This window comes from Rutidosis leptorrhynchoides, chromosome 5, assembly GCF_046630445.1.
Source record: "Rutidosis leptorrhynchoides isolate AG116_Rl617_1_P2 chromosome 5, CSIRO_AGI_Rlap_v1, whole genome shotgun sequence".
In the NCBI taxonomy this organism is placed as follows: domain Eukaryota; kingdom Viridiplantae; phylum Streptophyta; class Magnoliopsida; order Asterales; family Asteraceae; genus Rutidosis; species Rutidosis leptorrhynchoides.
Window position 1 is genome coordinate 137,072,663 of NC_092337.1, and position 144,179 is coordinate 137,216,841.

The window sequence follows — 144,179 nt, forward strand, 5'->3', positions numbered from 1 at the left end:
CTGTACAGCGGAGAACGTTGGACAGATAATTCCATAAACCTGTTGTTTCCAGTCTTGCTGATGCTACTTTTATACAACCATTATGCCTTTTATGCGTGTATACGATAGGATACACCATTAAGTCCCCCAGTTTAATGACTTAAGCATTTGAAAAATGATTAAGTTGTTAAACTTTTAATAACGCATGCCAACCAAGTCTTCACATTTTCCTTTTGCATAGGGGAGCACATCACAGACATTAAATGATAGGCGAGTTTTACTGACATTGTGATGATTGCTTTTTGCACGGCTATAATACCCCATGCGCCTCTAGCTGTAAAAAGAATTTTCGATGTACTCGCCTTTGTGTAGTGACCCGAACTTTTCCATGTTTATATATATTAATTGAGATTGATATTTACATGATTAAATGTTTCCAACATGTTAAGCAATCAAACTTGTTAAGACTTGATTAATTGAAATATGTTTCATATAGATAATTGACCACCCAAGTTGACCGGTGATTCACGAACGTTAAAACTTGTAAAAACTATATGATGACATATATATATGGAAATATATATAGTTAACATGATACTATGATAAGTAAACATATCATTAAGTATATTAACAATGAACTACATATGTAAAAACAAGACTACTAACTTAATGATTTTTAAACGAGACATATATGTAACGATTATCGTTGTAAAGACATTTAATGTATATATATCATATTAAGAGATATTCATACATGATAATATCATGATAATATAATAATTTAAAATCTCATTTGATATTATAAACATTGGGTTAACAACATTTAACAAGATCGTTAACCTAAAGGTTTCAAAATAACACTTACATGTAACGACTAACGATGACTTAACGACTCAGTTAAAATGTATATACATGTAGTGTTTTAATATGTATTCATACACTTTTGAAAGACTTCAAGACACTTATCAAAATACTTCTACTTAACAAAAATACTTACAATTACATCCTCGTTCAGTTTCATCAACAATTCTACTCGTATGCACCCGTATTCGTACTCGTACAATACACAGCTTTTAGATGTATGTACTATTGGTATATACACTCCAATGATCAGCTCTTAGCAGCCCATGTGAGTCACCTAACACATGTGGGAACCATCATTTGGCAACTAGCATGAAATATCTCATAAAATTACAAAAATATGAGTAATCATTCATGACTTATTTACATGAAAACAAAATTACATATCCTTTATATCTAATCCATACACCAACGACCAAAAACACCTACAAACACTTTCATTCTTCAATTTTCTTCATCTAATTGATCTCTCTCAAGTTCTATCTTCAAGTTCTAAGTGTTCTTCATAAATTCCAAAAGTTCTAGTTTCATAAAATCAAGAATACTTTCAAGTTTGCTAGCTCACTTCCAATCTTGTAAGGTGATCATCCAACCTCAAGAAATCTTTGTTTCTTACAGTAGGTTATCATTCTAATACAAGGTAATAATCATATTCAAACTTTGGTTCAATTTCTATAACTATAACAATCTTATTTAAAGTGATGATCTTACTTGAACTTGTTTTTCGTGTCATGATTCTGCTTCAAGAACTTCGAGCCATCCAAGGATCCGTTGAAGCTAGATCCATTTTTCTCTTTTCCAGTAGGTTTATCCAAGGAACTTAAGGTAGTAATGATGTTCATAACATCATTCGATTCATACATATAAAGCTATCTTATTCAAAGGTTTAAACTTGTAATCACTAGAACATAGTTTAGTTAATTCTAAACTTGTTCGCAAACAAAAGTTAATCCTTCTAACTTGACTTTTAAAATCAACTAAACACATGTTCTATATCTATATAATATGCTAACTTAATGATTTAAAATCTGGAAACACGAAAAACGCCGTAAAACCGGATTTACGCCGTCGTAGTAACACCGCGGGCTGTTTTGGGTTAGTTAATTAAAAACTATGATAAACTTTGATTTAAAAGTTGTTATTCTGAGAAAATGATTTTTATTATGAACATGAAACTATATCCAAAAATTATGGTTAAACTCAAAGTAGAAGTATGTTTTCTAAAATGGTCATCTAGACGTCGTTCTTTCGACTGAAATGACTACCTTTACAAAAACGACTTGTAACTTATTTTTACGACTATAAACCTATAATTTTTCTGTTTAGATTCATAAAATAGAGTTCAATATGAAACCATAGCAATTTGATTCACTCAAAACGGATTTAAAATGAAGAAGTTATGGGTAAAACAAGATTGGATAATTTTTCTCATTTTAGCTACGTGAAAATTGGTAACAAATCTATTCCAACCATAACTTAATCAACTTGTATTGTATATTATGTAATCTTGAGATACCATAGACACGTATACAATGTTTCGACCTATCATGTCGACACATCTATATATATTTCGGAACAACCATAGACACTCTATATGTGAATGTTGGAGTTAGCTATACAGGGTTGAGGTTGATTCCAAAATATATATAGTTTGAGTTGTGATCAATACTGAGATACGTATACACTGGGTCGTGGATTGATTCAAGATAATATTTATTGATTTATTTCTGTACATCTAACTGTGGACAACTAGTTATAGGTTACTAACGAGGACAGCTGACTTAATAAACTTAAAACATCAAAATATATTAAAAGTGTTGTAAATATATTTTGAACATACTTTGATATATATGTATATATTGTTATAGGTTCGTGAATCAACCAGTGGCCAAGTCTTACTTCCCGACGAAGTAAAAATCTGTGAAAGTGAGTTATAGTCCCACTTTTAAAATCTAATATTTTTGGAATGAGAATACATGCAGGTTTTATAAATGATTTACAAAATAGACACAAGTACGTGAAACTACATTCTATGGTTGAATTATCGAAATCGAATATGCCCCTTTTTATTAAGTCTGGTAATCTAAGAATTAGGGAACAGACACCCTAATTAACGCGAATCCTAAAGATAGATCTATTGGGCCTAACAAAGCCCATCCAAAGTACCGGATGCTTTAGTACTTCGAAATTTATATCATATCCGAAGGGTGTCCCGGAATGATGGGGATATTCTTATATATGCATCTTGTTAATGTCGGTTACCAGGTGTTCACCATATGAATGATTTTTATCTCTATGTATGGGATGTGTATTGAAATATGAAATCTTGTGGTCTATTATTATGATTTGATATATATAGGTTAAACCTATAACTCACCAACATTTTTGTTGACGTTTTAAGCATGTTTATTCTCAGGTGATTATTAAGAGCTTCCGCTGTCGCATACTTAAATAAGGACGAGATTTGGAGTCCATGCTTGTATGATATTGTGTAAAAACTGCATTCAAGAAACTTATTTTGTTGTAACATATTTGTATTATAAACCATTATGTAATGGTCGTGTGTAAACAGGATATTTTAGATTATCATTATTTGATAATCTACGTAAAGCTTTTTAAACCTTTATTGATGAAATAAAGGTTATGGTTTGTTTTAAAATGAATACAGTCTTTGAAAAACGTCTCATATAGAGGTCAAAACCTCGCAACGAAATCAATTAATATGGAACGTTTTTAATCAATAAGAACGGGACATTTCACTTTGTATCTTGTCCTTACACGTTTGTGGCAGAAAACAAAACCCCCAAAATCACTACCGATTACAGCTGTTATATCTTCTCTCCTTTTTAACTACCAAAAACCCTAATCAATTTTTCACTTTTACATCTTTTTTCTACAGTCTTCATCATTTACCATCAATTCCCTCTTTTACTTCCTGTTACATTAAAGCTTTAATGGCAGCCATAAAGCATGTTGCAGCTATTCATAGCAGAGTAAATGAGAAATATTTGGGCGAGCTACTGCAACGTTTTCCTAGATTAGCTGGTGTGGAACCAATTATTACTGCAACTAATGCCAGAGCCTGCTCAACACCCCCTGGCAAGGTTGCTATTTATTGCCATTCAATTTTCAACTTTTGTTTACGACTGCCATTTACGCCATTCTTTTTAGAAGTTTGCAAGTTCTACGGTTTTGCCGTTGGGCAATTCGAACCAGCATCAATTCGAAAGATTCTTATTTTTGAAATGTACTGCCACGCAAGGAATATAGAGCCATCTATTCGTATATTTTGCCATTTGGTACGTATAGCATCCCACGAAAGAGTGTGGTTTACTTTCAACAAAGTTCATGGATTTCTGAGACCTGCACTTGATCATCCCAGCAATGATTGGTATGCTTCATTTATCTTTATAAATGAAGATGCAATTGATGATATATACTCAGCTGCTCGAGTTTGGCGAAAATACTTGCATACCGTATCAGTTACCTTCCCAAGACTAAAGAACAAGGAAAACACTTTGTTTAAGAGAATTAAAGCTGAACAGATCAACGACGTTAAATATGGGGAACACATGCTTTCACTGACATCTTTAAGTCAGGATTGGGATATTACACAAGGTTATGCCTGTGTTCTTGCTGGGAGAAAGAGTAAGTGTTTACTTTTGCTATATATGCTTAATAAGATGCTCCCCTTTATTTATCCAATTAACCACTGTGACTTTTAATCTTCTGCAGAAATTACTCCGCTTACCGCCATGCGATCATCGTCTTACTCACAACTTACCTTTACCACGCAAACAATTATTGACGATACTCCCATTCCTGAAGAGGATGCTGTAAGGGAGGAGGAAGATGAAGAAGAAGAAGTAGAAGACATAGGTATGACCAGATATGTACCTAAAAACTATTATTAACGATCAGTACTAAAACAACGTTTTTAGAGTTTCATGTTTGGCGTTCTATCGATTATTTGTCAATTGAAGTTAGATTTCAACGGATGGACTCATAATCTACCCGTTAGTATTCACTAATAATGTATTCGATACAAATGTTATCAGTGATAAAGACTTTTTTCATTATAATTGTATCATTTGGTGAGTTTCAATACTAATGTTATCGTATACCAGTTTATACAAGTGTCGTGTAATGCACGAGCTCATAAAACTAATAAAATATTAAATTACGGAGTATATATAATCCCTCCTTTTTTGCATCTAAAAATTCAACAGGCCCAAATTCCCTTTACTAGTCACCGACTTCTTTTTCTTCTTTTCGTTATAGGTTCGTGAATCAACCCGTGGCTAAGTCTTACTTCCCGACGAAGTAAAAATCTGTGAAAGTGAGTTATTGTCCCACTTTTAAAATCTAATATTTTGGGATGAGAATACATGCAGTTTTATAAATGTTTTACAAAATAGACACAAGTAAATGAAACTACATTCTATGGCTGGATTATTAAACCGAATATGCCCCTTTTTAGTCTGGTAATCTAAGAATTAGGGAACAGACACCCTAATTGACGCGAATCCTAAAGATAGATCTATTGGGCCCAACGAGCCCCATCTAAAGTACCGGATGCTTTAGTACTTCGAATTCATCATGTCCGAAGGGAGTCCCGGAATGATAGGGGATATTCTATATGCATCTTGTTAAGGTCGGTTACCAGGTGTTCACCATATGAATGATTTTTATCTCTATGTATGGGATGTTTATTGAAATATGAAATCTTGTGGTCTATTATTACGATTTGATAAATATATAGGTTAAACCTATAACTCACCAACATTTTTGTTGACGTTTAAAGCATGTTTATTCTCAGGTGATTATTAAGAGCTTTCGCTGTTGCATGCTATTATATGGACAAGATTTGGTGTCAGCATGCTTGTATTATATTATATAAAACTACATTCGAGATTTATTTTGTTGTAACATATTAATATTTGTAAATCAATATGTATTGGTAGTGTGTAACTGTGATTTTTGTTAGATTATCATTTCTGGATAGTCTAAGTGGTGTCTTTTTAACCTTGTCGATAAAATAAAGGTTATGCTTTGTTTTAAAAACGAATGCAGTCTTTGAAAAACGTCTAATATAGAGGTCAAAACCTCGCAACGAAATCAATTAATATGGAACGTTTATAATCAATATAAACGGGACATTTCATGAATCATCTGTAGTGACCCGAACTTTTCCATGTTTATATATATTAATTGAGATTGATATTTACATGATTAAATGTTTCCAACATGTTAAGCAATCAAACATGTTAAGACTTAATTAATTGAAATAGGTTTCATGTAGACAATTGACCACCCAAGTTGACCGGTGATTCACGAACGTTAAAACTTGTAAAAACTATATGATGACATATATATGGTTATATATATAGTTAACATGATATTATGATAAGTAAACATATCATTAAGTATATTAACAATGAACTACATATGTAAAAACAAGACTACTAACTTAATGATTTTGAAACGAGACATATATGTAACGATTATCGTTGTAACGACATTTAATGTATATATATCATATTAAGAGATATTCGTACATCATAATATCATGATAATATAATAATTTAAAATCTCTTTTGATATTATAAACATTGGGTTAACAACATTTAACAAGATCGTTAACCTAAAGGTTTCAAAACAACATTTACATGTAACGACTAACGATGACTTAACGACTCAGTTAAAATGTATATACATGTAGTGTTTTAATATGTATTCATACACTTTTGAAAGACTTCAAGACACTTATCAAAATACTTCTACTTAACAAAAATGCTTACAATTACATCCTCGTTCAGTTTCATCAACAATTCTACTCGTATGCACCCGTATTCGTACTCGTACAATACACAGCTTTTAGATGTATATACTATTGGTATATACAATGATCATCTCTTAGCAGCCCATTTGAGTCACCTAACACATGTGGGAACCATCATTTGGCAACTAGCATGAAATATCTCATAAAATTACAAAAATATGAGTAATCATTCATGACTTATTTACATGAAAACAAAATTACATATCCTTTATATCTAATCCATACACCAACGACCAAAAACACCTACAAAAACTTTCATTCTTCAATTTTCTTCATCTAATTGATCTCTCTCAAGTTCTATCTTCAAGTTCTAAGTGTTCTTCATAAATTCCAAAAGTTCTAGTTTCATAAAATCAAGAATACTTTCAAGTTTGCTAGCTCACTTCCAATCTTGTAAGGTGATCATCCAACCTCAAGAAATCTTTGTTTCTTACAGTAGGTTATCATTCTAATACAAGGTAATAATCATATTCAAACTTTGGTTCAATTTCTATAACTATAACAATCTTATTTCAAGTGATGATCTTACTTGAACTTGTTTTCGTGTCATGATTTTGCTTCAAGAACTTCGAGCCATCCAAGGATCCATTGAAGATAGATCCATTTTTCTCTTTTCCAGTAGGTTTATCCAAGGAACTTAAGGTAGTAATGATGTTCATAACATCATTCGATTCATACATATAAAGCTATCTTATTCGAAGGTTTAAACTTGTAATCACTAGAACATAGTTTAGTTAATTCTAAACTTGTTCGCAAACAAAAGTTAATCCTTCTAACTTGACTTTTAAAATCAACTAAACACATGTTCTATATCTATATGATATGCTAACTTAATGATTTAAAACCTGGAAACACGAAAAACACCGTAAAACTGGATTTACGCCGTCGTAGTAACACCGCGGGCTGTTTTGGGTTAGTTAATTAAAAACTATGATAAACTTTGATTTAAAAGTTGTTATTCTGAGAAAATTATTTTTATTATGAACATGAAACTATATCCAAAAATTATGGTTAAACTCAAAGTGGAAGTATGTTTTCTAAAATGGTCATCTAGACGTCGTTCTTTCGACTGAAATGACTACCTTTACAAAAACGACTTGTAACTTATTTTTCCGACTATAAACCTATACTTTTTCTGTTTAGATTCATAAAATAGAGTTCAATATGAAACCATAGCAATTTGATTCACTCAAAACGGATTTAAAATGAAGAAGTTATGGGTAAAACAAGATTGGATAATTTTTCTCATTTTAGCTACGTGAAAATTGGTAACAAATCTATTCCAACCATAACTTAATCAACTTGTATTGTATATTATGTAATCTTGAGATACCATAGACACGTATACAATGTTTCGACCTATCATGTCGACACATCTATATATATTTCGGAACAACCATAGACACTCTATATGTGAATGTTGGAGTTAGCTATACAGGGTTGAGGTTGATTCCAAAATATATATAGTTTGAGTTGTGATCAATACTGAGATACGTATACACTGGGTCGTGGATTGATTCAAGATAATATTTATCGATTTATTTCTGTACATCTAACTGTGGACAACTAGTTGTAGGTTACTAACGAGGACAGCTGACTTAATAAACTTAAAACATCAAAAAATATTAAAAGTGTTGTAAATATATTTTGAACATACTTTGATATATATGTATATATTGTTATAGGTTCGTGAATCAACCAGTGGCCAAGTCTTACTTCCCGACGAAGTAAAAATCTGTGAAAGTGAGTTATAGTCCCACTTTTAAAATCTAATATTTTTGGGATGAGAATACATGCAGGTTTTATAAATGATTTACAAAATAGACACAAGTACGTGAAACTACATTCTATGGTTGAATTATCGAAATCGAATATGCCCCTTTTTATTAAGTCTGGTAATCTAAGAATTAGGGAACAGACACCCTAATTGACGCGAATCCTAAAGATAGATCTATTGGGCTTAACAAACCCCATCCAAAGTACCGGATGCTTTAGTACTTCGAAATTTATATCATATCCGAAGGGTGTCCCGGAATGATGGGGATATTCTTATATATGCATCTTGTTATTGTCGGTTACCAGGTGTTCACCATATGAATGATTTTTATCTCTATGTATGGGATGTGTATTGAAATATGAAATCTTGTGGTCTATTATTATGATTTGATATATATATAGGTTAAACCTATAACTCACCAACATTTTTGTTGACGTTTTAAGCATGTTTATTCTCAGGTGATTATTAAGAGCTTCCGCTGTCGCATACTTAAATAAGGACAAGATTTGGAGTCCATGCTTGTATGATATTGTGTAAAAACTGCATTCAAGAAACTTATTTTGTTGTAACATATTTGTATTGTAAACCATTATGTAATGGTCGTGTGTAAATAGGATATTTTAGATTATCATTATTTGATAATCTACGTAAAGCTTTTTAAAACCTTTATCTATGAAATAAAGGTTATGGTTTGTTTTAAAAATGAATGCAGTCTTTGAAAAATGTCTCATATAGAGGTCAAAACCTCGCAACGAAATCAATTAATATGGAACGTTTTTAATCAATAAGAACGGGACATTTCAGTTGGTATCCGAGCGTTGGTCTTAGAGAACCAGAATTTTACATTAGTGTGTCTTATCGAGTTTGTTAGGATGCATTAGTGAGTCTGGACTTTGACCGTGTTTACTTGAAAAATGATTGCTTAACAAATTTTGTTGGAAACTATATATTTTTAACATGTGAATATTATGTGATATATTAATCTCTTAACGCGTTTGGTATTATGTGATAGATGTCTACCTCTAGAACAAGTCCCATTGACTCACCTAATAATAATGAAGAGTCAAATGTAAATTGGAATGATTCGTGGACTGATTCACAAGTTCCCGAAGAGGAACCGGAAGAAGAGTCGGAACCGGAAGAAGAATCGGAACCGGAAGAAGAATCGGAACCGGATGAAGAAATAGAACCGGTGGGGGAAATAATAAAACGGTTAAGTAAAAGAAAATCCTCAACCAACCGACCAAAGTTAATTATGGTCAATGGTGTTTCCGCCAAGGAAGCAAAATATTGGGAGGATTACCAATTCTCCGATGAATCGGATTCCGACGAGAATTCCGATGATGTTATAGAAATTACCCCAACTGAATTTAAAAAGGCAAAAGAAAATAATAAGGGAAAGGGCATAAAAATAGAGAAATCTAATTCCAACCCCGATGAACTTTATATGTATCGTCAACCCCCGAAGTCCTTAAGTTGTAACAATGACCCGGGAACCTCTAAACCACCAGGTTTTTCTAAACCAATGTGGACAACGACGGCTCGTATTAGGGGAACATCATATATCCCTAGAAACTTGGAAAAACGAACCAAAACCGAAGAAGAAGAAACGAGCGATTCGGAATAAGATAGTTGTATTCGTGTGGTGTAATATATGTAATATAGTGTTCTTATGCTTTATGATATATGTAAAAATTGCTTGTATTAATAAGTATTTTTTTATGAATCTAACTCTTGTCTATTTTACAGTTTAAAAACACAAAATGGATAGACAACCCAATATTTTAAGAGACCTACCCGGAGACATGATTGATGAAATCTTGTCTAGAGTCGGCCAGAATTCTTCGGCACAACTATTTAAGGCGAGATCAGTTTGTAAGACATTCGAAGAACGTTCCAAGAATGTCTTGGTTTATAAGAGACTTTCGTTTGAAAGATGGGGGATATCACATTGGGAAACCCATAAGTTACGATGTGTTTACTTTGACGCATATATTGCGGGGAACCCAAATGCTATTTTACGCAACGGGTTAAGAAATTATTTTGACTCAATATATCCGAATAGTGGACTTCGTGATTTAGAAAAAGCGGCTAACATGCAACATAAAGAAGCATGTTATGCTTACGGATTAGTAATGTTCGCTTCTCACCAAAGTGAGAACAAGAACATCGGGCTACAACTATTAAACAAAACATTTCCACAAGTGACGGAGTCGGTAATTGGGGTAAGAAATGAGGTTTTTAGATTATTACGGGACTGTTGGACATTACGTAACCCTCGTCCCTTTGATGACGTTACAACACGCTGTCTTATCAACGGCCATAACGGTTATGTTGCACAAGACCAAGGATGGGAAGTAGTCCTAGTAAAACCAGAATGCATGACTTGTTTCTGGACGTATGAATTACGTGTCTTTATTGCCTTTGCTGAACGACTTGTGTACTAGCTAGAATTGTCTTCACAACTATCTTGTATCAAAGTTATTGTGTGCTATATTTCATGCTTTATGTAAAATAAGCTGTATTGTAAGTTTGTAAAATATTGTATAAAAGTTTGAACGCGAAATATTATTATAATCAGTTTTTCATATAGAATTGTAGTAGTTGAATTGTATATTAGCTACTAAGTATGAACTTAACGGGTAGGTACTACTCGAATTTAAACTTATAAAACGCTAATATGAAGAAAAAGCTTTTATAAATGAGTTCATATTATGCTACGAAATACTATTAACTACTCTTAATATTCTGTATGATTAACTTGTTCCATTTAACTATTTTGAAGGAAATGGCACCGACTACTCGACACACCGTGAATATGAATGAAGAGGAATTCCGTACTTTTCTAGCTTCAAACATAGCCGCAGTACAGGCTGCGCTACATACCAACAATAACCTTGGATCTAGCAGTACAGGAAATCGTGTAGGATGCACCTACAAAGAATTCACTGCCTGCAAACCTTTGGAATTTGATGGAACCGAAGGACCGATCGGATTGAAACGGTGGACCGAGAAGGTTGAATCGGTGTTTGCCATAAGTAAGTGTACTGAAGAGGACAAAGTGAAGTACGCTACGCATACCTTCACAGGTTCTGCGTTAACATGGTGGAATACCTATCTAGAGCAAGTGGGACAAGATGATGCGTACGCACTACCGTGGTCAGCATTCAAGCACTTGATGAACGAGAAGTACCGTCCCAGAACCGAGGTCAATAAGCTCAAGACAGAACTTAGAGGGTTACGAACCCAAGGATTTGATATTACCACGTACGAAAGACGATTCACAGAATTGTGCCTATTGTGTCCGGGAGCATTCGAAGATGAGGAAGAGAAGATCGACGCGTTTGTGAAAGGATTACCGGAAAGAATCCAAGAAGATATAAGTTCACACGAGCCCGCCTCCATACAACAGGCATGTAGAATGGCTCACAAACTAGTGAACCAGATTGAAGAAAGAATTAAAGAACAGACTGCTGAAGAGGCCAATGTGAAGCAAGTCAAAAGAAAGTGGGAGGAAAACGGTGATAAGAATCACCAATACAACAACAACAGCAATTACAACAATAATCGCAACAATTATCCCAACAATCGCAACATCAATCGCAACTACAACAAACGGCCCAACAACAACAACAACTACAACAACAGCAACTACAACAATCATCCCAACAACAATAATAACCGCAACAACAACAACAATCAGAAGCAGCTATGCCAAAGGTGTGAAAAGAATCACTCGGGGTTCTGCACCAAATTTTGCAACAAGTGTAAAAGAAATGGTCATAGCGCGGCGAAGTGTGAGGTCTACGGACCAGGGGTTAATAGAACGAAAGGAACAAATGGTGTCGGAACGAGTAATGGCGGAGCAAGTAGTGTCGGAGCAAGTTATGCCAATGTAGTTTGTTATAAATGTGGAAAACCAGGCCACATTATTAGAAATTGCCCGAACCAGGAGAACACGAATGGACAAGGCCGCGGAAGAGTTTTCAATATTAATGCGGCAGAGGCACAGGAAGACCCGGAGCTTGTTACGGGTACGTTTCTTATTGACAATAAATTTGCTTACGTTTTATTTGATTCGGGTGCGGATAGAAGCTATATGAGTAGAGATTTTTGTGCTAAATTAAGTTGCCCATTGACGCCTTTGGATAGTAAATTTTTACTCGAATTAGCAAATGGTAAATTAATTTCAGCAGATAATATATGTCGGAATCGACAAATTAAACTGGTTAGCGAAACATTTAAGATTGATTTGATACCAGTAGAGTTAGGGAGTTTTGATGTGATAATCGGTATGGACTGGTTGAAAGAAGTGAAAGCAGAGATTGTCTGTTACAAAAATGCAATTCGCATTATACGAGAAAAAGGAAAACCCTTAATGGTGTACGGAGAAAAGGGCAACACGAAGCTACATCTTATTAGTAATTTGAAGGCACAAAAACTAATAAGAAAAGGTTGCTATGCTGTTCTAGCACACGTCGAGAAAGTACAAACTGAAGAAAAGAGCATCAATGATGTTCCCATTGCAAAAGAATTTCCCGATGTATTTCCGAAAGAATTACCGGGATTACCCCCACATCGATCCGTTGAATTTCAAATACATCTTGTACCAGGAGCTGCACCAATAGCTCGTGCTCCTTACAGACTCGCACCCAGCGAGATGAAAGAACTGCAAAGCCAATTACAAGAACTTTTAGAGCGTGGTTTCATTCGACCAAGCACATCACCGTGGGGAGCTCCTGTTTTGTTTGTCAAGAAGAAAGATGGTACATTCAGGTTGTGTATCGACTACCGAGAGTTGAACAAACTTACCATCAAGAACCGCTACCCACTACCGAGAATCGACGACTTATTTGATCAACTACAAGGCTCGTCTGTTTATTCAAAGATTGACTTACGTTCCGGGTATCATCAAATGCGGGTGAAAGAAGATGATATTCCAAAGACTGCTTTCAGAACACGTTACGGTCATTACGAGTTTATGGTCATGCCGTTTGGTTTAACTAATGCACCAGCTGTGTTCATGGACCTTATGAACCGAGTGTGTGGACCATACCTTGACAAGTTTGTCATTGTTTTCATTGATGACATACTTATTTACTCAAAGAATGACCAAGAACACGGTGAACATTTGAGAAAGGTGTTAGAAGTATTGAGGAAGGAAGAATTGTACGCTAAGTTTTCAAAGTGTGCATTTTGGTTGGAAGAAGTTCAATTCCTCGGTCACATAGTGAACAAAGAAGGTATTAAGGTGGATCCGGCAAAGATAGAAACTGTTGAAAAGTGGGAAACCCCGAAAACTCCGAAACACATACGCCAGTTTTTAGGACTAGCTGGTTACTACAGAAGGTTCATCCAAGACTTTTCCAGAATAGCAAAACCCTTGACTGCATTAACGCATAAAGGGAAGAAATTTGAATGGAATGATGAACAAGAGAAAGCGTTTCAGTTATTGATGAAAAAGCTAACTACGGCACCTATATTGTCATTGCCTGAAGGGAATGATGATTTTGTGATTTATTGTGATGCATCAAAGCAAGGTCTCGGTTGTGTATTAATGCAACGAACGAAGGTGATTGCTTATGCGTCTAGACAATTGAAGATTCACGAACAAAATTATACGACGCATGATTTGGAATTAGGCGCGGTTGTTTTTGCATTAAAGACTTGGAGGCACTACTTATATGGGGTCAAAAGTATTATATATACTGACCACAAAAGTCTTCAACACATATTTAATTAGAAACAACTGAATATGAGGCAGCGTAGGTGGATTGAATTGTTGAATGATTACGACTTTGAGATTCGTTACCACCCGGGGAAGGCAAATGTGGTAGCCGATGCCTTGAGCAGGAAGGACAGAGAACCCATTCGAGTAAAATCTATGAATATAATGATTCATAATAACATTACTACTCAAATAAAGGAGGCGCAACAAGGAGTTTTAAAAGAGGGAAATTTAAAGGATGAAATACCCAAAGGATCGGAGAAGCATCTTAATATTCGGGAAGACGGAACCCGGTATAGGGCTGAAAGGATTTGGGTACCAAAATTTGGAGATATGAGAGAAATGGTACTTAGAGAAGCTCATAAAACCAGATACTCAATACATCCTGGAACGGGGAAGATGTACAAGGATCTCAAGAAACATTTTTGGTGGCCGGGTATGAAAGCCGATGTTGCTAAATACGTAGGAGAATGTTTGACGTGTTCTAAGGTCAAAGCTGAGCATCAGAAACCATCAGGTCTACTTCAACAACCCGAAATCCCGGAATGGAAATGGGAAAACATTACCATGGATTTCATCACTAAATTGCCAAGGACTGCAAGTGGTTTTGATACTATTTGGGTAATAGTTAATTGTCTCACCAAATCAGCACACTTCCTACCAATAAGAGAAGATGACAAGATGGAGAAGTTAGCACGACTGTATTTGAAGGAAGTCGTCTCCAGACATGGAATACCAATCTCTATTATCTCTGATAGGGATGGCAGATTTATTTCAAGATTCTGGCAGACATTACAGCAAGCATTAGGAACTCGTCTAGACATGAGTACTGCCTATCATCCACAAACTGATGGGCAGAGCGAAAGGACGATACAAACGCTTGAAGACATGCTACGAGCATGTGTTATTGATTTCGGAAACAGTTGGGATCGACATCTACCGTTAGCAGAATTTTCCTACAACAACAGCTACCATTCAAGCATTGAGATGGCACCGTTTGAAGCACTTTATGGTAGAAAGTGCAGGTCTCCGATTTGTTGGAGTGAAGTGGGGGATAGACAGATTACGGGTCCGGAGATTATACAAGAAACTACCGAGAAGATCATCCAAATTCAACAACGGTTGAAAACCGCCCAAAGTCGACAAAAGAGCTACGCTGACATTAAAAGAAAAGATATAGATTTTGAAATTGGAGAGATGGTCATGCTTAAAGTTGCACCTTGGAAAGGCGTTGTTCGATTTGGTAAACGAGGGAAATTAAATCCAAGGTATATTGGACCATTCAAGATTATTGATCGTGTCGGACCAGTAGCTTACCGACTTGAGTTACCTCAACAACTCGCGGCTGTACATAACACTTTCCACGTCTTGAATTTGAAGAAATGTTTTGCTAAAGAAGATGTCACTATTCCGTTAGATGAAATCCAAATCAACGAAAAACTTCAATTCATCGAAGAACCCGTCGAAATAATGGATCGTGAGGTTAAAAGACTTAAGCAAAACAAGATACCAATTGTTAAGGTTCGATGGAATGCTCGTAGAGGACCTGAGTTCACCTGGGAGCGTGAAGATCAGATGAAGAAGAAATACCCGCATCTATTTCCAGAAGATTCGTCAACACCTTCAACAGCTTAAAATTTCGGGACGAAATTTATTTAACGGGTAGGTACTGTAGTGACCCGAACTTTTCCATGTTTATATATATTAATTGAGATTGATATTTACATGATTAAATGTTTCCAACATGTTAAGCAATCAAACTTGTTAAGACTTAATTAATTGAAATAGGTTTCATGTAGACAATTGACCACCTAAGTTGACCGGTGATTCACGAACGTTAAAACTTGTAAAAACTATATGATGACATATATATGGTTATATATATAGTTAACATGATATTATGATAAGTAAACATATCATTAAGTATATTAACAATGAACTACATATGTAAAAACAAGACTACTAACTTAATGATTTTGAAACGAGACATATATGTAACGATTATCGTTGTAACGACATTTAATGTATATATATCATATTAAGAGATATTCGTACATCATAATATCATGATAATATAATAATTTAAAATCTCTTTTGATATTATAAACATTGGGTTAACAACATTTAACAAGATCGTTAACCTAAAGGTTTCAAAACAACATTTACATGTAACGACTAACGATGACTTAACGACTCAGTTAAAATGTATATACATGTAGTGTTTTAATATGTATTCATATACTTTTGAAAGACTTCAATACACTTATCAAAATACTTCTACTTAACAAAAATGCTTACAATTACATCCTCGTTCAGTTTCATCAACAATTCTACTCGTATGCACCCGTATTCGTACTCGTACAATACACAGCTTTTAGATGTATATACTATTAGTATATACACTCCAATGATCAGCTCTTAGCAGCCCATGTGAGTCACCTAACACATATGGGAACCATCATTTGGCAACTAGCATGAAATATCTCATAAAATTACAAAAATATGAGTAATCATTCATGACTTATTTACATGAAAACAAAATTACATATCCTTTATATCTAATCCATACACCAACGACCAAAAACACCTACAAAAACTTTCATTCTTCAATTTTCTTCATCTAATTGATCTCTCTCAAGTTCTATCTTCAAGTTCTAAGTGTTCTTCATAAATTCCAAAAGTTCTAGTTTCATAAAATCAAGAATACTTTCAAGTTTGCTAGCTCACTTCCAATCTTGTAAGGTGATCATCCAACCTCAAGAAATCTTTGTTTCTTACAGTAGGTTATCATTCTAATACAAGGTAATAATCATATTCAAACTTTGGTTCAATTTCTATAACTATAACAATCTTATTTCAAGTGATGATCTTACTTGAACTTGTTTTCGTGTCATGATTTTGCTTCAAGAACTTCGAGCCATCCAAGGATCCATTGAAGATAGATCCATTTTTCTCTTTTCCAGTAGGTTTATCCAAGGAACTTAAGGTAGTAATGATGTTCATAACATCATTCGATTCATACATATAAAGCTATCTTATTCGAAGGTTTAAACTTGTAATCACTAGAACATAGTTTAGTTAATTCTAAACTTGTTCGCAAACAAAAGTTAATCCTTCTAACTTGACTTTTAAAATCAACTAAACACATGTTCTATATCTATATGATATGCTAACTTAATGATTTAAAACCTGGAAACACGAAAAACACCGTAAAACTGGATTTACGCCGTCGTAGTAACACCGCGGGCTGTTTTGGGTTAGTTAATTAAAAACTATGATAAACTTTGATTTAAAAGTTGTTATTCTGAGAAAATGATTTTTATTATGAACATGAAACTATATCAAAAAATTATGGTTAAACTCAAAGTGGAAGTATGTTTTCTAAAATGGTCATCTAGACGTCGTTCTTTCGACTGAAATGACTACCTTTACAAAAACGACTTGTAACTTATTTTTCCGACTATAAACCTATACTTTTTCTGTTTAGATTCATAAAATAGAGTTCAATATGAAACCATAGCAATTTGATTCACTCAAAACGGATTTAAAATGAAGAAGTTATGGGTAAAACAAGATTGGATAATTTTTCTCATTTTAGCTACGTGAAAATTGGTAACAAATCTATTCCAACCATAACTTAATCAACTTGTATTGTATATTATGTAATCTTGAGATACCATAGACACGTATACAATGTTTCGACCTATCATGTCGACACATCTATATATATTTCGGAACAACCATAGACACTCTATATGTGAATGTTGGAGTTAGCTATACAGGGTTGAGGTTGATTCCAAAATATATATAGTTTGAGTTGTGATCAATACTGAGATACGTATACACTGGGTCGTGGATTGATTCAAGATAATATTTATCGATTTATTTCTGTACATCTAACTGTGGACAACTAGTTGTAGGTTACTAACGAGGACAGCTGACTTAATAAACTTAAAACATCAAAAAATATTAAAAGTGTTGTAAATATATTTTGAACATACTTTGATATATATGTATATATTGTTATAGGTTCGTGAATCAACCAGTGGCCAAGTCTTACTTCCCGACGAAGTAAAAATCTGTGAAAGTGAGTTATAGTCCCACTTTTAAAATCTAATATTTTTGGGATGAGAATACATGCAGGTTTTATAAATGATTTACAAAATAGACACAAGTACGTGAAACTACATTCTATGGTTGAATTATCGAAATCGAATATGCCCCTTTTTATTAAGTCTGGTAATCTAAGAATTAGGGAACAGACACCCTAATTGACGCGAATCCTAAAGATAGATCTATTGGGCTTAACAAACCCCATCCAAAGTACCGGATGCTTTAGTACTTCGAAATTTATATCATATCCGAAGGGTGTCCCGGAATGATGGGGATATTCTTATATATGCATCTTGTTATTGTCGGTTACCAGGTGTTCACCATATGAATGATTTTTATCTCTATGTATGGGATGTGTATTGAAATATGAAATCTTGTGGTCTATTATTATGATTTGATATATATATAGGTTAAACCTATAACTCACCAACATTTTTGTTGACGTTTTAAGCATGTTTATTCTCAGGTGATTATTAAGAGCTTCCGCTGTCGCATACTTAAATAAGGACAAGATTTGGAGTCCATGCTTGTATGATATTGTGTAAAAACTGCATTCAAGAAACTTATTTTGTTGTAACATATTTGTATTGTAAACCATTATGTAATGGTCGTGTGTAAATAGGATATTTTAGATTATCATTATTTGATAATCTACGTAAAGCTTTTTAAAACCTTTATCTATGAAATAAAGGTTATGGTTTGTTTTAAAAATGAATGCAATCTTTGAAAAATGTCTCATATAGAGGTCAAAACCTCGCAACGAAATCAATTAATATGGAACGTTTTTAATCAATAAGAACGGGACATTTCATCATCATCTTCCATTAAAAATTTAGCATGACTTACTGTAATATAATCACGTTGGCCTGACGTCATTATATTATACTAACTCATGCTTCAATTCCCAACACTACTTCAAATCATTCAAAATTTAAACTTGAATTCTACAGAATATAGAAACTAAAACAGTTTCCTTTATGATGTAATAAAGATATCGCAAAGAGATAATTACTTGCGGACAAGAATCGTTATGAATATATCTTCAGAAATATCGAAGATTTTATAACGAAAAATACAATGATATCTTAGAATTTCCAAAATATTTAAATTCGAAGGATAATGAGGAAAAATTTCTGTAAGGATTCAGAATGCGTAAAGAGATCTTCGGTGATATCCAACAGAAATCGAATTATCTAGATTCTTTGGATCTAGGTTTAATTCTTGTGATTTATCCACAGCCTCCTTCATTGTTTGCTTAATCCGTTTTTCAGTACTAGATTTTCTTTTGAGCTTTTCCAATGTACCATTCTTTATTATCAAGCTTTTGGCTATTAAAACTATCTACAGCTTTTGCTGCTTCGTTAGCATTCTCAAGGTTAGTGAATCTGAATTCGCTGGTTATAGGTCTGAGGTGTTTTCAAAAATTTAGAGTTGAAGTGTTTAAGCGTAAGATATATCCATCAATGGATCTAACAGTAGATGAAGAAATGTTGTGATTTTCAAAAGTAATGAATATGAATAGTGATGACATTATGATGTCTTTGAGATTCTCGATAACTCAATTACATTTTCCGGTTCGAAAATCGATGCATAAAGGCATAAGGCATATAGGTATGTGAATGTTTGGAGTAGCAGTAGGAGCTTGTGAATGAACCATTATCTTCAATAACATAGATAGGTTGAGTTAATGAATAAGTTATAAAGGTTTATTCAATACTTTGAAGCGAGTAAACAAGTATGTTCACATAGAAAGTTACAATGAGTTAAGACGAGTTATTTTAAATAAACATACTCAACTTAATTATTAAACGAGTAGAGGTAAACTTCTTTATTACACTGGAAAAGAAAGTACTTAGGGCAAAAGCCCTTACAAGAAAGGAAATCTTAAAGCCAGAACTAATAACGAAAACAAAAAACATGGATTTCCTAGTAGGCTAAGATATCCTACTTAGGATCGGAGCTCCCCTTCATGTCACCTAGAAGCTTCTTGACCTCTTCCATGAGCTTCTCAAACTTGTCATTTTTAGCCTTTTATTTATCGTGAAGGTACTCGAGGTTGTCGTAAAAGTTGTAGACCCTGCCGCTGAGAACGTTGTGTTGATAGTCTGTCATAGCAAAAAGACTGGTGATACGACCCTTCTCGTTCTCTATCATAGCTTTCATGTTGTTTTTGAGATAAACCATGGACTGTTTACCCCACCTAGTACCACGTTCTTCATCAGCCTTCATTTTCATCACTTTCTCCATCACTTTTTCTGTGTTATACTTTACAAGTTCCTCTAGCCTTTAGGTTTGAGTTCTGAAGGATTCTATGATGATCTCTTTCAAGATTTTGTTTTCGTTCTCTAGGTTATTTAGACGCGCCTCTATCTGAGTGATGTTTTCACAAAATGGTGAGCTAGCCCTTTTTGATGGACCGGGTTCATTAGGAGTAGCGGTTTCGGTTTGCTTTCTCTTTAGAGATAAGTTTTCAGATGATTCCTCAATACGCTCTTCTTCGGGCTCGTAGCCTGAGAAGTCACTACTATAGTTAGGAAGGCTTTGAATAGCATCCCATTCAGAAGAACTCGTTGGTTTATATACTGGTGAGTGATTACAGCCAGAGTCGGCAGAATCAACAAGTGTCGCATTTGAATGCGGTGGCGTAATTGGAGAGTACTTAGGAGAGTGGACAGAGTTCTCAGATTGGGGGCATTCTAAGAAAGATTAAAGATTTTAATAAGCATAGTTTCTAAGGTATAGTGTAGCAGTTAACAATTAAAAGCAACAATTAAAGGCACTATAGTCAAGGAAAGTTGTAGTCCTACATTGCTAAGGTACCTAATTGTATAAGGCACACTTAAAATGCAATCCTGGTTCTCTACAACAACACTGCTCTGATACCAATCTGTCACACCCCCAAATAGGGCATGGGGTATTTGTGACTAATTATATCAAATCATAGTTGTATAAACGAGAACTACTCTATATGAGACATTTTGAGTTTTCCAGCTGAAGATAAATAGATTACATTGTATTTAGAGCATTAAGTGTTTTTAAATGAATTGGTAAGTAATGCATGAAGACTCCAAGCATGGCAAGAAATCATCATCAAAGCAGCAGATATACAGTGGAAGCAATATTTAAGTACCTGCGAATAAACATGCTTTAAAAAGTCAACACGAGGTTGAGTGAGTTCATAGGTTTGTCATAAATAATGATTTCAGTAATAGATCACAAGATTTAATAAAAGAAGATATATCATATATATCAAAAGTATGCCATGAGCGTATAATATCAAAACTAAACGATTTTACCCCGAGACAATACATATGTAATTGTCGAGATCATTATTATACCACCAATTGACCTGAGGTCAACAGTGTTGGACGTTACTCCCAATAGTGCTATTTATAATAATTCCGTTTGCCTCTTCATTATCTAGCAATTAATGATATTACAAAGCAGGGTTTTTCATGTTTCATATGAACACAATAACATGTTACATATCAACACAATAAAAGTACTCATGTTGGTCGCATAATAGTTTGCACTTGTGTCTATCCGTTATAAAAATATTGCATTTATTCTCAGCCCAAAAATATATATAAAAAGGGAGCAGATGAAACTCACGATACGATACGATAGTTTGTAGTAAATATGTGTATGACGGCACTGTACAAATGTAGAGTTGACCTCGGATTCACGAACCTATATCAAGTATATATATTAACACATATACTCGTAATCGAATAAGTTTATATATATATATATATATATATATATATATATATATATATATATATATATATATATATATATATATATATACATGTAAGTTTCTTATATTTATTTTATATATTCTAAATAGATAAAAATAATAATTTTATTATGTTACGTGTAAATATATTTATATATATATCATTTTTTTGTTAAAATAGTAATTATAATAATACTAAAATAATATTGGTAATGATAAAAATAATAATAATGATAATATTAATATCAATAATAATAATAATAATATTAATGATTCTATTAATGATAATTATAATGATAGTTTTAATAGTAAAAGAAATCTTATTAAAAGTGATAATCTAATACAAATAATAATTTTAATACCTTTAATAATAAGAATGATAATAATGATAGTAATAATAATAATTTAAATAAAGATGGTAATTTTGATAAAAATGATAAGATAAAATGATACTTTTAATTATAACCATGTTTTTAATATTAATGTTAATAATAACTTTAATATTAGTAATAATAATAATATCAATAATTTTAATGAGAATAATAATATTATTAATAATAAAAATAACTAATAATACTTATAATAATGATGATACTATAACAATAATGATAATGATAATAACAATAATATTCATAATACTTAATATATAATAATAATAATAATAATAATAATAATAATAATAATAATAATAATAATAATAATAATAATAATAATATAAATATTAGAAGGGCTACTTTAATGTAATAGGCTTTAAAAAAAATAAATGCCCATGCCCGGGCTCGAACCCGTAACCTCTCGCTCACCCGAAGCAACATACAACCATCCAGCTGCTACTAATTTTTTTGTTTAATATCATATCCCAAAATATATAACCCGTATTTTATTTCTTCCCTTTTTCTTCTTCTTCTTCTTCAAGAACTCAAATTCGACCAGAGAAAACAACAAGACATGGATTTGGTTTAGGATTTACAAATGAAATAGAAACAATTGGTGGGTAATTAAATTAATTAAAACAAAAAAAAATTAAAAAATTGGTATAGCAAAGCTGCTGCTGTCGCTGTTTTTAAAGGAAAAAAATTCGTGATTTTGATTTTGAGGACGGTTTAGAATTTGGTTCTTTCATGAAACATTTCCTAAATCACTCATAAAAACTATTGAAATCATTAATTGAACTTTATTTGTAACAACGAACTCGAATTCGATCACAAAAGAAATGTTGACTTTTTGTTTCAAAAACTTTGACTCGAAAATTTAAACTCGATGATTGAAATTGAAAGCTGTAAATTTACAGTAAGTTTAAGTGGAAGATTCCTAATAAGACTGCATTAACAGATTTTGGAATTTGATTCGAATTCGAGCTATTGCTATCATGAACCAAGAACAGAGGTGATGACGGTTAAAAAAATTAAAATAAATAATGTATCAGTTTCAATTGATAATTGATAATGTGAGATCGTTTGGTACTCCATAACACTGAATTGCGTTGATTTATAATGCAAGAATGTGGGTGTCGACTAATAATCACGATCAAGAACAAAACAGAAATAAAATATATAAAAAAATAAAGCATATAAAAATCACGAATAAATATATAAAAATATAAAGCAGAGATCATGATCGACTAAAAAAATACAGATAATGTTTGACCTAATTTAGGTATTTTGGTTTATGTCCGTTCTTTTTGTTTTTAATTAATATTAATATTTAGTAAATATATTAATAATAATAATACAAATAATAATAATTATATTAATAATAATAATAATAATAATAATAATAATAATAATAATAATAATAATAATAATAATAATAATAATAATATTGATAAGATACTAGTAATAATAAACTTAAAAATGATGATAAATTAGTTTAATAACAATTAATAATGATAATAATAGTACAAATAATAATAACAAATAATAATAATGATGATAAAAATATAAAATAGTAATAATATTAATATGAAAATAAAATCATAATTTTTAATTATAATTAATAATAATGATAATAATCATTATAAAATGTTAATAATACTAGTAATAATAATATAACAATTTAAATGTATCACATTTCATTATATTGCAAATAATAATATAACAAATACTGATATTAATATTAATATTAATATTAATATTAATAATAGTAATAATATAACAACTATATTATCTTGTATATGATTTTTCATATTTGATTATAATTAAATCGTATTTTAAATTATATTTCAAGTTTATATATATATATATATATATATATATATATATATATATATATATATATATATATATATATATATATATAAGTATTTAAAATTATTTGTTTGTGAATCGTCGGAATTAGTCGAGGTTTAGTTTAAATTTAATCGGAAATTTTCTAGGTTATCACACGGCTCATCCAATTGAGCGACTCGGTTGGATGATGTATTAACATTCCACAAAGGTCTAAACTTTCTTAAGCATAATAGAATATAGGGTGTGCCATATCCGAGAGACCTGACGTGTTTCGATGCTTTCGTTAATGATTGGATTTAAAAAGATAGTTAAGCCCTTAAAAAGAGTTCAACCATAAAGAACACCATGGCCAAGTCAGGTTTGACTTCCATGAACACGTCCGGTTATCCTAACGGTCCAATCCTTTATGTGTTTAAACAAACAGTTCCTTAATTAACTAAGAATCCCTCAAGCGGGGTGCAATGCTTAAGACCGCGTTATGGTGAAGTGTACTAATCAGCACTGACCGGGTTCCATGGCCTTAATTAGAAGAGGTAAAGCTTACAACAACCGTTGTGCTTCAGTGTGCACGTATGAAGTTTATATGCTTGGTGACTACACCAGTATGGTCTAGGATCGACAATGTACTAGGGGTCTAGTTAGATGTTTCACTAGAGTCCTCAGTCGGAATCTAAGGCTCGGTGGACTTACTACAACTGGTGTGCCTCAGTCAAACTCATGTTGTATTCGATAGACTTCTCTTACCAAGGGGTGACACAGATAGTGTACTCTGAATCGGGGTTCGCGACTTCCCAATAACAGAGCCAATAACTATGTTCTATTATTTGAAAAAGTGATTGAGTTTAAAGCATAATCAGAAAGCATCTTGACAACATACACAAACCATAGTATTATTGCGGCATTATAATTGACTACATCTCAGCATACACTAAAGATAACTACTTACTAATCATGGCAACAATATCACAAAGCATAATAATGGAAGATATTATACAAAGACAAAGGATATAGGTACCGGTAGATTAAACGAGTTCCGAATACAAAAGTGAGAACTTCAAACTCCAGACCGCTCCTAATACAATCTTCGACGTTCTTCTCCGGGTACTAGGTTTCCCGCACGGAGTCGAAGACCTTGAAAGTATGACTTGTAATGACCCAACCCGTTATCCAACCGAAAACACTTAAAAAATTTTTTTTAAAACAGTCCAAATTCAGCAAATGGAGTGGTGCACCCCATGGTGGAGCGGCACTCCAAAGTGGCCTCTCCACTTCCCTTTTAAGCACGTTCGTAAAACACGTTTCCCAACCCTTTTAAATTTAAAAGATCATCATACAACATTAAGTTAAGTATTCTAAGCATGTTTTTACAAAAATCACGTTTTATGACTCCGGGCCCACATCGGCCCGTTTAACCATCGAATTGCAAAATATAATTTTTGACCACATGAGTTTAACACAAAATAAAGACCGAGCATGGTGATTGGGGATACGCTACCCAATCCTAATCAATCCAAAAGCACGTCTTCTAAAGCAACCTACACGAGTCACTAGTTCCCACGCTTACCCGAGCCACCACCTCCACGCGAATCTATAAAAATATAAACAACGAGAGGGTAAGCTAATGCTTAGTGAGTGAGAATATACTACATACATATATATATGCATAAAATGGACACACTACACAATAATAATCAAATAGAACATACCGGAGCATCCAAGCATAAAGGCAAGCTAATTTAAGCATACTGTACGATCGCTATACAACAAGCTAATATGTCAACGACGTAAGTACACCAACAACGATATGTACAACGCCAACAAGCTACACCCGGAGGGTTAGCTACAACACAATCAATACGACAATATATATGTATATATATATATATATATATAACAAAGCGTAAACCACCCAAGGTTAACCCCTTAACCCAATACCGAAAGCCAAATACCAAATACCAAAATGAAGATTAGCCGAACTACACGAGCCTTAGTAAATCCGCACCACATGCGACTGTTATCTTCAATACCACCACAACATCGAGGTTTGCCGAAACTACACGAGCCTTAGTAAATCCGCACCACACGTGACCACTACCTCAATAAGATTACCGAAACTACATGCGTCATCATGAATTCGCACCACACATGATTCACTTCCCAAATCAAAACCGACATCATCGGGGTTACTCAACCGCAACTCAATACCAATCCCACGCCATCGGGATTATATAAACCCACATCATCGGGGTTATCCAAATCGCAACTCAATACCAATCCCACTACATTGGGATTATATAACTCCACATCACAAGTCCATGTGATAACGTACACACGAAGTGTGCACCTCGCCAAAGGTGGTCAACCAAAACGCACAACCGTGCCAATTGGACCTATTACACAAGTCCATCAAATCCACCTATACCTGAAGTGAGCTCTATAGCCGAGGATCACCTCACCCAACCCGCACCCATCCTATACATACATATGCACATAGTATATTGACACTCACCTTGAAATCTTGATGGATGCAAAACCAAAAATCCGTAATCGCCAATGTAACGTACCTATTCCATTTATCACATAACAAACAACACAATTAGGGTGGATTGCAAACCAACCCATATTCACCACTAGTGCAATTTCGATCCAAATGCACTTCCAAGCACAAACCACGCCCAAACTAACCAACAATCACTAACACAAGTGAGAATGGTCCTAATACGCCAATTAAACCCAATCATAAGGGTTAAACACCCATCATGCCCAATTTGACACCTAAACCCTAATTTTGACCCATTTCAAAATTAGTCAACCAAATACCCCCAAATTGAGACGACCCGTCCTAATCTATAAAGACGAATACAATAACATACGATTACATTGCGAGGTATTTAACCTCTAAATAATACATTTTACAAACATTGCACTCGTTTTTAAAAGACAAACTTTCATTACATCGAAAGCTAACACCCATACATACCATTTCATATTATCTCAACTATCAATGACTTAATAATAATCTTGTTGAACTCAACGACTCAAATGTAACGTCTTTTGAAATATGCCATGAATGACTCCAAGTAATATCTTTAAAATGACCAAATGCACAGCGGAAGATTTCTTTAATACCTGAGAATAAACATGCTTTAAAGTGTCAACCAAAAGGTTGGTGAGTTCATTAGTTTATCATAATCAATCATTTTCAATAATATAATAGACCACAAGATACTCATATTTAGGAAATAATCTATGCAGGTCTACTCACTGCTGTAAAATCATTCATATGAAGAATACCAGAATCTCACCAACGGTAGCTAATGCATCATGCAATGCAAAAATTTCTCACCGAGGGTAGTTAAAACAACACAAACTCACCAATGGTAGCTAATGCATCATGCAATGCAAAAATTTCTCACCGAGGTAGCTAATACAACACAATCTCACCAACGGTAGCTAATGCATCGTGCAATGAAAAAATTTCTCACCGAAGGTAGCTAAAACGGTAGCTAATGCATCGTGCAATGCAAAAATTTCTCACCGATAGTAGCTAATAAATCGAACCATTTCAGTAGCTAATGCATCGTGCAATGCAAAAATTTCTCACCGATAGTAGCTAAAAAGGTAGCTAATGCATCGTGCAATGCAAAAATTTTCTCACCGATAGTAGCTAATAAATCGAACCATTTCGGAAGCTAATGCATCGTGCAATGCAAAAATTTCTCACCTATGGTCGATAATACAATCTTTATTGTAATCGAACCTCTGAATCAAAATAATTTTATCATAGAATGTAGTTTTGAATACTTGTGTCTATTTCATCAAACATTTATAAAAGCAGTTCATGTATTCTCAGTTCAAAAATATATCTCAAAAGCATTTAGTAAAACAGTTATAAAAACAGCACATGTATTCTCAGTCCCAAAAATGTAAAGAGTAAAAGGGAATCAAATGAACTCATAATACTGTATTTCGTAGTAATTATGCATATGATGGCATTGAACAAGTGCAAGGTTGACCTCGGATTCACGAACCTATATTAAGTGTATATATATATATATATATATATATATATATATATATATATATATATATATATATATATATATATATATATATATATATATATATATATATGAAATGTCCCGTTCTTATTGATTAAAAACGTTCCATATTAATTGATTTCGTTGCGAGGTTTTGACCTCTATATGAGACGTTTTTCAAAGACTGCATTCATTTTTAAAACAAACCATAACCTTTATTTCATAAATAAAGGTTTAAAAAGCTTTACGTAGATTATCAAATAATGATAATCTAAAATATCCTGTTTACACACGACCATTACATAATGGTTTACAATACAAATATGTTACATCGAAATCAGTTTCTTGAATGCAGTTTTTACACAATATCATACAAACATGGACTCCAAATCTTGTCCTTATTTTAGTATACAACAGCGGAAGCTCTTAATATTCACCTGAGAATAAACATGCTTTAAACGTCAACAAAAATGTTGGTGAGTTATAGGTTTAACCTATATATATCAAATCGTAACAATAGACCACAAGATTTCATATTTCAATACACATCCCATACATAGAGATAAAAATCATTCATATGGTGAACACCTGGTAACCGACATTAACAAGATGCATATATAAGAATATCCCCATCATTCCGGGACACCCTTCGGATATGATATAAATTTTGAAGTACTAAAGCATCCGGTACTTTGGATGGGGCTTGTTGGGCCTGATAGATCTATCTTTAGGATTCGCGTCAATTAGGGTGTCTGTTCCCTAATTCTTAGATTACCAGACTTAATATAAAGGGGCATATTCGATTTCGATAATTCAACCATAGAATGTAGTTTCACGTACTTGTGTCTATTTTGTAAATCATTTATAAAACCTGCATGTATTCTCATCCCAAAAATATTAGATTTTAAAAGTGGGACTATAACTCACTTTCACAGATTTTTACTTCGTCGGGAAGTAATACTTGGCCACTGGTTGATTCACGAACCTATAACAATATATACATATATATCAAAGTATGTTCCAAATATATTTACAACACTTTTAATATATTTTGATGTTTTAAGTTTATTAAGTCAGCTGTCCTCGTTAGTAACCTACAACTAGTTGTCCACAATTAGATGTACAGAAATAAATCGATAAATATTATCTTGAATCAATCCACGACCCAGTGTATACGTATCTCAGTATTGATCACAACTCAAACTATATATATTTTGGAATCAACCTCAACCCTGTATAGCTAACTCCAACATTCACATATAAAGTGTCTATGGTTGTTCCGAAATATATATAGATGTGTCGACATGATAGGTCGAAACATTGTATACGTGTCTATTGTATCTCAAGATTACATAATATACAATACAAGTTGATTAAGTTATGGTTGGAATAGATTTGTTACCAATTTTCACGTAGCTAAAATGAGAAAAATTATCCAATCTTGTTTTACCCATAACTTCTTCATTTTAAATCCGTTTTGAGTTAATCCAATTGCTATGGTTTCATATTGAACTCTATTTTATGAATCTAAACAGAAAAAGTATAGGTTTATAGTCGGAAAAATAAGTTTCAAGTCGTTTTTGTAAAGGTAGTCATTTCAGTCGAAAGAACGACGTCTAGATGACCATTTTAGAAAACATACTTCCACTTTGAGTTTAACCATAATTTTTGGATATAGTTTCATGTTCATAATAAAAATCATCTTCTCAGAATAACAACTTTTAAATCAAAGTTTATCATAGTTTTTAATTAACTAACCCAAAACAGCCCGCGGTGTTACTACGACGGCGTAAATCCGGTTTTACGGTATTTTTCGTGTTTCCAGGTTTTAAATCATTAAGTTAGCATATCATATAGATATAGAACATGTGTTTAGTTGATTTTAAAAGTCAAGTTAGAAGGATTAACTTTTGTTTGCGAACAAGTTTAGAATTAACTAAACTATGTTCTAGTGATTACAAGTTTAAACCTTCGAATAAGATAGCTTTATATGTATGAATCGAATGTTGTTTTGAAACTTTTAGGTTAACGATCTTGTTGAATGTTGTTAACTCATTGTTTATTATAACAAATGAGATGTTAAATTATTATATTATCATGATATTATGATATATAATATATCTTAGTATGATGTATATACAGTTAAATGTCGTTACAACGATAATCGTTACATATATGTCTCGTTTCGAAATCATTAAGTTAGTAGTCTTATTTTTACATATGTATTTCATTGTTAATACACTTAATAATATATTTAATTATCATTTAACATAATTAACCAAGTGTATCAATATCTTAATATGATTCATATGTACCTAGTAAGACGTTGTTATAACGATAATCGTTATATATATCGTTTTCGAGTTTCTTAAATTAATAGTCTCATTTTTATGTATATAACTCATTGTTAAAATACCTAATGAGATACATACTTATAATAAAAACATGTTAACTATATATATAACCATATATATGTCATTGTATAGTTTTTACAAGTTTTAACGTTCGTGAATCACCGGTCAACTTGGGTGGTCAATTGTCTATATGAAACATATTTCAATTAATCAAGTCTTAACAAGTTTAATTACTTAACATGTTGGAAACATTTAATCATGTAAATATCAATCTCAATTAATATATATAAACATGGAAAAGTTCGGGTCACTACAGTACCTACCCGTTAAATAAATTTCGTCCCGAAATTTTAAGCTGTTGAAGGTGTTGACGAATATTCTGGAAATAGATGCGGGTATTTCTTCTTCATCTGATCTTCACGCTCCCAGGTGAACTCGGGTCCTCTACGAGCATTCCATCGAACCTTAACAATAGGTATCTTGTTTTGCTTAAGTCTTTTAACCTCACGATCCATTATTTCGACGGGTTCTTCGATGAATTGAAGTTTTTCGTTGATTTGGATTTCATCTAACGGAATAGTGAGATCTTCTTTAGCAAAACATTTCTTCAAATTCGAGACGTGAAAAGTGTTATGTACAGCTGCGAGTTGTTGAGGTAACTCAAGTCGGTAAGCTACTGGTCCGACACGATCAATAATCTTGAATGGTCCAATATACCTTGGATTTAATTTCCCTCGTTTACCAAATCGAACAACGCCTTTCCAAGGTGCAACTTTGAGCATGACCATCTCTCCAATTTCAAATTCTATATCTTTTCTTTTAATGTCAGCGTAGCTCTTTTGTCGACTTTGGGCGGTTTTCAACCGTTGTTGAATTTGGATGATCTTCTCGGTAGTTTCTTGTATAATCTCCGGACCCGTAATCTGTCTATCCCCCACTTCACTCCAAAAAATCGGAGACCTGCACTTTCTACCATAAAGTGCTTCAAACGGCGCCATCTCAATGCTTGAATGGTAGCTGTTGTTGTAGGAAAATTCTGCTAACGGTAGATGTCGATCCCAACTGTTTCCGAAATCAATAACACATGCTCGTAGCATGTCTTCAAGCGTTTGTATCGTCCTTTCGCTCTGCCCATCAGTTTGTGGATGATAGGCAGTACTCATGTCTAGACGAGTTCCTAATGCTTGCTGTAATGTCTGCCAGAATCTTGAAATAAATCTGCCATCCCTATCAGAGATAATAGAGATTGGTATTCCATGTCTGGAGACGACTTCCTTCAAATACAGTCGTGCTAACTTCTCCATCTTGTCATCTTCTCTTATTGGCAGGAAGTGTGCTGATTTGGTGAGACGATCAACTATTACCCAAATAGTATCAAAACCACTTGCAGTCCTTGGCAATTTAGTGATGAAATCCATGGTAATGTTTTCCCATTTCCATTCCGGGATTTCGGGTTGTTGAAGTAGACCTGATAGTTTCTGATGCTCAGCTTTGACCTTAGAACACGACAAACATTCTCCTACGTATTTAGCAACATCGGCTTTCATACCCGGCCACCAAAAATATTTCTTGAGATCCTTGTACATCTTCCCCATTCCAGGATGTATTGAGTATCTGGTTTTATGAGCTTCTCTAAGTACCATTTCTCTCATATCTCCAAATTTTGGTACCCAAATCCTTTCAGCCCTATACCGGGTTCCGTCTTCCCGAATATTAAGATGCTTCTCCGATCCTTTGGGTATTTCATCCTTTAAATTTCCCTCTTTTAATACTCCTTGTTGCGCCTCCTTTATTTGAGTAGTAAGGTTATTATGAATCATTATATTCATAGATTTTACTCGAATGGGTTCTCTGTCCTTCCTGCTCAAGGCATCGGCTACCACATTTGCCTTCCCCGGGTGGTAACGAATCTCAAAGTCGTAATCATTCAATAATTCAATCCACCTACGCTGCCTCATATTCAGTTGTTTCTGATTAAATATGTGTTGAAGATTTTTGTGGTCGGTATATATAATACTTTTGACCCCATATAAGTAGTGCCTCCAAGTCTTTAATGCAAAAACAACCGCGCCTAATTCCAAATCATGCGTCGTATAATTTTGTTCGTGAATCTTCAATTGTCTAGACGCATAAGCAATCACCTTCGTTCGTTGGATTAATACACAACCGAGACCTTGCTTTGATGCGTCACAATAAATCAAAAAATCATCATTCCCTTCTGGCAATGACAATATAGGTGCCGTAGTTAGCTTTTTCTTCAATAACTGAAACGCTTTCTCTTGTTCATCTTTCCATTCAAATTTCTTCCCTTTATGCGTTAATACAGTCAAGGGTTTTGCTATTCTGGAAAAGTCTTGGATGAACCTTCTGTAGTAACCAGCTAGTCCTAAAAACTGGCGTATATGTTTCGGAGTTTTCGGGGTTTCCCACTTTTCAACAGTTTCTATCTTTGCCGGATCCACCTTAATACCTTCTTTGTTCACTATGTGACCGAGGAATTGAACTTCTTCCAACCAAAATGCACACTTTGAAAACTTAGCGTACAATTCTTCCTTCCTCAATACTTCTAACACCTTTCTCAAATGTTCACCGTGTTCTTGGTCATTCTTTGAGTAAATAAGTATGTCATCAATGAAAACAATGACAAACTTGTCAAGGTATGGTCCACACACTCGGTTCATAAGGTCCATGAACATAGCTGGTGCATTAGTTAAACCAAACGGCATGACCATAAACTCGTAATGACCGTAACGTGTTCTGAAAGCAGTCTTTGGAATATCATCTTCTTTCACCCGCATTTGATGATACCCAGAACGTAAGTCAATCTTTGAATAAACAGACGAGCCTTGTAGTTGATCAAATAAGTCGTCGATTCTCGGTAGTGGGTAGCGGTTCTTGATGGTAAGTTTGTTCAACTCTCGGTAGTCGATACACAACCTGAATGTACCATCTTTCTTCTTGACAAACAAAACAGGAGCTCCCCACGGTGATGTGCTTGGTCGAATGAAACCACGCTCTAAAAGTTCTTGTAATTGGCTTTGCAGTTCTTTCATCTCGCTGGGTGCGAGTCTGTAAGGAGCACGAGCTATTGGTGCAGCTCCTGGTACAAGATCTATTTGAAATTCAACGGATCGATGTGGGGGTAATCCCGGTAATTCTTTCAGAAATACATCGGGAAATTCTTTTGCAATGGGAACATCATTGATGCTCTTTTCTTCAGTTTGTACTTTCTCAACGTGTGCTAGAACAGCATAGCAACCTTTTCTTATTAGTTTTTGTGCCTTCAAATTACTAATAAGATGTAGCTTCGTGTTGCCCTTTTCTCCGTACACCATTAAGGGTTTTCCTTTTTCTCGTATAATGCGAATTGCATTTTTGTAACAAACGATCTCTGCTTTCACTTCTTTCAACCAGTCCATACCGATTATCACATCAAAACTCCCTAACTCTACTGGTATCAAATCAATCTTAAATGTTTCGCTAACCAGTTTAATTTCTCGATTCCGACATATATTATCTGCTGAAATTAATTTACCATTTGCTAATTCGAGTAAAAATTTACTATCCAAAGGCGTCAATGGACAACTTAATTTAGCACAAAAATCTCTACTCATATAGCTTCTATCCGCACCCGAATCAAATAAAACGTAAGCAGATTTATTGTCAATAAGAAACGTACCCGTAACAAGCTCCGGGTCTTCCTGTGCCTCTGCCGCATTAATATTGAAAACTCTTCCGCGGCCTTGTCCATTCGTGTTCTCCTGGTTCGGGCAATTTCTAATAATGTGGCCCGGTTTTCCACATTTATAACAAACTACATTGGCATAACTTGCTCCGACACTACTTGCTCCGCCATTACTCGTTTCGACACCATTTTTTCCTTTCGTTCTATTAACCCCTGGTCCGTAGACCTCACACTTCGCCGCGCTATGACCATTTCTTTTACACTTGTTGCAAAATTTGGTGCAGAACCCCGAGTGATACTTTTCACACCTTTGGCATAGCTGCTTCTGATTGTTGTTGTTGTTGCGGTTATTATTGTTGTTGGGATGATTGTTGTAGTTGCTGTTGTTGTTGTTGTTGTTGTTGTTGTTGTTATTGTTGTTGTTGGGCCGTTTGTTGTAGTTGCGATTGATGTTACGATTGTTGGGATAATTGTTGCGATTATTGTTGTAATTGCTGTTGTTGTTGTATTGGTGATTCTTATCACTGTTTTCCTCCCACTTTCTTTTGACTTGCTTCACATTGGCCTCTTCAGCAGTCTGTTCTTTAATTCTTTCTTCAATCTGGTTCACTAGTTTGTGAGCCATTCTACATGCCTGTTGTATAGAGGCGGGCTCGTGTGAACTTATATCTTCTTGGATTCTTTCCGGTAATCCTTTCACAAACGCGTCGATCTTCTCTTCCTCATCTTCGAATGCTCTCGGACACAATAAGCACAATTCTGTGAATCGTCTTTCGTACGTGGTAATATCAAATCCTTGGGTTCGTAACCCTCTAAGTTCTGTCTTGAGCTTATTTACCTCGGTTCTGGGACGGTACTTCTCGTTCATCAAGTGCTTGAATGCTGACCACGGTAGTGCGTACGCATCGTCTTGTCCCACTTGCTCTAGATAGGTATTCCACCATGTTAACGCAGAACCTGTGAAGGTATGCGTAGCGTACTTCACTTTGTCCTCTTCAGTACACTTACTTATGGCAAACACCGATTCGACCTTCTCGGTCCACCGTTTCAATCCGATCGGTCCTTCGGTTCCATTAAATTCCAAAGGTTTGCAGGCACTGAATTCTTTGTAGGTGCATCCTACACGATTTCCTGTACTGCTAGATCCAAGGTTATTGTTGGTATGTAGCACAGCCTGTACTGCTGCTATGTTTGAAGCTAGAAAAGTACGGAATTCCTCTTCATTCATATTCAAGGTGTGTCGAGTAGTCGGTGCCATTTCCTTCAAAATATTCAAATGGAACAAGTTAATCATACAGAATATTAAGAGTAGTTAATAGTATTTCGTAGCATAATATGAACTCATTTATAAAAGCTTTTTCTTCATATTAGCGTTTTATAAGTTTAAATTCGGGTAGTACCTACCCGTTAAGTTCATACTTAGTAGCTAATATACAATTCAACTACTACAATTCTATATGAAAAACTGATTATAATAATATTTCGCGTTCAAACTTTTACACAATATTTTACAAACTTACAATACCGCTTATTTTACATATAGCATGAAATATAGCACACAATAAATTTGATACAAGATGGTTGTGAAGATAATTCTAGCTAGTACACAAGTCGTTCAGCAAAGGCAATAAAGACACGTAATTCATACGTCCAGAAACAAGTCATGCATTCTGGTTTTACTAGGATTACTTCCCATCCTTGGTCTTGTGGAACATAACCGTTATGGCCGTTGATAAGACAGTGTGTTGTAACGTCTTCAAAGGGACGAGGGTTACGTAATGTCCAACAGTCCCGTAACAATCTAAACACCTCATTTCTTACCCCAATTACCGACTCCGTCACTTGTGGGAACGTTTTGTTTAATAGTTGTAGCCCGATTTTCTTGTTCTCACTTTGGTGAGAAGCGAACATTACTAATCCGTAAGCATAACATGCTTCTTTATGTTGCATGTTAGCCGCTTTTTCTAAATCACGAAGTCCAATATTCGGATATATTGAGTCAAAATAATTTCTTAACCCATTGCGTAAAATAGCATTTGGGTTCCCCGCAATATATGCGTCAAAGTAAACACATCGTAACTTATGGATTTCCCAATGTGATATCCCCCATATTTCGAACGAAAGCCTTTTATAAACCAAGGCATTCTTGGAACGTTCTTCGAATGTCTTACAAACTGATCTCTCCTTAAATAGTTGTGCCGAAGAATTCTGACCGACTCTAGACAAGATTTCATCAATCATTTCTCTGGGTAGGTCTCTTAAAATATTGGGTTGTCTATCCATTTTGTGTTTTTATACTGTAAAATAGACAAGAGTTAGATTCATAAAAAAAATACTTATTAATACAAGCAATTTTTACATATATCATAAAGCATAAGCACACTATATTACATATATTACACCACACGAATACAACTATCTTATTCCGACTCGCTTGTTTTTTCTTCTTCGGTTTTGGTTCGTTTTGCCAAGTTTCTAGGGATATATGATGTTCCCCTAATACGAGCCGTCGTAATCCACATTGGTTTAGAAAAACCTGGTGGTTTAGAGGTTCCCGGGTCATTGTTACAACTTAAGGACTTCGGGGGTTGACGATACATATAAAGTTTATCGGGGTTGGAATTAGATTTCTCTATTTTTATGCCCTTTCCCTTATTATTTTCTTTTGCCTTTTTAAATTCAATTGGGGTAATTTCTATAACATCATCGGAATTCTCGTCAGAATCCGATTCATCGGAGAATTGGTAATCCTCCCAATATTTTGCTTCCTTGGCGGAAACACCATTGACCATAATTAACCTTGGTCGGTTGGTTGAGGATTTTCTTTTACTTAACCGTTTTATTATTTCCCTCACCGGTTCTATTTCTTCATCCGGTTTCGATTCTTCTTCCGGTTCCGATTCTTCTTCCGGTTCCGACTCTTCTTCCGGTTCCTCTTCGGGAACTTGTGAATCAGTCCACGAATCATTCCAATTTACATTTGACTCTTCATTATTATTAGGTGAGTCAATGGGACTTGTTCTAGAGGTAGACATCTATCACATAATGTCAAACACGTTAAGAGATTAATATATCACATAATATTCATATGTTAAAAATATATAGTTTCCAACAAAAATGTTAAGCAATCATTTTTAAAGAAAACACGGTCGAAGTCCAGACTCACTAATGCATCCTAACAAACTCGATAAGACACACTAATGCAAATTTTCTGGTTCTCTAAGACCAACGCTCGGATACCAACTGAAATGTCCCGTTCTTATTGATTAAAAACGTTCCATATTAATTGATTTCGTTGCGAGGTTTTGACCTCTATATGAGACATTTTTCAAAGACTGCATTCATTTTTAAAACAAACCATAACCTTTATTTCATAAATAAAGGTTTAAAAAGCTTTACGTAGATTATCAAATAATGATAATCTAAAATATCCTGTTTACACACGACCATTACATAATGGTTTACAATACAAATATGTTACATCGAAATCAGTTTCTTGAATGCAGTTTTTACACAATATCATACAAACATGGACTCCAAATCTTGTCCTTATTTTAGTATACAACAGCGGAAGCTCTTAATATTCACCTGAGAATAAACATGCTTTAAACGTCAACAAAAATATTGGTGAGTTATAGGTTTAACCTATATATATCAAATCGTAACAATAGACCACAAGATTTCATATTTCAATACACATCCCATACATAGAGATAAAAATCATTCATTTGGTGAACACCTGGTAACCGACATTAACAAGATGCATATATAAGAATATCCCCATCATTCCATGACACCCTTCGGATATGATATAAATTTCGAAGTACTAAAGCATCCGGTACTTTGGATGGGGCTTGTTAGGCCCGATAGATCTATCTTTAGGATTCGCGTCAATTAGGGTGTCTGTTCCCTAATTCTTAGATTACCAGACTTAATATAAAGGGGCATATTCGATTTCGATAATTCAACCATAGAATGTAGTTTCACGTACTTGTGTCTATTTTGTAAATCATTTATAAAACCTGCATGTATTCTCATCCCAAAAATATTAGATTTTAAAAGTGGGACTATAACTCACTTTCACAGATTTTTACTTCGTCGGGAAGTAAGACTTGGCCACTGGTTGATTCACGAACCTATAACAATATATTCATATATATCAAAGTATGTTCCAAATATATTTACAACACTTTTAATATATTTTGATGTTTTAAGTTTATTAAGTCAGCTGTCCTCGTTAGTAACCTACAACTAGTTGTCCACAATTAGATGTACAGAAATAAATCGATAAATATTATCTTGAATCAATCCACGACCCAGTGTATACGTATCTCAGTATTGATCACAACTCAAACTATATATATTTTGGAATCAACCTCAACCCTGTATAGCTAACTCCAACATTCACATATAGAGTGTCTATGGTTGTTCCGAAATATATATAGATGTGTCGACATGATAGGTCGAAACATTGTATACGTGTCTATGGTATCTCAAGATTACATAATATACAATACAAGTTGATTAAGTTATGGTTGGAATAGATTTGTTACCAATTTTCACGTAGCTAAAATGAGAAAAATTATCCAATCTTGTTTTACCCATAACTTCTTCATTTTAAATCCGTTTTGAGTGAATCCAATTGCTATGGTTTCATATTGAACTCTATTTTATGAATCTAAACAGAAAAAGTATAGGTTTATAGTCGGAAAAATAAGTTACAAGTCGTTTTTGTAAAGGTAGTCATTTCAGTCGAAAGAACGACGTCTAGATGACCATTTTAGAAAAGATACTTCCACTTTGAGTTTAACCATAATTTTTGGATATAGTTTCATGTTCATAATAAAAATCATCTTCTCAGAATAACAACTTTTAAATCAAAGTTTATCATAGTTTTTAATTAACTAACCCAAAACAGCCCGCGGTGTTACTACGACGGCGTAAATCCGGTTTTACGGTGTTTTTCGTGTTTCCAGGTTTTAAATCATTAAGTTAGCATATCATATAGATATAGAACATGTGTTTAGTTGATTTTAAAAGTCAAGTTAGAAGGATTAACTTTTGTTTGCGAACAAGTTTAGAATTAACTAAACTATGTTCTAGTGATTACAAGTTTAAACCTTCGAATAAGATAGCTTTATATGTATGAATCGAATGTTGTTTTGAAACCTTTAGGTTAACGATCTTGTTGAATGTTGTTAACCCACTGTTTATTATAACAAATGAGATGTTAAATTATTATATTATCATGATATTATGATATATAATATATCTTAGTATGATGTATATACAGTTAAATGTCGTTACAACGATAATCGTTACATATATGTCTCGTTTCGAAATCATTAAGTTAGTAGTCTTATTTTTACATATGTATTTCATTGTTAATACACTTAATAATATATTTACTTATCATTTAACATAATTAACCAAGTGTATCAATATCTTAATATGATTCATATGTACCTAGTAAGACGTTGTTATAACGATAATCGTTATATATATCGTTTTCGAGTTTCTTAAATTAATAGTCTCATTTTTATGTATATAACTCATTGTTAAAATACCTAATGAGATACATACTTATAATAAAAACATGTTAACTATATATATAACCATATATATGTCATTGTATAGTTTTTACAAGTTTTAACGTTCGTGAATCACCGGTCAACTTGGGTGGTCAATTGTCTATATGAAACATATTTCAATTAATCAAGTCTTAACAAGTTTGATTGCTTAACATGTTGGAAACATTTAATCATGTAAATATCAATCTCAATTAATATATATAAACATGGAAAAGTTCGGGTCACTACAATATATATATATATATATATATATATATATATATATATATATATATATATATATATATATATATATATATATATATATATATATATATATATATATATATATATATATATATATATATATATATATATATATATGTATATATATATATATATATGTTGGTCAATATCTGTCTAACAAATTAGGTCAGGTCATAATGTACCACAATCCTAATGCTCGAGACTAATATGCAAAAGTCAACAAAAGTCAACTTGACCAAAAATGACATCCAAAATCTATACATGATTATTATATAACTTAAATGTAGTCGTTTTATATATTTAAATATATTTAACAAATTTTATTAGAGTAAATAATATAAATCATTTATTAATAAAAATTTATATAAAAAATATACTTTTATATATCTTAAGTAATAAAATTTATAAAATTTACTTAATATCATAAAAATATAATGGCATGTATTATTAATGTAATTATATTACATGTGGTAAAATATCTTTATATCACATATTCATTTGATAAAATAATATTGATAATAATAATAATAATAATAATATTTATATTTACTAGTGATGATATTAATTATGATAAAATGATAATTCTAATCATGATAATTTTAATAATAACGATATTTTTTAATATTAATAATAATAATAATAATAATATTATATAAGAATAATAGTTCTATGATGATTTTTAATGATAGTAATACTAAAATGATAATAATAATGATATTTTATAATAACAATGATATTTCTATTAAAAATGATAATTTTAGTAAAAATTATAGTTTTAATATTAATAATACTTTTAATAATGACAATAAAAATAATGAAAACGATATTTTTCTCTTAAAATCAATATCTTACAATATTTTAATTTCATCATGATACTTATACTCATTATTTTCTAATCAATTTGTTTAATAGCTTTTAGTTCTCTTTTATAACGCATTCATAATAATGATAAAATTATTAATCATAATAATTTGTTGATACTAATATCGGTTTTTATAATAATGGTACTAATTATAATAATATTAATGATAATACTAATAATTATTTTAATGATAATAATAATAATAATAAAATAATAATAATAATAATAATAATAATAATAATAATAATAATGATAACGATAATAATAATAATAATTATTAGATATAATAACGACGATAATAACGACGATATTAATGATAATCATTTTAACAATAATACTTAAAATAATAGATAATTCAATTGACTATAACTTCTAATCCGTTCATCGAAACCATACGCTTTCTAAATGAAAAGTTATTAATTTTTTGCCAGCTTTCCAACGACATGCATATCATATACCTTATCTCAATCGCATATGTATTGAATTCATAATTCATCATAAACTATCTAATGACAAAATTAAACATACAAGCCTGCATAAACATATATACTCGAGCACTAGTCAGGGATACACTATTAATATATAAAAGATAAGATATGAGTGCTCACGTATCAATATTGAGATTCAATATTGCAGGAAAGTACGTAGACGCAGCGGAGGTGATAAACACTAGATTGATCTCACGTGCTATACCCCTGATCCATACCCATAACCTCCATAGCTATAACTCATAATTTCCTTAGCTCTATCCCGCTTGAAAAACCCATTTTTAAATTACTCGAACAGCACTCCGTCGTAGTATTTTATGTATAAATAATACTAATACTAATACTAATACTACTAATAATAATAAGATTAATAATTATATTAATCTTAATAATAATAATAATAATAATAATAATAATAATAATTTTAATAAATATAAATATATAGAGAGTAGAGATTGAGAGATGGAATGGATTCGGGTACCAGAGTGATCGAGCTTTATAGAACCTGACCACCATCTCCTTGCCATGCGATCGCATGGTGTAGGTGCCTTGGGGCCATGCGATCGCATGGGCTCCCTTGGCCAGCCATCTTCGCCCAATAACATTTGCCGACACTCTTTTAAATAATAAATATAATTAATTATATATTATATAATATTTATGTGCATAGTTAAATTGTAATTTTTGTTCCGCTGACTCGTACGTTGTCACTCGACTTATGTTCCGGTTTCGGTTTCTCGAACGCATGTTCGTACGCTCAGAAAACTAACACTTTACGTTACGCGACGTGTACCTTTATCAAAAATTAAACTTAATTATAGATAAACAATATCACTCAAAGTGTAACTTAATCATAAGTGTTTTGGTTATTTGCTTCTATAAATCATCGTCTCGTTGTACATACATATACATATATATATTTATATATAATAATACTCTTTTAACTCAACACGTTTTTATAATTAACTTAATATTATACTTTGTTATATTGTAAAATATATATATTCATTTTTTTTAAAAAGATATCAACTTGTACATATCGTATGTATATGAAATATTTCTTTAATAATAAGATATTTAGTTTTTCAAAACTAATTATATTTCAAAGTTCCTTTTTAAAATCGTTTACAAAATATTATAATACGTAACATTTACTCTTTAAAACTCAACTTGATATTATTCATTTATGCGCCAACATTTATTCTAAAAACATATATAAATATTAATCGAGCCACATAATCAATGTTACTATCGTTTACTTAATTAATTTGAAATCATATATATTTTAATATTCATAAATACGTTTTAAATATATGTTACGAGTTATTTATTTCCAATAATTAATATCTATATAAATTATGTTATTTAAACAAAACATTTTAAATAATCAAATTCTATTGAATCGAAAAAAAATTTCGCACGTTTGAACTAATCAATTGAATATTATGAACTTTTATTCTCCACTAATTTTTGTCTAACTCTCGTTATTTGACACCTTGTCCTTAATTGAAGATCACTTTACCATTATTTCCGAATACCGTTAAAAAGAAAAGGCTTCTTAAATCAAAGTGGAGCTCTCAACAGAGACTCGTAATCATACAATGTATCTGATAAATCAATCATTTGATTTTATCTTCTAATTCCATCGATAAACATATTGAAACTAATACGTTCATGTAAAGTATTATACGTTTAATACTTTGTTAATATTCTCAAGTTATAATATATATATATATATATATATATATATATATATATATATATATATATATATATATATATATATATATATATATACGTACATATACATATTCATATCCAATTAAATAATGGTTCATGAATTATCGGAATCCGGTCAAGGTTAAATGAATGTATGAACACAGTTTTAAAATTCTTGAGATTCAACTTACCAAACTTTGCTTATCGTGTCGGAATAATATAAAGATAAAGTTTAAATTTGGTCGGAAATTTCCGGGTTGTCACAGTACCTACCCATTAAAGAAATTTCATCCCGAAATTTGATCGTGGTCGTCATGGCTAACCATAAAAATGTTTTCATGACGAATATGAGTTGATAAATAGAGTTTTATCATCATTGAGTAATATGGATAAAATAATTTGATTACGCAAAAAGTATAAGTGAAGTTATCGCAAAAGAGTGAAATGAGTAAATGTAGATTCGCCAACTCTTTTGACGTAGATAGGATTGATTTTCGGAGTTCAAGGGATTTAGAGAAAATCTTCGTAATAAGATTTGGTTCTTCGATAATTAAGGAACTTAGGATCCGCTTTAATTAAATGCGATAATCTGTTTTGATTGCCCTGTCGGATATTTTACTATATATCCACCCTCTTCGTTTCCTTATTCTCACAGCTCACACCTTCTATTCTTCCTTCCTTAATTCATATTTTAAAACATTCGTTAATATGCTCCATCCCGTTCTGATCCTTGATATACTCCTAACTTTCATATCTGTCATTCTTCTCTTTCATCTACCACCGGAGATTTTATTTATTTTTACTATTACCTTGGGGTTATAGTAAGTTTAATTCTCCCGTGCCTTTACGTGGCAATATGTATTGATATGCACGGTTTGTAATTTATGTGTTGTTGTCGAGCTTTATATTTTCTTTTATATTCAAGAGTTCTATACTTTTATGAAACAACCCGTCCTTATCCACCTGGACGAAGTCATCAACATTTGGTCCCATTGCGATGATCGACTCCAAGTAATGTCCTTAAAATGAGTAAATGCACAGCGGAAGACTTATTTCGTACCTGAGAATAAACATGCTTAAAAGTGTCAACCAAAAGGTTGGTGAGTTCATAGGTTTATCATAACAATCTTTTCAATATATTAATAGACCACAAGATTTCATAATCATAAACATAATACACTCGCAAGTGTATGTAAAGTATTCTAAGTGGTTGAGCACTTGGTAACCATACTTAACATTTAATCAACGTCGCATATTCCCTTTATTATGAAATCTCACTACACCGTACCAAGTGTACTCACCAAAACGAAGTACTGTGCAACCGTTGAATACTGGTCGTCCAGTCCGGTTGGGGTTGTCAGGCCCGATAGATCTATCAACAGGATTCGTGTTTACAATACCCATGTAAATAGTAGTTACCAAGCTACAGGGAAATATGCCAGTGGTACAACTCAACGTAGAATATATTTTTAAGTACTTGTGTCTATTTCGTAAATATTTATAAAAGCAGCGCATGTATTCTCAGCCCAAAAATATATATTGCAAAAGCAATTAAAAAGGGAGCAAATGAAACTCACCATACTGTATTTTGTAGTAAAAATACATATAACGGCATTGAACAAGCATAGGGTTAGTCTCGGATTCACGAACCTATATTCAATTATATATTAACACATATCCCATTTAATCAATTAAATTTACTTATATTATATAATCTATAAAAATTAGTATCTTTAAATATAATTTCACTTATAATAAACATATGGTATATAATTTAATTAAAGTTTTATCAATATAATTGGTAATATATTAGTTAAAAACATATTAGTATGTAATATTAGTTGACTTGTAATATATTTTTATATAGATAACACTTGTTTGAAAATAATAATTATAATAATACTAAAAATAATACTAGTAATGATAATAAAAATAATAATGATAATAAAAATAATAATACTTATAATGATAATAAAAATGATAATTTTAATCAAGATACTTTTGTTAATAATACTTATTTCAAAAAATGATAATTTTAAGGATAATACTAATAATAACAATAATAATAATAATAATAATAATAATAATAATAATAATATAACAATAATAATAATAATAATAATAATAATATAACAATAATAATAATAATAATAATAATAATAATAATAATAATAATAATAATAATAATAATAATAATAATAATAATAATAATAATAATAATAATAATAATAATAATAATAATAATAATAATAATAATAATAATAAGACTACCTTTATAGAATAAGCTCCTTAAAAAAATAATGCCATGGCCCGGACTTGAACCTGAGACCTCTCACTTAACTACAAACACCCAATACCACTACTCCAGTCACGTTTTTTCTGTTTTTAATACCGAACTATAATTATGTAACCCATATCATGCGATATATCTATTCCCTAGTCTATATTACATCAATCCAATATCCAATCAAAGTCCACGGCCCAATACACTCTCCTTAGCCCAACAATTTAATAATTTTCGGCCCAAATAAAAAGTAAAACCCAACACTTATATTAAGTGTTCTCGACACCAGACTCCAGCTGGAACTCACTTCTTCTAGGATACCCATCTGTTTCTCCATGATTCTCGATGGGTTTGTTGGGATTAAAAGTCGACAAGGAAAGAAAAAATATAATAGAAACAAAAACATAATCGTTTAGTCAACATCATATTGTTAGTATCGTATTAACACCCCTCGATCATAGTCTCCATATTAACAGAAGCAAAACTGAAACATACGGATGCAATAGCAGGAGTTGTAGCTTTTTGATAATCGTCTTTCTCATCAATCAAATGGGTTTCTGTATTTATAAATTGTTAATGGGTTTCATTGTTTGAAGGTGGTCGTGTTTATAGACAACCGAGACCGTGATCGATGGTGTTTAGGTTTTTGTAATTGAAGATGGTGGTGATGTTAGAAACAGATAGCACTTTAATGATGGTTAGATCAAAACGGTAAATGGGTTTGTTATGGTCTTGAGGATGGAAAACCACATGAAATAATGATGGTGGTTGTTTGTGGTTCAAACGAAAACAGAAAAAAAATACTATGGTTGTTATGGTGGTTTCGAAGTGATGGCAGTCAGATGGTTTTTAAACTTGGTGATGGGTGGTGTTAATTTAAGTTTGATTGGTTTGCAAGAACAAAAGTAAACAGAAACAGCAAAAATAGTGACGGGTTTTTAGTGTTTTACGGTTGTGGGTTAGTTATTTGAAACTGCAAAACAGTGACAACAGCTAGGTGAGCTGTGGTGGTGGGTTGTTACTTCGAAACAGAAACAGAAGGGCTGCTGTAGCCTGGGAGTTTAATGTGGTGTTGTGGGTGATGTTCAAATGGGTTTGTGGGTTGTGGGTTTTATCTTGAACAACAAAACAGAATAACAAGGACACAATAGCAGCAATCGATGGTAATGATATCGGGTTGAGTTTAAACGAGTAACAATGGAAGCTTGTTTTGTGTGTGTTTCGATGGTTTAGTTCATGGTGAGGAGGGTGGTTTATGTGAGGGTTGTTGTGGTGATGTAAGATGAGGGTTTGAGTGGCTCAAGGTGGTTGTAAGCTCGATGGTGGTGAAAGTTGGGCTTTGGTTCCTCAAGTTCGTGTAAGTTAGACAGAAAGATATAAGATAGAAAGATGGTGATTTATGCATGAATTGAGTATGCATATATATTACATCGTCAATCTATCATCTATATATTAAACTCTTGTGTATATGCAATTGTATATATGTAATTATAAGATAGGGGAATGAAAAGTAACACATATATAATTAAAGTAGGTTGTCTTTGAGGTAATTGAGCAGTAGAAAAATAATATAGAGAGAAGGGATGAAGTGGTAGGTTTTCACAAAGGAATTGATGAGAGTGATGATTGTTTGTCTTTGTTCGGGTGTGAGGTTTTTGAAAGTTAAGTTTGTGATCTCCTAATCTATAAATGTATCTAACATATGAGCATACATACAAATCCATGCAGTAAATTAATTCAATTATAATATAATAATTGAATCGCATGATTCACAATGTGAAATAGTTTAGCCGCCCAGAGTTTTAAATTTGGACATTATATCGTGGTGTGTTGTTATCTAGTGGCGGATAGTAGTACACGGAAAAATTTCAAATTTTTACTTATATTTATTTATTTTAGTCATTAAGGTATAAAAATTTGATCATTAATTATTTACAATTATTAATTAAAAATTAAATTAATTATTAACTCACAACCCCAAGTAAGAATACTAAATGTTAAAACTAATCAAATAGATCCTAAATACATTTTTAATAAGTCTAACATTTATAAAACTCAATTTCGAATCACCGTTTATTTTAAAATCATATAAGTTCCTTTTAAATTTGCTTAATATCGATCGAATGACAAATGAGTGTTACCGTCGTTTACTAAATAGATTCGAAATCACATAAATATATATTTAATATACTTTACTTATATATATAAATATGTTTTAAATAATAGTTATCATAATATCATATTTATTTTATTTTACATAATTCGTTTTGATAACAACAACATATAATTTTTAAAATTAATTTCCAAATTATTATATTTATATATACATATATATTTAAATACACACAAATCTATTTACAATTATCTGTTCGTGAATCGTCGAAATTGGTCGAAGACCAATTAAATATATGAAACAGTTCGAAATTTTTGAGACTCAGATTAACAGACTTTTCTTATCATGTCAATGAATATTAAATCGTATCGAGAGTTTGGTTTAAAATTAGTCGAAATTTTCCGGGTCGTGACAGTACCTACCCGTTAAAGAAATTTCGTCCCCAAAATTTGATAGAGGTCGTCATGGATAACAATAAGAATGTTTTCATGACGAATATGAGGTGATAATGGAGTTTTATCATCATTGAGTAATATAGATAAAACAATTCGATCATGCGAAGCGTACGAGTAAAGCTATCACAAAAGAGTGAGATGAAGAAATTAAAGATTCGTCTTAACTTTTGACATAGTCAAGGTTGATTTTCAGAATTCAAGGAATTTAAAGAAATCTTCTAATCAGATGAAAATGTAATCGCACGATTTATTAGCAGATTGTCAGAGTTACGGAAAAACAGAAATATCAAGAAAATATTTTCGTGATATGCTTAGAGATTAAGGAGAATGAAAGAGTCGTGTAACATGGCACATGATGAGAATAAGGTCTGTGAATCATCATCACGTTACATTAGAAATTTAGCATGACTTACTGTAATATAATCACGTTGGCCTGACGTCATTATATTATACTAACTCATGCTTCAATTCTCAACACTTCTCTAGGAAATCATTCATAATTTAAACTCGATTGTTACAGAATATAGAAACTAAAATAGTTTCTTTCATGATGTAATATATATAGCACGAAGAGATAAATAATTTCGAACAAAGATATTTATGAAGGCATCTTCAGAAATATCGAAGATATTTATAACGAAAAATGCGATGATATCTTAGAATTTAAAATATTTATGATCAGAAGATGATGAAGAAATTTGTCCGCAAGGATTTAGAATAAGTAAGAGGTAAGGTATTCGCTAAAGATTTCATCGGATCCAGAATTACCTGGATTCTTTGAATATAGGGTTTAGTCCTTGTATTTATCCTTGGTCTCATTCATGGTGTGCTCAATCCGATTTTCAGTACCAAATTTTCTATCGAGCGTTCCTAACACTTCCTTCTTTATCATCAACTTTTGGCCATTAAGACCATCTACAACATGCTGCTTCGTCAGCATTTTTAAAGTTAACGGGTCTGGGTCATTGGTTATCAAACCGAGGTTGTTTCAGGAGAATTGTGTTTTTAGATGATTAAACGCTGATGGTAATATGGTGGAATATAAAAGGTTCCCCGGTAACAATAAAGAGTACACATATATATCAAGGTTATAATAAGGTTATTTTGGATGAAAAGTCGGAGTTGACTTGCTGGAGCTGTGACAAAATTTGCTACTTTGAAAGGGATTACCAAATTATTTTGGGTAATAATAACACTAAAGGAATTAGCACAGCTACGTGTTAAACGTTTACCCAGATTCCGAGTGTTTTTAGATGCATAACTACATGCATCAATCTTTTCTTCCGTAGATGAAGTGCGGTTGGTTCATCCTCTCAATTGAGGTGTTTTCAAGAATCATGAAAGGTTTGAACGCATATTGTAATTGTCAAGATACAAATGAGGTTTAAGATGAAATCAAGTGGCAAACTTGAAGAGATGTTTAGTTTCATATGTTATAATCAATATTTTAATTCATTTTTTATTGTCCAATGTTTGTAGTCCGCAGTTGATAGTCCACAGTTAACAGTTCAATAATTCATATATAGTTTATAATATTCAATTAATTAATATGTATCGTGACCCGTGTACCGGTCTCAGACTCGATCACAACTCAAACTATATATTTTGGGAATCAACCTCAACCCTGTATAGCTAACTCCAACATTTGCATATAGAGTGCCTATGGTTGTTCTGAAATATATATATAGATGGGTCGATATGATATGTCAAAACCTTGTATACATATCCCGATATTTAAAGTGCGTAAAATAAATAACAGAAATTAAATGAAGATAAATAAAATTGCGAGAATGTAAATTGCGATAATTAAATTGCGATAAATAAAATGTAGCCAGTTAGCTAGGAACAATTAGCTAGGAACAGTTAGCGTGGATTCTTAACAAAATTCTTCTCATAGTTAAATTGTTTGTTTCTATCAAATTTTATTTTGTCCAATATTTTCTTCATTATGCCACTTGTCGGATTCTGATAGGTCAAAATCCAAATATGAAATTGAATGAAAATGGTTATTCTGTGGTGAACGGATACGTATATCGGTGGTTATAAATAGGATCGTAAATGACTATTGAATTAGATTTGGAAGAATGTACAGTATACTTATTAATGTGAAATCAAAATATTCCTCGGGTATTACCTACCCCTTAAATTATTTTCACCATTAACAGTTTGTACGAATGAATTTTTAATTACAATCTTTATGAAAACATATATACATATATATTTTCTTCAGATATAATCATGGATTTAATGAGTTAATATGATATTAAGCTCATATGATTTTCGGTTTGAGCTAGAATATGTAATCTCTAAAACTATTAGGAACCACATATTCTTCGCAGAATATCAATGAAGTTATGGATCAATACTTCATCTTTCATTGTTGTTGGTACTCCTTGATATATATGGTGCGTATGATGTTGATGTTTGTGGTAAAGATTTTGATATTGAGATGTGGGATGCAGATATTGATGTTGGTGGTGGTGATGGTACTGTTGATGTTGTTGATGGTGGTACTGGTTATGCTGCTGGTGCTGCTGGTGGTGTTTGTAACCTTCGCACCATATTCTCTAAAGCCACTACCCGAGCGTGAAGCTCGTTGACTTCTTCTATTATACCGGGGTAACTGTCGGTTCGGACGAGTGGATAAATAAGATCTAGAATTTGGTATAGTATATGATCATGACGAGATACTCGAGAAATGAGAGAGAAAATGGTGTTTCGGACAGGTTCGCCGGTAAGTGCTTCAGGTTCTTCACCCAGAGGTGAATTCGGTTGGTGGAAGGGATCACCTTCTTCATGCCTCCAATGATTAAGTAGGCTACGAACACATCCCCAATTCATCCAGAATTGGTGATGACTAACTGGTTGATCCATTCCGGTTACACTGTCTTCGGAGCTTGAGTCGAAATCCATATCGAAATAGCTGTGGGAATCTAAGGAATTTGAACTAGTTGCGAGTTCCGTCTTGTATGGTTAGATAAAGGATTTTCGATATGAGATGATTTTTGGATATCGGATGATATTCTAATTACATAGAATACATGTATATATTACAGAAGATCCTGTAAATTACGGAGGGAATTAAGGAAACGTATCAGACAAGATTTAATGTGATTGGATATGAATTTGTCTGTACACCATCTATGCAATAATTGCAATAAGACGTGTCGAGACTGAAAACGATGGATAGATATATTTCGACAATGAATGATAAGCAAAACTTTTAACGTGTAGACCATGTTCAAGTCCAGACTTACTAATATAACCTAACAACTACTAGGTCGAAGTCCAGACTCACTAATGCATCCTAACAACTACTAGTTAGACACACTAATGCAAGACCTGGTTCGCTACGACCACCGCTCTGATACCAAATGAAACAACCCGTCCTTATCCACGTGGACGAAGTCATCAACATTTGGTCCCATTGCGATGATCGACTCCAAGTAATGTCCTTAAAATGAGTAAATGCACAGCGGAAGACTTATTTCGTACCTGAGAATAAACATGCTTAAAAGTGTCAACTAAAAGGTTGGTGAGTTCATAGGTTTATCATAACAATCTTTTCAATATATTAATAGACCACAAGATTTCATAATCATAAACATAATACACTCGCAAGTGTATGTAAAGTATTCTAAGTGGTTGAGCACTTGGTAACCATACTTAACATTTAATCAACGTCGCATATTCCCTTTATTATGAAATCTCACTACACCGTACCAAGTGTACTCACCAAAACGAAGTACTGTACAACCGTTGAATATTGGTCGTCCAGTCCGGTTGGGGTTGTCAGGCCCGATAGATCTATCAACAGGATTCGCGTTTACAATACCCATGTAAATAGTAGTTACCAAGCTACAGGGAAATATGCCAGTGGTACAACTCAACGTAGAATATATTTTTAAGTACTTGTGTCTATTTCGTAAATATTTATAAAAGCAGCGCATGTATTCTCAGCCCAAAAATATATATTGCAAAAGCAATTAAAAAGGGAGCAAATGAAACTCACCATACTGTATTTTGTAGTAAAAATACACATAACGGCATTGAACAAGCATAGGGTTGGTCTCGGATTCACGAACCTATATTCAATTATATATTAACACATATCTCATTTAATCAATTAAATTTACTTATATTATATAATCTATTAAAACTAGTATCTTTAAATATAATTTCACTTATAATAAACATATGGTATATAATTTAATTAAAGTTTTATCAATATAATTGGTAATATATTAGTTAAAAACATATTAGTATGTAATATTAGTTGACTTGTAATATATTTTTATATAGATAACACTTGTTTGAAAATAATAATTATAATAATACTAAAAATAATACTAGTAATGATAATAAAAATAATAATACTTATAATGATAATAAAAATGATAATTTTAATCAAGATACTTTTGTTAATAATACTTATTTCAAAAAATGATAATTTTAAGAAGAAGAAGAAGAAGAAGAAGAAGAAGAAGAAGAAGAAGAATAATAATAATAATAATAATAATAATAATAATAATAATAATAATAATAATAATAATAATAATAATAATAATAATAATAATAATAATAATAATAATAATAATAATAATAATAATAATAATAATAATAATAATAATAATAATAATAATAATAATAATAATAATAATAATAATAATAATAATAATAATAATAATAATAATAATAATAATAATAATAATAATAAGACTACCTTAATAGAATAAGCTCCTTAAAAAATAATGTCATGGCCCGGACTTGAACCTGAGACCTCTCACTTAACTACAACCACCCAATACCACTACTCCAGACACGTTTTTTCTGTTTTTAATACCGAACTATAATTATGTAACCCATATCACGCGATATATCTATTCCCTAGTCTATATTACATCAATCCAATATCCAATCAAAGTCCACGGCCCAATACACTCTCCTTAGCCCAACAATTTAATAATTTTCGGCCCAAATAAAAAATAAAACCCAACACTTATATTAAGTGTTCTCGACACCAGACTCCAGCTGGAACTCACTTCTTCTAGGATACCCATCTGTTTCTCCATGATTCTCGATGGGTTTGTTGGGATTAAAAGTCGACAAGGAAAGAAAAAATATAATAGAAACAAAAACATAATCGTTTAGTCAACATCATATTGTTAGTATCGTAATCACACCCCTCGATCATAGTCTCCATATTAACAGAAGCAAAACTGAAACATACGGATGCAATAGCAGGAGTTGTAGCTTTTTGATAATCGTCTTTCTCATCAATCAAATGGGTTTCTGTATTTATGAATTGTTAATGGGTTTCATTGTTTGAAGGTGGTCGTGTTTATAGACAACCGAGACCGCGATCGATGGTGTTTAGGTTTTTGTAATTGAAGATGGTGGTGATGTTAGAAACAGATAGCACTTTAATGATGGTTAGATCAAAATGGTAAATGGGTTTGTTATGGTCTTGAGGATGGAAAACCACATGAAATAATGATGGTGGTTGTTTGTGGTTCAAACGAAAACAGAAAAAAAAATACTATGGTTGTTATGGTGGTTTCGAAGTGATGGAAGTCAGATGGTTTTTAAACTTGGTGATGGGTGGTGTTAATTTAAGTTTGATTGGTTTGCAAGAACAAAAGTAAACAGAAACAGCAAAAATAGTGACGGGTTTTTAGTGTTTTACGGTTGTGGGTAAGTTATTTGAAACTGCAAAACAGTGACAACAGCTAGGTGAGCTGTGGTAGTGGGTTGTTACTTCGAAACAGAAACAGAAGGGCTGCTGTAGCATGGGAGTTTAATGTGGTGTTGTGGGTGATGTTCAAATGGGTTTGTGGGTTGTGGGTTGTGGGTTTTATCCTGAACAACAAAACAGAATAACAAGGACACAATAGCAGCAATCGATGGTAATGATATCGGGTTGAGTTTAAACGAGTAACAGTGGAAGCTTGTTTTGTGTGTGTTTCGATGGTTTAGTTCATGGTGAGGAGGGTGGTTTATGTGAGGGTTGTTGTGGTGATGTAAGATGAGGGTTTGAGTGGCTCAAGGTGGTTGTAAGCTCGATGGTGGTGAAAGGTGGGCTTTGGTTCCTCAAGTTCGTGTAAGTTAGACAGAAAGATATAAGATAGAAAGATGGTGATTTATGCATGAATTGAGTATGCATATATATTACATCGTCAATCTATCATCTATATATTAAACTCTTGTGTATATGCAATTGTATATATGTAATTATAAGATAGGGGAATGAAAAGTAACACATATATAATTAAAGTGGGTTGTCTTTGAGGTAATTGAGCAGTAGAAAAATAATATAGAGAGAAGGGATGAAGTGGTAGGGTTTCACAAAGGAATTGATGAGAGTGATGATTGTTTGTCTTTGTTCGGGTGTGAGGTTTTTGAAAGTTTAGTTTGTGATCTCCTAATCCATAAATGTATCTAACATATGAGCATACATACAAATCCATGCAGTAAATTAATTCAATTATAATATAATAATTGAATCGCATGATTCACAATGTGAAATAGTTTAGCCGCCCAGAGTTTTAAATTTGGACATTATATCGTGGTGTGTTGTTATCTAGTGGCGGATAGTAGTACACGGAAAAATTTCAAATTTTTACTTATATTTATTTATTTTAGTCATTAAGGTATAAAAATTTGATCATTAATTATTTACAATTATTAATTAAAAATTAAATTAATTATTAACTCACAACCCCAAGTAAGAATACTAAATGTTAAAACTAATCAAATAGATCCTAAATACATTTTTAATAAGTCTAACATTTATAAAACTCATTTTCGAATCACCGTTTATTTTAAAATCATATAAGTTCCTTTTAAATTTGCTTAATATCGATCGAATGACAAATGAGTGTTGCCGTCGTTTACTAAATAGATTCGAAATCACATAAATATATATTTAATATACTTTACTTATATATATAAATATGTTTTAAATAATAGTTATCATAATAATATCATATTTATTTTATTTTACATAGTTCGTTTTGATAACAACAACATATAATGTTTAAAATTAATTTCCAAATTATTATATTTATATATACATATATATTTAAATACACACAAATCTATTTACAATTATCTGTTCGTGAATCGTCGAAATTGGTCGAAGACCAATTGAATATATGAAACAGTTCGAAATTTTTGAGACTCAGATTAACAGACTTTGCTTATCGTGTCAATGAATATTAAATCGTATCGAGAGTTTGGTTTAAAATTAGTCGAAATTTTCAGGGTCGTGACATTTTATCTCCTCTTCCCGACTTCAAGTCAAGCGAATAATGGTCCAGAATTTGTAGGTATGGATTTTGAAATGAACATAGTTAATGTTCTAAGAAGGGAATTGTAATGGCACGATCTTGATTTGTCAAATTACCAGAATACCTCGGAAAAGGCCGAATCATCAAGAAAAATATTTTCTTGATATATTTAGAGTTTAAGTAGAATACAAGAGTCGTGTAACATGGCACATGATGATGTTATGATCTGTGAATCATCACGTTCTATTTAGAAAATCAGCATGACTTACTGTAATATAATCACGTTGATCAAATGTCATTATATTATATTAACTCACGCTTCAGTTCTCAACACTACTTCAATAACATTCATATTTTAAACTTGAAGGTTTCAGAATTTAGAAACTAAAATAGTTTCTTTTATGATGTAGCACAGATAGAGCGAAGGGATAAATAATCTCTGATAAGAATAGTTATGAATGTATCTTCAGAATTATCGAAGATATTTATAATGAAAGATTCGATAATGTTTTAGAATTTTAAAATATCTGGAATCAAAGGATGATGCGGGAAATTTGTCTGTGAAGGTTTAGGATAAGGAGTAAGGTGTTTGCTAACGATTTCAGCAGACACTTAATCATTTGGATTCTTTGAAGGTAGATTTCGTCCTTGTGATTTGTCCACAACCTCCTTCATGGTTTGCTCAATCCGTTCTCCAGTACCAAACCTTCTCTTTTTCTGAGCTTTGCCAACCCACCATTCTTTATCATCAAATTTTCGACTGTTACGGTTGTCTACAGTTTCCACTGCCTCATTCAGCTTTTTCAAAATTTCTGAGAACTAATTCGTAGATTGGAGTGTTTTTCAGAAACTTCACATTCGAAGCATGTAAGTCTAAGAGATGGACGTTATATGTATATATATAACTGTTGATGTAGACATGCTGCGAAGTTTCAAAATACTGATTGCTTATTCTCGCTAATTGGTATGGCAATTCTCGTTACAAGGTGCGGATGAGTTTATGATAGAGTTTCGATAATGATTTTTCTGAAAGCCAAAGATTAATGGAGTTGTTGGGAAGTTTATTGCTAATGTGGTGGAACATAAACGGTTCTCCGGTAACGATGGCGAAAGGAAACGTATATATCGAGGTTATAATAAGACTGTTTCGACTGAAAAGTTGAAGTTAACTTGCTGGAGCTGTGACAAAACTGTCTATTTTGAAAAGGGATTGAAAAGTTATTTTAGTTAATAAATGCCAAAAGGTCTGACACAGATACGTGTTAAACTATGACTTTGGTTTCGAGGGTTTTTGTTTTTTCAGGTATAAGACTGCAGGCAACATGTGGTTGGATCATCATCTCGAGTGTCTTCAGGATTTTCAAAGGGTTTGAACACAGATTGTTATCATTAATATACATATGATGTTCTAGGATTTTGAATGATACAAATATTTTTCTGGGTTCTATGAATAGAAATGATGTTTTAGCACAGTTTTGAAGTCAAAGTATAGCTTTGAAAGATGTAAGAATCTAAGAGTGATGTCTTCTGTCAAATCTTGACTTGGATTTTGATTTGTCAAAATCAGAATACGTAATCAAATTTGGGTGAGAATGGTTGTTTTAATTTTTATAAAAGAATGTATATTGTTGTGAAAGTAGTGAGTATAGTTGGTGATTGCCGAATCAGATTCGAAGGATGTAACATATTAATTGTGGATTTATATATATCTCTTGGGTATTACCTACCCGTTAAAAAAATTTTCACAATTAATATTTTGTACAAAAGAATTTTATTACAGTCTTAATGAAAATATATAGCCATGAACTTGTGTTTGAATGGTTGCATGTTTGATGATTTATTATTCATTCAATTTGGTTTGTAATATTAATTATTCATTTGGTATGTAATATTAATTTTGGTTATGTAATTTATTTTATATTTGGCATGTAAAATAGATTAGGTTGTATTTTCATTTTTTAGAAAAATGTATTAGGATATATTTTGTAAAAATGAAGATACAAGAAGGTGACAATGAAGAACACAAGGAAGGATGCAAGATTAAGTGGGAGATTTTGAAATCTCCTACTTTGTGTTATAACCCTTTACCGGTGGCATTTGTTTTCGGCTAAACAAATGTCTACCAAATTGGCTTGATTGTGAACATATTTGTTTTGCATGCGTGGTTGTTTTGTATGATTGTGGATTGTATGTTTATATGCTACAAGTTAATCACACAAGTTAACAACAAACTAAAATGACAATTTAATTGGTTAAATTAGACATTATTAACGACATGCACAACGACAATTTAATTGGTTAAATTAAAAGTGGTAAATGGATATTGATAAACGGTTATTAAGAACATGAAAAGGATTTAATAAATGGTTATTAAGACTTAATAATATGGTTTATTTTCAAAGTAATAAAATTGGCTTTATTACATAATATGAAAAATGTATTTTCACATGAACCACACACTAAATGCATGTTAGTGTATGGTATTATAGTTTTCTTAAACTAGAAATAATGAAAACTTAAAATTCCTTATTAACAAGGCAAACAAGTTAAACGCCATCCTTTTGTGTGACACTCAAAAATATTTAGGGAACTCATAATGGGATAAAGGTCACCTAACTATTATGAGCAAACTAATATGATTAAGGTGAATTTCGCACACTTGTGGGATAAAGGTCACCTAACCACTTGTATGTTAAATTTACACGTTTACACAAGTAGGACGACTTGATTTGGGAATCATGAACTTAGGGTCACCGAAGCATGAGGAACAAATAGGCGTTGATGGGATAAATATGTCATGCAATAGGATTGCATGATCCCATAACTTAGAAGTTGCAAAAGGATTGCAATTGTCATATAAATGACTACCTAGCTAAATCAAATGACGGGATAAAGGTCACCTAACCGAAATTTGGTTTACCGTTGGATTCTAAAATTTAATAAATATCAATTGAATTTAAAAGGTATTGATTGTTAAATTATAAATGATACTTAAACAACTTTGTTAAATTTTGTAGATGGCCGCCAAAAACAACAACATTCCAAACGCATCAATCAACTTTAACAACCTATCGTTGAGGTCAATCCTCGAAAAGGAAAAACTCAACCATACGAACTTCATGGATTGGTTCCGCAATCTAAGAATTGTCCTCAAACTTGAGGATAGGGTGTATGTGTTGGAAGACCCCATTCCCGATCAACCGGACGAGGATGATACGGAAGGCATGGCTTATTGGGAGAAATATTGCACCGATTCGGTGCAAGTTTCTTGCCTCATGCTTGGGACTATGATACCAGAACTCCAAAAGGATTTCGAGCATCATAGTGCATATGACATGGTCATACAATTGAAGGAGATGTTACTTCAACAAGCTCGTGTCGAGCGCTTTGAAACGGTCTGAGCGCTTCATGCATGTCGGATGGACGACTCCCAATCCGTTTCATCTTATGTCCTTAAGATGAAAAGCCTAATTGATCGAGCGAACCGTCTAAACTGCAACGTGTCTAATGAATTAGCCACGGACCTTATCCTTAATTCTTTGTCAAAGAGATTTGACACATTTGTAATGAATTACAACATGAATGGATAGATAAGAGCATTGGCGAATTACATGCCATGCTTAAGACGGCCGAAGCGAGCATGGGTAAAAGGGCATCACCCATGTTTATGATCAATGAAGGCGGGTCCAAAAACAATAACACTTCTAAGCCGAATGTGGCTAAGAGAAAAGGACCCGCCTACCAAGGCAAGGGCAAGGGAAAGGGGAATATGGTTACCCCAACCAACAAGAACAAAAAGCAAAAGGTTGCCGGTAAAGCTAACCCCAAGGAAGATCCGTGCTTTGGTTGCGGTGAGATGGGTCACTGGAAACGCAACTGCCCGATCTACCTTAAGGAGTTGAAAGAAAAGAGGGATGCAGGGCAAACCTCAGGTAATGTATATATAGTATACATTGAGCTTAGTATTACTTCTTCTAATACATGGGTATTAGACACAGGATGTGGAACTCACATTTGCAATTCTATGCAGGGGTTCAAAAGAAGTAAACAAGAAGCGGGAACATCAAGTCTCTTCATGGGAAATGGTGCTAAGGTGCACGTAGTAGCTCAAGGAGACTTTATTTTGAAGCTTCCAAGTGGTTTGGAGCTTATGTTGAAAAATGTTTTGTATGCACCCAATTTATCTCGAAACATTATTTCTGTATCCCGTTTGAAACAATGTGATTTTAATCTTAATTTCATTAATGATGATATCCATGTTTCTTTAGATAATGTGTTCTATTTCAAGGCTTTGCCTGTGAATGGTATTTATGAATTGGTTCATGATGACACATCATACAATAGCTCAATATACCATGCAAACACCAAGAAACTCAAAAGGGATTTGAGTGATTCCTACTTATGGCATTGTCGCCTTGGTCACATAAACAAGAACCGAATGCATACACTTCAAAAGAATGGCCTTTTGAAATCAAATGAACTAGACTCATTTGATGTATGTGAATCTTGTTTACAAGACAAAATGACTAAAGCACATTTCAAAGGGACCTATGAAAGGGCTAAGGACTTATTGGGATTAATACATTCGGATGTATGTGGACCCTTTAAGCTCATGACTAGAAATGGTGAAAGATACTTCGTTACTTTCATTGATGACTTTAGTCGTTTCGGATATGTCTACTTATTAAGACACAAGGACGAAACTTTTGAAGCATTCAAGGAATATCAAAACGAAGTACAAAATAAATCAATAAGACAATCAAGGTACTTCGTACCGATAGAGGAGGTGAATACCTGAGCGATGCTTTCCAGGATCATCTTAGAAGTAGTGGGATTATCTCGCAACTTACTCCACCTGGAACACCCCAACTAAATGGGGTTTCCGAAAGGAGGAACCGAACCCTAATGGATATGGTTCGATCTATGATGGCAAGAAGCTCGTTACCTCTATCATTTTGGGGTTATTGTCTATGCTCCGCGGCTAGTATTTTAAATATGGCCCCAACCAAGAAAGTGGAACGAACTCCTCATGAGATGTGGTTTGGAAAACCTCCATCTCTATCATACTTAAAGGTATGGGGATGTGAAGCTTATCCTAAGCGTTACGTCCCTAATAAGTTGAATGCTCGATCCACGAAGTGTATCTTCATAGGATATCCCAAGGATGATATGGGATACTATTTCTATGATCCACGAAATGTATTTGTTACTCGAAAGGCTGAATTCCTTGAAATTAAGTTCCTAATGGAAGGAAATAGTGAGAGGAAGATAGATCTTGAAGAGATTCAAAATCAAGTAGATGATACACAATTGGTTGACACTAGCACTCAACATGAAAATGTTGAGAGTGATCAAATGGATGATCAAAATACACAAGACGTTCGCAGATATGGTAGGATTAGTAATCCTCCTGAGAGATATGGGTTTCTCATGGATGATTGATATGTGGTTGATTTGGATGAACCAACAAACTACCAAGATGCTTTATCAAGGATTGATAAGGATAAATGGAAGGAAGCCATGAACGCTGAGATGCAATCCATGTATGACAACCAAGTTTGGGAACTTGTTACACAACCTACTGGCTCAAGGCTAGTTGATTGTAAATGGCTTTTCAAAATGAAACCGACATACATGGAAACTTGGATACATATAAAGCTAGACTTGTAGCAAAAGGTTTCACTCAAACTCAAGGGGTTGACTATGATGAAACTTTTTCGCCTGTGGCAATGCTAAAGTCTATTAGGATATTACTTGCCATTGCTGTTCATTATGATTATGAAATATGGCAAATGGATGTCAAGACCGCTTTCCTAAATGGACATCTTGAGGAAGATGTCTATATGGTTCAGCCTGAAGGTTTTGTTGATCCGAAATATTCTAAAAAGGTATGCAAGTTAAAGAAGTCGATCTACGGATTGAAACAAGCATATAGAATGTGGAATCATCGTTTTAATGAGGAGGCCAAGAAATTCGGCTTCATTAAAAATGGTGATGAAGCTTGTGTATACAAGAAAGCTAGTGGGAGCACAATCATGTTCCTTGTACTATATGTGGATGATATATTGTTATTTGGAAATGATATTCCGGCAATGCAAGGTGTTAAAACTTGGCTAAGTAAATGCTTCTCCATTAAGGATCTTGGAGAAGCACAATACGTTTTGGAGATTGGGATCTACAAGGATAGATCCAAGAAACTGATAGGTTTGAATCAAAGTGCATACATTGAAAAGATCTTGAAAAGGTTCAAGATGGACAACTCTAAGAAAGGTTTGGTACCTATTCAAAGAGGAACGCTTCTCAGTTCATCTCAGTGTCCTACCACGAAAGATGAACAAGAGAGAACGAAGAAAGTCCCGTACGCATCTGCTATTGGGTCAATCATGTATGCAATGATATGCACTAGACCGGATGTGTCATGCGCTCTTAGCTTGACAAGTAGATACCAGAATAACCCAGGAAACAGTCATTGGATTGCGGTTAAAAGTATATTGAAATACCTTAGGAGGACTAAGGATATGTTTCTAATATATGGGTCTGGTGAGGAGGAACTCGCTGTAAAAGGTTACGTGGACGCGAGTTTCCAAACTGATCGAGATGATTCTCGATCACAATCCGGTTATGTCTTCACGTTAAATGGAGGTGCGGTCTCTTGGAAGAGTTCAAAACAGGATGTTGTTGCCTTATCCACTACAGAGTCAGAGTACATTGCCGCCTCATTGGCAGCTCAGGAAGCTGCATGGATGAAGAAATTCATCGCCGACTTAGGAGTAGTCCCTTCCATTCAGGACCCTCTTGAGATCTTTTGTGACAACGAGGGTGCGATTGCCCAAATCAAGGAACCTCGTGCTCACCAAAAGACCCGTCACATTGAGCGGAGATTCAACTACATAAGGGATGAAGTTGAAAAGGAAAAGATATGTATTCGCAAAGTTCACACAGATCTTAATATAGCGGATCCACTCATGAAGCTCTTACATGGAGCAAAACATGCAGGACATGTTTGTGCATTAGGGCTTTGATATTCTACTGATTGGTCATGATCTGTTTTAAGTATTGTAACGGAACGAAATTGTTCAAACTCATTAATATAATTACGGTATTAATTTATTAATCTTGAGTCAAGTTCCTATTGTGCATATTTTATCCATGAATAAGTAAGTATTCTAAATTCCGTAGTCGATCGCATTTGTGGGAACAAGTGTGAGGTTTAGACTATTAAGAACTTGGATTGGTATACATTCACGGGATGAATGTGGGGCAAGGTTGCAACCATGGTTCATAGATATTTGTGGGATACAAATATTGGAAGACCTGCCCTCAAGATTTACTAAATGGAGCCTTTGTGGTTGATCACATGTAATCTTGAGTAAAGGCGAATATCATTGTATCCTCTGACCTGAGATACATATTGGGTTCGGATATTTACCAAGTATTGTGCCTTGATTCTTTCCTTCGCTATTCTGAAATATGGTAGTTCACAAGGAAGAGCTCAGGTATAATGTAAGGTATATGTTTAGGACGTATGTAGTCAAGATGGAATTTGTCCCTCTTAATCGTTGAGAGTCAGATGTTTAAGGCCTGATAAAGTTAAATCTAGATGAGAGTGATCACTCTGTGTCTCTTGGATTTAACATGACATCTAGGACGAAAGGATGTAATGAAAGATTCACCTATTCATATTCGAGATGGGAACTCGAAAGGGATGATGTTATTGAATGGCACAAAGTCATAACATATTGGGGGTGATGGACGGTCGTTAGGTGGTATCCATCACTTGCATTAATTTCTTATGTTTCTCGTGCAAGTGGGAGATTGAAGGTATTTCGTATGCCCGAGAGACATATTAAATTAGCGTGGCTAATATGTTTTGATCCAAGTCGGGTCATACCCAATAACAAGCTTACCGACACCTTATTCGTATTTGATGTTAACGATTGGATCATTGATCAAATACGGGACACTTGAATTTTAAGAAAAATGGTTTTCTGAAATATTACTTGATGTGTATATATAAATTATGGAATAATTTATATAACAAGAGTTTAAATTATTTATGGGTTAAATAATTGATTTTGTTGTGTTACATTTTATAAAGTTTTGATTTTATAAAAATAAATGTACATGACAAATATATATATATGGAAGTATTATAAAGAGTTTTATAAAATCCAATACTTTTATAAAACTTATTTTATAACATGAAAGGGAAGTGGCATTGGAAGTGCACACACATGCTAAAGACTTAGATTCTTTGACCCATGCTTTCCCATTTCCATATACAAGTATCTTGACTCTTGAAAAAACACATACATGCAATATAATACAAAAAAACTGCACTAAACACTCCCAAGAACTGTTGTCGTGGGCTGTTGTAGCAAGAAAGGGGTTCCAAAGTTGGCTTTTGCAAGTTTAATTCAAGTGTCAATAAATCCTAACCAAAGTACAAGGTGTTGGTGCAAAGTTTGGGGTATAACAACTTGAGGTTTCATACTTTTGGAGCTCCATTCATCATCATCATCTTCATCACTTATCAACAAGCTTGGAGTAGGTATAAACTCTTTTCTTGCTTGTAGTTTGTAAGTATGTTTCACAACTTGATCCTAATTGGGATTTAACTTTAATTGGTTAAAGTATATCAAGTTCTAAAATGGTAATACTTCATGCTTCCGCTATATTTGATTCTTAAAAGGTTTTAAGTATTATGAAACTTGTTAAATCCCAACACATTCAAGGAATTTGTAGAGAGCGACACTTGCAGTTATGGCAGAAGTTGCGGAAGAGGCCACCAGAGACATTGGCAGAAACCATCAGGAAAGTGCACGAACACCTGCGCGCAGCCGAAGATACCGTGCATTATTCGGGATACGAGAGTGGCCACGGGAGACGCGACGACCACGACTCGCCCAGGGGAGGGCGCTATCCCCACAACCCTCATAGGGAGTATCAAGATTCCGGTCCCTATCATCACAACAGTGATAATCATCGTGGGCACACCCACGGGCATCATGACAGTAACTATCAACGGTACATGAATAGAGAAAATAACCAAACGCTCATAAAAAATCTGGCGAAAAGTCTTAAAGAAATCCTCGCAACAGAACCAATATCCCAGACCTTTGGTCGACCAGCGCACATGTCCAAATATGCGAGGCGCGAGAAATCTAAAACCTGTTATTTCCACGATGACTACAGTCATGACACGAACAGATGTAAGGCGCTGACGGACAAGCCGGTCGCGTGCTTAAAGCGGAAGAGCTTCAATACCTAAAAGATCACAGAGAACGATCGTGCAAAGAGGAACGTGACGAAAACAAGGCGAAGGGGCAAGATAAGGTAATTTATGTTCTCACGGGAGAGCGTACGAAAACAGAGCGAAGGCCCCAAATTCATGGGAAAACCTGTGGGTCGCTTTCCCCTCTATCAGGGATCAAGGAGCCAAGTCCGACCCTGTCATAGTTGGTGGATATCTGCCTGAGTGTGGACATGTGATCAAATGACTATGTGTGGATACTGGTAATGGCGACAATATCATGTTTGAACATTGTTACGATGAACTCTCATACAGGCTTAGGTCGAGCTTAAAGCCTTCAAATCAAAGGTTTCGAGGACTCTCGGGCAACCCTACATGGGCCATGGGGACTTTAGAAGTCGAACTTCAGCTCGAAGATGATGAAGACAAGAGGAAGTCGCAGACAGAAAAAGTAAAGTTAGCATCGTGCGCACATCGTCTAACTATGACATGCTACTAGGATGTCCGTCCCTACAATAGTTTGGTGAAATACCTCTGACCGCACATGGTTTGATCAACTTTCCTACACGAGCCGGAATCGCGACGATGGCATCAAAACCACCAGAAAATGGTCAAGTTCAACATCAGGTAACGGACGCGGGCGAGCTGGTGACTTGATGGTAACAAAACTGACGTCACCCCTTTGCCCCGCGACGAGACTGCACCTCCTGAAGGCGATCAAGGCGAGCGCTCACAGGTGTCTGGCACCGATGGAGGGCGCAAGCGCAAGCACGCTACCAAGGCGAAACCTGGCAAGAGGCCTAAAGGTAATCTAGTTTTATTCACCTTGTATGTTTATCTGATTCTCTCTGAGGCTTATTGCAGCTAACTTGCTTTTTGTTCGTTTATCAACAGATAACAGATTGACGTTCCATGGCCTGAAAAACCTGCTAGCAGTTTCGGAGGAAGTAGCGGCTTCTCAATTTAGTCTTTTGGAGAATATTCGACTTTCTGCGTACTTCTCCAGCTTGTCGCCTGAAGTTGACTTTCGCATGGACGTTCAGATGACGATGCTGAACTTAATTCATTCGATTGATCGTCTTAAGGAAAGGAGAGACCATTTAGATGACGCAACTCTACGCCAGAAACGTTGAGATCTAGAGAGATGCATGATCGTATGCTCGGGTTGAGAGATCAACTCGACACCGCTGAAAAAGCGCGGGATGAGGCTGATGTTGTCGCTGCGACCGCTGCTTCTAAGAATGCATCATTGGCGGCTGAGTTGGATGACGCAAAGGCGAAGATTGAAGAGTTGACAGCGAAGGCAAGTTCCTTACAATCTGAGAAGGATACGCTGGCGAAGGCCTGTGAGGATCAGGCTCAAAGGTTAGCTTGTTGCGAGGATGAACGCGCTGCAGCTATGTAGCAGTTTCAAACTCTTAAGTGTGGGATTCTTTCATTGGTTGCTCATGCGTGCAACTATGAGTATGTCGGCTTGTTATTTGGAGAGGTCCTTATGGCTGTTCAGGCAGAGGAAAGGCTTAATTTCTGGGAAAAGATCAAGCTGCATGCTGCTCCTAGCCTGAATCCTATTTTGAAGAAGGCTATTGATCCGGAGGCTGTCAAGAATAGGAAGCTTGTTACGCCAAAGTTGGTTGACATCATGGTTCCCAGCTCGGTTGCTTTGTCTCGGGATCCTGCTGTCAGCGCCGAGCGCATGGCGTTTGAGAAGTTGTAATTTTTGTTTTGTAAAGTGAATGTAAACGCTCAGCGCGTATGAATTTTGTTTGTAAAGTGAGATGGTTATCGTTGTACAAAATTATACATTTTCTGTTAAAATATTGTAAGGGGACTATTTAACAGAAGTATAAAAGAAAAATAAGTTAAACTTACCAAACACACATACATTCTAATTTTTCATAATTTAACAAATCAAACCGACATAATATAAGTTCATTATAATGTTTGCACAAAAGAATAATTTTAAAATAGTAGTCAATAATTCTCCATATATACTAATGGCCACCTAGATTTTGGTCGTTTTACCTCACCCCCACCCAAATCTTCTCCATATATACTAATGGCCACCTAGATTTTGGTCGTTTTACCTCACCCCCACCCAAATCCTAATCTAAACGACAAGAGGAGAAAAAGGGGGGAAAAAACAAATCACCCCCTAAAAAATGTGCCAACTTACACCACCACCCTCAAACCAGGGGTATAAAGTGTAAAACCAATATTTTAATTAAAAATCTTAACCAAACTTCACCCATATTTTCAACGGGACCTATCTTTCCGCTCGCCTCGCGTTAAATTTTTTCGAACCCACCGTTCAACTCAAAAAAATCTAAGGAGCACAACGGGACTAACTATACACGAAACGGACACTTCTAAAAAAACGCTAAATACCTCGGACTATATTCAATACTCAACGGGACATATCTTCTCGCTCGCCTCGCGTTAAACTTTTTCGAACTCGCCGTTCAACTCAAAAAAATCTAACGAACACAACGAGACTAACTATACGCGAAACGGACACTTCTAAAAAACGCTAAATACCTCGGACTATATTCAATACATACACACATCTATAATAAACTCCTCAAACTAACTACATCACATCGATAATTTGGTTTCCCTTTTTTTTTAACACAATTTTCCTGCCATTAAAAACACATAGGCCATTAGGTACACTGGATACTAACTACGTGTATTTAAAAACACCCGTAGCAAAACCTTTTTACTTCTGTAAATACAGAACGCTCCGTTAACTATGAATACGCACCCCAAAGGTCCCGCGACATCACGCGGGCCCGTTTTACTAATTACTATATACAACCCACTTATGTATGTTAACAACATCAATTGTCATCCCGCCGATTGCATCATTCGAAACTAAAATTTGTTGATAATAATAAAAGAATATTAAACACTTAAACACTTTTAAAAGCTAAGTTAAAACAACAACAACAACAACAACAACAACAACAACAACAACAAAACCCAATACAACATAAGTGGTGTATGGGAGAGGTGAGATGTAGACAATCCTTCCCCTATCCGAGAATAAAGACAAGTCATTTCTCTACCCAGAGTGAAAAACACTCTCAAAAGTAGAGAAAATCATCTCTCTCTATTCGACGGATAGAGAGATTGCTTCCGAGTGGACCTCCGGCCAATAAGTAGGAAAAAGTTTTATAAATAAAAAAATAAAATTAAAAATAAAATTGAGACGCCATGAAAATGGCAAAATCAAATTTCCATGAGTTTTAAATCTTGCCTGAAGTTTAATTTAGACTCTAAGAGTCAGTCAAGTCGCCAATAAATCGACGATTGCTGTTGGCGACTTGACTGACTCTTAGAGCCTAAATTAAACTTCAGGCAGGATTTAAAACTCATGGAAATTTGATTTTACCATTTTCATGGAAATAGATAGATTTAAATATAGATAGGGTTTACTTTGTTCATTTTAAAAAGATTAGGGGTTAGTTAAGAAAACTTAAGAATTACTCCGTATTACATTACATTTAATGCAAAAACATTTAATACAAAAGATATCGATCAGAAGCCCTAAGAAGCCCTAACTCGGCCGACTTGAGAGAGCAGCCATCCTTTTCGCATTTTCGATAATAAGGTGGTGGGTGTAGAGATAAGTTATCGCATTTGCTATCTATTTTATCATTGATTTGTCTATCGTCCCATTTTATTATATATATAGTTAGTGTCATTGCTTGGCATTGTCTGATTTAGATTTTTTGTTATTAAAAGAAGAAAGATTTAGATTTTTTTGTATTTTATCTATTTGTAAGTTTTCAAATTTGTTGTCTATATATTATCATTGATTGTTCCGTTGTCTATTTTTTGTTATTTAGATTTTTTGATTGAATTTACTACAAGCTGCATTTATTTCAAATTCTCAAATAATAATCTCTCCTACTGATAATTGGAACAATTAATAGTGAATTGACAATTTGTTAGTACAACAACAACAACAACAAAATCCAATACCACATGAGTGGTGTATGGGGAGGTGAGATGTAGACAATCCTTCCCCTATCCGAGATTAAAGACAAGTCGTTTCTCCACCCAGAATGATAATTTGTTAGTGAAATTATTAATTTGCCTATATGATAAGGTTTGGAGTAGATTATAAACTTTTTTTATTTTATTTTTAACTGTTACATTATGTTAATTTGTATTGTATCTATTTATAAGTTTTCACAAGTGTTGTCTATTTTATCATTGATTGATTGTCTGCTGTCTATTTTTTGTTATTTAGATTTTTTGATTGAATATACTACAGACATGCATTTATATCAAATTTTTATTTAGAAACTCAAATAACCCACAGATAATTGGAACAATTAATAGTGAATTGACAAAATTTGTTAGTGAAATTAATAATTTGCCTATATGATAAGGTTTAGAGTATATATATATAGGGGCAGGATCAATGGGGAAGCAACCAATCGGGGGGAAGCGGGGGGAAGCAAAAAAAAAAAAAATTTCGTTTTTTTTGAAATTTTTTTTTTTCCGGCATCAAAATCACACGAAAATATGAACATTTAGAAGAGACACTTCGTGATGAATGTTATTATTTAGGTGGGAAAACGATCGACAAAAATAACATTCAAGATAATATTGTTCGTGAAGAATATGAACGTTTTTTTTTTCATGTTTTGTGAAGTAAAATTTAGCCCGATTTAGAGTTTAGGGTTTAGGGTTTAGGGTTTGGTGTTTTGGGTTTATTCCATAAACCCAAAACACCAAACCCCAAACCCTAAACCCTAAACCCTAAACCCTAAACTCTAAACTCTAAACTGTTCGTGTTAAAAACTCAATCTAAATCCTAAATCTAAACCCTAAATCTAAACCCTAAACCCTAAATTTCTAAACCCTAATATCTAAACCCTATAAACCCTAATATCTAAATCCTAATATCTAAACCCCAATAGCTAAAACCTCAAAATATGCTCGAAAAACACGATAATTGTTATATATTACTTCTTCGAGCGTTTTCCCGCCAAAATAAAAACATTTATCACAAAGTGTCTCTACTAAATGTTCATATTTTCATCTCATCTATAATGTTCGTGAACAAAGTTTTTTCAAAAAACGAAAAAAAAAAAAAAAAAGTTTTGCTTCCCCCCGCTTCCCCCCGAATGGTTACTTCCCTCTTGATCCTACCACTATATATATATATATATATATATATATATATATATATATATATATATATATATATATATATATATATATATAAAATAGCTGTTACATTTAAAATTACTTTGCCCATGTTAATTTGCAGATGGCACTCCTTAACTTGGAGATTGGAACCAAGTTAAGTGGTAGATATAATGGAACTCTTGCAACACTTCGAACTGAGTATTTAGATAAGAAGCGGCGCTTGAAAGATAGAATAGTTGAAAGCGACATCTCACACAATGGGAAGAAACAGTGCTGCTGCTATCAAAGAGCTGGGGACAATTACGTGTTGGGTTTCGGAAATGGCAAAGACGAGATATTTGAATTTGGAGACAGTAGTGTCTTGGAAAAAAAATATCCAGATAAGGTTCACCATCGTTTGCCTTATGGCATGGCCTATAACAAACTAAGTGAAATTGAACTTTCACGGGCTTCATTTTATACGTCAGTCGACACATTGAGTAAAGCAGAAGCGGGTGATAGACATAATCTTATGGCAACAAGAAAACCTTTTCAGACGCTGATAATCGATTTATTTGAAGGGTCACGATTTTTACCGATTGGTGGAGAAGTGGGATGGCTCTTTAAAGATGGGCAGTGTGGTAAAAAAGTATCTTTAATCAGTGACGAAGAAGAAGAAAAATGGAGGAAGTATATTATAAACCGTTGGACGGTACTAACGCGTTTGAAGAACACATTTAAATATGGAGATGTGGGGTTTATTATATACAAGCGGGATCTAAAAACTTTCAAAAATTTACGTCATAAAGCGTTTAAACAGGATGATCATGAAAAGAGTAGCCGTGCAGCGGCGGTGTGTGTCCGAATTAATTAATCACTACAACATTTCGCAAGAGAAAGAGGAGACAGATTCAAAAAAAAAAGAACAAGGACAAGAAGAAGAATGAATGTTTTAAGGAGACAGATGCAAAAAAAGAAAAGAACAAGAACAAGAAATGAAGGAGTAGTTGGTCAGCGGAACCGTTTTTTATTTATTTATTATTATTACTATTATATTATTGTTGTTGTTATTTTGGGTGCCCTTTGTGATAGTGTTGACCAGAATCTCAACTTGTCTAGAAACATGAATGTTTTAAGTTGTTCTAATTTCAAATTTCAAATCTTTGACCAATTTTGACCCACTGACCAATTAAGAATTGGTTTCAGTAACAAAAAACTAACCCTGTTTGTTTCCTGTTGATTGACTTGTTCTTCAAGGCGGAGTCACATCTCATTTATTTTCCTCAACCTAGTAATCAAATGGATAAATTAGCTATATAAACATATTGAGAGTTATCACACTTTTATTTTGGAAAGCGAGAAGCTAATTTGTACAAGAAAGAAGTACAAGACCACAACCATTTTGAAAAGATATATACAAACTCAGAGAAGGAAAAACTAAGCAAAACTTTACAAGAAAGAAACCACAGGTATATACGAGGGCATCGGTTTAGCCATTTTATTCTCGCTTTTTTGCTTCAACATATTGGTTTGGATCTTATGTTTAGCTAACCATTGTTTCCTTTCATCAAACCAATTATCTCTTTCACGCTCTGTAAGTGTTCCCTGTTCAGCTATATATATATACATGTGTGTGTGTGGGAACTTGTTACCACCGATAGGGATATCCGTGAGACACGCATCATTGATGAATTTATTGAATCTGTCAGCCCAATTTCTCTTAAAAACAGAATTGAAACGTTCGTTTTGGTTTCTAAAGTCGGCGCAAATTAGCCATGGCATGTCTTTATAATTTACAAGCTGCTGCTCTAAACTTTGCCAGAGGCTTAGCTTCTTTGCATTTGAGTGCGGGCCGTAAACATTAACCATTGCCACTTCAGAGTTAAATCCTTCCCAGTGGCCCTTCATGGCTAAATAAAACTCGCCTTCAATTGTGCTTGATTGACCTTAAAAATATCGTCGGATCCCATATAAAAAGCATGCCACCAGAAAAACCTTGTGCGTCTTTTTGAGCATATCCCAAGTTGTTTGATCCCCAAATGTTTACAAACCACGACTCCTTCACATTACTACACTTAGTTTCCTGTAAAAGCTAAGATCACAGGCTTTTCCTTTCGACATAGATTTTTTAGCCAGTCACTTTTACCCACGAATATGTAAAGACATCACCACTATCATAAGAAATCAAAATGCACGAGTTGGATGATAGACACTTAGTGTCCATCATTCCTCCATCGAACACCCAATTTACCTCCAAAATATTTGATGCCAATGCTGTTGATTAAATCGCTGGTTCCAATTCCACTGGCCTTTGATGATTCCTTCGATTTTGTATTCCTGCTTAAGCTTTTTTTCACTCGGATTTTACAGTGAGTCTTACTTTTGGTTGGTTGCAAATTGTTTTTTTATCTTTGTGACTACTTCTAGCAAAAGATGTTTCACATGTAAGAATTTGGAGCACCCTGACCATTTTGCTAATCTTATCACAACGTTTCGGTTTTTGGATGTTTCAACGGATGCCTCATTGGTTTTGAAATCCCCTGCTGCTGAATTTCTAGCTACATGTTTGAATTTGTTCTCCAATGGTTGTTTTTTTTTTTTTTTTTTTTTTTTTTTTTTTTTATCTTTGATGATCGATGAAGGTTTTTTGCGATGGTGGGATTTGAGTTCAGGTTGAAAGGAATTGGGGTTTGGTGTTGGGAGATGTGCTGGGGGGATGTCGAGATTTGCTTGAGTTTCTTCAACAACATAAGTGTCAATGCTTGAGTTATCACACTGAACAACACAAACCAAACCAACACGAATAACAACACTAGTTTATATTATCAAAACACTTGAAACAAATTTAAAAGACTTACATGTTGAAGTGAACATACTAATCTATCTAGGACCCAAGCCAAAAACAGACAGTTCTGCTTTGGTGAATCCCCATAATATTAATCACCAAGGTGTCACAGCCCCTTTACCTTCCTCCTCAGCCATCCTCATTTTCCAGCTGGTTGGTTGTGCCATCTTTAAAAATCTGCAGATTTTTCTTTAACAAACAAAAAAAAAAAAAAAAAAAAAAAAAAAAAAAACACATTACAATTATTAAATTAAACTTCCACATAACAATTATTCACCTATCAATCAACAAATTAATTAAAACCAATCTAATTACCACAAATTACACACCAGTTAAACTAATCTTTACATCCACATCAAATAACCTAACAAATTCACTGTTTCAATATACATATCATATCATATCAATTAAAACCACATTATGAATCACAAACGCGTGCATTTATTTTATACTACATCACAATCACAATATAAGATCAACGATTCATCAAAACAAAATTAATATCAAAAATCACCCCGAATCCATCAAATCAACATTAAATCCAAACAACATCAATTAATTCAGATCATACCTAATTAACGCTGAGTTCGATTCATTCGACCAATATTAATTTCAATCTCAAAATTAATTCGATTTCCATTAATTCGATCAAAATTAATTTCAATATCATACTTTGTGGTGGACGATCAGCAAAATTCACATATAATTAACCCTGATTTTAATCGAAATAGACTGTGATTGAAACCACCCAATATGTATCGATGGTATGGTTATCTATCTATGTATGTGATGTGATGTGATGTGTATGTACGGTTCGGCGGGCGGACGAAACAACTATCAATTTATATATATACAAGTTGTGCCCCTCTGTTTTCGAAAAATTACTTACAATACTATTCCCTAGTTTTGTTTTTTTCCGCTAACTGATTCCGGCTCAATTTAGGGATGGTAACGGGCTTAGTAAAAAAAAAAGCCCATCAACTCACGGGTACTTGACTCATGATGTCTAAGTGAAATCATTAAGTCGTCTTACCTACAAACACGGATACGGGTAAAAATGATTTTACGCATACAATTATTAGATTTAAAAGTGATTTTACTTTTAATGGAATTACATATAACTATAAGTAAAAAAAAATTATGATCGGTTTACTTAGAGCTTAATGGACTTAAACCATATGTATTTACTTGGGTTATATTGAATTAGGTGAACTCTACTAATGACTTTTTAGGACACCAAAAAAACCTATGTATAGTCTGGATACAACCACTCATTTGTCAAAACTACCCTCTTTACTTTTTATTTTTCCTGGAAGAAAGAAAAAAAAAAAAAAACAAACAAGATTCCAATCTTCGTTCTTGCTAATATTGATCAATCCTATATTAATATTACTTAATTAAGGATTGAGTGCAATGAAATTAAAGGGGTGGATTGAGATGTTGATTATTGTTTTGGGCCCTGATGATCATCTTTTACTTTATCAATCAAGTGATCAAACACCCCGACCCGGTCTTAATTGTTAATTTGCATAATTCACCTTAACACAATGTAAAAATTCCTTGGGCAAGGTCACAAGTGAAAATTACAAAGGCTAGGGCAAATGGCAGAGAATCAACAACCTATAAATGAGAGGTCAAGCTCCCTATTTATAGTTTTCAGAATATTCGCGGTGTGCGGATTATCCTATTATCCGCATTGACTTAGCGAAAAGAATCCGCAATCTATATTAATGCGCAATATGATCCGCTAACTTAACTTTCAGCGGATCTTCCAAATCCTTTTAGCATACTTCGCGTGACTTCCGTTTTTAGCCTTTAGCATTTAAAATATGCATATACAATACTATGTATATGATCTAAGTCTCCCCAGTTTATTATGATACATTTTGCATAAAAAAATGTAGCATGATAAACTCTAAAAATAAAGTTTGCCATTTTTAAAAAATATCTTTGCAGCAAGTCTTAATGATTTTTTTCACCAATAATTTATTACCGTTAACTTTCCAATGATAACGCGTAATGGCAGCTAAAATTCTGAAAACCTGTCAAGTCGAGCAACGCTGCAACGGCTATTTAATTACCATTGACACGTTGCGGTAATTCTGACCGTTAAAAATTAATCATTACCCTTACGACTTCTGCGTCCCAATTTTAATTATAAATAGCAAAGTGATTTGCATTACAAACTTTACGCTTTCACAATCAATTTCTTTGAAATCAAGCTTTATCGAATCCCATACTCACTATCCTCATTTTAGCGTTTCTTACTTTACTTAATTCGAATTCATCACCATACCTACTCATAAAATCAAAATGGCATCATCATCATCATCTGCCAACACACCAAATGCATTCATTTCATACATGACGGCTGAAAAAATTGAAACCCTAAAACAGCACTACCCATTATTAGCTCAATTTTCACCCAGTGCACCACCAGCAGAAGATAGGGCCAATGCCCCGCCCAAAGACATGATTACTATTTACGAAGCCGCTATCTCTCATGGAAACCTACGACTTCCATTGACCTCTTTCTTTCTTAGCGTGTGCGAATATTATAAGGTTGCAATTGCACAATTGCATCCAAACGCCGTTAATAAAATCATTCTTTTTTAGATGTACTGCAACGCGCTTAACAAACAGCCACTGCTCAACGTGTTTCGTTCTTTCAACAGTATCACTCCCCACGAGTCAGGGTGGTTTTCGTTTCGCGGCCGCCATGGCGTGATGACCACTCCCAAAGATTCGATTGGGAACTGGCGTAGTTCTTTTTTCTTTATTAATAACACTACTCATGGCACCAGCAACATTGTTAAAACTTGGTGTACTGAGCTTTACGCAAATGAAAATGATAAAATTACCCGACACGATTTTGAAAAGGGGTTCATTAACTTGATCAAGGGTGCTGGCCTAATAATGCGATCGTATGGCAATGTTCCGCTTTACATCAGCAGAGTCCCCATATACTGGTTATGGGGTGATCATAACGCGTTACTGATTGATGCATCAAATAATGGTATAACGCAAGCAATTTTCCTTTGCGCAAAGCTTTATTTTATTTTATGCTTGTAAAAATTAATGCACACATGATTTTGCAGAAATTGGTCTTGACAAATTGATGAGAACAGCGGATGTTCGAGCTGCTAGGCCTGCGCGCCGCCCAAAAGAAAGCGACAACGCAATCATCCCTATTGATGAACCAATTCTAAATACCTTTATCATTCCTGGTGGCGAAGACTAGGGAAAGCGTAAAGCCGCAACCGGTGAGGTTACCACACCCCGCAAAAGACGCTTACGCACAATAGCAGAGCAAGAAGCAAGTAAGTTAGCTTTATTCCACATAACTGCGCATTTTATTTTGATATTATGATTGCATTTTTTATTTGCTTATCTGTTTTTAGTTGTTATTTCAGGTTCTTCTAAGAAGCCAGAAGAGGTGTTCAACATAGGTGGGGATATCCCCGAAGGCATTTTCGAGACCCCTGGTAATGAAGATTTGACCCTTCCCTCCGAAGCTGAGACATCAAACCATGATGAAGACACCGCGGAAGCCGTATAGGAAGAGTATGCCAACAAACTCTACAGAAAATTCTGCAAATTCGTGCCAAGAAGTGTACACACAAAATACAGCGAACTTACATTCGCAGAAGCCGAAAGACAGCGAATAAAGAATTGCTTCAACGTAATTTGCTTAACCGTGGACAACGTCGAACGGTTCAACGCCATTTCGGAACACTATGACAAGAAGTGCACAGTTGCTCAAGCTCAACGCAAGAAGATTCAAAAACTGGAGCTACAACTTAAGAAGACTGAAGATGCACTCAAACAGTCTCAAGATGAAGCATCTGCTCTAAAAAATAGAGCGGAATTTGCAGAAAACCATTTTTCACAGCTTGTCAAGTATTTGCCCAAACTTGGTGATAAAGTTATGGACTCCGCCCCGGTGACAGAGAAATTTAGAGCATATTCGCAAGTATCTAAACTCGCCACTCGTTGCGAGTGGTATGACCTTCTTTGTCGTCTTGGCGACCTTTCCTAGCCGCTTCCTGCTGATATTGCCAATGAAATATGCCCAACGGGAGAGGCGCTGGAAGCACTAGCCAAGGCCAAAAAGGAAGTTGAAAAGGTTACCATTCCAGCTTTAGAGGAGATTAGCCAGAAGGAGAACGTAACCTTTGAAGACACTAAGGCACTGGAGCTGTACTGTTTTTGTTTGACTTGTATATTTGTATTCGCAATCCTGTATTGCGTTTTTTGTATATCACCACGCTTGCATAGCGTTTATTAATGAAGTTTAATATTTCGCAGTTGCAACTTTATTTATTTATATAGCGCTTTATTCAATATATTCATAACCTAGACTTGCCCTTTGCAATTTCCAACTTTTATTATTGTGCACATAATAAGTATGTACTTTCGCGAAATAATCTGTACTTGTATAAACTTATACATTATGAATCTTCTAAGTCCGTCAAAGCGATCCTTAGGTAATTTATTCGCATTGCGAAGCATCTAAGTATGGAAAGATCAAATACTTAGGAAATTTTATCCTTTCGCAACATTTATTACTTAGCACAAGTGGGCATTTTCATCACCTGGCATTAAAGGTAATATTTGATTAAAAATCCGCATTGTTAACGCATAAGTAGGCTTTATCATTACTTAGCGAAATAATGACATATATTTTAAAATTTCTGCGAACACTTAACTGAATTTTGCATATGAATATTACTCAGTGTTGTAATACTTAAACGTTTGTATTTTGCAAGATTATTACTGCGCGTGGCCACACGCAGCGTTTTCTGCTTTGTATAGAAATAAATGCTTAAAACACAAGTTCAATACTTTTTATTCGCACTTTTCAAGAAATGACAATCATTAATAAAAAGAATGCAACGCAGTGCACATACACTAAAATGTAACTAAGTAATCAATCATTAAAACACTTATCTACTGCAAATGTTTACGCTATTCAGCGAGCACTGTATGCCCTTCAATACCAATGCTTTCTCGAGTAATCATCACGCACATTGGTTCAATTACCGCCGAAGTTAGCGTACCAACACCATTTCAAGTAGAGAACTTTACCATTCCATGCAATGTAGATGATATTGCGCCAAACAAGCGCAAAGCAGTGCGCCCAAGAATCATGTTAAACCTAGACTGATTACGCATCACATAAAGGTTTAACAAAGCTTTTCGCTTTAGCAGTTCATCGTGGTCATCCACCAATTCAATTTGCAATTCCAACTGACCAATAGGCCAAGTTGACTCCCCTGAAAAACTGGCTAGCGAAACCGCAGTAGTTTTTAGCAAAGCCCTAACATGTGCAGGCAATTTATTGAAACACTGCTCATACATGATATCCATACTACTACCAGTATCAACATGCACTTTCATTATTATAATACTAGTGTGCGCGATGCGACAAGAAACTATAACTGGTTTATCAAGATCCGCGCTCAAGTTTATGGGAGGAAAAGTAATAGAGGTGCATTGCCAATTTGCGAATTGCTCAGATACTTGAAACACTGACATTCTGCTTTCAACTTTAATATGCAATCTATGCTTAAACTTTTGATATTTGAGATTCGGATGACGTATACTAGTTGAATCTTTTACGAGCATACACCGAAGAATTAGATGCTAAAGAGGATGAAAGTTCTACTGAACGAGTTCCACGGCCTCGAATTTACATTCATAGAGATCGTGAACTTGTGACCGAAACTTTACACAAACATTACTTTGCGGAGTACCCAATGTATCCTGACAGACATTCTTAAAAGACGTTTTAGAATGAGTAAAGAACTATTTTTGCATATCGTCAATGATATAATTAATTATAATGTAGTGTCTTTACCAAGGCATTTTAAATTTTTTAAACAAAAAAATGACGCCCTTGGTCGACAAGGTTTCACTACGATACAAAAGTGTACATCAGCATTGCGTCAATTAGCTTATGATACATCAACGGACATATTTGACGAATACTTACAAATGAGGGAAGGTACATCAATAATTTGTCTTAATAGCTTTTGTAAATGTATTTTGGAACCGTATGTTAATAATTATATGAGGAAACCAACGAGTAGCGATATAGCTCGGTATAAAAGAAAGTGTCACTTTATGTTCAAATCGAATTTCTCTCTATTTAGTTTTTGAAGATGGAGAAAGTTATGTACTCGCTCAACCTGCTTACGATAGTGATGGTCGTTTTTATACGGATTCTGAATAAGAAACTTGTCGTTATTTTCTATATTCTATTGTGTTTTACTTCAATTATGTCGTACTTTAATTATTTTAATTTTCATTTTTTAGAACTTTTAATAAATTGTAATCGTTTTATTTTTATTAATGTAAGTGTGTTTTATTAATTTAAATATTTATATATGTCTTATTACTTTTATAAAAAAAAATGAAGGAAACAAAAAAAAAGTCAAACAAAAATGAGAAAGAAAATGAAAAGGTTTGACCAATTTTTCTATCACACAACCATGACGTCATACCATTACAAATTCCTTCACGACATCACATCATCCCATTTGCCAAATCAACACTATACCCCACAAAAACATACCATCACACCCCATCACGGCCTCACCATTATATAGTCTAAGCTTGGACGTTTATTCGGTGCTTGTTTATTTGTTTGGGGATTACATTTGTATTTATTTAATCAAATTTTTCTCGAGTTTTGCCAAAAAAGAACTGAAAATTTTAATAAGAAAAATGCTAACAGTTGATCTCGAACATTTATATGAATTACTAAGTACCAATTACATTTTGACTTAGATGATCTAGATAGCGCACTTATCATATCTTATGAAGAAGCGAAAAATATCAAAAAATTTGAATCACGACAAATAATTGATTCAATTGTCTTGACATTTGATGTGCGTAGGGGTGTATACGAAATAGTTATATTTTTACTACGAAATACGTTGCGAATTACACAAGTTTTAATTATTTATTTACGGATGGGATATACCTAAACCTTGCTACAACACTATAGGCAGTGTACCTAATCGTAGAGTAGTATAGTTTTTAGTAAGTCCGGTTCGTTCCACAGGGAGATGGCTTATTTCACACTATATTTTAAATAACTATATTTGTACAAAATATATATAATTATATATAATAATATATAAAAGGGGGTTTACCGTTTAATGACCGGTTTGTCGATTTTAAAACTTAAGCGTAGATATAAATGACAATAATTAAAGTGCGTAAAATAAATAACAATATAATAATTATGCTTATTTAAATTTCCGTAACCATGATGTTTGACGTTTTGATTATAATTTATTACCCTGGGTTAATTGTCCTTTGTCCTGGATGTATTTGAAACCTATCTGGTTTTTGTCCATAATAGTTCATCGGTCATAATTATAAAATGCTCGGCAAATTTAACCTTATACCCGAAGTCAAATATTCCAACTAATTGGGGATTCGAACTGTAACAAGGTCTTAATACTTTGTTTAATAAATACACCAGGTTATCGACTGTGTGTAAACCAAGGTTTTAATACTTTGTTAACAATTACACCAATTACCTGTAATGACCCGGAAATTTCTGACCAAATTTAAACTTAATCTTTATATGATTTCGACATGATAAGCAAAGTCTGTTAAACTGAATCTCAAAAACTTTGAATTGTTTACATGATTGCATTTAACCTCTGACCAATTTCGAAGATTCATGAACAGTTGTTATATATATATATATATATATATATATATATATATATATATATATATATATATATATATATATGTATATATATATATATATATATATAAATGTAAGTAGTGGAAATAATAAAATATAATTGGATCATTAAGAAGTTAATATGTAAAATAATAGTTAGAATAAATAAGTTACTAATAAAATTACTATATAATTACATATGTATTATTATGAATCTATATATAATTTCTATTGATAGTTATTAACATATTGTGATATAATTATTAAATATTAAATAAATGTTATTATATAATATAGTTTAAAATTAATATATTACATGTAACTATAAGTTAAAAATAATTATTATATCTTTATCATTATTTTCATTATTATTATTATTAATATTAATATTAGTATATGTATTATTAATATTGTTAGATTCTCAAAGTTACATATATGAAATTCGATATAATTTGTATTATCTTAACTATTAAGTGTATTATCATTAAATATTATTATCACTTTAAGATTATTATTCTAATTAATGACATTATTATTAATAGTATAATTATTATAATTATTGACATTATCATTATATTTGATATTAACTTTATTTTCAGTATTATTAATAAAAGTATTATTATTATTATTAATACATTTATATTTACAATTATAATATACAGATGATATACAAAAATAAATGAATAATCAAATAAGTAAATAAATAAAGAATCAATCTGTTTAACATCGTAGTCATACTTTATTTCCTGTCTCTAATTGTTAAAAGCAGTGAACTAAATCAATACAGCCAAAGATGCTGTTGGATATCAAAGACAAAAATCGTACGAGTTGTTACCAATCTCAATCTCATTTTTTTATTTTTGTTTGAACGTATTTGGATGTGATTCTTCTTGTCAAAATCACTCAATATATAAATATCGATCACTCTGTTATTGGTTAGAAAGGAGATGACTTCTCACCATCCCTTTAATCAATCACCACCACAAGAACACTCCGCCACCTTCACATTTTCTTTAATCAACACCAAGACAATCCATCAACGAACCACTCTTCATCTTCATTGAACCATCTCGAACCAACCACTAACATACCATCTTCATTATCTCAGGTGATCATCGAGCACCCCATCTCCTTTTGAGTTTTACTACTACGTGATTACTGTTGTGGTTCGAAGACACAACCAACACACCTTGTTGCGACTGTTGACATCAAAAACCCCATCACGATTATCAAAGGCTATTGTATGTATTTCTAGTTTTCAAATCGTGAAAACCACTTTGGATATATTTTTTTTTCTGCTTTCTTCTCTTGATGAACACAAACCATTTAATTATTATCAAACCACCTGCAACACCTTGTTCTTCTGTTTCTACGACTGTATTTTTGCTCGACGTCATCCAAGAACCCCAATCATCATCAACAACCATCACTAAATTCTTTATGAACCGTTACTACCATCAACCACCCTCACGTTATATTATTTAATCTTCACCGCTATCCTGTGCTTCATATTCGAACTAAACGAACCTCAAACACAAGTATATATATATATATATATATATATATATATATATATATATATATATATATATATATATATATATATATATATATATATATATATCACGATTCTAGTATGGCCATCTATTACATTATTTGATGAGCACTAGTGGAAAATGGGACATGATGGCATATACTAGTCAACAATCTTTACTACAAGAAATGATTTGAATATTAAAAGGGGTGGAAGATTAGATACAGCACTAGTTGTAGGGTCATAGGAATCGGTTTCTTAGTAAGATCAAATTGCAAGTGGAACATATTATAATTGTATGGCCGACACTATGGGGACGTTCAACTAGACATTTCAATTTTTTTTAAACGCGTATGTGTAAAGGTGATAGAAGAAGCATGTTAGAATGATGCTGCTGGGCCGATATCCCAATTGTAATTATGTGGGCCGCTTCTTTAAGCTGTTGGGCCAGAATTTAGAAAGGTGATCGAGCTGTATTATGTATTCAAGGGAATGATGATACTAAGTAAGGATAAAGATGGGTATGAACGATAGCAGTGATGCACAGTGAAGGTGATCATGAAGATGATTCGATGACGTTTCGTTGATGATATTATGGTGAATCTGTGATGCACAATGATCTCAGCGAAGATGATAATGAATGGTATGATGATTGTAATTTCATAATAAGATAAGGTTTAGGATTAAGTTATGATGAAGATTACACTAGGGTTATAATAATAATATGAAGTGGGATGATAAGTGATGATGTTATTTGGTTCTGTAAGATTAAAGAAAAGACAACAAGCATAGTCAAGTTAAAAGGTTTTAAAGTATAGAGTAATCAGATTGAAACAGATGGAGAGATGGTTGGACGAGGGGTTATTGAACGAGAGGTCGTGGGTTCAATCCTCGGCCATGGCAATATTTTTTTTTTAAACTAACAACAGATGTGTTAGGGCCGAGGTCTGTTTAATTCTTCAGTTTGGGCTTAGGACTCGTAATAATACTATGATGGGTTAAATGGAATTTAAGCTGGGGTATAATAGATAAGTTGAAACAGACAAATGTTTAGGCTGTGGTGCTGTTGAACAAGGGGTTGCGGGTTCGATCCCTGCCAATGGCTGTTTCATTATTTTTTTTTGAAGCGTGTCTCCTTTTAAAGGTAGTATTATTATTTTTATCATTATTATTATTATTATTATTATTATTATTATTATTATTATTATTATTATTATTATTATTATTATTATTATTATTATTATTATTATTAGTTATTATTATTAGTAGTATATTATCATCATAATTAAAAACAACTTTTATTACTATTATTGAGATTATGTTACCAAATAAATATTTTGTATATAAAACGTACTTTTAGTAATATTACATATAAGTATTTAATAATCATATGAACATTTAATTAATATATAAATAATCATATATAACAATTTAAGTATTTTAATATAATACTAACCAAATATATATATATATTAATATAGATATTAATCATTTTGAATATATACAAAAAAATTAAATATATAATATATAAATTAAGATATAATAAATAAATTTGTTCGATTACGATTATGTGTATTAATAAATATACAAATGATATAGGTTCGTGAATCCAAGGCCAACCTTACACTTGTTCAATGATGTTATACGTATTTTTACTACAAAATACAGTATGGTGAGTTTCATTTGCTCCCTTTTTACTCATTACATTTTTGGGCTGAGAGTACATGCAAATGTTTTATTAACTGTTTTACAATAATTATATGCGTGAGTTTTCATTACTCCCTTTTTAAATGCTTTCGCAATATATATTTTTGGGACTGAGAATACATGCGCTGTTTTTATAACTGTTTTATGAAATAGACACCAGTAATTGAAACTACATTATATGGTTGAATGATCGAAATCGAATATGCCGCTTTTTAGTCTGGTAATCTAAGAATTAGGGAACAGACACCCTAATTGACGCGAATCCTAAAGATAGATCTATCGGGCCCAACAAGCCCCATCCAAAGTACCGGATGCTTTAGTACTTCGAAATTTATATCATGATCGAAGGAGGATCCCGGAATGATGGGGATATTCTTATATACATATTGTGAATGTCGGTTACTAGGTGTTCAATCCATATGAATGATTTTCGTCTCCATGTGTGGGACGTATATTTATGAGAACTGGAAAAGTGAAATCTTGTGGTCTATTAAAATTATGAAATGATTATTTATGATAAACTAATGAACTCACCAACCTTTTGGTTGACACTTGAAAGCATGTTTATTCGCAGGTATGAAAGAAGTCTTCCGCTGTGCAATTGCTCATTTTAAAGATATTACTTGGAGTCATTCATGACATATTTCAAAAAGACGTAGCATTCGAGTCGTTGAGTTCATCAAGATTATTATTAAGTCAATTATAGTTGGATATATTATGAAATGGTATGCATGCCTGTCAACTTTCGATGTAATGAAAGATTGTCTTTTCAAAAACGAATGCAATGTTTGTAAAATGTATCATATAGAGGTCAAGTACCTCGCGATGTAATCAACTGTTGTGAATCATTTATGATCGATATGGACTTCGTCCGGATGGGTTAGGATGGGTCTTCACAGTTGGTATCAGAGCGATGGTCTTAGCGAACCAGGTCTGCATTAGTGTGTCTAACTGATAAGTTGTTAGGATGCATTAGTAAGTCTAGACTTCGACCGTGTCTGCATGTCAAAAGTGTTGCTTATCAATTTTGTCAGAAATCATCTGCTTATCATCCTTAGGAAATTACCTGCTTATAATTCTTAGTCTAGACACGTCTTACTGCCTCTATTGCATAGACAATGTATAGATAAATTCATATCTTAGCGTATCTGTTATTGTTACCTTTGCCTGACAGTTTTCGTAGATTCCTCCGTAACTTATGGGATTTTAGTATTATATATACATATGTAAATTATGTATTGCATGATACTAATCTACATCCTATAATCTATTTTTTTTATCGAAAATCCTTCATCTGATCGTACGAGATGAATCCCTCAACCAGTTCGAGTCTCTCAGATTTCGATAACTATTCCGATAGTTATTCCGACAGCTATTCTGACATGGATGTTCACCTAAGCTCCAAAAGCAGCGTCACAAGAATGAATCAACTAATTCATCTGATGGGTTCGTAGTCGACTTAATCAATGGAGATGCAAAGAAGGCGATCCCTTCCACCAACCGAATTCACCTCTTGGTGAAGAACGCGAAGCACTTACCGGCGAATCTTTCAGAAACACCATTTTCTCTCTTGTTTCCAAAGTACCTCATCATGATTATATACTATCTCGAATTCTAGATCTTTTTCATCCGCTCGTTCCGACCGACAATCATCCCGGAATAATAGAAGAAGTCAACGAACTTCGCGCTCGAGTAATCAATTTGGAGAATATGGTGCAAAATTTACCAGCTTCAGCAACATCACCGACACCAACAGTACCATCAGTAACAGCACCTGTATCATCAAAAATCTTTGCCTCAACATCTCGTTCTGTACCTCGAGCATAATCATCGTTCTACATGATGTTCTACATTATTTATCTTAGTTCGACATGGCAATTATGTAATCTCTAATGTTTTAGAGATTATATATTCTTGTTCTAACGGTAAATCAAATGAGATTAATATTATATTAACTCATTAAATCTATGATTACATTTGAAGAAAATATATATATGTAAGTATATTTTCATAAGGATTGTAATTAAATTTTTTTTGTACAAACTGTTAATGGTGAAAATATTTTAACGGGTAGGTAATACCCGAGGAATATTTAGATTTCACATTAATAAGTTACATTGTACATTCTTCGAATCTGATTCAACAGTCATTTATTATCCTACTTACACCCACAGTTATACGTATCCGTTCACCGTAGAATAACCATTTTCATTCAATTTCATATTTGGATTTTGACCTATCAAAATTTAACAAGTGGCGTAATGAAGAAAACATTGGACAAAATAAAATTTATTAGAAACAAACAAATTAACTATGAGAAGAATTCTGTTAAGAAACCACGCTAACAAAATCCTAACTAACTGTTCCTAGCTAACTGTTTTTCCTTATTACATTTTATTTATCGCAATTTAATTATCGCAATTTTGTTTATCGTCATTTAATTTCTGTTATTTACTTTACGCACTTTGTTTATCGTCATTTAATTTATGTTATTTATTTTATGCATTTTAAATATCGGTACACGTATACAAGGTTTTGACATATCATATCGACGCATCTATATGTATTATTTGGAATAACCATAGACACTCTATATGCAGTAATGATCGAGTTCTCTATACAGGGTTGAGGATGATTCTACAATAATATATATAGTTTGAGTTGTGATCGAGTCTGAGACGTACACGGGTCACGATACATATTAATTAATTCGAATATTATAAACTATGTATGAATTATTGAATTAGTAACTGTGGACTGCTAACTGTGGACTACCAACATTGGACAATTAAAATGAATTAAAATATTGACTATAACCTATGAAACTAAACAATTCTTCAAAGTTGCCACTTGATTTCATCGTAAACCTCATTTGTATCTTGACGATTATAATCTGCGTTCAAACCTTTCATAATTCTTGAAAACACCTCAATCGAGAAGACGAACCAACCGTACTTTATCTACGGAAGAAAAGATCGACGCATATAGTTATGCACCTAAAAACATTCGGAACTTGAGTAAACATTTAACACGTATCTGTGCTAACTTCTTTGGCGTTGTTATTACCGAAAATAACTTTGCAACTCTTTTTCACAATAGTCAATTTTGTCATAGCTTCAGCAAATCAACTTCGACTTCCATTCGAATTAGCTTATTATAACCCTGATATATAAGTTTACCTTTCATCATCAATACCGGAAAACCGTTTATATCTCACTACATTAGCAGTAAACTTGCCAGCAACTCCATTGATCTTTGACTTTCCGAAAAATCTTTATACTCATTGAAACTCTATCATATACTCATTCACATCTTATAACGAGAATTGCCATTCTAATTTCCGAGAATTTGCAATCAGTATTTTGAAATCTCGTAGCATGTCTACATCAACAGATATATGTATACATATAACATTTATATCTTAGAATTATGATCTTTTATTCTGAAATTCTGAAAAGCAATCAGTCTACGAATCAATACTCCAAATTTTGAGGAAGCTGAATGAAGTAGCAGAAACCGTAGACAACCGTAAACGACCTTAACCATCGCAAGTTGATGATAAAGAATGGGGTATAGGAAACACTCAATAGAAACTTTAGTACCAAAAAGCGGATTATGCGAAACTATGAAGGAAGCCGTGGACAAATCACAAAGAATAAGTTTGACTTCAAAGAATCCAAATGATTCAATACCTGCTAAAGTCTTTAGCGAATATCTTACTCTTTATTCTAAATCCTTGCGGACAATAGTTTCTATCATCCGCTGATCTTAGATATTCCGAGATATTATCGTATCTTTCATTATAAATATACTCGATATTTCTGAATATATTTTCATAACTAATCTTATCTGAAATCATTAATCTCTTCGTGCTATCAGTATTACATCATATAGAAACTGTTAGTTTCTATATTCTGTAAACTTTCGAGCTTAAAATATGAATGTTATTGAAGTAATGTTGGGAACTGATGCATGAGTTAGTATAATATAATGACACTTGATCAACGTGATTATATTACAGTAATTCATGCTGACTTTCTAATGGAATGTGATGATTCACAGTACCATCATCATGTGTCATTTACACGACTCTTACATTATACTCAATCTCCAAATGTATTAAGAACATATCTTCTTGATAGTTCTATCTTTTCGGACATTCTAGTAATTTTCCAAATCAAGATCGTGCCATTACGATTTCTTTCTTAGAACATTAACTATGTTCATTTCAAAATCCATACCTACGAATTTTGGACCATTATTCGCTTGACTCGAGGACGGGAAGAGAAAACGAAAGCATGAAGCTCCGAAATCTAATGGAGAATATAAAGCCCGATAACAACCCCGAAACTACAAACCGTGTATATCAATGCGTATAGCAACAGGAGAATGAAAAACACTAAAACCCCAAGGTAATAATAGAAGTGAATAGATTCTTCTGGTGGTAGATGAAAGAGAAGAATGACAGATATGAAATTTAGGAGTATATCAAGAATCAGAACTGGATGGAGCATATTGACGAATGCTTTAAGGTAAGAATTGAGGGAGAAAGAATAGAAGGTGTGAGTTGTAAGGAAATGAAGAAGGTGGATTTATAGTAAAATATCCGATAGAGCAATCAAAACAGATGATCGCATTTAAAGCGGATCCAAATCTCCTTGATAACCGAAGAATCAAATCTTATTACGAAGATTTTCTCCAAAACTCTCAATTTTGGAAATCAATCCTATCTATGTCAAAAGATATGTAGAATCTATACCTACTCATTTCACTCTTCAGTGATAGCTTCACTTGTACTCTTCACAAAATCAAATGGTTCTATCCATATTACTCAATGATGATAAAACTCTATTTATCAACTCATATTCGTCATGAAAACATTTTTATTGTTAACTATGACCACCTCACTCAAATTTCGGGACGAAATTTCTTTAACGGGTAGGTACTGTAATGACCCGAAAATTTCTGACCAAATTTAAACTTAATCTTTATAAGATTTCGACATGATAAGCAAAGTCTGTTAAACTGAATCTCAAAAACTTTGAATTGTTTAAATGATTGCATTTAACCTCTGACCGATTTCGAAGATTCACGAACAGTTGTTATATATATATATATATATATATATATATATATATATATATATATATATATATATATATGTATATGTATATATATAAATGTAAGTAGTGGAAATAATAAAATATAATTGGATCATTAAGAAGTTAATATGTAAAATAATAGTTAGAATAAATAAGTTACTAATAAAATTACTATATAATTACATATGTATTATTATGAATCTATATATAATTTCTATTGATAGTTATTAACATATTGTGATATAAATATTAAATATTCAATAAATGTTATTATATAATATAGTTTAAAATTAATATATTACATGTAACTATAAGTTAAAAATAAATATTATATCTTTATCATTATTTTTATTATTATTATTATTAATATTAATATTAGTATATGTATTATTAATATTGTTAGATTCTCAAAGTTACATATATGAAATTTGATATAATTTGTATTATCTTAACTATTAAGTGTATTATCATTAAATATTATTATAACTTTATGATTATTATTCTAATTAATGACATTATTATTAATAGTATAATTATTATAATTATTGACATTATCATTATATTTGATATTAACCTTATTTTCCGTATTATTAATAAAAGTATTATTATTATTATTAATACATTTATATTTACAATTATAATATACAGATGATATACAAAAATAAATGAATAATCAAATAAGTAAATAAATAAAGAATCAATCTGTTTAACATCGTAGTCATACTTTATTTCCTGTCTCTAATTGTTAAAAGCAGTGAACTAAATCAATACAGCCAAAGATGCTGTTGGATATCAAAGACAAAAATCGTACGAGTTGTTACCAATCTCAATCTCATTTTTTTATTTTTGTTTGAACGTATTTGGATGTGATTCTTCTTGTCAAAATCACTCAATATATAAATATCGATCACTCTGTTATTGGTTAGAAAGGAGACTGTAGTGACCCGAACTTTTCCATGTTTATATATATTAATTGAGATTGATGTTTACATGATTAAATGTTTCCAACATGTTAAGCAATCAAACTTGTTAAGACTTGATTAATTGAAATAGGTTTCATATAGACAATTGACCACCCAAGTTGACCGGTGATTCACGAACGTTAAAACTTGTAAAAAACTATATGATGACATATATATGGTTATATATATATAGTTAACATGATATTATGATAAGTAAACATATCATTAATTATATTAACAATGAACTACATATGTAAAAACAAGACTACTAACTTAATGATTTTGAAACGAGACATATATGTAACGTTTATCGTTGTAACGACATTTAATGTATATATATATCATATTAAGAGATATTCGTACATCATAATATCATGATAATATAATAATTTATAATCTCTTTTGTTATTATAAACATTGGGTTAACAACATTTAACAAGATCGTTAACCTAAAGGTTTCAAAACAACACTTACATGTAACGACTAACGATGACTTAACGACTCAGTTAAAATGTATATACATGTAGTGTTTTAATATGTATTTATACACTTTTGAAAGACTTCAATACACTTATCAAAATACTTCTACTTAACAAAAATGCTTACAATTACATTCTCGTTCAGTTTCATCAACAATTCTACTCGTATGCACCCGTATTCGTACTCGTACAATACACAGCTTTTAGATGTATGTACTATTGGTATATACACTCCAATGATCAGCTCTTAGCAGCCCATGTGAGTCACCTAACACATATGGGAACCATCATTTGGCAACTAGCATGAAATATCTCATAAGATTACAAAAATATGAGTAATCATTCATGACTTATTTACATGAAAACAAAATTACATATCCTTTATATCTAATCCATACACCAACGACCAAAAACACCTACAAACACTTTCATTCTTCAATTTTCTTCATCTAATTGAACTCTCTCAAGTTCTATCTTCAAGTTCTAAGTGTTCTTCATAAATTCCAAAAGTTCTAGTTTCATAAAATCAAGAATACTTTCAAGTTTGCTAGCTCACTTCCAATCTTGTAAGGTGATCATCCAACCTCAAGAAATCTTTGTTTCTTACAGTAGGTTATCATTCTAATACAAGGTAATAATCATATTCAAACTTTGGTTCAATTTCTATAACTATAACAATCTTATTTCAAGTGATGATCTTACTTGAACTTGTTTTCGTGTCATGATTTTGCTTCAAGAACTTTGAGCCATCCAAGGATCCATTGAAGCTAGATCCATTTTTCTATTTTCCAGTAGGTTCATCCAAGGAACTTAAGGTAGTAATGATGTTCATAACATTATTCGATTCATACATATAAAGCTATCTTATTCGAAGGTTTAAACTTGTAATCACTAGAACATAGTTTAGTTAATTCTAAACTTGTTCGCAAACAAAAGTTAATCCTTCTAACTTGACTTTTAAAATCAACTAAACACATGTTCTATATCTATATGATATGCTAACTTAATGATTTAAAACCTGGAAACACGAAAAACACCGTAAAACCGGATTTACGCCGTCGTAGTAACACCGCGGGCTGTTTTGGGTTAGTTAATTAAAAACTATGATAAACTTTGATTTAAAAGTTGTTATTCTGAGAAAATGATTTTTATTATGAACATGAAACTATATCCAAAAATTATGGTTAAACTCAAAGTGGAAGTATGTTTTCTAAAATGGTCATCTAGACGTCGTTCTTTCGACTGAAATGACTACCTTTACAAAAACGACTTGTAACTTATTTTTCCGACTATAAACCTATACTTTTTCTGTTTAGATTCATAAAATAGAGTTCAATATGAAACCATAGCAATTTGATTCACTCAAAACGGATTTAAAATGAAGAAGTTATGGGTAAAACAAGATTGGATAATTTTTCTCATTTTAGCTACGTGAAAATTGGTAACAAATCTATTCCAACCATAACTTAATCAACTTGTATTGTATATTATGTAATCTTGAGATACCATAGACACGTATACAATGTTTCGACCTATCATGTCGACACATCTATATATATTTCGGAACAACCATAGACACTCTATATGTGAATGTTGGAGTTAGCTATACAGGGTTGTGGTTGATTCCAAAATATATATAGTTTGAGTTGTGATCAATACTGAGATACGTATACACTGGGTCGTGGATTGATTCAAGATAATATTTATCGATTTATTTCTGTACATCTAACTGTGGACAACTAGTTATAGGTTACTAACGAGGACAGCTGACTTAATAAACTTAAAACATCAAAATATATTAAAAGTGTTGTAAATATATTTTGAACATACTTTAATATATATGTATATATTGTTATAGGTTCGTGAATCAACAGTGGCCAAGTCTTACTTCCCGACGAAGTAAAAATCTGTGAAAGTGAGTTATAGTCCCACTTTTAAAATCTAATATTTTTGGGATGAGAATACATGCAGGTTTTATAAATGATTTACAAAATAGACACAAGTACGTGAAATTACATTCTATGGTTGAATTATCGAAATCGAATATGCCCCTTTTTATTAAGTCTGGTAATCTAAGAATTAGGGAACAGACACCCTAATTGACGCGAATCCTAAAGATAGATCTATTGGGCCTAACAAACCCCATCCAAAGTACCGGATGCTTTAGTACTTCGAAATTTATATCATATCCGAAGGGTGTCCCGGAATGATGGGGATATTCTTATATATGCATCTTGTTATTGTCGGTTACCAGGTGTTCACCATATGAATGATTTTTATCTCTATGTATGGGATGTGTATTGAAATATGAAATCTTGTGGTCTATTGTTACGATTTGATAAATATAGGTTAAACCTATAACTCACCAACATTTTTGTTGACGTTTAAAGCATGTTTATTCTCAGGTGAATATTAAGAGCTTCCGCTGTTGCATACTAAAATAAGGACAAGATTTGGAGTCCATGTTTGTATGATATTGTGAAAAAATTGCATTCAAGAAACTGATTTCGATGTAACATATTTGTATTGTAAACCATTATGTAATGGTCGTGTGTAAACAGGATATTTTAGATTATCATTATTTGATAATCTACGTAAAGCTTTTTAAACCTTTATTTATGAAATAAAGGTTATGGTTTGTTTTAAAAATGAATGCAGTCTTTGAAAAACGTCTCATATAGAGGTCAAAACCTCGCAACGAAATCAATTAATATGGAACGTTTTTAATCAATAAGAACGGGACATTTCAGTTGGTATCAGAGCGTTGGTCTTAGAGAACCAGAAAATTTGCATTAGTGTGTCTTATCGAGTTTGTTAGGATGCATTAGTGAGTCTGGACTTCGACCGTGTTTTCTTTAAAAATGATTGCTTAACATTTTTGTTGGAAACTATATATTTTTAACATATGAATATTATGTGATATATTAATCTCTTAACGTGTTTGATATTATGTGATAGATGTCTACCTCTAGAACAAGTCCCATTGACTCACCTAATAATAATGAAGAGTCAAATGTAAATTGGAATGATTTGTGGACTGATTCACAAGTTCCCGAAGAGGAACCGGAAGAAGAGTCGGAACCGGAAGAAGAATCGGAACCGGAAGAAGAATCGGAACCGGATGAAGAAATAGAACCGGTGGGGGAAATAATAAAACGGTTAAGTAAAAGAAAATCCTCAACCAACCGACCAAAGTTAATTATGGTCAATGGTGTTTCCGCCAAGGAAGCAAAATATTGGGAGGATTACCAATTCTCCGATGAATCGGATTCTGACGAGAATTCCGATGATGTTATAGAAATTACCCCAACTGAATTTAAAAAGGCAAAAGAAAATAATAAGGGAAAGGGCATAAAAATAGAGAAATCTAATTCCAACCCCGATGAACTTTATATGTATCGTCAACCCCCAAAGTCCTTAAGTTGTAACAATGACCCGGGAACCTCTAAACCACCAGGTTTTTCTAAACCAATGTGGACAACGATGGCTCGTATTAGGGGAACATCATATATCCTTAGAAACTTGGCAAAACGAACCAAAACCGAAGAAGAAGAAACGAGCGAGTCGGAATAAGATAGTTGTATTCGTGTGGTGTAATATATGGAATATAGTGTTCTTATGCTTTATGATATATGTAAAAATTGCTTGTATTAATAAGTATTTTTTTTATGAATCTAACTCTTGTCTATTTTACAGTTTAAAAACACAAAATGGATAGACAACCCAATATTTTAAGAGACCTACCCGGAGACATGATTGATGAAATCTTGTCTAGAGTCGGCCAGAATTCTTCGGCACAACTATTTAAGGCGAGATCAGTTTGTAAGACATTCGAAGAACGTTCCAAGAATGTCTTGGTTTATAAGAGACTTTCGTTTGAAAGATGGGGGATATCACATTGGGAAACCCATAAGTTACGATGTGTTTACTTTGACGCATATATTGCGGGGAACCCAAATGCTATTTTACGCAACGGGTTAAGAAATTATTTTGACTCAATATATCCGAATATTGGACTTCGTGATTTAGAAAAAGCGGCTAACATGCAACATAAAGAAGCATGTTATGCTTACGGATTAGTAATGTTCGCTTCTCACCAAAGTGAGAACAAGAACATCGGGCTACAACTATTAAACAAAACGTTTCCACAAGTGACGGAGTCGGTAATTGGGGTAAGAAATGAGGTTTTTAGATTATTACGGGACTGTTGGACATTACGTAACCCTCGTCCCTTTGATGACGTTACAACACGCTGTCTTATCAACGGCCATAACGGTTATGTTGCACAAGACCAAGGATGGGAAGTAGTCCTAGTAAAACCAGAATGCATGACTTGTTTCTGGACGTATGAATTACGTGTCTTTATTGCCTTTGCTGAACGACTTGTGTACTAGCTAGAATTGTCTTCACAACTATCTTGTATCAAAGTTATTGTGTGCTATATTTCATGCTTTATGTAAAATAAGCGGTATTGTAAGTTTGTAAAATATTGTATAAAAGTTTGAACGCGAAATATTATTATAATCAGTTTTTCATATAGAATTGTAGTAGTTGAATTGTATATTAGCTACTAAGTATGAACTTAACGGGTAGGTACTACCCGAATTTAAACTTATAAAACGCTAATATGAAGAAAAAGCTTTTATAAATGAGTTCATATTATGCTACGAAATACTATTAACTACTCTTAATATTCTGTATGATTAACTTGTTCCATTTAACTATTTTGAAGGAAATGACACCGACTACTCGACACACCGTGAATATGAATGAAGAGGAATTCCGTACTTTTCTAGCTTCAAACATAGCCGCAGTACAGGCTGCGCTACATACCAACAATAACCTTGGATCTAGCAGTACAGGAAATCGTGTAGGATGCACCTACAAAGAATTCACTGCCTGCAAACCTTTGGAATTTGATGGAACCGAAGGACCGATCGGATTGAAACGGTGGACCGAAAAGGTTGAATCAGTGTTTGCCATAAGTAAGTGTACTGAAGAGGACAAAGTGAAGTACGCTACGCATACCTTCACAGGTTCTGCGTTAACATGGTGGAATACCTATCTAGAGCAAGTGGGACAAGATGATGCGTACGCACTACCGTGGTCAGCATTCAAGCACTTGATGAACGAGAAGTACCGTCCCAGAACCGAGGTCAATAAGCTCAAGACAGAACTTAGAGGGTTACGAACCCAAGGATTTGATATTACCACGTATGAAAGACGATTCACAGAATTGTGCCTATTGTGTCCGGGAGCATTCGAAGATGAGGAAGAGAAGATCGACGCATTTGTGAAAGGATTACCGGAAAGAATCCAAGAAGATATAAGTTCACACGAGCCCGCCTCCATACAACAGGCATGTAGAATGGCTCACAAACTAGTGAACCAGATTGAAGAAAGAATTAAAGAACAGACTGCTGAAGAGGCCAATGTGAAGCAAGTCAAAAGAAAGTGGGAGGAAAACGGTGATAAGAATCACCAATACAACAACAACAGCAATTACAACAATAATCGCAACAATTATCCCAACAATCGCAACATCAATCGCAACTACAACAAACGGCCCAACAACAACAACAACAACAACAACAACAACAATAACAGCAACTACAACAATCATCCCAACAACAATAATAACCGCAACAACAACAACAATCAGAAGCAACTATGCCAAAGGTGTGAAAAGAATCACTCGGGGTTCTGCACCAAATTTTGCAACAAGTGTAAAAGAAATGGTCATAGCGCGGCGAAGTGTGAGGTCTACGGACCAGGGGTTAATAGAACGAAAGGAACAAATGGTGTCGGAACGAGTAATGGCGGAGCAAGTAGTGTCGGAGCAAGTTATGCCAATGTAGTTTGTTATAAATGTGGAAAACCAGGCCACATTATTAGAAATTGCCCGAACCAGGAGAACACGAATGGACAAGGCCGTGGAAGAGTTTTCAATATTAATGCGGTAGAGGCACAGGAAGACCCGGAGCTTGTTACGGGTACGTTTCTTATTGACAATAAATCTGCTTACGTTTTATTTGATTCGGGTGCGGATAGAAGCTATATGAGTAGAGATTTTTGTGCTAAATTAAGTTGTCCATTGACGCCTTTGGATAGTAAATTTTTACTCGAATTAGCAAATGGTAAATTAATTTCAGCAGATAATATATGTCGGAATCGAGAAATTAAACTGGTTAGCGAAACATTTAAGATTGATTTGATACCAGTAGAGTTAGGGAGTTTTGATGTGATAATCGGTATGGACTGGTTGAAAGAAGTGAAAGCGGAGATCGTTTGTTACAAAAATGCAATTCGCATTATACGAGAAAAAGGAAAACCCTTAATGGTGTACGGAGAAAAGGGCAACACGAAGCTACATCTTATTAGTAATTTGAAGGCACAAAAACTAATAAGAAAAGGTTGCTATGCTGTTCTAGCACACGTCGAGAAAGTACAAACTGAAGAAAAGAGCATCAATGATGTTCCCATTGCAAAAGAATTTCCCGATGTATTTCCGAAAGAATTACCGGGATTACCCCCACATCGATCCGTTGAATTTCAAATAGATCTTGTACCAGGAGCTGCACCAATAGCTCGTGCTCCTTATAGACTCGCACCCAGCGAGATGAAAGAACTGCAAAGCCAATTACAAGAACTTTTAGAGCGTGGTTTCATTCGACCAAGCAAATCACCGTGGGGAGCTCCTGTTTTGTTTGTCAAGAAGAAAGATGGTACATTCAGGTTGTGTATCGACTACCGAGAGTTGAACAAACTTACCATCAAGAACCGCTACCCACTATCGAGAATCGACGACTTATTTGATCAACTACAAGGCTCGTCTGTTTATTCAAAGATTGACTTACGTTCCGGGTATCATCAAATGCGGGTGAAAGAAGATGATATTCCAAAGACTGCTTTCAGAACACGTTACGGTCATTACGAGTTTATGGTCATGCCGTTTGGTTTAACTAATGCACCAGCTGTGTTCATGGACCTTATGAACCGAGTGTGTGGACCATACCTTGACAAGTTTGTCATTGTTTTCATTGATGACATACTTATTTACTCAAAGAATGACCAAGAACACGGTGAACATTTGAGAAAGGTGTTAGAAGTATTGAGGAAGGAAGAATTGTACGCTAAGTTTTCAAAGTGTGCATTTTGGTTGGAAGAAGTTCAATTCCTCGGTCACATAGTGAACAAAGAAGGTATTAAGGTGGATCCGGCAAAGATAGAAACTGTTGAAAAGTGGGAAACCCCGAAAACTCCGAAACACATACGCCAGTTTTTAGGACTAGCTGGTTACTACAGAAGGTTCATCCAAGACTTTTCCAGAATAGCAAAACCCTTGACTGCATTAACGCATAAAGGGAAGAAATTTGAATGGAATGATGAACAAGAGAAAGCGTTTCAGTTATTGAAGAAAAAGCTAACTACGGCACCTATATTGTCATTGCCTGAAGGGAATGATGATTTTGTGATTTATTGTGACGCATCAAAGCAAGGTCTCGGTTGTGTATTAATGCAACGAACGAAGGTGATTGCTTATGCGTCTAGACAATTGAAGATTCACGAACAAAATTATACGACGCATGATTTGGAATTAGGCGCGGTTGTTTTTGCATTAAAGACTTGGAGGCACTACTTATATGGGGTCAAAAGTATTATATATACCGACCACAAAAGTCTTCAACACATATTTAATCAGAAACAACTGAATATGAGGCAGCGTAGGTGGATTGAATTATTGAATGATTACGATTTTGAGATTCGTTACCACCCGGGGAAGGCAAATGTGGTAGCCGATGCCTTGAGCAGGAAGGATAGAGAACCCATTCGAGTAAAATCTATGAATATAATGATTCATAATAACATTACTACTCAAATAAAGGAGGCGCAACAAGGAGTTTTAAAAGAGGGAAATTTAAAGGATGAAATACCCAAAGGATCGGAGAAGCATCTTAATATTCGGGAAGACGGAACCCGGTATAGGGCTGAAAGGATTTGGGTACCAAAATTTGGAGATATGAGAGAAATGGTACTTAGAGAAGCTCATAAAACCAGATACTCAATACATCCTGGAACGGGGAAGATGTACAAGGATCTCAAGAAACATTTTTGGTGGCCGGGTATGAAAGCCGATGTTGCTAAATACGTAGGAGAATGTTTGACGTGTTCTAAGGTCAAAGCTGAGCATCAGAAACCATCAGGTCTACTTCAACAACCCGAAATCCCGGAATGGAAATGGGAAAACATTACCATGGATTTCATCACTAAATTGCCAAGGACTGCAAGTGGTTTTGATACTATTTGGGTAATAGTTGATCGTCTCACCAAATCAGCACACTTCCTACCAATAAGAGAAGATGACAAGATGGAGAAGTTAGCACGACTGTATTTGAAGGAAGTCGTCTCCAGACATGGAATACCAATCTCTATTATCTCTGATAGGGATGGCAGATTTATTTCAAGATTCTGGCAGACATTACAGCAAGCATTAGGAACTCGTCTAGACATGAGTACTGCCTATCATCCACAAACTGATGGGCAGAGCGAAAGGACGATACAAACGCTTGAAGACATGCTACGAGCATGTGTTATTGATTTCGGAAACAATTGGGATCGACATCTACCGTTAGCAGAATTTTCCTACAACAACAGCTACCATTCAAGCATTGAGATGGCGCCGTTTGAAGCACTTTATGGTAGAAAGTGCAGGTCTCCGATTTGTTGGAGTGAGGTGGGGGATAGACAGATTACAGGTCCGGAGATTATACAAGAAACTACCGAGAAGATCATCCAAATTCAACAACGGTTGAAAACCGCCCAAAGTCGACAAAAGAGCTACGCTGACATTAAAAGAAAAGATATAGAATTTGAAATTGGAGAGATGGTCATGCTTAAAGTTTCACCTTGGAAAGGCGTTGTTCGATTTGGTAAACGAGGGAAATTAAATCCAAGGTATATTGGACCATTCAAGATTATTGATCGTGTCGGACCAGTAGCTTACCGACTTGAGTTACCTCAACAACTCGCGGCTGTACATAACACTTTCCACGTCTCGAATTTGAAGAAATGTTTTGCTAAAGAAGATCTCACTATTCCGTTAGATGAAATCCAAATCAACGAAAAACTCCAATTCATCGAAGAACCCGTCGAAATAATGGATCGTGAGGTTAAAAGACTTAAGCAAAACAAGATACCAATTGTTAAGGTTCGATGGAATGCTTGTAGAGGACCCGAGTTCACCTGGGAGCGTGAAGATCAGATGAAGAAGAAATACCCGCATCTATTTCCAGAAGATTCGTCAACACCTTCAACAGCTTAAAATTTCGGGACGAAATTTATTTAACGGGTAGGTACTGTAGTGACCCGAACTTTTCCATGTTTATATATATTAATTGAGATTGATGTTTACATGATTAAATGTTTCCAACATGTTAAGCAATCAAACTTGTTAAGACTTGATTAATTGAAATAGGTTTCATATAGACAATTGACCACCCAAGTTGACCGGTGATTCACGAACGTTAAAACTTGTAAAAAACTATATGATGACATATATATGGTTATATATATATAGTTAACATGATATTATGATAAGTAAACATATCATTAATTATATTAACAATGAACTACATATGTAAAAACAAGACTACTAACTTAATGATTTTGAAACGAGACATATATGTAACGTTTATCGTTGTAACGACATTTAATGTATATATATATCATATTAAGAGATATTCGTACATCATAATATCATGATAATATAATAATTTATAATCTCTTTTGTTATTATAAACATTGGGTTAACAACATTTAACAAGATCGTTAACCTAAAGATTTCAAAACAACACTTACATGTAACGACTAACGATGACTTAACGACTCAGTTAAAATGTATATACATGTAGTGTTTTAATATGTATTTATACACTTTTGAAAGACTTCAATACACTTATCAAAATACTTCTACTTAACAAAAATGCTTACAATTACATTCTCGTTCAGTTTCATCAACAATTCTACTCGTATGCACCCGTATTCGTACTCGTACAATACACAGCTTTTAGATGTATGTACTATTGGTATATACACTCCAATGATCAGCTCTTAGCAGCCCATGTGAGTCACCTAACACATGTGGGAACCATCATTTGGCAACTAGCATGAAATATCTCATAAGATTACAAAAATATGAGTAATCATTCATGACTTATTTACATGAAAACAAAATTACATATCCTTTATATCTAATCCATACACCAACGACCAAAAACACCTACAAACACTTTCATTCTTCAATTTTCTTCATCTAATTGAACTCTCTCAAGTTCTATCTTCAAGTTCTAAGTGTTCTTCATAAATTCCAAAAGTTCTAGTTTCATAAAATCAAGAATACTTTCAAGTTTGCTAGCTCACTTCCAATCTTGTAAGGTGATCATCCAACCTCAAGAAATCTTTGTTTCTTACAGTAGGTTATCATTCTAATACAAGGTAATAATCATATTCAAACTTTGGTTCAATTTCTATAACTATAACAATCTTATTTCAAGTGATGATCTTACTTGAACTTGTTTTCGTGTCATGATTTTGCTTCAAGAACTTTGAGCCATCCAAGGATCCATTGAAGCTAGATCCATTTTTCTATTTTCCAGTAGGTTCATACAAGGAACTTAAGGTAGTAATGATGTTCATAACATCATTCGATTCATACATATAAAGCTATCTTATTCGAAGGTTTAAACTTGTAATCACTAGAACATAGTTTAGTTAATTCTAAACTTGTTCGCAAACAAAAGTTAATCCTTCTAACTTGACTTTTAAAATCAACTAAACACATGTTCTATATCTATATGATATGCTAACTTAATGATTTAAAACCTGGAAACACGAAAAACACCGTAAAACCGGATTTACGCCGTCGTAGTAACACCGCGGGCTGTTTTGGGTTAGTTAATTAAAAACTATGATAAACTTTGATTTAAAAGTTGTTATTCTGAGAAAATGATTTTTATTATGAACATGAAACTATATCCAAAAATTATGGTTAAACTCAAAGTGGAAGTATGTTTTCTAAAATGGTCATCTAGACGTCGTTCTTTCGACTGAAATGACTACCTTTACAAAAACGACTTGTAACTTATTTTTCCGACTATAAACCTATACTTTTTCTGTTTAGATTCATAAAATAGAGTTCAATATGAAACCATAGCAATTTGATTCACTCAAAACGGATTTAAAATGAAGAAGTTATGGGTAAAACAAGATTGGATAATTTTTCTCATTTTAGCTACGTGAAAATTGGTAACAAATCTATTCCAACCATAACTTAATCAACTTGTATTGTATATTATGTAATCTTGAGATACCATAGACACGTATACAATGTTTCGACCTATCATGTCGACACATCTATATATATTTCGGAACAACCATAGACACTCTATATGTGAATGTTGGAGTTAGCTATACAGGGTTGTGGTTGATTCCAAAATATATATAGTTTGAGTTGTGATCAATACTGAGATACGTATACACTGGGTCGTGGATTGATTCAAGATAATATTTATCGATTTATTTCTGTACATCTAACTGTGGACAACTAGTTATAGGTTACTAACGAGGACAGCTGACTTAATAAACTTAAAACATCAAAATATATTAAAAGTGTTGTAAATATATTTTGAACATACTTTAATATATATGTATATATTGTTATAGGTTCGTGAATCAACAGTGGCCAAGTCTTACTTCCCGACGAAGTAAAAATCTGTGAAAGTGAGTTATAGTCCCACTTTTAAAATCTAATATTTTTGGGATGAGAATACATGCAGGTTTTATAAATGATTTACAAAATAGACACAAGTACGTGAAATTACATTCTATGGTTGAATTATCGAAATCGAATATGCCCCTTTTTATTAAGTCTGGTAATCTAAGAATTAGGGAACAGACACCCTAATTGACGCGAATCCTAAAGATAGATCTATTGGGCCTAACAAACCCCATCCAAAGTACCGGATGCTTTAGTACTTCGAAATTTATATCATATCCGAAGGGTGTCCCGGAATGATGGGGATATTCTTATATATGCATCTTGTTATTGTCGGTTACCAGGTGTTCACCATATGAATGATTTTTATCTCTATGTATGGGATGTGTATTGAAATATGAAATCTTGTGGTCTATTGTTACGATTTGATAAATATAGGTTAAACCTATAACTCACCAACATTTTTGTTGACGTTTAAAGCATGTTTATTCTCAGGTGAATATTAAGAGCTTCCGCTGTTGCATACTAAAATAAGGACAAGATTTGGAGTCCATGTTTGTATGATATTGTGAAAAAATTGCATTCAAGAAACTGATTTCGATGTAACATATTTGTATTGTAAACCATTATGTAATGGTCGTGTGTAAACAGGATATTTTAGATTATCATTATTTGATAATCTACGTAAAGCTTTTTAAACCTTTATTTATGAAATAAAGGTTATGGTTTGTTTTAAAAATGAATGCAGTCTTTGAAAAACGTCTCATATAGAGGTCAAAACCTCGCAACGAAATCAATTAATATGGAACGTTTTTAATCAATAAGAACGGGACATTTCAGAGACGACTTCTCACCATCCCTTTAATCAATCACCACCACAAGAACACTCCGCCACATTCACATTTTCTTTAATCAACACCAAGACAATCCATCAACGAACGACTCTTCATCTTCAATGAACCATCTCGAACCAACCACTAACATACCATCTTCATTATCTCAGGTGATCATCTAGCACCCCATCTCCTTTTGAGTTTTACTACTACGTGATTACTGTTGTGGTTCAAAGACACAACCAACACACCTTGTTGCGACAGTTGACATCAAAAAACCCATCACGATTATCAAAGGCTATTGTATGTATTTCTAGTTTTCAAATCGTGAAAACCACTTTGGATATATATTTTTTTTCTGCTTTCTTCTCTTGATGAACACAAACCATTTAATTATTATCAAACCACCTGCAACACCTTGTTCTTCTGTTTCTATGACTGTCTTTTTGCTCGACGTCATCCAAGAACCCCAATCATCATCAACAACCATCACCAAATTCTTTATGAACCGTTACTACCATCAACCACCCTCACGTTATATTATTTAATCTTCACCGCTATCCTGTGCTTCATATTCGAACTAAACGAACCTCAAACACAAGTATATATATATATATATATATATATATATATATATATATATATATATATATATATATATATATATATATATATATATATATATATATATATATATATATATATCACGATTCTAGTATGGCCCTCTATTACATTATTTGATGAGCACTAGAGGAAAGTGGGACATGATGGCATATACTAGTCAACAATCTTTATTACAAGAAATGATTTGAATATTAAAAGGGGTGGAAGATTGGATACAGCACTAGTTGTAGGGTCATAGGAATCGGTTTCTTAGTAAGATCAAATTGCAAGTGGAATATATTAAAATTGTATGGCCGACACTATGGGGACGTTCAACTAGACGTTTCAATTTTTTTTAAAACGCGTATGTGTAAAGGTGATAGAAGAAGCATGTTAGAATGATGCTGCTGGGCCGATATCCCAATTGTAATTATGTGGGCCGCTTCTTTAAGCTGTTAGGCCAGAATTTAGAAAGGTGATCGAGCTGTATTATGTGTTTAAGGGAATGATGATACTAAGTAAGGATGAAGATGGGTACGAACGATAGCAATGATGCACAGTGAAGGTGATCATGAAGATGATTCGATGACGTTTCGTTGATGATATTATGGTAAATCTGTGATGCACAATGATCTCAGCGAAGATGATAATGAATGGTATGATGATTGTAATTTCATAATAAGATAAGGTTTAGGATTAAGTTATGATGAAGATTACACTAGGGTTATAATAATAATATGAAGTGGGATGATAAGTGATGATGTTATTTGGTTCTGGAAGATTAAAGAAAAGACAACAAGCATAGTCGAGTTAAAAGGTTTTAAAGTATAGAGTAATCAGATTGAAACAGATGGAGAGATGGTTGGACGAGGGGTTATTGAACGAGAGGTCGTGGGTTCAATCCTCGGCCATGGCAATATTTTTTTTTTAAACTAACAACAGATGTGTTAGGGCCGAGGTCTGTTTAATTCTTCAGTTTGGGCTTAGGACTCGTAATAATACTATGATGGGTTAAATGGAATTTAAGCTGGGGTATAATAGATAAGTTGAAACAGACAAATGGTTAGGCTGTGGTGTTGTTGAACAAGGGGTTGCGGGTTCGATCCCTGCCAAAGGCTGTTTCTTTATTTTTTTTAAGCGTGTCTCCTTTTAAAGGTAGTATTATTATTTTTATTATGATTATTATTATTATTATTATTATTATTATTATTATTATTATTATTATTATTATTATTATTATTATTATTATTATTATTATTATTATTATTATTATTATTATTATTATTATTAGTTATTATTATTAGTAGTATATTATCATTATAATTAAAAACAACTTTTATTACTATTATTGAGATTATGTTACCAAATAAATATTTTGTATATAAAATGTACTTTTAGTAATATTACATATAAGTATTTAATAATCATATGAACATTTAATATATAAATAATCATATATAACAATTTAAGTATTTTAATATAATACTAACCAAATATATATATAGTAATATAGATATTAATCATTTTGAATATATACAAAAAAATTAAATATATAATATATAAATTAAGATATAATAAATAAATTTGTTCGATTACGATTATGTGTATTAATAAATATACAAATGATATAGGTTCGTGAATCCAAGGCCAACCTTACACTTGTTCAATGATGTTATACGTATTTTTACTACAAAATACAGTATGGTGAGTTTCATTTGCTCCCTTTTTACTCATTACATTTTTGGGCTGAGAGTACATGCAAATGTTTTATTAACTGTTTTACAATAATTATATGCGTAAGTTTTCATTACTCCCTTTTTAAATGCTTTCGCAATATATATTTTTGGGACTGAGAACACATTCGCTGTTTTTATAACTGGTTTATGAAATAGACACAAGTAATTGAAACTACATTATATGGTTGAATGATCGAAATCGAATATGCCCCTTTTTAGTCTGGTAATCTAAGAATTAGGGAACAGACACCCTAATTGACGCGAATCCTAAAGATAGATCTATCGGGCCCAACAAGCCCCATCCAAAGTACCGGATGCTTTAGTACTTCGAAATTTATATCATGTCCGAAGGAGGATCCCGGAATGTTGGGGATATTCTTATATACATATTGTGAATGTCGGTTACTAGGTGTTCAATCCATATGAATGATTTTCGTCTCCATGTGTGGGACGTATATTTATGAGAACTGGAAAAGTGAAATCTTGTGGTCTATTAAAATTATGAAATGATTATTTATGATAAACTAATGAACTCACCAACCTTTTGGTTGACACTTGAAAGCATGTTTATTCTCAGGTATGAAAGAAGTCTTCCGCTGTGCAATTGCTCATTTTAAAGATATTACTTGGAGTCATTCATGACATATTTCAAAAAGACATAGCATTCGAGTCGTTGAGTTCATCAAGATTATTATTAAGTCAATTATAGTTGGATATATTATGAAATGGTATGCATGCCTGTTAACTTTCGATGTAATGAAAGATTGCCTATTCAAAAACGAATGCAATGTTTGTAAAATGTATCATATAGAGGTCAAGTACCTCGCGATGTAATCAACTGTTGTGAATCGTTTATGATCGATATGGACTTCATCCGGATGGATTAGGACGGGTCTTCACAATTGGTATCAGAGCGATGGTCTTAGCGAACCAGGTCTGCATTAGTTTGTCTAACTGATAAGTCGTTAGGATGCATTAGTAAGTCTGGACTTCGACCGTGTCTGCATGTCAAAAGTGTTGCTTATCAATTTTGTCAGAAATCGTCTGCTTATCATCCTTAGGAAATTACCTGCTTATAATTCTTAGTCTAGACACGTCTTACTGCCTCTATTGCATAGACAATGTATAGATAAATTCATATCTTAGCGTATCTGTTATTGTTACCTTTGCCTGACAGTTTTCGTAGATTCCTCCGTAACTTATGGGATTTTAGTATTATATATGCATATGTAAATTATGTATTGCATGATACTAATCTACATCCTATAATCTATTTCTTATCGAAAATCCTTCATCTGATCGTACGAGATGAATCCCTCAACCAGTTCGAGTCTCTCAGATTTTGATAACTATTCCGATAGTTATTCCGACAGCTATTCCGACATGGATGTTCACCTAAGCTCCAAAAGCAGTGTCACAAGAATGAATCATCTAATTCATCTGATGGGTTCGTAGTCAACTTAATCAATGGAGATGAAAAGAAGGCGATCCCTTCCACCAACCGAATTCACCTCTTGGTGAAGAACTCAAAGCACTTATCGGCGAATCTATCAGAAACACCATTTTCTCTCTTGTTTCCAAAGTACCTCGTCATGATTATATACTATCTCGAATTCTAGATCTTATTCATCCACTCGTTCTGACCGACAATCATCCCGGAATAATAGAAGAAGTCAACGAACTTCGCGCTCGAGTAATCAATTTGGAGAATATGGGGCAAAATTTACCAGCTTCAGCAACATCACCGACACCAACAGTACCATCAGTAACAGCACCTGTATCATCAACAATCCTTGCCTCAACATCTCGTTCTGTACCTCGAGCATAATCATCGTTCTACATGACGTTCTACATTATTTATCTTCGTTCGACATGGCAATTATGTAATCTCTAATGTTTTAGAGATTATATATTCTTGTTCTAACGGTAAATCAAATGAGATTAATATTATATTAACTCATTAAATCTATGATTACATTTGAAGAAAATATATATGTAAGTATATTTTCATAAGGATTGTAATTAAAAATTCTTTTGTACAAACTGTTAATGGTGAAAATATTTTAACGGGTAGGTAATACCCGAGTAATATTTAGATTTCACATTAATAAGTTACATTGTACATTCTTCGAATCTGATTCAACAGTCATTTATTATCCTACTTACACCCACAGTTATACGTATCCGTTCACCGTAGAATAACCATTTTCATTCAATTTCATATTTGGATTTTGACCTATCAAAATTTAACAAGTGGCGTAATGAAGAAAACATTGGACAAAATAAAATTTGTTAGAAACAAACAAATTAACTATGAGAAGAATTCTGTTAAGAAACCACGCTAACAAAATCCTAACTAACTGTTCCTAGCTAACTGTTTTTCCTTATTACATTTTATTTATCGCAATTTAATTATCGCAATTTTGTTTATCGTCATTTAATTTCTGTTATTTACTTTACGCACTTTGTTTATCGTCATTTAATTTATGTTATTTATTTTACGCATTTTAAATATCGGTACAAGTATACAAGGTTTTGACATATCATATCGACGCATCTATATATATTATTTGGAATAACCATAGACACTCTATATGCAGTAATGATCGAGTTCTCTATACAGGGTTGAGGATGATTCTACAATAATATATATAGTTTGAGTTGTGATCGAGTCTGAGACGTACACGGGTCACGATACATATTAATTAATTCGAATATTATAAACTATGTATGAATTATTGAATTAGTAACTGTGGACTGCTAACTGTGGACTACCAACATTGGACAATTAAAATGAATTAAAATATTGACTATAACCTATGAAACTAAACAATTCTTCAAAGTTGCCACTTGATTTCATCCTAAACCTCATTTGTATCTTGACGATTATAATCTGCATTCAAACCTTTCATAATTCTTGAAAACACCTCAATCGAGAAGACGAACCAACCGTACTTCATCTACGGAAGAAAAGATCGACGCATATAGTTATGCACCTGAAAACATTCGGAACTTGAGTAAACATTTAACACGTATCTGTGCTAACTTCTTTGGCGTTGTTATTACCGAAAATAACTTTGCAACTCTTTTTCACAATAGTCAATTTTGTCATAGCTTCAGCAAATCAACTTCGACTTCCATTCGAATTAGCTTATTATAACCCTGATATATAAGTTTACCTTTCGTCATCAATACCAGAAAACTGTTTATATCTCACTACATTAGCAGTAAACTTGCCAGCAACTCCATTGATGTTTGACTTTCCGAAAAATCTTTATACCCATTGAAACTCTATCATATACTCATTCACATCTTATAACGAGAATTGCCATTCTAATTACCGAGAATTTGCAATCAGTATTTTGAAATCTCACAGCATGTCTACATCAACAGATATATGTATACATATAACATTTATATCTTAGAATTATGATCTTTTATTCTGAAATTCTGAAAAGCACTCAGTCTACGAATCAATACTCCAAATTTTGAGGAAGCTGAATGAAGCAGCAGAAACCGTAGACAACCGTAAACGACCTTAACCATCGAAAGTTGATGATAAAGAATGGGGTATAGGAAACACTCAATAGAAACTTTAGTACCAAAAAGCGGATTATGCGAAACTATGAAGGAAGCCGTGGACAAATCACAAAGAATAAGTTTGACTTCAAAGAATCCAAATGATTCAATGCCTACTAAAGTCTTTAGCGAATATCTTACTCTTTATTCTAAACCCTTGCGGACAATAGTTTCTATCATCCTCTGATCTTAGATATTCCGAGATATTATCGTATCTTTCATTATAAATATACTCGATATTTCTGAATATATTTTCATAACTAATCTTATCTGAAATCATTAATCTCTTCGTGCTATCAGTATTACATCATATAGAAACTGTTAGTTTCTATATTCTGTAAACTTTCGAGCTTAAAATATGAATGTTATTGAAGTAATGTTGGGAACTGATGCATGAGTTAGTATAATATAATGACACTTGATCAACGTGATTATATTACAGTAATTCATGCTGAGTTTCTAATGGAATGTGATGATTCACAGTACCATCATCATGTGCCATTTACACGACTCTTACATTCTACTCAATCTCCAAATGTATTAAGAACATATCTTCTTGATAGTTCTATCTTTTCGGACATTCTAGTAATTTTCCAAATCAAGATCGTGCCATTACGATTTATTTCTTAGAACATTAACTATGTTCATTTCAAAATCCATACCTACGAATTTTGGACCATTATTCGCTTGACTCGAGGACGGGAAGAGAAAACGAAAGCATGAAGCTCCGAAATATAATGGAGAATATAAAGCCCGATAACAACCCCGAAACTACAAACTGTGTATATCAATGCGTATAGCAATATAAAGACACGGGAGAATGAAAAACACTAAAACCCTAAGGTAATAATAGAAGTGAATATATTCTTCTGGTGGTAGATGAAAGAGAAGAATGACAGATATGAAATTTAGGAGTATATCAAGAATCAGAACTGGATGGAGCATATTGACGAATGCTTTAAGGTAAGAATTGAGGGAGAAAGAATAGAAGGTGTGAGTTGTAAGGAAACGAAGAAGGTGGATTTATAGTAAAATATCCGACAGAGCAATCAAAACAGATGATCGCATTTAAAGCGGATCCAAATCTCCTTGATTACCGAAGAATCAAATCTTATTACGAAGATTTTCTCCAAAACTCTCAATTTTGGAAATCAATCCTATCTACGTCAAAAGATATGTAGAATCTATACCTACTCATTTCACTCTTCAGTGATAGCTTCACTTGTACTCTTCACAAAATCAAATGGTTCTATCCATATTACTCAATGATGATAAAACTCTATTTATCAACTCATATTTGTCATGAAAACATTTTTATTGTTAACCATGACCACCTCACTCAAATTTCGGGACGAAATTTCTTTAACGGGTACGTACTGTAATGACCCGGAAATTTCCGACCAAATTTAAACTTAATCTTTATATGATTTCGACATGATAAGCAAAGTCTTTTAAACTGAATCTCAAAAACTTTGAATTTTTTACATGATTACATTTAACCTCTGACCGATTTCGAAGATTCACGAACAGTTTTATAAATATATATATATATATATATATATATATATATATATATATATATATATATATATATATATATATATATATATAAATGTAAGTAGTGGAAATAATAAAATATAATTGGATCATTAAGAAGTTAATATGTAAAATAATAGTTAGAATAAATAAGTTACTAATAAAATTACTATATAATTACATATGTATTATTATGAATCTATATATAATTTCTATTGATAGTTATTAACATATTGTGATATAAATATTAAATATTCAATAAATGTTATTATATAATGTAGTTTAAAATTAATATATTACATGTAACTATAAGTTAAAAATAAATATTATATCTTTATCATTATTTTCATTATTATTATTATTAATATTAATATTAGTATATGTATTATTAATATTGTTAGATTCTCAAAGTTACATATATGAAATTCGATATAATTTGTATTATCTTAACTATTAAGTGTATTATCATTAAATATTATTATCACTTTATGATTATTATTCTAATTAATGACATTATTATTAATAGTATAATTATAATTATTGACATTATCATTATATTTGATATTAACCTTATTTTCAGTATTATTAATAAAAGTATTATTATTATTATTAATACATTTATATTTACAATTATAATATACAGATGATATACAAAAATAAATGAATAATCAAATAAGTAAATAAATAAAGAATCAATCTGTTTAACATCGTAGTCATACTTTATTTCCTGTCTCTAATTGTTAAAAGCAGTGAACTAAATCAATACAGCCAAAGATGCTGTTGGATATCAAAGACAAAAATCGTACGAGTTGTTACCAATCTCAATCTCATTTTTTTTATTTTTGTTTGAACGTATTTGGATGTGATTCTTCTTGTCAAAATCACGCAATATATAAATATCGATCACTCTGTTATTGGTTAGAAAGGAGACGACTTCTCACCATCCCTTTAATCAATCACCACCACAAGAACACTCCACCACCTTCACATTTTCTTTAATCAACACCAAGACAATCCATCAACGAACCACTCTTCATCTTCAATGAACCATCTCGAACCAACCACTAACATACCATCTTCATTATCTCAGGTGATCATCAAGCACCCCATCTCCTTTTGAGTTTTACTACTACGTGATTACTGTTGTGGTTCGAAGACACAACCAACACACCTTGTTGAGACTGTTGACATCAAAAACCCCATCACGATTATCAAAGGCTATTGTATGTATTTCTAGTTTTCAAATCGTGAAAACCACTTTGGATATATTTTTTTTCCTGCTTTCTTCTCTTGATGAACACAAACCATTTAATTATTATCAAACCACCTGCAACACCTTGTTCTTCTGTTTCTACGACTGTCTTTTTGCTCGACGTCATCCAAGAACCTCAATCATCATCAACAACCATCACCAAATTCTTTATGAACCGTTACTACCATCAACTACCCTCACGTTATATTATTTAATCTTCACCGCTATCCTGTGCTTCATATTCGAACTAAACGAACCTCAAACACAAGTATATATATATATATATATATATATATATATATATATATATATATATATATATATATATATATATATATATATATATATATATATATATATATATATATATATATATATATATCACGATTCTAGTATGGCCCTCTATTATATTATTTGATGAGCACTAGAGGAAAATGGGACGTGATGGTATATACTAGTCAACAATCTTTACTACAAGAAATGATTTGAATATTAAAAGGGGTGGAAGATTGGATACAGCACTAGTTGTAGGGTCATAGGAATCGGTTTCTTAGTAAGATCAAATTGCAAGTGGAACATATTAAAATTGTATGGCCGACACTATGGGGACGTTCAACTAGACGTTTCAATTTTTTTTAAATGCGTATGTGTAAAGGTGATAGAAGAAGCATGTTAGAATGATGCTGCTGGGCCGATATCCCAATTGTAATTATGTGGGCCGCTTCTTTAAGCTGTTGGGCCAGAATTTAGAAAGGTGATCGAGCTGTATTATGTGTTCAAGGGAATGATGATACTAAGTAAGGATGAAGATGGGTATGAACGATAGCAATGATGCACAGTGAAGGTGATCATGAAGATGATTCGATGACGTTTCGTTGATGATATTATGGTGAATCTGTTATGCACAATGATCTCAGCGAAGATGATAATGAATGGTATGATGATTGTAATTTCATAATAAGATAAGGTTTAGGATTAAGTTATGATGAAGATTACACTAGGGTTATAATAATAATATGAAGTGGGATGATAAGTGATGATGTTATTTGGTTCTGTAAGATTAAAGAAAAGACAATAAGCATAGTCGAGTTAAAAGGTTTTAAAGTATAGAGTAATCAGATTGAAACAGATGGAGAGATGGTTGGACGAGAGGTTATTGAACGAGAGGTCGTGGGTTCAATCCTCGGCCATGGCAATATTTTTTTTTAAACTAACAACAGATGTGTTAGGGCCGAGGTCTGTTTAATTCTTCAGTTTGGGCTTAGGACTCGTAATAATACTATGATGGGTTAAATGGAATTTAAGCTGGGGTATAATAGATAAGTTGAAATAGACAAATGTTTAGGCTGTGGTGTTGTTGAACAAGGGGTTGCGGGTTCGATCCCTGCCAATGGCTGTTTCTTTATTTTTTTTGAAGCGTGTCTCCTTTTAAAGGTAGTATTATTATTTTTATCATTATTATTATTATTATTATTATTATTATTATTATTATTATTATTATTATTATTATTATTATTATTATTATTATTATTATTATTATTATTATTATTATTATTATTATTATTATTATTATTATTATTATTATTTTTAGTTATTATTATTAGTAGTATATTATCATTATAATTAAAAACAACTTTTATTACTATTATTGAGATTATGTTACCAAATAAATATTTTGTATATAAAACGTACTTTTAGTAATATTACATATAAGTATTTAATAATCATATGAACATTTAATTAATATATAAATAATCATATATAACAATTTAAGTATTTTAATATAATACTAACCAAATATGTATATATTAATATAGATATTAATCATTTTGAATATATACAAAAAAATTAAATATATAATATATAAATTAAGATATAATAAATAAATTTGTTTGATTACGATTATGTGTATTAATAAATATACAAATGATATAGGTTCGTGAATCCAATGCCAACCTTACACTTGTTCAATGATGTTATACGTATTTTTACTACAAAATACAGTATGGTGAGTTTCATTTGCTCCCTTTTTACTCATTACATTTTTGGGCTGAGAGTATATGCAAATGTTTTATTAACTGTTTTACAATAATTATATGCGTGAGTTTTCATTACTCCCTTTTTAAATGCTTTCGCAATATATATTTTTGTGACTGAGAATACATGCGCTGTTTTTATAACTGTTTTATGAAATAGACACAAGTAATTGAAACTACATTATATGGTTGAATGATCGAAATCGAATATGCCCCTTTTTAGTCTGGTAATCTAAGAATTAGGGAACAGACACCCTAATTGACGCGAATCCTAAAGATAGATCTATCGGGCCCAACAAGCCCCATCCAAAGTACCGGATGCTTTAGTACTTCGAAATTTATATCATGATCGAAGGAGGATCCCGGAATGATGGGGATATTCTTATATACATATTGTGAATGTCGGTTACTAGGTGTTCAATCCATATGAATGATTTTCGTCTCCATGTGTGGGACGTATATTTATGAGAACTGGAAAAGTGAAATCTTGTGGTCTATTAAAATTATGAAATGATTATTTATGATAAACTAATGAACTCACCAACCTTTTGGTTGACACTTGAAAGCCTGTTTATTCTCAGGTATGAAAGAAGTCTTCCGCTGTGCAATTGCTCATTTTAAAGATATTACTTGGAGTCATTCATGACATATTTCAAAAAGACATTGCATTCGAGTCATTGAGTTCATCAAGATTATTATTAAGTCAATTATAGTTGGATATATTATGAAATGGTATGCATGCCTGTCAACTTTCGATGTAATGAAAGATTGTCTTTTCAAAAATGAATGCAATGTTTGTAAAATGTATCATATAGAGGTCAAGTACCTCGCGATGTAATCAACTGTTGTGAATCGTTTATGATTGATATGGACTTCGTCTGGATGGATTAGGACGGGTCTTTACATTACCCTTGAATGTAATCCACCCCTGTTTTAATGAGTCCATTGACTATTAATCCATCCCCGTGTCCGGTCAAATGAACAATAATTTGTATTTATAAATATCCCGCCCATCGTGTCCGATTAAGCGTATGTGGTTATATATAGGTACGTCAAATCATAACCTTTATATTAAATTAACGAGGTATCGTTAATTTAATATAAAGCCCATTAATAGCCCATAGTCTAATTTCCACAAGTGTCGTTCTTTTGTCCAAACCCCAATTATGGTCCAAAGCCCAATTACCCCATCTTAATATTTAGCCCAACATCACGATTACTTCGGCTCAAATAAGCATAATAATAACTTAAGTACGAGACATTAATTTAAAAAGGAGAACATAGCTTACATTGATTATTTATCGCGTAGTGTTACACGGACAGAACTTCGACTTCAAAACCCGTAAAATAACCTTTACATAACCCAAACTAATCTAATATAAAACTAACCTATACTATATATATATATATATATATATATATATATATATATATATATATATATATATATATATATATATATATATATATATATATATATATATTATTACAGAGGGAGTATTATTATTTTTTTGGTGTATAAACTCGTCGGATTTCGTGGCCTTTTATAGGCAGATTCTGAAATTGCTGCTCCGAGATCGCGAAGCAAATGTGCCTTCCAGCTCTGAGATCGCGAAGTAACGCACTCCAGCTCACCAACTTTTGGCCATTTGCTTGTCGACGTTTTTTAATATAATATATAATATATAAATAATTTATATAATTATTTAAATATTATATTATATTCTTGTGCATAGTAGACTTGTAATTTTTGGTCTATTGCGTCGGGCGTTGATAGTTGGCTCACGTCCCGGTTTCGGATTTTCGAACGCCTTTTCGTACAATCTAATATCTTGTACTTTGTGTTTCACAACTTGTAATCTTGTCATTTTTAGACGTTTCTCATCAATAAATGGAACCACTTGAATTGTATCTTGTACGTTTGAGCATTTTGGACGTTTTTGTCTTCGAATCTTCGTTTTCGCCTTTTGTCTTCGCACTTATTTAATATAAACGAATATTACTTGAAAATAGAACAATTGCAACTGAAAACTTTACATATTGGAAGGATATTGCGCCTAAATATATGTTCATTTGGAGCACTATCAAATATTCCCACACTTGAACGTTACTTGTCCTCAAGCAATACATAACTTGAAATTAAATCACGCGAATCACTTCTTTATTCTTCACACTTTATACATAAGTGATTTTGATACGGCGGTATAAACAATGATAGTAACGATGAGGTTTACAGTCCCACAAGACTATAAAAATTTAGATCCTTTAGGAAATTGGATCTTTATGAAAACATTTGATCTTTTGAAAATTCAATCTAGCTTTTACCCTAGATAAGTTTTCCGGAATAACCCATCACCGGTGTTTGCAAAATATTTTTGTGGGTTTTGTGGGTTTCAGATTTCAAAATTTTAGCTCAAAACTTATGGTTTTGTGTCACCCACTTGCTATCCTTGTATTGGGAAAGCAACACGTCCAATATACTTGCTCCGTATATTACCTTTCGGCAAACTACCATCCGGTTGTAAAGGAAAGCGTTGAACAAGCGACTGTTAAGGCAATGTCTAATGACATGCATTTGATTATGGTCCAAAAACGTGTCGGATGCTTGTACTATCCTTTGTAGGAGCAATAGTAAAGATCATCCTATAATTTTTTCGTTCTGGCACAAGGTCCTGTCTCCGACCATGCTATACAACCACCGTTCTTACGGTTGACACCCGATTTTGTTCAGGTGACCTAATGAATTCTTGTGAATTCTCAGAATTTTACGTTCAATGGTAATGAACGCATTGAAAATGGGTTTTCAGAAAACAAATCGGTTTTATTTTTGATCAAGATATTTTCTCATTCAAGCTCGAGTTTAGATATCATTAAATTCCATGAGTTTGTAATTCTCAATCTTTAAGGTCAATCTCAAGGATTGAGTAATATCAGGCTTAAAGCTGATTTTTAATCTTTAAGGAGATTATCCTTTCTGGGGGTCTAATTCATTAGTCTTATCAAGCTAATTTGCACGGCGCCCTCCCCATTTTACGAGACAGATCCTCTCATGGTTAGGATAAGTCTGACCACATGGCGACCCTGTTTGATGCTGAGGTCCGTGGATTTCCTGCTGATTTTAGAGATGACTTTTCTAGATTTTTTGTCAACCTACAGCTGGTCTGGACGACAACTTCTTGACCTAAATCAAGAAGTGCGTGTCTTTTTTGGAAGACTTTACTTCCTTTTAATGATGGAATTGATTCATCATGTAGATCCATCTTTCTTTCAAATATATTACAATAAATCGGGTAAAACAGTTAATTTAGTCCAAAATAAAAGCACCTGCAATAACTTTACAGAAACATGTGATAGATAGTTTTTAATCGAATAACTTGGTACATTCTCCCCACACTTGGCTTTTTTTCATGCGTCTTTTTATATCTTAATAAATAAATTCAAGCGATTTAGTTGTTTCTCAATTTATGTCCTTTTCGAGGGAACGATAATTTCGGCATTAACACCTAGTTTTATAGTTCATAAATATGTATAAACATGATTTTGAATTCATTTAGTTGAAAATTTTTCAAATTTTCATAAAATTTAGAAAATAAGCCAAGTATAAACTCGAGAGAATTTATAACCCTTCCCCACACTTGAGATCATGCAATGCCCTCATTTGCATGAAATTAGACTCTAATTATAAATTCATGAGGGTGATTAGTGTAGAAAAGTGATTAATAATACCCAGTTTGTAATTACAAAGCTCGTCGAATGATAGATGGTGCACCTCATCGTTCATTCCTTCTTGTTTTATCACACATGTTTTTCTTCAAGAATGGTTGCTTTTTTGAACTGTTTGCTAATTTTTGAAAATGCTTCTTTTACCCTTACTCATCATGCATTTTTATTAACGAGTTATGCACTAACCCGAACCCCTAATTTAACGTTAAGTGGGGTTAGACTTCCCCACACTTAGCTGACGACATGTGAAGTCGGTAGAATAACTTCCACGAATTAAAATAGTGAGCCATTTATTTACATCTCGGGTGATGTATAATATATCAATGGGTTTAAAGTTTAGACCCACCCGATCGTCACTACTTAATTCTTTTTTAAGTATAGCTTTTAGTAAATGTATATGTGTCTTTTCTGGTTCTTGGTCAAATGGATCGATATACACCGACATACATACTATAGGGTGGAAAATTCCTAACATTTCCTTTCGTTTATTCTCGGGATCAAAGTTTTCACCTCTATTACCCAATTGGGTGAAATCCGAGGTGTCATTATCTATTACAGCTCGTAGTTCATCTTCGGTAGATGACTCGTCTATTGAGAATATTGGGTTGGAAGGTTGTGGAATGGTGAATTTCAGGATCGAAGCAAATTCTTCTTCACTAACGGTACTTATCGATCCCACTACTTTGGTCTCGGGGGTAAAGTTTTCAACGTTATCGTTTTCCCAAGAGCACCAATTTGTCACCCTTATTTCTTCTTCATCCATTGATGGATTGATGATTTCGTCGGTAGAGGCTAATGTGTCGATATGTTGTGAAATTGGTAAGACTGAATAAAAAGTATCATCGGGATAATTGGTGATTTCGGAGCTCTCGAATTCATCAAAATTCGATGATATGAGATTTTCTTGCACACGACTCCTCAGATCAATAGGTGTGTAATCTGATAGAGTTTCAGCTTGCCGATTTACAAACTCTCTCATTTGTTCATTTTGAGCATCAAGTTCTTCGAGTTTGATTTTCATATAATCTAAAGAATTTTCAGACACATAATTTTCCTCGTCATCTGGTTGTTGAGTTTGGATATATTCTTGGGAATAATCCCAATTTGAATTGTATTCTTCATAATCATTCCATTCAGGTTCTGTGGGTGCGTAATTTTCCATAGGAACGTAATAATAACATTCCCATGTTGAGTGATAATCTCCACAGATTTCACAACCAGTTATTGTTTCGTCATTCGTGATCCAAGATTGACCGAACGAATTGTCATCAACACCCGTTTGAGAGTATTGATTTCGTATGTCATAAAGAGTTTCCAGAATATATTCGAGATTTTCCATAATGCGCTTATTACTAAATTTTAGCTACAATGTGGTGCATTTATTAATTATCATATTAGTTATAAATAAAAAAATTATATAAGTTATCAAATTAATAGACTTTTCTGATTTTGCTCACGTTTCGAATAGCCAATAGATGTAGCAGGTAGCTAGGACCCTTTAAATCGGAAGCCCACAACTCGCCACTAACAAATCCAACTATTACTACGAACCAGAAAATTTTGGATGTCTATCAATTTAACCGCTTAAAATAATTTTTTTTTTCGTTTGAAATTTTAGAGGAGAAATAGAAAATCTATGTCCTAAAAACTAGTGTGTCAAGAAATAAGAAAGAAAAAGATTACGCGTCAAAAAACGTCGAAAAATAAAAATAAGAAAGTAGCGCGTCGTAACTTAAAAGGTACTAAAATTTATAAACAGCGTCGCAAAATTCTAAAGCACCTAAATCTTAGTCTAAAGAAAAAGCACTTAAGGGATTTTACGGCAAAGCCTAAAAATCTAGAAATATAAAATAACTACGGCAAAAACAAATTTTAAAACTAATTACGAACGACAAATATAAAATAAACGACACAAATACAAATTATAATAAAAATACAAATTTTATAAAAATATTATTTTTATATTATTATTATATAAAAATATTAATCTATATAATTAATAACAATAATAATACAAATAAATAAAACTTGATATTACAAATTAATAATAAAACTAGATATTAATTATATTAAATAATAAAACCCTAAAAATTAAATATTATAATAATAATAAATAAAACCCTACTTCGTAATTAATGTGTATCAGGTCAGGCCTGTCAGACCAGACTTCGCGATCGCTATGTGGTTTGCCTATTTTTCTCCGAGATCGCGGAGATATGTAGGGGGCCAAAACAGGTTCAATTTTTTTTTTTAATTTTATATTATTTTTCTAAAAATTATATAAAAATATTTATACAAATATATATTAAAAATTATAGCGTTTCGCCGAGTCCCCGGCTGCGGCGCCAAAAACTTGATGATGTAGCGTGGGGGTACGAAATAGTTATATTTTTACTACGAAATACGTTACGAATTACACAAGTTTTAATTATTTATTTACAGATGGAATATACCTAAACCTTGCTACAACACTATAGGCAGTGTACCTAATCGTAGAGTAGTATAGTTTTTAGTAAGTCCGGTTCGTTCCACAGGGAGATGGCTTATTTCACACTACATTTTAAATAACTATATTTGTATAAAATATATATAATTATATATAATAATATATAAAAAGGGGTTTACCGTTTAATGATCGGTTTGTCGATTTTAAAACTTAAGCGTAAATATAAATGACAATAATTAAAGTGCGTAAAATAAATAACAATATAATAATTATGTTTATTTAAATTTCCGTAACCATGATGTTTGACGTTTTGATTATAATTTATTACCCTGGGTTAATTGTCCTTTGTCCTGGATGTATTTGAAACCTATCTGGTTTTTGTCCATAATAGTTCATCGGTCATAATTATAAAATGCTCGGCAAATTTAACCTTATACCCGAAGTCAAATATTCCAACTAATTGGGGATTCGAACTGTAACAAGGTCTTAATACTTTATTTAATAAATACACCAGGTTATCGACTGTGTGTAAACCAAGGTTTTAATACTTTGTTAACAATTACACAAATTACCCTTGAATGTAATCCACCCCTGTTTTAATGAGTCCATTGACTATTAATCCATCCCCGTGTCCGGTCAAATGAACAATAATTTGTATTTATAAATATCTCGCCCATCGTGTCCGATTAAGCGTATGTGGTTATATATAGATACGTCAAATCATAACCTTTATATTAAATTAACGAGGTATCGTTAATTTAATATAAAGCCCATTAATAGCCCATAGTCTAATTTCCACAAGTGTCGTTCTTTTGTCCAAACCCCAATTATGGTCCAAAGCCCAATTACCCCATCTTAATATTTAGCCCAACATCACGATTACTTTGGCTCAAATAAGCATAATAATAACTTAAGTATGAGACATTAATTTAAAAAGTAGAACATAGCTTACATTAATTATTTATCGCGTAGTGTTACACGGACAGAACTTCGACTTCAAAACCCGTAAAATAACCTTTACATAATCCAAACTAATCTAATATAAAAATAACCTATACTATATATATATATATATATATATATATATATATATATATATATATATATATATATATATATATATATATATATATATATATATATATTATTACAGAGGGAGTATTATTATTTTTTTGGTGTATAAACTCGTCGGATTTCGTGGCCTTTTATAGGCAGATTCTGAAATTGCTGCTCCGAGATCGCGAAGCAAATGTGACTTCCAGCTCCGAGATCGTGAAGTAACGCACTCCAGCTCACCAACTTTTGGCCATTTGCTTGTCGACGTTATTTAATATAATATATAATATATAAATAATTTATATAATTATTTAAATATTATATTATATTCTTGTGCATAGTATACTTGTAATTCTTGGTCCATTGCGTCGGGTGTTGATAGTTGGCTCAGGTCCCGGTTTCGGATTTTCGAACGCCTTTTCGTACAATTTAATATCTTGTACTTTGCGTTTCACAAATTGTACTCTTGTCATTTTTAGACATTTCTCATCAATAAATGGAACCACTTGAATTGTATCTTGTGCGTTTGAGCATTTTGGACGTTTTTGTCTTCGAATCTTCGTTTTCGCCTTTTGTTTTCGCACTTATTTAATATAAACGAATATTACTTGAAAATAGAACAATTGCAACTGAAAACTTTACATATTAGAAGGATATTGCGCCTAAATATATGTTCATTTGGAGCACTATCAACATTTACACTTGTAGCGAGAATTATCGTGATATTGACTATCATTATTAGTCTTCCGTTAAATATGATCATGTGTAGCATGTGATGGTATACTCGTCATTTCAATTTATACCTTTACAATTCTCGTATATTCCGAATTTAACATAGAAATACCAGTACCGTAACACTAAACATTGAATTACGAATTTGCATGTGATCATGTGTAGCATGTGATGGTATATTCCAACTATTAAACAATGAAAATACCAGTACCGTAACAATAAACATTGAATTTTGAATTTGCATAAAATTAAAAATGTATCATGTACTGATATGGCTAAAATGGACGATTTTATTTGTGCGGTGTCGTTAGGTCGCAACACGTCAATTCTAACTATAAGAAGGGAACAATTGTTTTAAATTTTTATTTAGCGGGGCCTAAATCATACTACTCCTCATTATGTGAAAGGACCAGTTCATATACATTATAAATGATTCACAATAGTTGATTACATCGCGAGGTATTTTGACCTCTAAATGATACATTTTACAAACATTGCATTCGTTTTTAAAAGACAAACTTTCTTTACAACAAAATTTGACGGAATGCACACCATTTCATAATACATCCAACTATAATTGACATAATAATAATCTTGATGAACTCAATGACTCGAATGCAACGTCTTTCAAAATATGCCATGAATGACTCCAAGTAATATCCTTAAAATGAGCTAATGCACAGCGGAAGATTTCTTTAATACCTGAGAATAAACATGCTTTAAAGTGTCAACTAAAAGGTTGGTGAGTTCATAGGTTTATCATAATAATCATTTCAATATATTAATAGACCACAAGATTTCCGTTTATAAATATATGTACACTCGCAAGTGTATAAAAATATTCTATAAGTTGTAGGCACCCGGTAACAAGCCTTAACGTTCATGTTTTACCCTCTGAAGTACACCAGATCAGGTGTGTTTAAAATAACCTCGAAGTACTAAAGCATCCCATAGTCAGGATGGGGTTTGTCAGACCCAATAGATCTATCTTTAGGATTCGCGCCTACCGTACATAGACAAGTAGTTTAATGTTACCAAGCTAAGGGTATATTTCTGGTTTAAACCCACGTAGAATTAGTTTTAGTACTTGTGCCTATTTCGTAAAACATTTATAAAAACAGCGCATGTATTCTCAGTCCCAAAAATATATATAAAAGGGAGCAAATGAAACTCACCATACTGTATTTCGTAGTAAAAATACATATAACGTTATTTAACAAGTGCAAGGTTGGCCTCGGATTCACGAACCTATATTAATTATATATATTTATATGTTGGTCAATATTTGTCTAACAATTTTTGGTCAAGTCATAGTGTACCACAATCCTAATGCTCGAGACTAATATGCAAAAGTCAACTTGACCCAAAATGACTTCTAAAATTTATACGTGTTTATTATATAACTTAGCTATAGTCGTTTTATATATTTAAATATATTTATTAGATTTTATAATAATAAAAGTCATTTATTAATAAAAATTTATATTAACGTTTATATATGATAAAATATACTTTTATATATCTTAAGTAGTAAAATTTATAAAGTTCACTTAATATCGTAAAACTATAGTGGTAAGTATTATTAATGTAATTATATTACGCGTGGTGAAAAATATCTTTGTATCCCCTATTTATTTGATAAAATAATATTGATCATAATAATAATAAGTAAAAGTTGTATTATTTTGTAATAATAATTATTATTATTCTATAAAAAAAATAACAATATTTATATTTACTAAAAATGTTATTATGATAAAATGATAATACTAACATAATAGTAATAATGATATTTTATAATAACAATGATATTTCTATTAAAATAATAACGACGATAGTAATAATAATCATTTTAACAATAATACTAAAATTCAGTTGACTATAACTTCAAATCCGTTCATCGAAACCATTCGATATCTAAATGAAAAGTTCTTAATTTTTCGCTAGCTTTCCAATGACATGCATATCATATACCCTATCTCAGTAGCATATGTATCTAATTCAGGATTCAACAAACCTATCTAAGGATAATATCGAATGTACAAGCATGCATAATCCTATATACTCGAGCACTAGTCAGGGATACACTATTGATATATAAAAGTTAAGTTATGAGTGCTCACGTATCAATATTGAGATTCAATATTGCAGGAAAGTACGTAGATGCAACGGAGATGATAAAAACTAGATTGACCTCACGAGCATACCCATGAACCATACCCATCACCTCCATAGCTATAACCCATAATTTCCTTAGCTTCGACTCATTCAAAAAACTATTTTGAAATCACTCGGACATCACTCCGTCGTAATATTTTATGTATACTAATAATATCTTGAAATAATATAGAGCAAATATATATATATATATATATATATATATATATATATATATATATATATATATATATATATATATATATATATATATATATATGTAAATCGATTGAGAGAGTTTAGAGAAATATATTTTCAAGTTTCTATGAAATAATGAAATCTATTGAATTCTATTTATAATAGATTTTTAAATTATTAAAGTAAATTATTAAAGTATGAATTATTAAAGTGAATTATTAAAGTATGAATTATTAAAGTGAATTATTAAAGTATGAATTATTAAAGTGAATTATTAAAGTATGAATTATTAAAGTGAATTATTAAAGTATGAATTATTAAAGTGAATTATTAAAGTATGAATTATTAAAGTGAATTATTAAAGTATGAATTATTAAAGTATGAATTATTAAAGTTAAAGTAAAGGTAAAGTAAAGTAAAGGTAAAGTTAAAGTATAGTAAAAATATAAAAACTATGTATGTATAATACGTGTATAAATATATATAATATTAATTTAAATCGTTATATATATTTAATGAAATAAAATATAAATATCGTTATATTTATTATACTGGTTAAGTAATGAGTTGTCAAAAGTGATTCTAGATATTTATAAAAGTTATATACGTTTTAATAATAAAGTTCTTTTTAAACTGAAAACGTTTTTGTACGTTTGAAAATAGATTAATAGAATATTATGGAAACCAATTCTCCAATAGCTTTTGTCTAACTTTCGTAAATGACACTTTTTATTTTTATTTATAAATAGCTTTACAAATTATTCCGAATATCGTTAAGAGGAATAGATTTCTCAAATCATAGTGGACCTCTCAACAGAGACTTGTAATCATAATTCAATGTTTCTGATAATTCAATCATTTAATATATTTTTTTTTAATTTCGTCGATAATCATATTGAAACAAATACATTCATATAAAGCATTATACTTTTAAATACTTTGTTGACATTTTCAATTCATAACATATACACATATACATACATATTCATATATGTTCATTTAATGGTTCGTGAATCATTGGAATTTGGTCGAGGTTTAAATGAATGTATAAACATAGTTTAAAATCCTTGAGATTTAACTTAACAAACATTACTTATCGTGTCAGAATAATATAAAGATAAAGTTTAAATTTAGTCAAAAATTTCCGGGTCGTCACAGTACCTACCCGTTAAAGAAATTTCGTCCCCGAAATTTGATAGAGGTCGTTATGGCTAACAATGAGAATGTTATTATGACGATTATGAAGTTTTATCATGTCTAAGAAGTATGGATAAAATAATTCGATTACTCAAAGCGTATGAGGGAAGTTATCGTAAATGAAGGAAATAAGATTATAGTGATTCGTCATATCTTTTGACGTCATCACAATTGATCTCCGAATTTAAAGAAAATCTTTGTAATCTATGTTGGATTTGATGCTTCGGTGATTAAGGAGATTATGATTCTCTTTGAATTAATACGATAATCCATCTTGATTTCTCTGTCGGGTATTTCACTATAAATCCACCTCCTTCGTTTCCTTACAACTCACACCTTCTATTCTTTCTCCCTCAACTCATATTTTAAAGTATTTGTCAATATGCTTCATCCAGTACTGATTCTCGATATACTCCTCACTTTCATATCTGTCATTCTTCTTTTTCATCTGCCTCCGGAAGAATCTATTTACTTCTACTATATTCTCGGTTTTATAGTGTTTTTAGTTCTTCCGTGTCTTTATATTGCTATATGCATCGATATATACAGTTTATAATTTTTGGGTGGTTGTTGGGTTTTATATCTTCCCTTATATTTCAAAGCCCCTGCTTTTGTCTTCTATAATCATTGACATCCAAGTTAATGCTCCCTTCTATTTGCTGCGATTTATACTCCAATTTCTATTTTGGAGTTTTGTCCTTTCGTTTCTTCTTCTTGCGATTAAGCAACGTTTGTAATGGTCCAGTATTCGCAGATATGAATTTCAGAATGAACATAGTTAATGTTCTAAGAAGGAAATGGTAATGGCACGATCTTGATTTGTTAATTTACCAGAATACCCTGAAAAGACCGAATCATCAAGAAAATATATTCTTGATATTTTTAGAGATTAAATAGAATACAAGAGTCGTGTAACATGGAACATGATGACGGCATGGTCTGTGAATCGTCATGTCCCATTAGAAACTCAGCATGACTTACTGTAATATAATCACGTTGATCAAGTGTCATTATATTATACTAACTCATGCTTCAGTTCCCAATACTACTTCAAAACATTCATAATTTAAACTCGAAAGTTTATAGAATATAGAAACTAATAGTTTCTTATATGATGTAACACTGATAGCGCAAAGAGATAAATGACTTCAGATAAGATTAGTTGTGAAAATATCTTCAAAAATATCGCGGATATTTATAATGAAAGATATGATAATATCTTAGAATTTCTAATATTGATGGATGATGATGAAGATTTGTCTGTAAAGGTTTAGAATAAAGAGTAAGGTATTCGTTAATGACTTTAGCAGGCACTGAATCATTTGGATTCTTTGAAGGCAGATTTAGTCTTTGTGATTTGTCCAAAGCCTCCTTCATAGTCTGTTCAATCTGTTTTCCAGTTCCAAACCTTCTCTTTTTCTCAGCTTTACCACCTTACTATTCTTTGTCATCAAACTTTTTACTGTTAAGATCGTTTACAGTTTTTGATGCTTCGTCAGCATTTCAAGAACTAGTTTGCAGTTCAGAATATTTTTCAGAACTTCACATTCAAAGTATGTAAGTCCAGGAGATAGACGTTTTACGTACACATATAACTGTTGGCGTAGACATGCTGCGAGATTTCAAAATACTGGTTACTATTTTTCAATGATTCGTATGACAATTCTCGTTACAAGATGCGAATGAGTAAATGATGTGATTTCAATAAATATAATGATTTTTCGAAAAGTCAAAGATAATTGAAGTTGTTGGTAAGTTTATTACTAAGGTGGCGAGATATGAAAGGTCCCCAGTAACGATGACAAAAGGGCAACGTATCTATTGAGGTTATAATAAGACTAGTCCGACTGAAAAGTCGAAGTTGACTTGCTGGAGCTGTGACAAAACTGTCTACTTTGAAAAGGAATTGAAAAGTCATTTTAGCTAATAAATGCCAAAGGGTCTGACACGGATACGCGTCCAACTATAACTTTGGCTTCGAGAGCTTTTTAGGTACATAAATGTGGGTAATATGTGATTGGATCATCATCTCGATTGTTCATTGTTTGAAGTGTCTTCGAAAACTTCGGAGAGTTTGAACAAAGTTTGTAATCGTTAATATACATATGATGTTCTAACACAGTTTTGAAGTCAAAGTATAGCTTTGAAAGATGTAGGAATCTAAGAGTGATGTCTTCTGTTAAATCATGACTTGGATTTTGATTTGTCAAAATCAGAATGCGTAATCAAATTTGGGTGAGAATGGTTGTTTTGATTTCTGTACAAGAATGTATATTGTTGTGAGATTTTGAGAGTATAGTTGATGATTTGCTTAATCAGATTCGAAAAATGTAATATATTAATTGTGAATTTATATATCTCTCGGGTATTACCTACCCGTTAAAAAAAATTTCACAATTAATATTTTGTACAACAGAATTTTATTACAGTCTTTATGAAAATATATATGTGCATATTTTCTTCAGATGTAACATAGATTTAATGATTTAATATTAAATTAAACTCATTTGATTTACGGTTGAAACTAGAACTGAATAATCCCTAAAGACTTTAGAAATTACATAACTTTTACGGAGTATTTATTCAATAAAATTGAAATTATGAATTAATACTTCGTTATTTGTTGGTGTTTGTAACCCTTGCACCATATTCTCTAAAGCCACTACTCGAGCGCGAAGCTCGTTGACTTCTTCTATTACATCGAGGTGATTGTCGGTTCGGACGAGCGGATAAATAAAATCTAGAATTTGATGTAGTATATAATCGTGACGAGATACTCTGAAAATGAGAGAGAAAATGGTGTTTCAGACCAGTTCGCTGGTAAGTGCTTCAGGTTCATCGCCAAGTGGGCAATGTGGTGGATGGAAGGGAACACCTTCTTCTTGTCTCCAATTATTGAGGAGGCTATGAACCTATCCCCAATTCATTCATAATAGATGATGGCTAATTGGTTAATCCATTCCGGTCACACTGCTTTCGGAGCTTGAGTGGGATTCCATATCGGAATTCGAGGGACTTGAACTAATGACGAATTCCATTTTGTTCGATTGAATAAAGAATTTTTCAATATGAAATGATTTTTCGGCTATCGGGTGGTATTCTAATTACATAGAATATCTATATATAGCGCAAAAGATTTCGTAGATTACGGAGGAAATTACGGGATATGTCAGGCAAAGTTTACAGTAACAGATACGCTAAGATACGGATTAGCAGATATGCTAAGATATGAATTTTGTCTATACACTATTCATGCAATCAATGCAGTACGACGTGTCTAGACTAAGAATGATAAGCAGGCAATTTCCAACAAAAATGATAAGCAAAACTTTTGACATGCAGACACGGTCGAAGTCCAGGCTCATTAATGCATCCTAACGACTATCAGTCAGACACACTAATGCAGACCTGGTTCGCTAAGACCACCGCTCTGATACCAACTGAAAGGACCCGTTCATATACATTATAAACGATTCACAATAGTTGATTACATCGCGAGGTATTTTGACCTCTATATGATACATTTTACAAACATTGCATTCGTTTTTAAAAGACAAACTTTCTTTACAACGAAAGTTGATGGAATGCACACCATTTCATAATACATCCAACTATAATTGACATAATAATAATCTTGATGAACTCAATGACTCGAATGCAACGTCTTTCAAAATATGCCATGAATGACTCCAAGTAATATCCTTAAAATGAGCTAATGCACAGCGGAAGATTTCTTTAATACCTGAGAATAAACATGCTTTAAAGTGTCAACCAAAAGGTTGGTGAGTTCATAGGTTTATCATAATAATCATTTCAATATATTAATAGACCACAAGATTTCCGTTTATAAATATATGTACACTCGCAAGTGTATAAAAATATTCTATAAGTTGTAGGCACCCGGTAACAAGCCTTAACATTCATGTTTTACCCTCTGAAGTACACCAGATCAGGTGTGTTTAAAATAACCTCGAAGTACTAAAGCATCCCATAGTCAGGATGGGGTTTGTCAGACCCAATAGATCTATCTTTAGGATTCGCGCCTACCGTACATAGACAAGTAGTTTAATGTTACCAAGCTAAGGGTATATTTCTGGTTTAAACCCACGTAGAATTAGTTTTAGTACTTGTGCCTATTTCGTAAAACATTTATAAAAACAGCGCATGTATTCTCAGTCCCAAAAATATATATAAAGGGAGCAAATGAAACTCACCATACTGTATTTCGTAGTAAAAATACATATAACGTCATTTAACAAGTGCAAGGTTGGCCTCGGATTCACGAACCTATATTAATTATATATATTTATATGTTGGTCAATATTTGTCTAACAATTTTTGGTCAAGTCATAGTGTACCACAATCCTAATGCTCGAGACTAATATGCAAAAGTCAACTTGACCCAAAATGACTTCTAAAATTTATACGTGTTTATTATATAACTTAGCTATAGTCGTTTTATATATTTAAATATATTTATTAGATTTTATAATAATAAAAGTCATTTATTAATAAAAATTTATATTAACGTTTATATATGATAAAATATACTTTTATATATCTTAAGTAGTAAAATTTATAAAGTTCACTTAATATCGTAAAACTATAGTGGTAAGTATTATTAATGTAATTATATTACGCGTGGTGAAAAATATCTTTGTATCCCCTATTTATTTGATAAAATAATATTGATCATAATAATAATAAGTAAAAGTTGTATTATTTTGTAATAATAATTATTATTATTCTATAAAAAAAAATAACAATATTTATATTTACTAAAAATGTTATTATGATAAAATGATAATACTAACATAATAGTAATAATGATATTTTATAATAACAATGATATTTCTATTAAAATAATAACGACGATAGTAATAATAATCATTTTAACAATAATACTAAAATTCAGTTGACTATAACTTCAAATCCGTTCATCGAAACCATTCGATATCTAAATGAAAAGTTCTTAATTTTTCGCTAGCTTTCCAATGACATGCATATCATATACCCTATCTCAGTAGCATATGTATCTAATTCAGGATTCAACAAACCTATCTAAGGACAATATCGAATGTACAAGCATGCATAATCCTATATACTCGAGCACTAGTCAGGGATACACTATTGATATATAAAAGTTAAGTTATGAGCGCTCACGTATCAATATTGAGATTCAATATTGCAGGAAAGTACGTAGACGCAACGGAGATGATAAAAACTAGATTGACCTCACGAGCATACCCATGAACCATACCCATCACCTCCATAGCTATAACCCATAAATTCCTTAGCGTCGACTCATTCAAAAAACTATTTTGAAATCACTCGGACATCACTCCGTCGTAATATTTTATGTATACTAATAATATCTTGAAATAATATAGAGCAATATATATATATATATATATATATATATATATATATATATATATATATATATATATATATATATATATATATGTAAATCGATTGAGACAGTTTAGAGAAATATATTTTCAAGTTTCTATGAAATAATGAAATCTATTGAATTCTATTTATAATAGATTTTTGAATTATTAAAGTGAATTATTAAAGTATGAATTATTAAAGTGAATTATTAAAGTATGAATTATTAAAGTGAATTATTAAAGTGAATTATTAAAGTATGAATTATTAAAGTGAATTATTAAAGTATGAATTATTAAAGTATGAATTATTAAAGTGAATTATTAAAGTATGAATTATTAAAGTGAATTATTAAAGTATGAATTATTAAAGTTAAAGTAAAGGTAAAGTAAAGTAAAGGTAAAGTTAAAGTATAGTAAAAATATAAAAACTATGTATGTATAATACGTGTATAAATATATATAATATTAATTTAAATCGTTATATATATTTAATGAAATAAAATATAAATATCGTTATATTTATTATACTGGTTAAGTAATAAGTTGTCAAAAGTGATTCTAGATATTTATAAAAGTTATATACGTTTTAATAATAAAGTTCTTTTTAAACTGAAAACGTTTTTGTACGTTTGAAAATAGATTAATAGAATATTATGGAAACCAATTCTCCAATAGCTTTTGTCTAACTTTCGTAAATGACACTTTTTATTTTTATTTATAAATAGCTTTACAAATTATTCCGAATATCGTTAAGAGGAATAGATTTCTCAAATCATAGTGGACCTCTCAACAGAGACTTGTAATCATAATTCAATGTTTCTGATAATTCAATCATTTAATATATTTTTTTTTATTTCGTCGATAATCATATTGAAACAAATACATTCATATAAAGCATTATACTTTTAAATACTTTGTTGACATTTTCAATTTATAACATATACACATATACATACATATTCATATATGTTCATTTAATGGTTCGTGAATCATTGGAATTTGGTCGAGGTTTAAATGAATGTATAAACATAGTTTAAAATCCTTGAGATTTAACTTAACAAACATTGCTTATCGTGTCAGAATAATATAAAGATAAAGTTTAAATTTAGTCGAAAATTTCCGGGTCGTCACATTATGAGTAAGGGAAGTATGACCTAGAGTCGTATTTTTGAGATATCAGTAGAATCGAACCTATATCTAAAGCTTAAGATAATTCTAAGGTGCAGGAGTAGTGGGTGATTACCTAATTTTGGGTTTTATAGATTAAAGTAAAGTAAATACGATAAAATTTGTAATTCAGATAAGGTTAAAGCAAGTGCATGCTATGATTTCATCAGTTACTTTGCCGGTATTATGGAGTGCTGGCTCATGGATAGGCAGTGACCTTGTATTTACTACACTAGTCCTAAACGCCCATGTCTTAAGACATATCACTGGGTAATGCGATAGGCTTGAAGATTCTGAATAGACAGCAATGTCCCTTACCCTCGACACCCGTGCAGTCTGACTACAGGCATACACGTTCAGACGGCTCATCCAATTGAGCGACTCGGTTGGGTGACGTATTAACATTCCGAAATGGTCTAAACTTTCTTAAGTATAATAGAATACGTTGTTTTCCATATCTGAGAGACGTGATGGGTCTCAATGCTTTCGTTAATGATTGGTTAAAAGGTAGTTAGACCCTCAAAAGAGTTCAACCATAAAGAACAACATGGCCAAGTCAAGCTGACTTCCAGGAATACGATCGGTTATCCTAACGGTTCAATCCTTTATGTGTTCGAACAAACAGTCCTTAATTAACTAAGAATCCCTCAAGCGGGGTGCAATGCTTGAGACCGCGTGAGAACGCGAAAATTATACATGTTTATTGCCGTTTTTTCGATCCAAAGTTGTTCCATTTTTATGTAATTTTTGTACGTATGTATTGTAATTCATGTATATTTGTAAAAGTCCATTGTGAATGAATAAATGAAGACCAACAGCAAAAACAGAGTTAAAACAAAGATTGAACGCGCAAAACAGCCCGAAACCACTGAAACAGATCCAAATGCGGCGCATCTCTCTTAGATGCGGCGCATCTATGCACCAAATAACTCCCGACAGTTTCAGATGCGGAGCATGCAGACTTCTAGACCAAAACAGCCTCATATGCGGCGCATCTGAGATGGATGCGGTGCATCCAAGCCAGATGCGGCACATCTGTCCCAGATGTGGCGCATCTGACCCCCTGCCGATATTCCTGAGTGCAAAATCGAGCTGGAATCTACTGAACGTAAAGAGATGCGGCGTATCCCAAAGAGATGCGGTGCATCTGGTCACTTTCTCCCCAAAATACCTAACTTTTGAGGCTATTTAATGGAGCCTTTGGTTACTTACTTGACACACCTTCACTACTACGTTCTCCCTCAGTTCTAAGACGATTTTCAAGGTTCAAGGAAGGCTGCAAGTCAATCTTCAATCTTTCAACATCAAGATTAAGCTAGGATCATTTATCGCAATTGATACTATTGTTCTATATCTTTTTAACATGAATTCAACCTGTATTTACTGTTTCATTAGTTCTACTATGATTATGTTAGGCTAAAAGCCTTGTGTGTTTACTTCAATGTAAGATTTATGGCTTGGGATTGTTCTATACTTTGATATTATGCTAGTTATACATATGTTTGATTGATTAAATTATCTAGTTCAACCGTAAGAACCATTGTTATGCTTGTTTAGATCATTACTTCAATTATATAGATTGAAAACCTATTAATGTGAGTTAACTAGGAAAACAATCTATACTTCAATACACCTAGTAATCTAGACGATTAGAAACATATACTTAAGTGATTTTGTTATGTGTTTAATTCGGTAATTGAATAAGTTCTAAAGCAACATAGTTATGAAATTACCTCAAGTGATTGTTGTAATTTAGGTTTTACGTGAGTTTAACCGGGTTGGATCTAGTTAGTTAATCGATCTAAATCACCATATTCTTTTAAAAGATCCATTGTTGTAATCATCCTTGTATTTTAGTTCAATTATGTAAGTTATGACATGGTTTATGTAAGTTTATCAAAGACTATAGCTTATACTTCAACACCTAGTGATCTAGCCACCTATATGTGAATATAGGATGTTAATTGAACGATATTTAGGATATACAATCATGTAGTTTACCTAGAGTGATCTTAGTAAACTAGGTTTTATGTGAATTCAACCATGAAAGAATCTTGTTGATTAAACATAACTCTTAAGTTTATAGAAATTGTGAAATTGATATAAACTGTTCTATTGTAACTATCTCATAACAGTTTTAATTATAAAAGAACAATCCCTGTCATTTATCAAGCATAGAAGTAAACACCGCATTCTCATTCTTGTTAATTACTATATTTATTTACTTTTTCGTTAAATGAAAATACAACTTCAAACACAAAACCCCCTTTTAAGAATAATTAATCGTTGTGAAATCCTTAAAACAAACTTCTCCCTGTGGATTGAACTGGTTAATTTACTTGCTAGTTACTGCATGATCGGGTTTTAGTTGCCTGTATTATGTGTTAATTATTAAGCAGATTGTCTACATTTTAAAGGTTACGTTTTAACACATCAAATTTTTGGCGCCGCTGCCGGGGAGCGGTTTTGTTAAAAGATTTTAATAAACTTTGAATTATTCGATCCTTTTGTAGGAATTCAATTCCTAGAAAAGTTACTTTTTATTGTAAGCTTGTGTTTTTGCAATTGGTTTGTTTGTGGTGTTGTGATTGCAGGATAGGTATTAGTGCATGAATCTACGTTCTTCCAACTCTAATTTAATTCCTTCATATCCTGAGCCTGAAAGAGAACTTCACGAACGCTTAAGAGCTCAAGAAGTAGAATCTCTTGCTCAGGGTTTAGAATCACTTTCATTAGATTCTAACTCTGAACCAATTGTTCAACCAATCATCGAGCCAGTCATTAAAGAAGAGGAAGAGATGACTGCTACAAATCAAACAATGGATGCTTTGATGAAAGCAACAAGGACAGGACAAGGCCACACAATTGTTCAACCTACGATGACTGATGGTTTTGAAATAAAGGGGCAATTTCTCCACATGGTGACTAATACATGCCAATTCGGTGGAGCCCCAAATGAAGATGCTAACGAGCATCTTCGTAAGTTTGTAAGCATTTGCAAGCTTTTTAAAATCAAAGATGTCTCCGATGAAGTTGCATGTCTAAAAATCTTTCCATGGTCCCTAAAGGATGATGCAAGAGATTGGCTGGACTCATTACCGGAAGGTTATATTGAAGATTGGAATGACATGATGGACAAATTTTTGTCAGAATTCTTCCCTGCTTCGAAAGCAGCAAAATTGCAAAGTGATATAAATCACTTCAAGCAAAAGTCTAACGAGACTCTTTATGAAGCTTGGACCCGATTTAATAAAATGCTTAGGGTATGTCCTCAACACGGGTTGAATACATTCCAAAAAGTCCAAATTTTCTATAAAGGAGTCAATGTGGCTTCCCGAAAGGATATAGATGTTGCAGCAGGAGGATTAATCATGAAAAAATGCCCGAAGATGCTCACACGATAATTGCCGATATAGCAGCCCATTCTCATAATTGGCATCAGGAGATGGAGTTCTCTAGATTGTCAACAGTTGCTAATGTCGAAAGCAACGATGAAATCGCAGCATTAAAAGTTCAATTGGCAAATCAAGCAAGGCAAATCGAGAAGGTAACCAAAGAAATGCACGCTATCAGGGTAGGGTGCGAGTTGTGCCAAGGTCCCCATCTCACGCGAGATTGCGACCAAACGATGATGGAAGAGCAAGCAAATTTCTTAGGTTACTTGCGCAAAAGGTGAAATGAATTTTGACGACTTTCAGGCGGTTGAAGCAATGAACCGGAAATATCCTCCTGTCAACAGTTATCAAATAGGGGGATCTTCAAGTTCAAACAACAATTACCACGGAGGAAATGCAGGTTACCAAAATAACCGGAATTTCCAAAATCAAAATCAAAGAAATGCACCACCTGGGTACAATCATCTAAACAATCGTAATCAACCTCCATGAAATTACCAAAATAATTTCCAACACAATCAACCACAACCACAACCACAAACACATGTACAACCACAATTCGAGAAGAAATCCGGTTTAGAAGATCTTTTGAGAGATTTTATGGTTAAACACGAGCAAAATGCGGAACTTCAAACTCAGCAAATTCGAAATCAACAAGCTACGATTCAGAATTTAGAAAGGGATGTTGGAAGGATTTCACAGTTACTAGCCGAGAGAGCACCTGGTGCTCTCCCCTAAAATACTCAAGTGAATCCTAGTAACAATCAAACAAGGAATGAGCATGTAAATGCTATAACTACTAGAAGTGGTTTAACCACTAACCAAGAGACCCTTAAGTCCCCAGAAGTTCCTTTGTCTCCTTCTGTTTTGCAGGTACCTGTTGATGTAGATGAGCATGTTGAAAAAGAACAAGAGAGAGATGATCCACCGGAGGTCATATCGAAGAAAAGTGAAGAACCACCAGTGAAGGTGTACAAGGCACATATCCCATACCCAAAAGCATTGAAGAAAGACAGACTCGTGAGCCAATATCAGAAATTTGCGGATATGATCAAGCAAATCAGCATTAACATGCCACTCGTGGAGGTTCTTAAGGGTATGCCCCATTACGGGAAGTTTTTGAAAGATCTCATATCCTCAAAGGGTAAATACCACGATGTTTCTGCCACATTCCTCCATGAGGAGTATTCGGCAATCTTGAAAAAGCAAAATGTACCTCCAAAATTGGGAGATCTGGGTAGTTTTATCATACCATGTATGATGGGTGATTCGGTAGTGTACGATGCACTAGCCAACCTAGGTGCAAGTGTTAACCTAATGCCTTACTCATTATATTTGAAACTTGACTTAGGAGACTTGAAACCAACTCGGATGGGTATTCGATTAGCAAATCAATCATTTGATACTCCCATAGGTATAGCCGAGGATATTCTTGTAAAAGTTAGCTCACTTATCTTTCCCGTCGACTTTGTTATTCTAGAAATGCAAGAGGACACAAAAGTTCCTATCATTTTAGGACGTCCTTTCCTTAACACCCCAGATGCTATCATTAATGTCCAAAAAGAACAATTAAGTCTAGGTGTGGGAAACGAGAGAATAATTTGTCATATTGAAAAAGCCATGAAAAGACTTACTTCCATCGATGACTCTTGTTTTCAAATTGATGTCATAAATTTTTGTGTTGAGGATGAATTGCAGGAGCTACTTGAAATCGATACCTCGGGGTTTGCCCCGGTAAGTGAAAGTGAATATTTCAATATCGATGAGGCTTTTGATGAGTTGATGAAAGTGGTCACGGATGATGAGACCATGGAAGAAGAAATACCTAAGGAAGAGGAATCATTTGAAGATATCGGAAATAAAGATAGATTCCGAATAAAGAATTCCTTGGAAGAACCACCTGTACTAGAGCTTAAGGAGCTACCCAAACACTTGGAGTATGCTTACCTCAAAGGTACATCTCAATTACCGGTAATTATTGCTTCACATCTTTCCGGTAACGAGAAGGAAAGGTTAATCTCTGTTTTGAGAACCCATAAAAAGGCTATAGCCTGGAAAATGACCGACATTCCAGGGATAAACCCGTCTTATTGTACACATAAAATTCTCCTTGAGAATGACTTCAAACCAGTAGTACAAAGACAACACAGGCTAAATCCCAACATGAAAGAGGTTGTTAAAAAGGAGGTAGTCAAGCTTCTTGACGCCGGGTTAATCTACCCCATCTCCGATAGTCCTTGGGTTAGTCCAGTACAAGTAGTACCCAAAAAGGGGGGTACAACCGTTATTGTAAATTAAAAGGACGAACTCGTTCCAACTAGAACGGTTACCGGCTGGAGAGTCTGTATTGATTACAGGCATCTCAATGATGCCACTAGAAAGGATCATTTCCCGTTGCCTTTTATTGATCAAATGATTGAACGATTAGCAGGGAAAGAATACTATTGCTTTCTAGATGGTTTCTCCGGTTACTTCCAAATTCCAATTGATCCCAACGACCAAGAAAAGACCACATTCACTTGTCCTTTTGGGACCTTTGCCTATCGCCGCATGCCTTTTGGTTTATGTAATGCACCCGGAACCTTTCAAAGGTGCATGATGGCAATTTTTGATGATATGGTAGAGGATTGTATGGAAGTCTTCATGGATGACTTTTCCGTGTTTAGAGACTCCTTTGAATCGTGTCTTTTTAACCTTGAACGTATGCTTATCCGATGTGAGAAAGCAAATTTGGTCCTGAATTGGGAAAAATGCCACTTCATGGTGAAGGAGGGCATTGTACTTGGTCACAAGATATCTCGTGCGGGAATAGAGGTAGATAAAGCTAAAATTGAAGTTATCTCTAAACTACCTATACCGACGAATGTCAAGGCAATTAGAAGCTTTCTTGGTCACGCGGGATTTTATAGGCGATTTATCAAAGATTTCTCTAAAATCGCCCGTCCAATGACCAAACTTCTTGAAAAGGATGCTCCATTTGACTTCGATTCCAATTGTGAGAATGCATTCTCCATTCTAAAGTCAAAACTCACACAAGCTCCCATTATCGTGTCTCCGGATTGGAGTATGTCTTTTGAGTTAATGTGTGACGCGAGCGACTATGCCTTAGGTGCTGTCTTAGGACAACGACCCGATAATCATTTTTGTCCAATTTATTATGCGAGCAAAACGCTAACGGGAGCTCAAATTAATTATACCACCACGGAAAAAGAGCTCTTAGCGGTTGTTTATGCGTTTGATAAATTTCGGTCATATTTGGTGTTGTCCAAGACCATTGTTTACACGGATCATTCGGCTCTTAGGTACTTATTCTCGAAACTATATGCAAAACATCGTCTCATACGTTGGGTTCTTTTACTTCAAGAGTTTGACATTGAGATACGTGATAAGAAAGGAGCCGAGAATCTAGCCGCCGACCATTTATCCTGACTTGAAAACCCCGAATTAGAAAAACTCGATGATATAATTATCAAGGACACATTTCCTGATGAATCTCTAATGAGGGTTGACAAGGAATCTGAAATCCCATGGTTTGCCCATTTTGCAAACTATCTTGCTTCAGGCATTCTTCAAAAAGGACTTTCTTATCAACAAAAGAAAAAATTCTTTGCGGATTTGAAGTCCTATTTCTGGGAACATCCCGACCTATTTCATGTTGGTGCGGATCAAATGATTCGCCGTTGTGTGTACAGAAAATAGGCTCAATAAATTCTTGAGCATTGTCATCAAGGGCCCACCGGCGGTCATTTCAGACCAAACCACACAGCAAGAAAAATCCTTGACTCGGGCTTTTATTGGCCCACAATCTTTAAAGATGCCAAAAATTTCGTTCGGACTTGTAATGCATGCCAACGAACGGGTAACATCACAAAAAAGGATGAGATGCCTCAAACCGGCATCCAAGTTTGTGAAATCTTTGATATTTGGGGAATCGATTTCATGGGGCCATTTCCAAGTTCCCATAAGTGCAAGTACATCCTAGTAGCCGTTGACTATGTATCTAAGTAGGCTGAAGCAAAAGCTTTACCTACGAATGATGCTAGGGTGGTGGTGAACTTCTTGAAAAATCTCTTCTCGCGCTTTGGAATCCCAAAGGCGCTCATATCCGATCGAGGAACACATTTTGCTAACAACCTACTTGAAAAGGTGTTGAAGAAGTATGGCGTAACTCATCGTTTCTCTACTCCGTACCACCCGCAAATGAGTGGTCAAGTGGAGAACACAAATCGTGCCTTGAAACGCAAACTTGAGAAGACGGTTGATAACAACCCTAATATTTGGCAACGCAAGTTAGATGATGCGTTGTGGGCCTTTAGGACTGCTTTTAAAACACCAATTGGTATGACACTATTCAGACTTGTATATGGTAAAGCGTGCCATCTTCCGGTTGAAGTGGAACTTAGAGTGTATTGGGCATTGAAGCTTTGTAATTTAGACATAGAAAAGGCTGGTGAAAACCGATTCATGCAAATGCATGAATTGGAAGAGTTGAGGTTAGAAGCGTACGAGAATTCGAGCTCGTATAAGAAGAAAACGAAAAGGTGGCATGATGCCCGATTGAAAGAAGTGAAAGAGTTTAAAACCGGTGATAAGGTTTTGGTTTTTGACTCGCGGTTTAAATTTTCTCCCGGAAAGTTGAAGTCCCGATGGACGGGACCTTATTTGGTGAAACAAGCATTTCCATCGGGATATGTTTAGTTGTTTGGAAACGGAAATACTTTTAAAGTGAATGGTCATCGATTAAAACTCTATTTTGATGGAGTTGATACCACGGTTCAAGATGACATCACTTTCTCCCCCAACGCTAATTAACTTGGGAAGGAGTCGCGTGAACGACTCACTAATAAACCTCACAACATGTACATAGTCTCCTTCGTAAGTCTCGTTTCTTAGGATTGATTGCTTTGAGTGTTTTGAGTGATTTTTCAAGTTTTAGTACGAACCAAATTGTTTAGGGACCTTCCGAAATGTTTAATACGCGAAAAAACATCGAAAACTGGTGCAACAGGGCCAGATGCACCGCATCCATGTTGGATGCGCCGCATCTGAACACAAGAAAAAAGCCGACAGTTTTTGATGCGCCGAGAAAAGGTCATGCGTTGCTTTTGGACCACCAGATGCGCCGCATCTGCTTCAGATGCGCCGCATCTGAGCCAGATGCACCGTATCTGCCACAGATGCGCTGCATCTGTGTCTGAATGTTTGAGTCTGCCCAATTTTTTGCACAAATATGGGAGTTTATCATTTTTATTCATTTTTTCACCTACAACTCCGAACTTCATCTCATTTTCTCTCAAGGATTCAACCTCTAAACACCAAATCAACCGATTAAACCCATCTTTGAGCATCTAATCCATCTATCAACATGAGAAAGGTAAGATTAATCATCATTTCTTCATAGTTCTTGTGTTCTTCATTCTCAAATTCGGATTTAGCTTGTTCTAAGTGTGGGGATGTTTAAATCTTCATGTTTTGGTCATTATATGCTTGCATTGTTGTTACTAATCCTTATTCATGCTCGAATTTCATGCTTAATTGCTCAAAAATTTACTTTAGAAATTAGGGTTCTTCATGAATTTGGGGATTTCGAAAAAATGACCATTACTTGTTTAAATTGGGATGTTTTAGAGTACAATTACTAGTATACATTAACAAATCCGCATGAACCTTAGTTGAATTATACGAGTACACAAATTATTGAATTTTAGGGTTCTTAAATTGGGGATTTTGACTTTTGTTGACTAGTAAGTGTTCTAGGTGGAATTAAAGCAATGCATTGATTATGCTAAACTCATATATGCCTTAACTTAGTGTTTGTTCGAATTGAAAAGTTTTACTTGTGAAAGTTAAGGATTGTATGCTTAGGCTTTTTGATGAAATTGTTGACTTGAGTCGAATTAAGTGTCTAAATGTATGATAACCATTGATTGTATATTGTTTGACATGCTTATTGATGAATGCTAATGGTTACATACACTTGTTTTGGTGAAACTAATTATGCTAGATATGATTGAACTTATGAAGTGATAAAGATTATGAGTCATACTAGTACATGTTTGTTGAAAATGAGATAAGTACATCCATGATAGAACTATGTTTGATATGAGAGTTTGTGTAATGCGTACAATATAACATGTACTACATGGTTTTGGATGTGCAATATGAAAGATGTTTTGAATTTCTTTAACGCTAATCAACTTGGTTTGTTGTTTTGTTTGTTTGGTTTTGTTGTGTTTTTGTAGACTAGAGCATCATCATCAAACCCAAAATAAAAGAAGCAAAAAGCCCCGGAAATTGTAGATGAGGAAACAAGTGAAGAAGAACATGATGTTGAAGAGGAAGAAATGGATATTGACAACTGGCAGTTAAATGTCTGTGGATTAACCACTCCGGATCCATGGATCAATGCAGTTTTGAGGCATCCGGAATATCATGAACGGATGAAGGCACTTCTACACAAAGACGTATATTCGGGGAAATATATCGATTGGACACCATTAGAAGAAGCCGGATCAAAATTTTCGCAACCTTTTCCGAGTAACGTATCAAGGCCATCGAATATATGCATGGGAAAACCTGTTCAGAATGCAAGAAATAGTAAACCCACTTTTAGTCAAAGAATTCGTTGGTTCACTTAGGGTTGATTACACGTCACCAGCATCCGGTACCTTTATGAGATTTCATCTTGGAGGACAAGACTGAACATTAACACTGCTACAATTTGTGAAGGCGTTGGATATCTATGAAGGGTTACCACATCAATTGATGCAAAATTACTTTAATCAATGTATATACTATGTTTCTTCTTTTAATCATTCAGAAGCATGGGTGGACATGAGCAATAGCGCATATAGTGCAAGCAAGCAGACATGTAGCAAGCTACGTTCCTATGAGCATCGATGCGTCCAAAGATTCATTTCAAGTACCATAAACTGTCGAAAAGACAGTAGCGAAAAAGTTACCAACTTGGATATCTGGTATATTCACGCGATAATGGATCACTCCCATGTTCATATTCCATGAATGATTCTCACTTTCCTTCTTGAAGAAAGGAAAAAGATTACACCAATCATGGGCAGCCATTTTGTAACCAGGATCGCCCAACATTTTTGTATCAATACAAGTGGGTTAAAGGAGAAACATATGATTGCCTTTGACAGAGTAAGTTATACAAGGGCAAACATTTTGACTAGGGGGTCGAACGGCCTTCTAACTAGGTATGAGGATCCCGTGAACAGGAAACCAGAACAACCCCAACCGCAGCAAGATCAACAACCGAATGTTGGAAGTAGTTCCAGTCCGGGAAATGATTGGGAGGCTTACATGGTGCCAGTTTTTAGATATGCGACTCCATAGTGATTGAAACACCCAAAAGGTAATTGATCACTACGATATAGGTAACAGGGAGATGCAACATTACATTGATGTAGGGAATGATCGAACATGGTACACTCAAGTGGGGCAGCAAAATCAGCTTAATTGGATACATGAACAGACAGTGTCATACGCTGCAGATCCCGCTAACTATACCCCCTCTTCTTGGCCTGTATACGAACCATGGGTTCGATTGGGTGATCCATATCCTGCGCCTTATCCTCCTCCTCCTAACCCGCCTACTGAAGACACTGCTGTCATCCCTGCTCAAGGAACTTATCAGGGGTATAACCCCTCCATATTTCAGGATGACGACACGGGAAACCAAAATGAAGGCGGAGCTGGCCCAAGTAACTCTTTTTGGGGATTCTTCTAAAGTTGGCATGATTAATGGTGAAGTGTGTGAACGGTTTGATTGATGTTGGTTTGTTTCAAAAACAATTTATCTTTATGTTTGGTGTGTAATAACTTGATAGTATTTTGGATGATTGTAATTTGAATAATTTAGATAATTATAAGTGGGGTTTTTAGTACATGGAGTACACCCCCATTTATTTGTGTGAATCGTATGGTTCCTTTGTTTGAATTGATACAGGTGAGCATTGTGCTATATGCTGTATTTTTACAAAGACTGGCAGTAAGTTCAGCACATTCTTGATTGGTGATTGTTTTGTGGTTGCAAGAAGCGGATGATGTTCTTATGCTGGCATTCAGTTCAGCGCCATCATCCCGTGAACTTCGGTTTTAGACCTTGAAAGTAATAAACTCTCTTACACTCTTTAACCCTCTTGCATTTAAATTTTTCTGATTTCATGTAACGAGGGCGATACATGAACTCAAGTGTGGGGAGGAAGTTATAAATTCTTTCGGGTTCTTTTGGGTTTTTGATTCTGGTTAAAAAGGCTTAAAATGGTGAAATTTTTTACCCTTTTATCTTCATAAATTCAAATTTTGTTTAAAATTTGTAGATTTTAAAACTAGGTGTATACACCGAAATTATTATCATGAAACAAATTAAGAAACAACCAGATGATTGAGTTTATTTTGTTCAAAATCATAAAACTAGTAGTCATATAAAAGATATAACCATCATACTTTACCACATTCTGAATGAAAAAGAATCATCAAGTAATTTGTTGTTCTAACAATCTAACCAATGCTCATCTATGTAATTATTGTGAAGGAAGTCAAGTCTTCCAATTTGACACACTTGCTAACTTATGTTAGAAGATGTAGTCCAGAACAGCTGTAGGTTGACGAAAAATCTTGAAAAGTCATCTCTATCATTGGCTGGAAATCCACCTCACCTCAGCATCAAACAGGGTTTTTGGTGGTCAGACTTATCCTAACCATGAGATGGATCTGTCTCGTACAATGGGGGGCACATTGCAAATTAGCTTTTAAGACTAATGAATCTAATCTCCAGATGGATGATCTCCGTAAAGATCAACTGCATCTATGTTGACCGCGGTCAACATACATATGCCATAACAAATTGAAGTGTGCAAACTCATGGTTCACCGATGATATTTGGACACGATATAGTTTCTTCTAAAACTTATGCTATTTAATGAACTATATTATGTAAAACCATTTTTAGGACATCCGGTTTCAAGTTCCATGATACTTCAATCATGGGGGCGAGTAGCTTGCTAAACGCCTACTGAGGCTTTGGTTTTCAGTTACCCTCAACCGGACTTTGAGGTTAAAATCGAAAAACTTGTTAGTGTAAAAACTAACATGTCTAATTTTCAAAATATAAAAGGTTTTTTCGCAAAGGTCACAATTTCCCTAAGGATCCAAATTTTTAAGAAATGTGGACTTTAAGACCCACCTTTCGACTTTGGTGTGATTTCATTTCATGT

The 144,179-nt window shown here is 33.1% G+C and overlaps 1 protein-coding gene and 1 long non-coding RNA gene across 4 annotated transcripts; both read right to left on the reverse strand.

Annotated features, from left to right (window-relative positions):
• Nucleotides 1-27,183: 27,183 nt before the first annotated feature.
• LOC139847549 (uncharacterized) lies at nt 27,184-73,429 on the reverse strand. 3 transcript variants are annotated; one of them, XR_011759574.1, is made up of 4 exons: nt 73,208-73,429; nt 72,650-72,825; nt 71,013-72,566; nt 27,185-27,396 (listed from the first exon to the last, which is right to left on the reverse strand). It is a non-coding gene; the product is annotated as an uncharacterized lncRNA (long non-coding RNA). The 3 variants fall into 3 exon arrangements; XR_011759572.1 differs by having other exon boundaries at nt 27,184-27,396; nt 71,013-72,825; XR_011759573.1 differs by lacking the exon at nt 27,185-27,396 and adding an exon at nt 51,480-51,599 and having other exon boundaries at nt 71,013-72,825.
• A 4,277-nt stretch (nt 73,430-77,706) lies between these two features.
• LOC139849049 (uncharacterized) lies at nt 77,707-78,174 on the reverse strand. The gene has a single exon (XM_071838725.1). The coding sequence runs from the start codon at nt 78,172-78,174 to the stop codon at nt 77,707-77,709; it is 468 nt and encodes a 155-aa protein (XP_071694826.1).
• Nucleotides 78,175-144,179: the final 66,005 nt, after the last annotated feature.

Coding starts and splice junctions, on each gene's coding strand:
- LOC139849049 (XM_071838725.1), bottom strand. CDS start 78,174: ATGTCAGTGTTTCAAGTATCTGAGCAATTCGCAAATTGGCAATGCACC.